Raw genomic sequence first — 142,743 nt, 5'->3', positions numbered from 1 at the left:
CTGACAAAAAATTAGCTGTATTTCAGATAAAAATCGGATATAATAAACACTTTTGAGTTACTCGAATCACAAGACACAACTGTTATTAATATGTTCGTGTTTCTATTGTTTTTGTTCCTGATATCAAAGAAAGTACAACAACAGAGCTGTGTGGTAGAAACCATTCAGAGCACCTGTAAAACCACACCTTGATTACACCACGAAACCAGACGACGCGATTAGTCACTGAGCCGGGAAACCACCCGCTATGAGAGGGCTGCTGGATTATAACCAACATCCATCTTTATAATCGACCAATCTGCTGATTACTTTCTCGATTAATTGGTAAATCGTTTGGTCTACAGAAGAACATTTCCATTGCACTTTTAAAAAAATCCCAAATTGACTTAAAAAAAAAAAATGCTTGTTTTGTCCAATCATCGCTCCAAAAAACCCAACTATTCTCTTAACTGGAGAGGAGCCAATATTACCATTTGAGACACTGGAGTTAAATAACTTTTGCTTAAAAATGTAGTATTAAAACTGGTTGTGATTCAAGTTCTAGACTAATCAATGAATCGACTTATATAAATCACCTCCAAAAACTTTAACATGACACTGCCCACATTTGTTTAAAACAAACCTGTGATGCTGCAAAGACCAAAACTCATTCAACAACAAAATGTATAACATAAGAGGTTTAAGAAACCACAACATGTGAACATTTGATTTTCATTGAATGCATATGGGTAGTTTTGACAGGTCCCAAATTTGAGGATAAAGTAGTGTCAGCTTTCCGCACAGTAAAAAAGGAATTTCCTAAAAATAGAATGATTGACAAGTGCTATATGCAGCAAAAGTATTTATTTTTCTTGCTTACTCATTTAAGACTTGTTAATGCAGAAAAAACAGTACAATGTGTATCGAAGTGTCTGCCTATGTGACAGGATCTCACTGGTTGACAGACTCAGGGTCAGGCTGTATTCTGTGTCCTGCCCCGGGCTTATTGTCATGGCACTTTCCTTTGTGACCATTGTGACAGTCATCATCTGTGCCCTCCTAGAATGAAAGAGACAGGGACGGAGCGGGACAAGGCATGCTGGGACCCTGCTGGTTATCTAGGCTATTATATTGTTCACACTGAATGTACATACCAACAACCCGACAAAATTAGCCTCAGGCCTAATTGACAATATTGGGTTTTCATGTATTGCTTGAGGGGCTTGATGTTTAAACTATTAATTGTATGACATAACAGTAGCTTATCATTCTCAGAGCTGTTATCAGTTGTTGTATTTTACATGTCTTTGAGTTGTTTTGGCTTTCTGAGATATTCCTTGTGCAGCAGTGACATGAATGGAGCTATTGTCTTGAAAACAGCAGCCTCTTTATTTTGAACAGTAGCCAAGAGTTAAAAGAGTGGGAATTATGTAAGACTTGCCAGTTCATGTCAAAGACACCTGGCTTTTTCATCTTTCAGCACTAATTCAAGCTTTTGATGTCCATTTGTTTTATACAGCATTCATTTAAACATTTCTCTCTCACTGCAAATATGTGAGAGGATGTTTGCTTTACCTCATGAGATAATGTGTAGGAAGTTCTCCCTTTTCTGTCTCTGTATAATTTCCCTTTACAAAGTCAGAAGGTTTTAAGAATGTCCTAGGCAGGGAGCCTACACAAAACAAGCCTGCACTGGTGTCTCGCTCCAGTCTTGCCCTGTAACCTCCCAGCAAACAGACCATAAATCTCACTTCTCACTCGATTCTGTCTTTCACTCCAAGGACACGCTGATATGATGTCCCTGCTTTACAATACTCGCCTGTTTTTCTCTCTGGTCCTCTGCGTCTCACCCCACAGGAAATGGCTCTATTGTCCTTGGGAGAGGATGTGGCCTGGGGGCAGACCACAAGCCCACTATGGAGACTGTGGTAAATTATTTATCATCACTCACAAATGGAAGACCAGACACTAGTATCCACGGAGGAATGTTTTGCCACAATTAACCTGCAGCTGCAGTTGACCGCCTGAACCAGAAAATCAATATGGTATTTTGTATAAATGGGTCTTTTGTTGCCGTAGTATTTACCGGTAATTGTAAAAACAATGCAAGAAGACATGACCAGATTCAGAAGTGGCAGGATTAGCCAAACCCAACCAAGCTGCGTTTTAAGGCAACTCTTTGACCTTGGAAACAAAAGTTACTCTGTACCTCTGGAGCTTTTGATCTTATCACACAGTCTTCAAATAGTTTGCTCACATTCTCTTGGACCTGTAGATGTTCAAATGTTATTTTATTTAGCACTGTTAGGTCTTCTTCTACATGTTTGCTCGGAAACAGCAGACCAAACTATACCTACTCAAGGTCCACTTACATACCAGTTCTTGAGCTTTCGATCAAAAACAAGCACTTTGATTTGTCAAATGCAAAGAATCATTTATTTCTGTGGGATTAACAGATTTATACGCCATTGGAAAAATCTATCAGCTTGATTGTACGTGGGCGTTTTTTAATATAACATTTGATGAAGATATCAACCAAGGATAAGACATACCTGAACAAGAGATCAAAAGAAAATAGATAATGCCTAATCTTTCTTTTAATTCAGACTTTTACCACTAGAGGTAGACAGACACTCACACAAACACTTTACTATACGCAAGCCTGCAGGCATTTGTTTGGGTCAGATCAGATGTGAGTGAGTTTCTGCGAGTGTGAAAGTTTGAGGGTGCATAGTATGTCTGTGCACATTCTCAGGCGGGCTTGTGGTCGGCTCTAAGGGTTAAAATAGCTCAGCATTTGGTCCAGTCACATGTGGGTGTCCTCAGGCATACTAGATTGGAAAGATAACGTAAGAAAGACGGCTGAAAATAACCACATACAGTATATTAATGTATGGCACACATAACATTCAAACTGAAGGCTGTTGTTGTTGGTCATTTGAAGATTGATATGTGAGAACATCAACACTTATCTATCACTTGTATTGCATCTGCTGAATTAAATCTAATGATTGTGAATTGTTTAGCAGTGCAGCTTCATCTGCTTTTAAATGTTGTACAAGCCTTATTTTGTTAAGGCAAGGCAAGGCAAGTTTATATAAATATAAAATATATACTTGAATTAAAGTTACAGTGCTGTGTAAGATATGTATAGTTAAGCTATTTCTCCAGCAGCTTGCATCACCTGTCACACACTTGTGAAGGCTATAGACTGTCAGATAGGACAACCACAAATAACATCATGGTGTGATGCGATTTCTCTGGCCTAAAATACTTTGCATGTGACCAGTTTTAATTTCCACATGATTTCACCACCCATATATAAAACATACAATAAAAACATAAGTAAGAGTGTAATGAAATATTTGTGTGACTTGAAACCAGAGCACTACAGTCATTATTCACATGGACTTGATAGACAGCCTCAGAGGTTCAGACTCTATTTTTTCTAAAACAAATAATAATATTAATATGGAGTTGAAACTGTCAGATATTATCACTATGGGGGAGTTCAAGTCCATCTTAAAGGACAGAGAACAAGAAACCATTGGTCGATGTGATTGCTCTTATATCCCCTAATTGAAGTCGTTTTAAAACTGTGCCAGTTTTTAATGTTTTTTAACAGTTTCTTTTATTAGCATATTGACTGGTTAATGTGCCATTTCATTTGTGTTTTACGACAGTTGTATTCGTCTGCCTGTATTGTTTTGTGTTAATTTGTGTAACATTGTTCATGCTGCCCTTCTTGGCCAGGTCGCTCTTGAAAAAGAGATTTTTATCTCAATGAGACTTTTAGCTGGTTAAATAAAGGATATGTATATTTTATATAAAATGATATGTCATAAAAGGACAGTGGTGTAAAGTACCAACGTACATTTACTCAAGCACTTTACGTAAGTACAATTTTGACAGACCTACTTTTTTTTCCTACTTTGTAGTTCTAACCCACTACAATTAGAGGTAAATAGTGTACTTTTACTAATATCTTTAGTTACTTTGCTGTTACTTTTAGTGCCATTTAAATAAGACTTTAGTTACACCTGGATTAAAAATGAACAAGCTACCCTGCAGTAAATAAAGTAATTAAAACTAGCTGCACATTTACCAGCTTTGATAAACACATTAATGCATCATAAATATAATCAAAAATAATAATATAATAACAATATATAATATAATTTTATAATAAAATCATTCTGAAATGGGCCAATCTGCATAAGTACTTTTACTTTTGGTACTTTGAGTATATTTTTGATGCTAAATCGTTTGTACTTTTACTTGAGTAACATTTTGAATTAATTTCAAAACTATTTGGTTTTACTTGTAACAGAGTATTTCTTTACTCAGGTACTTTTACATAAGTACAATATCTGAATACTTCTCCCCACCTCTGTAAAAATATTTATCTTTGACAGAATTTGATGAAAAATATATGCATTTTGTCGAAGAACTACATATCCCATAATGCCCCGCTTTGAAGATGACCAAATGGAACACAGAGCGGACACACCGATGTGACAGCTGAGCTTGAAGTTTGCTGGGGGAAACTTCTGCGCCGACAACGACGTTGAATAGACCAAATAAACATGTAAGTTTATATTTTCCCTCTTTCGATACGTTTTTGCTGTATTTCCATTAACGATTATGTAGTAAACCTGTCGCCTGGGTGTATGTTTCTTAAATTGTCCAAACTTGGTAAGAGGACATTTCCATACGCTGCAGGGTGGGAGTCCTGCTCCGGGCGTCAAGTGTGAATGTTTCGGCTCAAATTGTCTTGTATTATATCGAAACACTAACCTTTTGACTAACTGTATACCAAAAACATTGGTGACAGTTTTGGCCGGACGTGAAAAGAAGTTGCTTATAATGTGTATTTCTCAAGCTAGCTAACTTTGTGGTTTTGCTAATTATGGTAGGTATCATCATGATAGCTAGCAGGCGTTAATGCTTGAAGTGAGATTAGGAATCAGAATTCAACTCTCAGCCTTTGACATAGACGTAGTGTGTTTTAAATATAGTTTAACAGCAACATGGTAAACCCAATCACTTTTATCAGTAACAATTAGTCCGTGAGAGTAAAATAGTTGCCTTTCATCTTTAATTCCCCTTCCTTGGTAATCCTGCAGGTGTGGAGCTTCCAGAAGTAACAATGGCTTCTGCATATTCCCTTTTTCCTCTTTAATACCTAGTTTTACTGTGCAGTAAAGTAGTAGTAGAGACTCAGAGGTGCAGCCTCTGTACACACATACATGAATGGCACCTTTGTTGGTAAAACGCACATTATTCACTGTGTTCAACACAACTGGCATTACTAATGCAGAGAGGAAAAGACTGCTGACACAAAAGGAGGTATTATTAACTCTATGAAGGAAGGAGCACATGATTACCCTCAGTGGCGGCTCCAGAGTATTTTTGTTGGGTAATCTATGGTAGGGCTAACCCATACAGTGGTGGGGCTCAAGTCAGTATTTGCAATGTAATTACACACACGCTATATCGCCCCCCTTGACAGTGAAACGCCACGCGTGAGATTTAGATTATTTCCCTGTCTCAATCCAAATTGAACTGTATGAAATAAAAAGGCACATTTGTCTTGTAGCCAATCCTGCAATTTCCCCACAGGTGAAAAAGTTGACATGCTGAAAACCCAACCCCTGCAGGGGGGTCTGGGGGGATTTTTTGAAATACTAACATAAAATACACATTCTGGTACTCTCTTGAGAAGAAAACAAATAAATCTATTACTACACGACATATTTAAAAAAAATGAATGCCATTTTAGTTTTTTGTTACTTTGTTCTGAAAGCTGAACCTGCTGCTCCTCACAGAGTGAAGAGGAAAGGCTGTGTGAATTACTTTACATTGTGGATAAGGGTGGATAGCCCCCATTGTTCTGTGTGTCAACATGAAAGACAGCCCACACACCTATCAATCATCAAACCGTGGGGTCTTATTTCATTACGTGTTGATTTCTATCAACACGTAATGTTATGTATCCATGGATGTATAAGGCCTCCTTCACACGGGAACGTTTGCGTTTATGCACAGTATGCGTATTCAAAAAAGTCTTCCGTTCACATGCATTCGTTTCATTTAACGTGTCTGTTCAAACGAGACCGCTGGAAACGCTGTAGTACATATGCCGGGACTGTAAGTGGCGCTGTAACTTCCGCCAAAATACACCAAAAGCAGCGAAGAAGAGCAGCCTGGAGCAGCCCCCGCAGCAATGTTGCCATGGCTACCCTTCTGTTTATGCCCCGCGGTGTATTTAGCAACATGTAGTTCATGTAATTCTCCATGTCCACTTGTTGCTGATGGTTGTGGTAGAGGAACTGTAGATTTTGCACTAATATCTGTAGCATGGTCAGTAGCAGTAGCACTAGCAGTAGCTACTGACAGGAGGAAGTGTGTGTGGCGATTGCTGGTATTCAGCGGGATATAGTAATTTCCTCAGCATATGGATAAATGCAACGGGGAAGTTAACTGAAAGAAACCGAATCTGTGGATATTGCATCGACCGACCAAGAAGCACGTCTCTGTGGAGAGGACGGCTCAGAAAGAGAGATATTCTCTACAAACACCGGGTGAGATCGCTCCTCTGGGACACGCCGGTCCTCGTGAACAATAATGGCCTGGATTAGGCAGTAAAGACCATTTTGGTGTATCGCATTGTGGGGTCAGTTTCTATCGGCCTCGTGTAAATAATAGGGCTATACGCACACGAAACTATGCAGATACAAGCAGTTTTCTCCTCGTGTAAACGGCGCCTAAGTCAAAGTCAAAGTCAGCTTTATTGTCAAAAATTCTACATGTGTTATACATCCAGAAATCTTGAAATATCGTTTCCCGCAGTCCTACAGTGTGACATGTATACATAAAACAAAACAAAAAGGGCCTAAAGAGAAGTTCTACCGCAAAATTATTCTCCGTCGGGACTTCCTGCAACAACACCACGCCGTTATCGTGATTCTGATTGGCCAGAAGATATTAGCAAATATGTTTTATTGAGAAGACGATCACTACGTGACAAAAGTTTTTCAAAACCGTTTCTAGTCTTCGGCATTTCCAGACAAGTGGCTACTGAAATCAATCTTGCTGCTGTCTGTGCAATTTACTCGGCGCGAGTTGGCAGACTTTTTTTTGCTTACTTCAACATACTTTTTCATGGTGGGGCTAAGGTGGGGCAAAGCCATTTCTTGGTATGGCTGTAGCCTACCCCATACCCTGGAGCCGCCACTGATTACCCTCCATATAATACAGCCAAGAGGAAAGATTGAGTGAGATGTCTTTGGTTGTGTCTCTCATAACCTTTACACTTATAGAAGAACTATGAACAAATATATAAGTTTGAAAAGAACACTTCATTATACCATGTTTAAATTGCATTGTTATCTTTGTTATTTTAAGTACTAGGTGTTCAACAGTATCTATCTTAATACTGTGTCTGTAGCCGTTTTAAATGGCATTGAATTTCTGTAATTAATAAATATCATAGACTATACATTATTAGAGGGCACCGAGTCATCCTCAGCATGAATTTGTTTTCTCACACAGTTTATTTTCCCTGAACACAATAAAAAGTATTGTGATCTAACTTTGGAGGAAAACAGAACCTTTATTTGAATTTGTTGTCGGAGTTGCTTCGAACTATCATTGCTTCTAACTCTGCTTTTAATGATTTATTTGTGTCTATTTCTTTTATTACTGCAGTGAGAGATTCAATTCAATTCAATTCAAGTTTATTTATATAGCCCAAAATCACAAATCATATTTGTCTCAGAGGGCTTCACAAATCAACAAACACAATTGGCAATGTAAAACAAAGTAAAAAAAAAACAACAAACGTATCTTACAAGATCAATGTGAAAATACCAATTTAAAAAGGAACATAACACAATGACACAAATACAGTTAGAGTACAATCATTAAAATTCCATAAAACGAAGGGTCCATGAGGATGTATAAAAGGGGGTTTAAAACCAGTCTTAACTGTACGCTGTACTAAAGAGGAAAGTCTTTAACCTACTCTTAAATGTGTGGACACTGTCTGCCTCCCTAATCGTCACTGGAAGTTGATTCCAGAGGAACGGGGCTTGGTAGCCAAAAGCTCTAGCACCTGACCTTTTTTTGTGGACTCTGGGAACCACCAACAGACCTGGGTTGCGTTCGAATACTCCAAAAAAACAGCTCCTAAATTCTAACCCTATCGTCTATTCCTTGACCTCTGAGTGAAACGTCACGGGGTTAAGGGATAGTGGATAGGAGAATTCAAAAGGATTTAGGAGAAGAGACTGCGGTACTTTAGAGAATCCGACTGCACTTTCACTATCCGACGTGTTTATGATGCGCCAGCGGAGGTCATAAATGTGCGCCTGCTGCTCTGGGGAAACTATGGAAACTACAGTTTTCTATACAGCGGACTACAACATGGATGTTTAATAAGAACGAGGGACTACTGTAAACTCATCTAGAGACTCTGCACCGTGCTCTGATGCTGTTGTTTTATGCTTTATGAACGGGGACAACAGAGAAACATATTCTTCATGACCAAAGTTGGAATTGAAATAAAAAAGGAAAGTGAAACTTATGCTCGTCACCCTCTCCCTCCGGTCCACATTAATACAAATGATCCCAATACGTATGATTGTATGAAAAGATCTTAAAATCAATACAAATGTATTTATTATAAACGTTAGTCCTTAACATCTATCACTGTGTATATCACCATTCAAACATCTTTTAAAAGTTGAACAAACCCCACACAGCTCAGTAAAGACTGTGAAATGTTGACTTTATTTGATCATTTCAGTAAAAACTAACGTTCATATTTCTCTTTTTGATTATAATACTGATGAACGTTCAAAACAAAGCACTTTGGCAACTTACCACATACGTTTTAAAAGCTTAATAAGCACCGTAACTTTCATGATATCATTTCTCGTTCATAATCGGTTGTTTCCGTGAACGGCCGACTGTTGTGTGACGGCAAATGCTGCGGCCGCAAGGCATTGTGGGGCAGCATTTTCTCCTCTCCTTTCGGTTAGGGAGGTCCAGTGGTTCCTAAGCTAAAGGAGGTTATAAAGGAAGTTTGAAACCTCCTTTCCTTTCATTTAGAGAATTCGAACGGCACTTATCATGGCTGCCACTGAGGGACTTCCGGGTCATTTCACTCCGTTAGGAAGGTTCCTAAGCTAAATGGACTATTCGAATGCAACCCTGCACTCTGGGATCTTAATGCCCTAGAGGGGCAATAGGAGCTTAAAAGATCCTGTAGGTAGGATGGTCCCTGACCATTGAGCGCTTTGTATTTGGGAGGTGTGTGGCGCAGTGGATCGAGCCTTGGTGTTGGGATCAGGGGGTCACAGGTTCAAACCCCACTGCAGTCAGCATGTCGTTGTGTCCCTGGGCAAGACACTTCACCCCAAATTGCTCCTGTGGGGATTGCCCACAGTATTGAGTATGTAAGTCGCTTTGGATAAAAGCGTCTTACAAGTAACATGTAATGTATGTGAGTAAAAGTATTTTAAAGTCAATCCTGGACTTAACTGGTAGCCAGTGCAATGCTGCTAAAACAGGAGTGATGTGGTCCATCTTCTTTGTTCCTGTTAAAACCCGTGCTGCAGCATTTTGCATGAATTGAAGGGTCTTTAATGATGAGTTTGGACAGCCTGATAAAAGGGAATTGCAATAATCCAGCCTGGAGGTGATAAAAGCATGGATTAGTGTTTCTGCATTGTTGTGATTTAGGATGTGCCTGATTTTTGCAATATTCCGTAGATGGAAGTAGGCAGTCCTTGAAATTTGCTTTATATGGGATTTAAAAGACAAATCCTCATCAAAGATAACACCAAGATTTTTTACAGTGGTGCTGGAGATGCCAACGAAATGTCGTTATACTTTGTATGATGACAATAAAGATATATTCTACTCTATTAACTATAGTACAGTCTCAGCTCAAAAAGTTCAGCATGGGTTAAGAATTTAAACTCCTTTCTTTTGGATATGATCTTGTGTGATGTAATCAAATATTTGAGCTGTTCTCTATGATATCATGACTGTGTCAGGTTACATGTTAGATAACAGAAGATGTTGCTACTATTTCAGAACAAGTGGAATATCCAAAAGAAACCACAATGCCCTTTTTTGGTAACATTGCAACCTTGAACGAGACTGTACTGTAAGCAATAAATAAACAAATAAAATGGTCTTGCATCAGTGTGGGAGTTGTGTTGCTAAGGAGAATAAATTCAAAAAGCACAAGTAGTCTTTGGTTTATGATAACATATTTCCAGTTGACTTGTTTTTTGTTATAACTGAACCTATTTCTGTCCCAAGTATTATGTAAAGCCAGATTTATAGTGACGGCCTCTGTGAGCTTTATGTTAAACTGCACAAACTGATGTTACTTACCAACTTATCTATAAGTAAACGTGTGTCTGTACCCCCCCAGGATGTACATGTAGCCTTAACTGGTCATGAAGATAAATCCCAGATAACAATGAACAAAGCTAGATAAACTCAACTCTAAATGTGTAACGGTATCCATTTTGTAGAATTGTAAAGTTAAACAGAAGAAGCACACACGTAAGGAATCCACTGACCTTTTAACAGAATAGTGTAGTTTTCTCCTGCTTTAGATAGCTACAGTAGAAATATTAATCTCTGATGACAGTCTGTAAATCAGTGACCAGTAGTGCTGGGAAACAGACTTGGCATTGTTGCAGTGATAAAGGTTGAACTATAGGTGTTATTTGGATAGCACAGTAGAAACCAGAGCCAGGAGCTTTGCAGAGTTTGGTTAATGCAAATAACCGTGTCCATGTCATGAGGACGTGGGACATCCTGAGCTGCTGCAGAAACACCAACACCTTACAGACCTCTGGCTCTGCTTTAAGTTTCAGTCTGTTTCTCAGACATAATAAACCAGCACGCCTTTTCTCCGTACGTCCCTCCTCCTCCTCCTCCTCCTCCTCTTTCATTCCCCCTTCAGCCCCACCTCCATCCCGCCTCACTGTTGCTCTCTCTCTCTCTCTCTCTCTCTCTCTCTCTCTCTCTCTCTCTCCCTCTCACAGGACACTCGGGACAGGACAGAAGCCGGCCGGTAAAGCAGCCCAGAGAGCATTTCATTTAACGGACGCACACTAAAGGAGACGGCACCTTACAAACACTGGATATCACTCATCACATGCTAAGATAACTACTGCAGCAGCACAGTAAGTCTGTTTCAGTTGTTTTTAATAATGATATGGCTTGCTGGCATGTCCCCTGTTATTAGCATTTGGCTAATGTTGCTGTACTCTGATCTGAAGCCTTTACCTGCTTGTGTTTGTCCCCTCGTGATATTTGTCATGTCAGCAAAAATGAGTTGCATAAATGAATGTTTTTTCCGTCATAATGGGCCACTTTTATTTGAGCAAAAGTTCAATTATTTTAAATCTGGCTGCGGCTCTTTGCACTCTTGAACCAACCCTGCTGATTAGCTGTCCGAGAGCAATTTAATTTCCCTCTATGATTAATTGTTATGATCGCCTTTCAACTTTCAGATGTGACCAAGTGGGAGAGACTTCCCCTTTTGTTTTCTGCTTGATAACTGTTTATCATCATAACAAATAGGAACGCCTCACTATTAATCAGATAATTGGGACTCAAAACGTAAAACACTGCCATCAGTAGCTAGACCTTTTTACCTTTCAGTGCAACTGTCATTACAGCTGACACATTTCTGTTTGTTTGATTTGATCTATTACCCTATACATAGGTGTGAAAGAAAGGTACTTTTTCACACATAGTAAGTATGATTAAATCATCTTGTGTCCCTCCCTAAAAGTACTTGAAGCTAAGTGCAGCGATGTTATGATGTGTTCAGCTTTCTGTCCCTTCAGAGTGTCTCCATTATTTTCCCTCAATAGTTTTAGTTACATATTTACCTATAACTATACATTGGGGTATCTTTAAAGATCTTTTAAAAACACAACAGATTACAGACAAACAGATGCATTTGGTCATTCTCTAGATGGCCTCAAGTCCCCTGTAATCTGTTGTTTTAGCAACATAAGGGCACTCTTTGAAGTCAAAGTCCTGCACGCCATCTGACTGAGGATACATAAGGGCTCTTGATTTGAAGAACACAATAATGATTTCGACCTTGCCTCTTGATCAGCTGTTACAATTCTGTTTTAAAGGTCAAGGCATTCAGTAACTCAGCAGACTGGATCTGTGCCCTACACTAACATAATCTTTAACCATTAGTCAGTCAAGTTGTTATTCCTGCGCAGATCTCAAAGCTCAACAGGGTGAGTTTGTTGAGATATAGCTCTGATGATTAAAACCAGAGTGTTTTGGTGCCTTAGGAGCAGATTTAAAGGACCACATGTTGAGCTCACAGAGCAGATTGGCCTTTAGAGACTCAGTAGTTGGCATTTTGGTTTTTGTAACCACTTTCTTTTCGTGGGCAGTTGCTGTCCAGATTTAGTTCTTCCAGCTGGGGGACATTCTTGCTCCAGTCTTTCTTACTCTGGCCTCCTGTTTTTTCCCATGCTCTTTTCCTCCTGTTTGTCAGTTTGATCTCTCTTGACACTTTCTTCTCAACACCATAGCCGTTCCTAGTACTGTAGTTAGTGGATACATTACATACACATTTGATAATTGTCATATATCGCACACATCTCACTTGTTCCAGCATTTCACGTGTGAGGCTTTGTTGCTTTCCACATTATTGTGAACTGAATATAACAGTTTTTCTCCCCTTATTTGTACATGACTTTGTGGACTAAATGGTTAGTCGATCATTTTTGTATGAAAAACAGATAAATCAGTATTTATAATTAAGCATTAGTGGCCCCATTACTCTTTCCTGTAATTATCATGCTTTAAAGTGCCTTTTTTCATTATCAGCCCAATTCCCAGCTCTCTTGGTTGTGGCAAACTGCACTATTTATTTTGCATCATGCATCATATCCTGTCTTTTGTAATGATGAAGGCTTTGTGTTTGCACTGTGCCTAGCTCAGCGTGATATACAAAAATGGCTTATTAATAGTATAACAGATATCAGCACAGATATCATGTTGCATGAATATCTGTGAAGGTGACCCATGTGATGCCTCCAGGCCGTCTGTAGTGAGTTTAAAATGCTCGTTTTAGTTTTAAACTCTTAATTTCTCAGCCGTTACTTCATTCACCTTTTTATGAATGATATCACAGAATGAAAAATGAACTTGGCCAAGAACATATGAGTTGTTAATGATTAACCAATTCAACGCCATGTCTGCCGTTGCCAGCTGTATCATTTCCAATAATGAGAGCATGATGTCATTCATTGGATAATAACTGCCCCTGGTTTCAGAAGGGGACAGTTTTTATGTGGAGCTGTTCTAGTTCTGCCTAAATCTTACTGGCCCAAATGATAGTAAGCAATTTGTTACACTTTTACAATACTGGTTTGAATCCTCTGGTATCTCACGAGTCGTTTAAAAAATGTAAATTCTTGGGGTCACTCACAATTTGATTTTAATTAACCTTGAATTGACTAATTAGGTGTGCTAAATTCAGGATGTACTCTAGTCCGCAGTTGGCTAACGTAGCATTGTGGCTAATGTAGGATAAAAAGGCAGTAAAACTGGTATTTTGTGTACATTTACAAGAAATGACAAATAATGCTTGACACGACTTTGATTTGTGAATAGGATAACTCTCAATCAGAAGCAATATTAAGGTTCCTATGCAGAAAAAAGGTTTTCTGAAATACAGTTAAATTAAAGTCTAGTATCAGAATCAGAATCAGAAACAGGTTTATTGCCAGGTCGGCACATACGAGGAATTTGACTTGATGTCATGGTGCAGACATAACATATAAAACAAGAAATCTAATATAAAACAACAAATCTTTAAGGACACCGTAATAAAATATAGTTAAATAGCAATAAAATAAAGCAGTAATTTACATGGAAATAGAATGCTATGAATGAATTATAGGATATGAAATATGAAACAAGAAATATGTGCAGTAAGCAGTATGAACATTGTGTGCATTAATATAATGCATATAGAGACTACGTTGTGGCTGAGGTAAGTGTCAGTGGGGGGGCCGGGCCTTGTTTAAGAGGCCGATAGCGGAGGGGAAGAAACTGTTCAGGTGGCGAGAGGTTTTGGTCCTGATGGAGCGCAGCCTCCTGCCAGAGGGGAGGGGGGTGAACAGTTTGTGTCCAGGGTGGGAGGGGTCGGCCACTATCTTCCCTGCCCGCCTCAGGGTCCTGGAGGCATGCAGGTCGTGGAGGGATGGCAGATTACAGCCGATCACCTTCTCTGCAGAGCGGATGACCCGCTGCAGCCTGCCCTTATCCTTGGCTGTAGCTGCGGCGTACCAGATGGTGATGGAGGAGGTGAGGATGGACTCGACGATGGAGGTGTAGAAGTTCACCATCATCGTCTGTGGCAGGTTGAATTTCTTCAGCTGCCTCAGGAAGAACATCCTCTGCTGGGCTTTTTTGATGAGGGAGCAGATGTTCTGCTCCCATTTGAGGTCCTGGGCGATGATGGTGCCCAGGAAGCGGAAAGACTTCACAGCAGTGACTGGGGAGTCACACAGAGTGATGGTGAGCCACACAGAGTGATGGGGGCGGGTGGGGCTGCGTTCTTCCTGAAGTCCACAACCATCTCCACTGTCTTGAGAGCGTTGAGCTCCAGGTGGTTTTCCCCACACCAGGTCACCAGATGGTCCATCTCCCACCTGTAGGCAGACTCGTCCCCACCAGAGATGAGTCCGATGAGCGTGGTGTCGTCTGCGAACTTCAGGAGCTTGACAGACTGGTGACTGGAGGTGCAGCTGTTGGTGTACAGGGAGAAGAGCAGAGGGGAAATGTTACATATAGTACAATTATTTTTCTCTGAATGATTTGTTGCTACCTGGTTTTTGGTCATAAAACGTGTGTGTAAGACGATCAGTTTAAACGTGACAATACTTTTCATTACCATCCAAAGTTTGCAGCACCCAGTCAATTTGATGACAGTCAGAGCTACTTATCTGGTTTATTATGCTCTTTGATTGCCTTAAAACAGCATAAAGGATCAATGTGTTCGTTTAGTCCTGTGTGAAGGTCATAGATCTTGTAACCTATGCAGCAGATGGCAACTTGGATAGACGTCTATAACTCGTCACACATCATATTGCAGTTGTATTGCTCCATAAATGTCTTGTGATGCAGTGTGTGTGTGTGTGTGTGTGCAGGCAGGTTGCAGGTATGAGTAGTGTTTGTGGACTTAATACTGTTCAGACCGTGAGCTGATGCACGTCCGCTTATCTCTGGACCGTAACATGCTGCAGTTGGGTCATCTTATCCTCTGAGCTGATAAGATTCAAATATTGAATGCAGCCTGAAGTTTGGATCTCGGCTTTTTCTTTTTTTACAGATAAATCAGGGGATTTTCATTAAGTGGAAGTGGATCTTTTGAAGAACTTCACTGGTTAAGATTTGGCAGTAGAGCAGTATATCTAAAGCAAAGATTCCTCTAACCAAAGACTCTTTAATTACATAATTTGATAATTCTATTGCTGCACTTATCCAGACTTTGTGTCTTAGTCCTATGTAGTGGCATGAAAGCAGGTGAGTTTATTTGCACGTTGAAGCCCTCCGAGCCAAGGCTCTAGTTAATGTTATTGCTAATGTTACCTATGTTTTAAAAAAATATTTCAAGAACAAAAAGAAAGTCAGTGTATTTTTTAGTCTTTAAATCTCATGTTATATTACCCTCGAATAACCAAGTTAGACCGCCCTGTAATTTCTATAAAAGCAAGCACTTACAGGCTGCTCTTTGAACAAAAATGGATTTGAGTTTACTTCTTGTTCCCCTTCAACCCACATATATATTATGTTGCATCATGCAGGGGTTCTCCTGTCATAATTAGATTCAGGGACTCGTCATTTGAAGCTTGGTCACATGAACGAGAAAGAACCAAGGGCATGCTGCCTGCCAGATATTCATTTCATTCATAATGAAGAAGTCATTAAAGTTGCCTCCATGACAAATAATTGGTTTCAGCTTTTTGGATCAAAGCTGAAGTAAATACCTTTAACAAATACTTATGTGTGTCTCCATAACTTTAAATGTAATGGCAGTTAAGGACACATGCCAGCTTATTTGAAATGTATTGACTTTAAGAAGCATTTGCAAATCAGTTTCTGACATTAAGTTCTGTTGAAAAGAACATGGCTACAACCCAATAAGGTTAGATGATTTGGATTTGGCTGCATTTAAGAACCACTGTTAGTTTTTTGTTTGTTTTCTGAGAAGCGATCAGGTTGGAGTTGCGGATCCCTTTGGCTAGCTACAGAAGAGATCATAAGACAGTCGCCTGCTGCACTAGCAGAAGGCTCTGTAGCTGTCCTCCCTCCCTTCCTCCCCCCTCCTGCCGGCTCTCGTTCCCTCCTGTGTGCCCTCCTGGAAGGGCATTGTTTGCACAGAGTACCAACGTAGAGCCCTTTAAACTCCCTCGATTCAAGGTCAAAAGCAGAAACACACTATACATTTTGGGAAAGAAGCAAAAACTATGGCCTTTGTTGCATTTGTTCACTGGATTTTATTATATTAATGTCACATTGAATCTGTTTACAGCACACAGAACCCCCTGGTAGCATTTTAAGTTTGTTTTGGTTGCTTTTTCTGGACACAGGTTGGTGCGCTAACCTTCTCAGCAGCTCCATTGTGTTCGATATGAATGATGCTACAGCTGATTCCTCTGGCATCCTGCCTGGCACAGTAAAAAGATGAGGATACAAAGGGGGGCTAATAACCGTGTCCCCTGGTGTCCGGCCTAAGTGTCTGACAGGGTCTCGCTCTGCTGCGTGGCTAACAAACCAACAGTGTGTTTCACTCGCTGCCCAATTGGAACTGACGGAGGGTTAATGTGAAGAGCCTGGACGACATGCATTTTTTCCTTCTCCACATGAGTACACAGCTTTTGTTTGTGTATATTTAGGACTTTAAAAAAAATTCCCATGCACACAGGTCTGTTGTGTGTAAACAAGAACTTTAACTCTCCTCATAACACATACTGTAGATATACTAGCACTGAGCAATATATCAATGTTATAATTACTCTAGTGAAGATACACTAACTAGGGCGGAGCAATATATCAATGTTAGATATGTATCTTTATATGAGACTATTTACAGTCTTAGATTTTAGAAGCGTTATCTGCAAGTGTTGTCTTTTATTCTGGTTTTAAAGGCTGCATCACAGTAAATTGCATTTTAAATGAATATATCAGATTGTTCTAGCAGTTCAAGATTGCATAAGGGTCAACGGTCTTGCCATTGCGCAGAGCACAACATGGAGTTGGCTTCTTACCAGAATTACAAAAAAAGCAGTAATGTGGAGTATAATTTAAATATATGAATGTGACTGATATAAAAAACACCTAGAGTACATGCGCTATGAACTAGGGCTGCACAATTTGGGGAAAAACTCATATTGCAATTATTGTGGACAATATGCGATATAATAAACAAATGGTATCATGGGTATACTTGCTAGGTTATGGAAAGGACAATGCACAGACTACTGATCATTTTTAAATGTGTGTTTTTCAAGTCATATATCAGTATCACAAGAAATGCAAAAACAAAAACATTTGTAAAGTACTGTTTTTATCTTCTTTCGAAATAAAGGCATTTTATTCAAATAATAAAGACACTAGACAAAATAAATGAAACACTATAGACAGTTATTGACACTTTTTTCAATAACAAATATGGGAGGGTGGCTGCTGTCATCGTGGTGCAACTGCTTCAACTATATTATTGCCTTAACCTGCTTCGTGATTAAATCCACATTACTGATGGTTATCAACATTCTAATTGTGCATATATTTTATTAAAGAATAAATTGCCAACCCTACAATATAGTGACAATATCACATTAAGGTATTTGATCAGATATTGGTGTTGCGATATGATTTTCTTTAAGTAGCCCAGCCATAACACAAACTTGTAAATGGTTTGCTCTGATGGGGGGGGAATCTCAAAGCTGGAGTGTGTGCAGGTGCTGCGTTTCCTCTTGACATCGATAAGAGAGAGAGGATTGAAGGGGTGGGGGGTGTTGGCCACCAACCAAATCACTCAGCTGATTGGATGGACTGTGCTGTGGGAAGCAGAGGAGGGGAGTACACCAACAAGGGTAAAGGGAGTATAAAGCGGCTTCTGCTGGTGATAGTGATACTGCTGCGGCGGGGGGTTACTTTAATTCAAGTGTAATCTAAAAGGGTCCACAGCTGCAGTCTTTATCTGTGTGTCTCTGCTCTACACATGACAGGCTGGTCGCTGTCCCTTTAATTGGGCCTAACCCTTTGCCCTGTGGCTGCATGTTTTATTGACTGCAATAACTGGGTCGACGTATCAAGTGTCCTTTTGTTACCCGCCTGGCTAAAGCATGAAGCCACTCTCAGACTGGAATTTAAGTACAGTATTGTGTCATTAATAAGCAGCTTTTTGAACTGTATGAGAACCTTTTTTATATATAAAAGATCAGTAAGATTCAGTACGTGGCAAATCTTTATCATTACCATAGCTTTGTATATTATTTTTGATAATGAAAATAAATGTTTCTTTCAGATATTAACAAACATAATGTCAAAACACACAAGAACATTCTTCAAAAAATAATTAAATACAAACAACACTATTATTATTATTATTATTATTATTATTATTATTATTATTATTATTATAAAAACAAAACTATATATATTTATATGTTAATTTAGTTTTTGGGAGAAGGGGTGGGATTAAATAAGTGTAAACTTCTTCCCACCCCTTTTCGGATGTGTAATTAAGTAGAGTAATATTTTTGTATATCAATTTGACACTGCCTATTTTTTGTATCATATAATAATTCTCGTGTTAAATGTTTGTACTATTGTTTTACACATTCGAAATAAATCTGATCAAAAAGAAGAAAATTACCACCTACAAAATAAATTCTGTGAATTTTGACTTGATCACTTCCATACACACAACATTATTTAGTTATGCTTGTAGTGTATTATTGTAAAACCACATTTATGGTTGCCTTCATACTATGAAAATATGGGGCAGGGATGGCAGATATTCTATAAACAAGAGTTAAATTAGTTTACGAGTAACTACATACATTTATACATTTAGATGCCAGTTTAATATGCACACCTAGCCCTGTAATAAATCCTTTCTTCACGCAGGTTATGATTGTTGTTGAATTGTATTACACTAAACAGAGAGGTGTCTCTGTTATTTAATTTAGCCTTGCTGATATAAATTGGGTGTAGTTTATCAAGGTGGACCTTAAAGGTGGGGTAGGTAAGTTTGAGAAACCGGCTCGAGATACACTTTTTGTTATATTCCATGGAATGCTCTTAACATCCCGATAGCAATGAATATCTTAAGTGCTTTGACTAAAAATCCATAAAAAAATGTCATCTGTGGAAGCCGTAGTACTGTAAAAAGCACGACCAATCATTTTAGCCGGCCCGGCTAAAATAACTGGATGGCCTACCTGCCTGTCAGCCTTCCATCTGTGCACAAACTTATCTCGTGCCCTCATTGGTCATGTGCGCGTTCGTGTGTGTTGGAGGAGGGGCTCTGTAAGGAAGTGGCAGATTTTTTCCGGCTGTGTATTTTCAAATTCTAGAGCACTCGAGCCGGTTTCTCCAAAATTACCAACCCCACCTTTAAATACTGTCAAGTGATTGTGCAAAGAACGTAAATATTAAAATAGTCTTCTTTTCCAAAGATGTACATTATTGAATAAAAGAGGTTCTCAATTGTTTTCAGGTAAAGACCCCTAACAAGACAGAGAGTATTCTGATGTGACCCTCTTATTTTATTCCCTATTCTACAGTCTTAGTGAGAGAAACAAAGGTACAAAGTATAAAAACACAAGACACAATTAAATGATAATAGATGAAGATATGTTTAGATTCTAAGAGCTATATATTTGTTAAATTGGAATGTTATCTATAACTATTATATATTTAAAATGTTTGTTTTTATGTGACATTTGTAAGACTTTTTATAGAGTGGTATTTTAAATGAGTGAATCTGTAAACCCAGTCCCCACGGTGAGAATCACTGCTGTATGGTGCATACTGTCAGAGATAATACCGATCAGTGCAGACTGTATGCATTAACTCTTCGCAGCTGGAGCTACTGGTGTTAACAGTTCAGTGTGAAATCCATACGTTGTGTGTATGTGTGTGGCTGTGTGGCTGTGTGTGTAGCTGTGTGTGTGTGTGTTACAGTTGTGAGGAATCTGATCTGTGTGTAGCTTCAGGCGGAGGTTACTCTATCCGTGTGACCCTACAACACAGAGAGGAGGCCGGCTCTGTTGTGCTTCTACTGAAAGGCTTTCTGATCAGACAAAAGGTTTGATGCTGGCAGACTTCAGATCTGTTGAAAAATAAATGGGTCTCAGTTACTTGCATGATAAGAGATATTAGAAACTGGCACTAAGGGAGTTGCTGGTTTTATTAATAATAATATAACATCTTCTTTGATACCGTTTCATCACAAAACATTTCTATTTTAGTATTAGTCTTAACCCTTTTGTAGTTTTTAATTGTTTTATTTGTGAGACCGTTGGAAAGACAATTAACCCCATTAACTCTACTAATTATAATGTTGGTAACACTTTATATTAAGGTACACAAATTAACCATCAACTAGTTGTTAATTGACATGCATATTAGCAGTATATTGGCTCTTTATTAGTCATTATAAAACACTTATTAATACCTTATTCTACATGACCATATTCTACAAGTAATAGGCCATTAGTTGAGAGTTTGACCTCAAAAACCCTCTAATTAGTGCTTATTTATTGCAAGTAAGGAAGTTGTTGTACATGAGTTTTGGTCTTAATATGCGCTGCTCAATATGAGCCTAATAAGGCAGTAGTACCACAATAATAGTAATTATCCCATAATAACACTTAACAAATATGATCTATTCTTATGTAACATGAAACTATAAGTGTTAATTGTGTCTAAATAACTCAAAATTAGGTATTTATATCTAATAATATGTTCCCTATTTTAAAGTGAAGTCTTGTTCATAACCAATAAGCTAGTAGTTTGACTCTAATTGAGCTGAACAGGTTCCCTATTCTAAAGTTGCCTCCTCTTCACACTTTGTAAATACATTATAGCACACAACTACTGAAATTAACCTCAACAGCACATGAACAAAGTAGGCACACGTTGAAATATCTGTTTTATTAATGAACCACTAAAGAGAGGTTCAGACACATACCAAAACATGTCAAGTTTCTCCAAGGCTGAGAACACATATGCAGCCTGTACTTTTTAATAAAAACAGAGTTTATGTATTTGTGATCATACTGTGTGACCTGCTTGTATGTACTTACACAATAGGTGTACTGTTCTCTCTACGTGTTGTACTGTCTCAGTGTGAACATAGATTAAACAGCCAGCGCTCGTGACCTGTCAACGGGGGGGTACACTGTGGACCTCTGTGGACCTCTGTCGCCTGTCAGCGCAACTTACATGATGCCGTTAAAATATAATAATAAAGGGCGTCAGCGAACCGAGCCGGCCTTTCTGCGCGACTGTCACTCAAAATGCGGGACATCGTCTCAATTTGTGGGACGCGGGACAAATGATAAAAATGCTGTGTGTGCAGTCCCGCACAAAGAGGGACACTTGGTCACCCTACACCAGTTTCTCAAAGTGGGGGGCGCAGAGGCATGACAGGGGGGGCCTTCCACTGTAGCGACCGGTACATTAATGGGAAACCCTTTCCCTACTGTTGAGCACCCTCTATGAAACGTCAAGCTACCCCACAGCACCCCCAAAAGAAATCTCTGGCGCCGCCACTGAGCCTGCAACCCCGTTTTGAAGAAATGTGCAGTGCAAAACAGGCTCTTTGCAGCCACTAATGATAAGACACACTTTTTTTGCCAAATATCAGCATTTTCTTTCTCTTCATTTTTTTGCACAGATTGCAAAGTGGCAAAGTATTATGACTTATTGTTCTAGCAAAGGGATTGCACAATTGTATTATGTATTTATTTTGTTGACCACACAGACTTATGGAGCATTGTTTTATTATCACTGTTCTAGAAAAGGAATGCTCACGTTCATATTGATGTATTTTAATAAATGTTAACTTGGCCCATTACGTGACTATTTGTGTTGGGGGGGACCGACTTTTTTTTTTCTCCAAAGGGGGGGCCTGACAGAAAAGGTTTGAGAACCACTGCCCTACACACACACACACGGTGCTGCCCCTCACACACACACACGCTTCAAATCATCAAGTTGCATAAATACTTGAGCTACGTTTTTATTATAATTACTGTGAAATGTATGATGTTTTCGTCATTATTACAACAAATACACACTTGCAACCGATAACACTGGCAATGATTTAAATATTTATTAGACTATTCAAAAAAAATCATGCTTCAAAAAAGTGGGGGCTCCAAATAAGTGGGGGGACCGCGATCCCCCGCGTCCAACGACCACTACACCACTGGTTAAGATGATGACCTTACGTGTGTAAAACATTTTTCTTCAAGTTTCAAGTCCTGAGAAAGTCAAATAAGACGGTGTGTAAAACTACACTGCCCAGCCAAAAAAAAGTAACCACTTTGATTTAACTAGGCCAGTAGGTAAGGACTTTCCACTGGATAATAACTGCAGCGATGTATATGTTTTAGCTGAATACATGTTTTTTTAACCCTAACTGATGCAGTTAGTCACTTCTTTAATGTTTGTTCTTTCTGATGTAAAGTGAAGGTTGTAACTGTTTGCAATGAAGTTGTGGGGCGCTGAACTGTTCTTTTGATTCTTTTGATATATGATAGTAATTACTTGAGGGTGAGCAAGCATCTTGAGGAACATTCATCATTAACTCCTCCAAAAAATATAGTTTATTTAATAATAACACTGAATATGTGAATCATAACAGTGATTGACAGCTGATAGGTTTCCTGTCTAACCTTCAGTACAAATTTTACAAAAATATAAATGTGCAAATATGAAACATACAGGTCAATATCACCTTGCTATTGGTAGCTGAACTGTCAATACCCCAAAACATATTCTTACATATAAATACCTAATTTTGAGTTATTTAGACACAATGAACACTTATAGTTTAATGTATTGTTACATAAGAATAGATCATATTTGTTAAGTGTTATTATGGGAGAATAACTATTCTTGTGGTACTACTGCCTTATTAGGCCCATATTGAGCAGAGCATATGAAGACCAAAACTCATGTACAACAACTTCCTTACTTGCAATAAATAAGCACTAATTAGAGGGTTATTGAGGAAAAACTCTCAACTAATGGCTTATTACAGTACTTGTAGAATACGGTCATTTTATAATGACTAATAAAGAGCCAATATACTGCTAATATGCATGTTAATTAACAACTAGTTGATGGTTAATTTGTGTACCTTAATATAAAGTGTTACCATAATGTTTGTATGGCTTCTCATATGGAGAGTTGTTTTACAAGTTTCAGTTTCTGTGTTAAAAAGACGAGTCTGCAGTTACTAGTTTGAGAGATGTTATATGCTGGACTTTTTGACCAATTGTGGGTCTATTGAATGGTAAAACAAAAACGTTCAATGTATTCCTACAAAGCAGAAGTCAAGCAACGTCTAGTTAAAGTTGTTAACTCGTGTTGCTTGAGAAATGGAGAGACTGAAAACAAAACTGTGGTCACACCATATTGCAGGCTTTGTATGCAGAACTGTATAAGATTGCAATCTTCAATACATACTTATCATAATCACCTGCATTGCTATATTAAATACATTTGTTGTCACCTAGATCCTTTAAACACCCTTTAAACATTCTTGTGGTGGCTATTTGTTCTTAAAACTGAAAACAAACCCAAAATCAAAGAGCCGCTAAAGCACCAGGAAGCAAATCTTATACAGGAAAATGTCCATTGTCTAGGCGAGAATTTATTTATTATTTTCTATAAACTACAAAATACAAAGAACACCGGCTTTTATGTCTCTTTTCCTGGTAAAGAAAAATAACTTTTCCAGTGTCGAATCACTCTTCCACCTCTGCAAAAAACAAAACCATAAATAACTACCAAAACGAACTAAAATATTAACACTAATATGTCACTCAACTTGCTCTTAATATACAGCAGTGTTTCTCAAACTTTTTTCTACCAAGGACCACTTAACCAATAAAAAAACACTTGCGGACCACCTAACTCCACAAATATCCAAAGACACATCGTTTTTCTAGAACAGATCACAAATCGCCTGGAAATGGTACAAACAAGTGGCAACATGTGTGATGAAGGTGTTGCGCTGGGCTATATCATGCAATCGAAAGTGAAACTTAAGCTCGCTCCATTGCGGAGATATTCCCGCGAGAGTGCGGAAAACTTAAATACATTTATTTATTTCAAATGTGACATTTTACTAATATACTCACGGACCACTAGGGGGCGCTCACGGACCACACTTTGAGAAGCACTGATATACAGCAATATAATGAACATAACAATGGACAGTTCCAACATCCTAATGATTCTCTTTTCTCCCCTCTCCTCCTCTTTGCATTCTCCTCTCTAGTTACCTTCTCAGCCAATCAGAGCCTGATGCCCTGGAGACCTGTGTCCTCTCCCTGAGCCAGCAGGGGGCCTCAGTCCCACAGCGGGACACCCAGCTCTGGGTCAGCCTTCAGCCTGAACCCTCCAGCCCCGTCTCAAGCTGTCCCACCCTGCCTCCCCTCCCTCCTCTCCTCTTCCTGCTCCTCTTTCTCCTCCCTCCTGGCCCCCACAGGCCCACCTGGACTCCCAGTCAGCGTTCTCCCTCCATGAGGGGCAGGGGGAGGCGCTTGGGGCCCTGGGGACGGACCCCCGGCCTCTTCATATTGAAACATCTGAGAGCCTCTGGGACCTGGGACAACCAGCCTGCCACGATGTCTCAACTTTAACAGGTGAGTCACAGAGGAAGAATATCTTTCATTTATATATATAAATATATATTTTTTTTAAACATGTAATCAAGATTCCAAGGTGTATTTAGGTAATTTATCTTAAAAAAAGGCCTGTTTGGTATTTAAACATCTTAATTTAATCTTGCAAAAGTCCTAGGATTTTATGATTTATTTTTCTTCGACGTTCAAAATAATTGCTCACATTGTTTGGTACAATTGACTGAATGCCTGAAAGTAATATATGAACATAAATGAGAAGACACTCCTATTTTATTTATGTTTTTGCAAAAACTCTTAAACCCTTAATTAAGAATTTTAATGTATGAGCATTTTGCAAATACCAAGCACAAGAGTTCATTTTATTGTAAACTTATAAGAAAGCTGTGTAGGTTCATAGACCTATCAGTAGAGGGCAGTGTGTCATTGTAGGTGACTATTTGTTGTGACTATTTGTTGTGACATGCTGTTAAAGCCCTTTTTCTCTGTTTGTTTCTCTATCCTCATATAAACCCATACACTCAAAAACGTTATCCATATTACACAGACCTTTGTTCTGACCTGCCCGAGTTGGAGATAGTGAGCCTCCTGTCTGAGGGTCAGCCCAGCTACACCCTGCGAGCGGACACGGTGTTCGGATACGACCATGACGACTGGCTGCACACCCCTCTGCTGACACCAATCGTGGCTCTGGGACTCACACACGAGCAGATAGAAGAGACGCTCAAGTACTTCTGTGAGTAACGTCTTATGTTCACTACCTGATGGAGGGATGTTTCCAAAACACCTTTTGACCTTTTGTCTGTTGTGAGGAAGTCACATGAGATGATCAGTTTACGGCATGTGCTTACAGTGTTTTCATACAAACATCGGTTTGTCTTTGTCTTATCACTGCCTTTATACTGCAAACACAAGGTTTCCCTGCTGCTTTTTGTTCACAAAGCCTTAATTTTGCAAGTTCAAAACTTGTGAAGTTATAAAGTTTGTTGCAAATGTACGTTTCATTTTTTGATGTCTGGCCAAGGACCGCAACGGTTTTGTACAAATGCTTCAAGGGGTAAAGGATAGGTGTGGGAAAGGAATACACGGAGATGACAGATTATTTTACCCAGTTGAGTGAAATTCTCATATGTTTTGAAATTTAGAAAAACAGTAATATTTTTGTTAAAAGAGATACAAGTGGACTTTTCATTAACTAGTGAAATAGTTGCATTCCTCATCTCAATAAGGGCTTTTCCTTTCCTTCATTCATATTTTGCCCACAATTAAGGATAAACTTGAGGATGTGTGTGTGTTCTCAATGAGTTAGTGAAAGCTCTCCTCCACGCACACACTCCCACGTCTGTGAGTCACAGATGTCAAATGTCACCAAGCCGATTAACCGTCACTTGGCTTCCTGAACAGTTTCCACTGCAGCGCTGCAGACGGCACATCCCAGCTGCCGCTCAGAAAGAGTTTATTATTAGATGCATAGGTGTCTAGACCTGTGGGGGAATGGGAGATTGTGTGCGTCCTTGCCTTGACTTCTATAAGGCTTGCTTGTATACAGAAGATGTGTGCATGAGGGCTCATTTCTACCATTTATTTGATCCTGTGATCTGCTCTGAGATTTAAATTCAGTGTTGATCAGCTAGACTTGACATTTTAAAGACCCCTATAATAAGGAATGGATTAGAGTACATACTGTACAGCCTAATTTCAAAACAGTTTGACACTTAAATTGCAAAGCCAGTTAAACAGTGGTTTGGTCAGCGACGCATAACATTAAACACACTGTCTGAATGTGCACAATTCTGACATATTTACTCTGCAATGATATTTGACAAGGTTAGGAAACTTTGCTCTGCAGTAACAGAGACTCCGGCTCAACCATGGTAATCTCAACCCATAATCTACTGTAGGGCTGAACTATTTTCTCCTCTTACAAATACAAATCATATTATATTGTTTATATAACCATATTGTGATTTAGATAAAATGTAGCATGTATGCATTGCCATTTACTGTTTTGTTTGATCAATTCATAATGGCGGGTGTATTTAAGCAGTTTTTTTATGTATCAGTACTCTTAATGACCTTGCCCTTTTTTACTGATTGTATTTCATGCGATTGTGCTGCTACTTCCTCATAACAATGATTTTATTCTGCAACGGATAAATGCTGGAAGAGAGCGAGCATAGGGATGGGTAATTTCAGAGTTTCTGACTTCACGGTAGAGTTGCCACGTCAATTCTGAAGAACTCTACCCCAGACCCATGTATTTAGCTAGTTCAGAGAGAATAATCAACATTGTGCATAACAAGATAGAATCATAACACCTCTATCAGCTGACGCCAACAGGCAGGAACAGGGAGACACACTGAGAGCACAGCAGCCAAGGTTACAGGTGCGTGTGCTCAGTCAGGACAGCATGAACTGATAAACTGGGTCAAAGTTATGGGCCTTGGAAAATATTTCCCCAACAACCTAAAGAATATTTCTAGGATTAAAAGACTAATGTCACAGCAGGATTTGGAAAAACTTGTCCATGCTTTTATCTTCAGTAGACTGGACTACTGTAATGGTGTCTTTGCAGGTCTCACTAAAAAATAGAAAGCTGCAGCTAATTCAGAACGCCGCTGCTCGAGTCCTCACTGACACTAAGAAAGTGGATCACATCAGTCCTATTCTGAAGTCTTTACACTGGCTTCCTGTGTGTCAAATAATTGATTCCAAAATATTGTTGCTGGTTTATAAAGCATTGAATGGTTTAGGCCCAAAATACATGTCTGACCTACTGCTAAATGATGAACCATCCAGAACTCTCAGGTCTTCAGGGACTGGTCAGCTTTCTGTCCCCAGAGTCAGAACTAAACATGGAGAAGCAGCGTTCAGTTATTATGCTCCAAATATCTGGAACAAACTCCCAGAAACCTGCAGGTCCGCTGCAACTCTTACTACTTTTAAATCCAGGCTGAAGACTTTTCTTTTTGCCGCTGCTTTTAATTGAACTATTCACATCTTAAACTGCACTGTAACTTTTATCCATGTATTTTTTCTTTTAATGTTTATTTTATTATCTTTTCTTTTTAATGACTGATTTTAAATGCCATTTTCTTAATGTCTTTCATTTTTTGTAAAGCACTTTGAATTGCCTTGTGTTGAAAGGTGCTATATAAATAAACTTGCCTTGCCTTGCCTTGCCTTGCCTAATATCATTAGATGTGAAGCGAACAAACAAGTAGTATTCCATGGAAGCATTTTTGCTAAAGTTTAGGGCCACACCTACGGCTCATTAATCATTCCTCATGGTAAGCCTCTAACCACAACAATGAGGGCAGGGGAAATACCCATGCCCTCACATGAGTCAGACATGCAGTGGAGCAGAGGGATCTAACTTGTTTGGTTAAATGATTAAACGCAGCACGTGATTTACTTGGAAGACTGTGGGTAGAGCGTGTCTGATCTATAATAATTGATAACTGTTAATATGATTATTGTGCAGGGCTGTATTTCACTGTGGATCAAATCAATGCTAAAGACCTTCCAGGGTGTTTCCTCAGACAAACATTGACCAGGGATATCGGCGCTCAGTTTTCAGGTCCTTATCGTCACACTGAGTAGCAGAAGTGGGCTGAGCTGTTTTTATCAAGACTTTATTTAAACTGTACTTCTATGCTTGTTTTTTGTAACAAGTTTCCCGAGGTAACTAGTTCAATAGTTAATAGTTAATATAAGGGCTATTTCAAAGCTTGAGGTGAAATGATGTTTGGAGAAAGTTGAATCAGAGCAGATTGTTGATTTTATTCCTGGGAGTGGCCTCATTGTCACATCTTTACTTGTTATTGTGGGCAAAGTACTTGAGACTTTACTTCTTTATTACCTAGAGTTGTTATCTTGCAGCATTTTTAGTGGTGTTGTTAGAGCAATGGCTTTTTAACTTGGAAGTAGTCAAACTTGAAGTCATCTCTTTAACCATACACATGCTGCTCAAAGATTTTATTCTGCAAAGGATAAATGCTGGAAGAGAGCGAGCATAGGGATGGGTAATTTCAGAGTTTCTGACTTCACGGTAGAGTTGCCACGTCAATTCTGAAGAACTCTACCCCAGACCCATGTATTTAGCTAGTTCAGAGAGAATAATCAACATTGTGCATAACAAGATAGAATCATAACACCTCTATCAGCTGACGCCAACAGGCAGGAACAGGGAGACACACTGAGAGCACAGCAGCCAAGGTTACAGGTGCGTGTGCTCAGTCAGGACAGCATGAACTGATAAACTGGGTCAAAGTTATGGGCCTTGGAAAATATTTCCCCAACAACCTAAAGAATATTTCTAGGATTAAAAGACTAATGTCACAGCAGGATTTGGAAAAACTTGTCCATGCTTTTATCTTCAGTAGACTGGACTACTGTAATGGTGTCTTCACAGGTCTCACTAAAAAATCCATTAGAAAGCTGCAGCTAATTCAGAACACCGCTGCTCGAGTCCTCACTAACACTAAGAAAGTGGATCACATCAGTCCTGTTCTGAAGTCTTTACACTGGCTTCCTGTGTTGCAAAGAATTGATTTAAAAATACTGCTGCTGGTTTATAAAGCTTTGAATGGTTTAGGCCCAAAATACATTCCTGACCTCCTGCTAAATTATGAACCATCCAGAACTCTCAGGTCTTCAGGGACTGGTCAGCTTTCTGTCCCCAGAGTCAGAACTAAACATGGAGAAGCAGCGTTCAGTTATTATGCTCCAAATATCTGGAACAAACTCCCAGAAACCTGCAGGTCCGCTGCAACTCTTACTACTTTTAAATCCAGGCTGAAGACTTTTCTTTTTGCCGCTGCTTTTAATTGAACTATTCACATCTTAAACTGCACTGTAACTTTTATCCATGTATTTTTGTCTTTTAATGTTTATTTTATTATCTTTGCTTTTTAATGACTGATTTTAAATGCCATTTTCTTAATGTCTTTCATCTTTTGTAAAGCACTTTGAATTGCCTTGTGTTGAAAGGTGCTATATAAATAAACTTGCCTTGCCTTGCCTAATATCATTAGATGTGAAGCGAACAAACAAGTAGTATTCCATGGAAGCATTTTTGCTAAAGTTTAGGGCCACACCTACGGCTCATTAATCATTCCTCATGGTAAGCCTCTAACCACAACAATGAGGGCAGGGGAAATACCCATGCCCTCACATGAGTCAGACATGCAGTGGAGCAGAGGGATCTAACTTGTTTGGTTAAATGATTAAACGCAGCACGTGATTTACTTGGAAGACTGTGGGTAGAGCGTGTCTGATCTATAATAATTGATAATAATAATAATACATTTGATTTATATAGCACATTTTACGTCATCTCAAGGTGCTTCACAAAGCTATAAGGAACAATAAGTAAAAAGTTATCTAAAGGAGCATATTGGATAAAATATGGCAATATAAAAATAAAAATAAAAGGTTAAGAGCATAGAAGGTTTAAAAATAAATAAAGTAAAGGACAGTCAGTAAAATGCGGTGTGGAACAGGTGGGTCTTGAGGCATTTCCTAAAAACTGAGAGTGATGCTGAGGTCCGTATGTTCTCTGGAAGCTGATTCCACAGACGTGGACCCAGGGAGGAGAAAGCACGGTTTCCCATGGTGACCAGTTTTGTCCGCGGGACAGCCAGGAGATTGGAGCTGTCTGACCTGAGTGTGCGTGAGGTATGTGACTGTTTTCTGGTTAGCAGTTCCTGTAGGTAGGTGGGGCCAGTGTGGTTGATGGCGTTGAAGACCATTATGAGGACTTTGTAGTTGATCCGGTGTGTTACAGGGAGCCAGTGGAGTTAACTGTTAATATGATTATTGTGCAGGGCTGTATTTCACTGTGGATCAAATCAATGCTAAAGACCTTCCAGGGTGTTTCCTCAGACAAACATTGACCAGGGATATCAGCGCTCAGTTTTCAGGTCCTTATCGTCACACTGAGTAGCAGAAGTGGGCTGAGCTGTTTTTATCAAGACTTTATTTAAACTGTACTTCTATGCTTGTTTTTTGTAACAAGTTTCCCGAGGTAACTAGTTCAATAGTTAATAGTTAATATAAGGGCTATTTCAAAGCTTGAGGTGAAATGATGTTTGGAGAAAGTTGAATCAGAGCAGATTGTTGATTTTATTCCTGGGAGTGGCCTCATTGTCACATCTTTACTTGTTATTGTGGGCAAAGTACTTGAGACTTTACTTCTTTATTACCTAGAGTTGTTATCTTGCAGCATTTTTAGTGGTGTTGTTAGAGCAATGGCTTTTTAACTTGGAAGTAGTCAAACTTGAAGTCATCTCTTTAACCATACACATGCTGCTCAAAGATTTTATTCTGCAAAGGATAAATGCTGGAAGAGAGCGAGCATAGGGATGGGAAATTGCAGAGGTGAAATTTGTGTCTGCACTGACTCTTGCGTGCTGCATTCGACCTGAAAAGAATCTGCTTTGGGTGAAAAATGTATGAAGGCATTAATATTTGATTGTCAGAGAAACGCTTGTGTCTAGGTCACGGACGGACGGAGACAAAACCGTATATATAGGACAGTGGTGTGGGGAAGGGCTTTGGATCATTGCAGCAGAATAGAGTTCACTGTAAAGTTCATTGGAAAGCAGACGTATTTAGATAAAACTGAATCGAGATGAAAAACAATCTGTGCGGTCCGCTCATACTCTAGGAAGAATACTTGCCTATTATGTGCTCACAGAAAGCAACTCTCCATTGCTCAGAATGACAAATATGGTTTATTTATATTTTTATATATATAATATAATAAATTCCGTATCATATTTGACTAAAACACTTACTGAATAACTATTTTAGTGTAGAAAGAAAAATATATGAATAGCAGGAATGATTAATGAATGATCCCAGACAAAACCCCTCAAATCCCAGACTCACTGTATACCCTCTGTTTCTCCCACCAGCCCCCTGTACAGTGGGTGTGGCTCGGTATGCAGCAGCATCACGCAGCAGAGCCCTCTCTGTGCCTGCTATTACGTATGTGCTCAGAACAAGAGCAGCCATTGGCCCGGGCGGAACCTACCATCTGCCTCAGATCCTTAGGGGTGGGTGGGCTTAATGCAGCATCCTTTCAAACTCCATCAGCATCCATATCCTGAATTATTTTTTCAAATACAGCTGACTATACTTATCTCAATGACCCTGGTGATCAATATCGGCTTTTATGGCTTGGGGTTAAGATTTGTCTTCCTCTTTCAACCCCCCTCCTCTTCCTCCCCTCTTTTCTTACCCGGTAGTCCAACGTGGCCAGGTGAACGAAGGCAGTCATGACGACAGATGGCCGGTACAGTCTGAGGGATTAAATATTAACACGCAGCAGCTCAGATTCTCTCACACACACAGGAACACACAGGTACACACACACACACTCCCTCACGTAGGCTGGTTTGTACCAAAACACACAGGCCAGCAGAATCATGCCGCAGACACAGCTGGTGTGTGACAGCGCAGGATATTCACAGTAATTTATCTGAAGAAGAAGGGATTTATTTAACCGATGGACGGAGAGGCGGAGGACACTTTTTCTCCGGTCACCATGGAGGTGTGGAGCTCCTCTGCATCCGAGGTGGAGGAAGAAGACAAGAGCATTTCTAGTCTTGTGAATGAAGTAGTGGACGTGGACAAGACATGTCTTAACAGCAATAACAATAATAATAACAACAACAACAAAGACATCCTTTGCCGGGAGGTGACACAAGGTGAGATTAGTTGGTGGTGCGTGATGATGCAGACGACAGGGAGAATTCTATGTAAAGAGTCATGGTTCATAATTATTCTAATCTGCAGGTAAAATGCTGCTGTCTGGTGTTTTTTGTCCTACATGGCGTTGTCAAGATCTGTGTTATCTAAGTGCTCTATACTTTATAGTGCACTGGATGTTCTGCAGTGATGTCATTGAAGGTGCAACATACAAGTCATGATTAACATCCGACAAAATGCGTTTTCTGCAGCTCTTATCACAACACTCCTTTTAGCTTAACATGAAAGTGCCCTGAGACGGGTAAAGTTTTGTAAATACATTCAGTGTGGTGAAGGTCACTGATCGTGTGTGTGTGTGCGTGTGCACGCTGCAGCAGCACTATCATCTCTGTGTACATGTCAGCAGTTGTCATTGGCAGCATTGAACATTTTGTGTTTTTCTTTGTTTTTCGTATATGGAGGTCAAAGCCATAGAACTAGGGAATAGTATTTGAATGCTTCCAGTTTCTTTTCTCTCTGACAAGGTTTGAACCTGAGATCTGAATTTTGGAAATTCTAAGAAACGAGAATCAAATTGGACAAATGAGAATGGTTGAATGACCTGAATGCTCTTGAATGCACCACTGTTAAATGTTCCCAAACCCTATTCTGAAGAACAAAGAGTGTCGGTACATTAACTATGCTGCTTCTCTTGTTTCACTCCAGTATTGTCAGTTATGTTTGCTTTTCATGTAAAGTAATGTTAGACTTTTGATGCATGTCATACATTTGTGAAAAGCCTCCTCTATCGCTCCTCTTTACCAGGCGTTCTTTGTCTAAATGGGCACGTGGTTGGCACCCGAACACTGCGACACGGGCACCAATCCAGACATACAGGACACCCAAACAAACCAATGTGTGGCCTCTGTTGTGCAATGAGACTTTAAATTGGATATACAGCTCACCCCATTTTCCTTGAATCTCAATCTCTACATGTATGGTTCCAGTGTCTGTTGAATTCCAACACAGAGACTCTACATGTTTGCTGGAGCTGTGTTTTTAGTGCACATATACTTCACTTGTTTTTGTTGGACACATTGTTTCCGAGTGCTTTGTTGTGTGTTTATATGATCTTTTTGCTCAAATCCAGCTTTAATTTGAAACCTAATTGTAATACATCGGACACAAAACTCCTCATTGTTTATAGTGAGATTAATGTTACCATTATGAAATCTGTAGACTGTTCACTCTTAAATTATACTTAAATCATTACCGATTAAACTAGAAGGCTGTGAGTTAAATGTTAGCTCCTGACAGTTTTGTTCAAGTTTGCCCTTTCACAAAAGTAGGGATCAATATGGGATCAATGTGAATCTTGTTCATAAAGCTCTTTGCCTGTCTGATCCCCATGACATAACGGACGTCATAAGTATATACGTAGCTCAGCAGAGTTCATCCACCATGTACACTATTAGGCCTGCAGTTCAGGGTAGCTGCCTGGATTTAGCTTAACTCAAACCCTAAAACCTCTAGCTGGCAAAGCAGCATCCATTTCCTTGATCTGCTCTATGCTCTCCAGGGCAGTCGGGTCAAAAGGAAATAGATATACAGTTATTTACTAAGTTGGGTCTTTGTGGATGTACAGTTCATTCATTTAAGTGCAAATAAGCCATTCAATAAACTATTTTGGAGATAGACTAACTTGAAATAATAAAATACAATTGACATACGGCATACTGTATGACTGAACTGCATTTTCTCAAGATTTGAATGACTTTGTAGTGAACTGGATCTGTGTGTGTGTGTGTGTGTGTGTGTGTGTGTGTGTGTGTGTGTGTGTGTGTGTGTGTGTGTGTGTGTGTGTGTGTGTGTGTGTGTGTGTGTGTGTGTGTGTGTGTGTGTGTGTGTGTGTGTGTGTGTGTGTGTGTGTGTGTGTGTGATGTGTGTGTGTGTGTGTGTGTGTGTGTGTGTGTGTGTGTGTGTGTGTGTGTGTGTGTGTGTGTGTGTGTGTGTGTGTGTGTGTGTGTGTGTGTGTGTGTGTGTGTGTGTGTCTGTGTGTGTGTGGACCGTCCAGCTGCTGCTTCAATCCACTTTAAGCACAAGAGGATTTGAGGAAGTAGTCTATTATCTGATTAACCATTGTTCATTTATATAATGTATTTTGGCAATCACACAACCAGTTACGTGTTATTTAGGCTGTAGTTATTCTTGTTTATTAATTGTCTGTTTCAAAGTCATTTAGTCAATGGTAATGATCAGAAATAGACATGTTTACACTGTTGTTGATTAGGATTATGTGAGAACTGTACTTCTATTGTACCTTTTATATATCTATGATTTAATTAATTTAGAGTCAAGCTATAAATCCCTACATACGAATTTTTTTAAACAATCTGTTTTTAGAGATTTTCCACAACAAAATATACAATATAATCAATACAAACAGCATCAGACATCAATTCTTACTTCTGTTGTTAAATGTTCGTAATGGACGCGAAAAGGTAGGGCAAAATACCAACAATACATGTAGATGGTCATTAAGGCCTAAAAATAAAAAATACTAACAGGATAATGTAAAAGTATTGTATTTGCTAACATGATGTTGCAGTGCACTCAGGCTTTTGGTGGTTTGCCAGACTTTGAATATGAATCAGTCATATGGGTGTGTCAAAGCCCACCAGACACACCCATTGGGACCATCCCAGTACCATCCCCACAGATGCCCCTAGAACCAGGACCCAGAGACAGCCAATCCCCCGGCCCCATTATTCTTGACCAAACAGAAAACCGAAACAGTTAACATCAAGACGATATGGTAGTTGTTGTCGAGTATCTTGTAAAGTCTGACGCCCATTAAAAACGGACCAATTACATGGCCTCGACCAATGCTGCTTCAGTTTTCTTGAGAGCCGCTCATTGCAACACCTTCCCTCTCGACACTACCTTTTTCTTTTGGTCGTGAACAATCAACCCACCCAATGTGAAGCACATCAGATGAACAGCTGTCAAGAAAATGACTAACAAAAATGTCCTCTAGACCTGTATCTCAGGTCTCGATGGAGACAGCTGTAGCCGTCATGTTGTTTGCTGCTCTAACAGTTCATATAGGGGTCCACCCTCAATACACGTCAGTGTGTACGTACAGCTATGCTAATACATATTTTCAGACCACCTCAAGAGCTCACACCCAAAACTGCACTTATTAGGGTTTCAGCTAAAACACCAGCCGAGGAGGAAGTTGACGGAATAGCAGTTGTTGAGAAAATACTGCTAAACAAACACTTATTGCCTTTAAGTAGATGACAAGATCCTTGTTAGCAGTTGATTTGTTATATAATTATAAATGTTCAAATATCCTTTTTTTCTGAGAACATCAGGGATTTCTCATCCTTTTTGGCTCAAAGATTAAGAAAGATTTTAGAGTGTAAGAGTCAATGTGACTATCATATTTGGCAAGATCTTTTATGTTATGATGTAATTGAATAAGTTGGAATGACAATATACTGTAAAAGTCCTTCATCTGGGAGGCAGTTTAGGTGGTCCAGGATTCGTCTTTCTATTTCACATTCAGTGTTCAAGTAAATTACATTAATGAAATAGTCAGTTTTAAGATATTGGTGTCCCAGACTATACTTCTGCATTAGTGTATCCCATGTATCCTTCCTGACATTTGTCTGGCAAAGCCTAGTGATTAGTTTAATGAGTTAAAATGGTCTCACCATCACCTGTCAAACCTTTTTGCTTTTCTCTTTAATCTGCTAAGTACAGATGGAAACATGACCTCTACCTGCCCGTTAATCACCACCGACTGATGGACATGTTTTCCGTGTATATAATTCATGATACAGCTACGTTATACTGTGCAGTGCAGCCCAAGGTTCTTTCCATTAGTCTGATTAGACGCCGCCCAATCACGGTTTCTCCGGCCAAATTCAAGCACCTCAATCTGATTACTTTGCGGCATGGCAACTTCCCATGTCTTTAGTCGAGCTAAGCCTACCACCAAAGTAAGGTTACACAACTGATTTCAGATTAGAGGCATGCTGTGTCATTCAGAATTGCACACTAGTCCAGGCACATTTTACACAGTCTTAAACAATACACAAAACCTACGATTGTGAGAGGTATAAAAAAGGAACACAAAATGATAACGCAGTGCTTATAGTTTATTACTGAAATCTTTTGTGAAATAAACAGATTACGAGCAAATGAAACGTTTTCAGAGCTTCACCATTATTGACTTTGAAGTGGACCCAAACACAGCATTCTCCAGGATGTAAACAGAGTGGCAGGCCAATAGCCAGCCTCTGGTATCCCCTCCATGCTGTACGTGTCCTGCTGGCACGAACACTTCATCAGTTCAGCCACCGGCAGCATCTCCTGATGAGCTATATTGGTATCCAGGAGAACGAGGTCTTTATTGCCCTCTTATCTGGGCTAAAAGGGATCAAGCTAAGAGGATCAGTATCTGGCTGACCGCATGGACAGGTTGTGGTCTGTAGCGGAGGAAACTTAACAAAGAAACAGGATGTAGTCGAGGCTCTCATTCACACAGAATGTGCTGTTTTCAGGCTCTGTGTGGATGGTGCTTTATAACATAGACACATTGGAAAAGGATATGTGTGACAAGGCTGGGATCTGTTTATTAATTTGTTTACATCATTATATAATCTAAACATCTACTTTATAGACCTAGTCCATTCCATTAGAGCAGTGCTTTCAGAAATTCAATTGAAGACTGGAAAAAAAAAAAAATTTAAAGAGAAAGATACATATTGGGATGTGACTTGGCGAAATGGTTAGAAACAGCGGTATGTTTTTAAATAACATTTTAAGTGGCAAACAAATTGAACTTTAATCTGTGAATGTGCTAATCATTTTTGTATTGTCGTAATACAACTACAAACTGAATTGGAGCCGATGCAGACAGCAAGGCTTTGTTGTTACAGTATCCTTTGTGTGCATACAGCTCTTCCTCCATTCATAAAATCCCTCTCTCCCTCCTCCTCCCCCCTCTCCCCCCCCCCCCCCCCCCCCTCTCCTCCCTCAGTGCTGTGCTCGGACAGAGTGGGCCAGGTCACCAAGACATATCATGACATCAAGGCGGTCACTCACCTGCTGGAGGAGGTGAGACACACATAGAGGATTCAAGTTGTATGCCTCTTGTTTCTGTCACAGGCAATTCACATGAAACACTGTTATTGTGATCTCCTTGCCAAAACGCTGGTTTTCTATCTCCCACATTATGAAAAAATTAAGATCTGCTTTGCCATCGTGCATTGTTCCCTAAAAATAATATGAAATGTTGCATCGCTTTGCAGAAAGAGCGGGATCTCGAGCTAGCGGCGCGGATCGGTCAATCCCTGCTGAAACAGAACCAAGAAATAACCGCACGCAATGAAATGCTGGATGAGCAGCTGGAAATAGCAAAGGAAGAGGTAAGAAAACAACACGTGTAACAAGTTTGACACCCACTGAAACACACAAACGGTGCTGTTATGAATGCGGTGTTATACAGTTAACAATAATTAAATATTGCATTTCAAGATTGCTCAACTTCGCCATGAGCTGACAATGAGAGACGACCTCCTTCAGTTCTATGCGAGCACCGAGGAGATCGAGAACGCTGAATCACGTTCCCCGTGGGTACACACACGCACACACACACACACACACACACACACGCACACGCACGCACACACGCACACACACACACACACACACACACACACACACACACACACACACACACACACACACACACACACACACACACACACACACACACACACACACACACACACACACACACACACACACACACACACACACACACACACACACACACACACACACACACACACAGTGCTTATTGGGCCTTTGACTAAAATGTGTTATTAGTTTCTTAATAAACAATTTCAAACAGCTGACAAGATGTGCTTTACTACACTATCCTCGTTTTTCTCATATAATGAACAAAATAAAAATCATTTGTGTTGTAATGAAAACTCATATTGATTCACAAAAGAATTCCATCCTCTCTATTATAATCATTGAAAAAGAGCGCGGTAATGGTTTGAGTCTTTGAAAGTAAACATAGATCAGAACATCCCCTCTGATCCTCTTTAAATGTTTCCAGCTTAGCAAACACTCGTTCCCATCAGCAGTTACTCATTATCTCTATTCATTATTGTTCCCTGTCCATTTATTCTCATTGCAGCAGCTTAGTTATTAAGTTAATTTTTAAACAATTGAGTGAAACAAATATATTTATTAAACAATCTTTAAACAATGATTGTCAAGATATCTAATGCAAACACATGTTTCTCTCCTTGTAGGATAAAAAGAAATGAGTCATGCACTTCTCTCACCAACTTGGTCCACTACGACTTCCTGCATCAGAAACTGAAGGGTCTGGAGGACGAGAACCGCATGCTGCGAACAGAGGTGTGTGACACTGAGATCACAGGAACATACACACTGGGTGCTTTTCATTGACTTTTAAATGTAATATACATCGTTTTATGAACAACTGACTTCATTTAGTTTATACACCCAACACATACAGTATTCCTCCACTGTAACATTTATTTTCAGAAACTGCTTGAAATGCAGTATGCAATCTTACTTAAAGGGGACCTATCATGCAAAATGCACTTTTGTACGTCTTTTATACATGAATATGTGTCCCCGGTGTTCCAGGGAACTCACCAAGTGTCAGAAAACACAACCCTCTCTATTTTCCTCCATACCCAAATCTCTAAAAAAGGGGCTGCAACGGATCTGATAAAAACTGATCCAGATTTGAACACTGTCCTGACGTCAGGACGGTGGCGCTACGGCTATTGGGCCAACTCCACCAATCAGGAGGAGACAGCCACGGCCATTGCCGTTCGAAAGCGCTGGAGACGCTGTAGTACATATGCCAGGCCAGTAGATGGTGCTGTTCTCACTGAATCAGCCCTTGCAAAAACAGAGCTAAAAAATGTCAAATTGAGCGAAATGAGGCATGGCTAAAATGCATGATCTGTTTGGTATTTTGAAAAAAAAAAAGTATAAATATGCCTTATATAGGTATGGTCCTACACTATATTATTCAAATATAGCATGATAGGTCCACTTTAAGATTGGATTACATGCATTAAAAGGATGTAGAACTTGTAAAAACACGGATAAATATCAGATAATCACTTACAAAACGTTTTTACAGTTTAACAAAACATTTCGTTAGCGTGAAAAATCATTTGATGATGTCATTATTTCAGGCCAGTGATCTCACAACAGAGACAACCAACTACGAGGAGCAAGAGCAGGAGCTGATGATGGTGTGTGTGGAAGAACTCTGTAAGTGTTCAAGCCTTCTTTGCATTGTTTAAATAACACACTAGCTACAGGTGTATTTATTAGGCCTTGTGTGTTTCAGCATCCGTCAATAAGCAGGTGGTGGACCTGTCAGAGGAGCTGGCGCGGAAAGTGGAGGACTTCTTCCGGCAGCAGGAGGAGATCAGCTCGCTGCTCGCTCAGGCCGTGGACCTGCAGGCTCGCTGCAAAGGGGTGAGAGACGCTCCTGTGTTCTGGATCAATGGCGTCTAATCACTGTAAAGCTCTGCTGACTCTCTTCCTCCTGTCCCTCTAGATCACACATGAAAATGAGGAGCTGAACCAACACCTGAGTGCCTCCCGTGAGAGCCAGCTAAATCTTCAATCAGAGGCAAGTCACTTATAATCACTTTGACAACATATTTAGAGTAGGATCCCTCTCCTTTCTACTGAGCCGCCAAAGGGGACAAAGAAAAGTTGTTCTCTTGCTCACACGAACGTTACCAGTGTGCAAAGGAGGAGGTGGCACGCACAGGACAACACCAGTTCATTGCAGACTGTTATATTCATATGTGAAAATGACAGTTAAGGAATTAATTGAGTTATATTTTAAACTCAGACTTCATTTTAAGGACATTTTGGCCAGAATATGCAAGAGGCAAACCGCAATTTATTGAAAAAGAACTAGCTATAAATAATGAATTATTTGTTTTTCTTTGTTGGATGTCAGACCAACTTAAATGCTTCTGACAGACTCATTTATCACTCAGCAGTCACTCGTGCTGACTGACAGGCTGTTGACAGAAAGGTTTAACAAATTGTCAAGCTGATGGAAAACTCACTGTCTTTACTACACACGCTTTCTGTGGAAACTGGGAGGAGCGCTGTAATAAATGTTCTGGAAGCTTTGAGCCAAGGTTAAAGTTAAAGACAGAGATAAGGGGGACTGTATGTACACTGAGGTGCTGTTTATACCTTTTTATAAACTTTGTTCTAACTCAAACTTAATGTCTACCTTAAGATCACACCACAATAATGGTTAGATTTGACATCATCTACTCTAAAGCCTTCACATGTTTACCCAGAAACCCTTTCTCCGTGTCCCCACACTAGGGATGCATATCGTTGACTTTTTTACGATACCGATACCGATACCGATACCACTGAACGATACCGATACTCAACCGATACATATCATGATACTTTCATGTTGCATAAGGGAAACATTTTATCATCCCGCAATTACTCCCATGAAGCGCTTTATTATATAGTTAACATGTCAAATGAATATTAAATTCAATTGTGGGACTTGGACCTTTTAGTACTGAACAAACAATGAAAAACACGTTATCTATGAAGAAAACTGATTCTGCAATATCATTTATATCAACCATCAGGCGGGAATAGTACATCTTGTCAATGGAAAAATAAAATAGCACCAGTATAATCAATATTCAACCTGAGATTTGACTGACCAGAGAACACATAAAGGATCATGAGATCTCGGCATTGCACATAAAACAAATAGCATCCTTAAAATCAACATTTGCCTGATGAAAGAAAACAAATCCCATCACAGTTCAGTTTTGTGCATTCATCTTCAAGAAGATGAGCATATCTGCTCTCTGGATCCAAACGGGCCCTTTCACAGCGTAGGATATCACCTGCTAAACTGAACACTCTCTCGCTTGGCACGCTGCTTCCCTGAACACAAAGGTACTTGGTTGCCATACGAGACAGCATTGGTTGGAGATTGGATGTGTTGCCACCTTTCCCAGAAATAAACTTCTTGCAGTGGTTACAGACCCCACCATTCAGACTGGCAGTGGTTACAGACCCCACCATTCAGACTGGCAGTGGTTACAGACCCCACCATTCAGACTGGCAGTGGTTACAGACCCCACCATTCAGACTGGCAGTGGTTACAGACCCCACCATTCAGACTGGCAGTGGTTACAGACCCCACCATTCAGACTGGCAGTGGTTACAGACCCCACCATTCAGACTGGCAGTCATATGCAGCCACACTTTAGATTTTCAAAAGTGACTTGGTTGTGGAGTTTCACTGCGAAATTGACATCGTAATTCCGACGGTTTGGGCACAAGTTTAAGGATATTATGCCTCACTTTTATATAAAAAAAAAAATAAAAAAAACGGATCTGATTTCGGTACGGTATACCGTAGCCACCAGTAACCGGTATTTCGGTAATACCGGGAACCGGTATGCACCCCTACCCCACACAGACCAGCTCTGTTGCTGTGAATAGATGTTCTTCTTGTACTGCAGTTTGACAGAAATGTCTCCCCCTGTCTGCAGCTCAAGGACCTGCGGGACAAGTACTCTCAGTGTGAGGACATGCTCTGCGAGGCCCGAGAGGACATCAAGAACCTGCGGAATAAGAGCCTCCCCAACAGCACAGTGCAGCGCTACACCGCGATGGCCTCCGTCCTCCCCATGGACTCTCTGGCAGCCGAGATTGAGGGCACCTTCCGCAAAGGCCTGGACACCCCCGCACCCTCAGAGTACAGGTCAGTCTGACATTTTATGTTTTTTATGAGGTCCTTTTATCATCCTTATATTAGTGATGGTCACAAGTTTACAGTTCTGGTTGTTTCAAATTAGACATTTCCAAATGTGTGTTTTTCTGTTCTTCCAAAGTAATTCCCTGCATCAATAAGGGTTTATGAACATTCAAATGAAAATATGATGAAACGATTTTTGGGTTGATTGTTTAGGTGGCCAGGAAACTGTCAACTTTCTTGACATCTTTGAAAATACATTTTCAATAAGCTGAACTGTAACAAATCATATAAAGACTCAGAGTTCAGATTATGAGAAAAGAGAGCTTTTTGAACATTAAAGCATTGAGACATGTCACAGTAGAGGATGTAATAATATTTTGACAGTGTTTTTCTTTTTCAGTATTCGCTTGTATTTTCCCATTTTCTTTTTTTCTGTGTTTATTTATGCACCAATATTCCAAAACAAATTCTTGTTATCAAAACCCATAAGGCAATAAACCTTTATTCTTATTCTGATTGCCTACTGCAGCTTGAAAAAATACAATGACCAATTCCAGTGTGTCTTTTATCTAACAGGTTTGCAGCTGAATGAAATCATGTAGTTTGTGTTAGATCTTTCCATGCCCACTCATGCCCTGTTTCTCCTCTCAGGACCCACCCGTGGCGTGTGTTTGAAACGGTGAAGGTGGTGAACAAGGTTGCGATGAGGCTGCGGTCTCGCTGCCCCTCCCCCGGGCTGCCCGGATCCAGCCCGCTGTCGGCTCGCGCCAGCTGCACCAGCACCCCCAGGACCAGCTACTACGGCTCCGACAACGCCAGCCTCACCCTGGAGGACAAGCCAAACTGCAACAATGCTCAGAAAGAAGACAACAGGTGTGTTTAAGTGCATAGTGTTACATCAAATAGAAAATTACAGATCTAAATATAATCATTTTATATGCATATTTCATATTTTTAGAAACCTCCTTGATGTTAAGATGTTTTTATAACATGAATTCACTGTCCTTGAATGTGTAATGACTGTGCTACTTTTAAATGTTCACTAAAAGTCTTGGCAATTTTTATATTTTTTTAAGTTTTAGTAAATTAAAACAGTTGAAATGTAGTTTAAAAAAATTCTGTTTATAATAAACATTTCATTAAATCTAGTCTAGACAAAATATCCCCTTGTTTCTTTTGCCGACGTCCTGTCGTTGTAAATTAAACTGTTACACAAAGCAATGAAAAAAACAAGTGTAATATTTTGTGTCCTCTTTGGAGTTATCGTGTTTTTATTTTTAACCTATATTTTAAACTCTGTCTTTATTCTTCAATATGTCGATATGGTCACAGTTAAATGACGTCAGCCTCTGGGTCATATAAAAACTGGTTGTTGGCAAACATTCGAAGTAATAGATTATGTTAACCAAATGAACCAATATATTCCCTGCAGTGGGAGTGGGCCGAAGCGCCTGGGCCAGCCGGGCACCCCCGGGGGTCAGGACCTGGAGGCCGCCCTGCGCAGCCTGTCGGCCCGCCAGCAGAGCCACTCCTCTGAGCGGCCGTTCTTCGACGTGGAGCGCGAGCGGAAACTCCACGCCCTGGCAGCGGACTGCGAGGAGGCCGAGGGCTCCAGCGGCTTCCTGACGCCCAACGACAGCCTGGTCTCCAGCCCGGTCTCCAGCCCGGCCACCTCCACCGGCACCAACTACTCCAACGGCAGCTCCCGGCACTCGTGTGGCTCCTCAGGAGGATCCAGGTCCTACCTGCCCGACCGCCTGCAGATCGTCAAACCACTGGAAGGTAAACACTTCAGCTTGACGCAGCGTCGTGTCAGTCTCTTGGAGTTTATTCCAGTATTATGTGGAGTCAAAATGGAGCACAGAAATGTACTGGTAAAAATACATCAAGACAATCAATGCTCATTGTTGAAGTCTGTGATACTAAACTAAAACCACAGGTACAAATGTGCCCTGCTCTTACAAATCAAATGTTTTCTTTAAAGAGAAAGGGAAACAAACAATAGTTAAATTACTCCATACAAAAGTAAAACTATTTATCATATGATATGTATCTATATTTGATGATGTCACCTAAAGGTAGTTAACATTAGATGGTTGCAGTAACACTCTGAGAAATGTGAAATCATACAACAAAAGTGGAGGGAAAAAGAAAAAATGCTAGCAAAAATAGATGTAAAACATGAAAATGAACATGTATTGTTAGTATACCAAAGAATATAAGCAGTCTGCCTATAACCACTGAACCAAGGTAACATTACATAACTTGATTACATTTTAATATTAACATTCGCCTACTTATGCCACAACCATTGTAGTTTGGGATTTCGGTTCGTGCCCTTTCCTGAATTCATATCTCTTCCAATAAAATGTATTTATATTTGTTGTACCCTCCTAGCAAATCCGGTTAAGAGTGTGTATTACCAAAAGGCACTTCTGATTTAAAAAAAAAAAAAAAGGATATTTTTACCCATGCTATACATTAACAATAAACTTTTCTTTTAAACTAGTTAAAAAAAAAAATGTACATGAAAGATTTGTGTTACATATATAGAGAGGGAAATAGAGACAGTAACACACAACAACCCATACAATTAAGGGAGTCAGGGTGAAAGTGAAAACAAGTGTTTTTATTTTCAAGAAAAGAATGTCAACACATATTCTTTAAGTGAGGGGGAGGTGAAGACAAAGGAGATTGTGCCAAATAAAATAAATAAATATAACAACTAGGGATGCCAGAAACTGACCATGATCAAATTCGAAAATCGGACAGCCCTGGCGAATATTAATCGATTATTCGAAAAACATAAATAATAATAAAAAAATATATAAATAAAATCGAATTTTAAAAATAATTTTCGATTATGGAGACTGTAACGAAAAATCGAATAATCGCTGGCATCCCTAATAACAACTAGGCCTAACATCTAAAGATCTTCTCTCTGAAACAACACACACAAAATCGTCTGGCTTACTGGAAAAATAATACCTGGATAAGCATTATAAGCATAATGTAAACAAACAAGCAAACAAAATAAGCAATGTAAGGTAAGCAACATAGATCGAGCAACAACGTACACATATAAAATGATGTGCTAACATGTTTCCTGCTCCGTCCTCTCTGACTCTCCTCAGGCTCGGTGACTCTGCACCAGTGGCAGCAGTTGGCCAAACCCAACCTGGGGGGCATCCTGCACCCCCGCCCCGGCGTCCTGACGAAGGACTTCAGGGAGCTGGAGGTGGACATACAGCACGTCTACAGTCTGAACGACCTGGAGGAGGACGAGCCTGACCTGTCGCAGCTCTCCGGAGCACATGGCATGGGTACGACCCCCAAACACACCACACACACTACTAACAACTGCATCAATCCCCTTCAAATCCATGGCTTTTTCTCCTTCATTTTTAAACTTTACTCCCCTATTAATTGTAGTGTAACTTTCAGCTGAATTAGCTCTCGTAGTTTCTCATTGAACATCCTTTTCACGTGTAGTATAATGTGCCTTTTCTCCCTCCATGACCTCGCAGCCTCTCCATCCAAACTCCCTCAGACCCCCCCCTCACATCTAACAACCACCTGCCAAGTCCTCCAACCCTCCCTCCTCATGTCCTCCTTCTCCACTAGGTAAGAATATACATACTGACATGTGCTGTATTAGTGACTTTGTGTTTTTTTAAGCGTGCTGTGATGTTTTTGTGTGTTTCTTAAAGGGGCTCTATTTTGCTATTTTTCTCAAATTTTTGTGTGTCTCCATGTTTTAATGTTCAAAAAGCTCTTTATTATGTCATACTGCCTGTGCTGCAGCACCTCTTTTCACCCTCTACCTGAACTAGAGTTTGGTTAGCTGGATGGCTCTGTTGTGATTGGTCTATCTCTAAGAGATGTCCCGCCCCTTTGCCTATCACATACAATGTGTTGGAGCGCTAACCAATAGAAGTGCGAGTGTTACATAGTGACATTTGGGATTTTAAAGGTCCCATGTCATGGCCATTTCTACTGATCATAATTCCATTGTTGAGGTCTACTAGAATAGATTTACATTGTTCAATGTTCCAAACTCACATTGGTTTCTCATACAGCATCTCTGTATAGTATGTGGATTCACTCTCTGTCCTAAACGGCTTGTTGGAGCTCCTGCCCCCCCCTCCCTGTGAGCCCAGTGTGCTCTGATTGGTCAGGACGTTGCGAGGCTCGCTGCTGCAGTGTGAGCTCGCTGGCGTTGTGGTTTCCAGGTTGGCGATACAGCGAGACACAGCGAAACTCATCCTGAGCACACACAAACACTCACAGCCGAAGTAAAAACAATAAGTGTGGCTTAATATTGAGTAAGAGGTTTATAAGGTTTATAACGCTGTGAGAATGGGTCTGCGGAGAGCATTTCTCCGCCATCCCAACTCGTCTATTACCAGCGTTCAGGGAGCTCTATGCAAGTCAATGGGGACTCCCTGTAGTAGACGAGATAGTGACGCCAAGGGATCCTGGTGTGTGAGGTGCTGCGCGGATTGGTCCATTTGGACCAATCCGGTCATTTGTTGTTCATTTGGGTAACGTCACGATACCCAGGAAGAAAACATTGGAAAAAGAGAAATCTCCAAGGAGGCGTTCTGGGGCAGCATAGACAGGTCTTTGCTGTGTTAGAGTTTTACTCGCTACAGGGTGTACTTTGAGGGGTTGTGACTCTGCAGACCGTTTACATGCAGAAAAACCTTCATAACACACAAGGGGACGGGTAATAACTGGAAAAGCATGACATGGGCCCTTTAACCTTTGCAGACCATTTACATGCACAAAAACCTATAGAACACACTAGAGGAAAGGGAAACAAACCCAAAGCATAATAGGGGCCCCTTAAGCCCTGAATTTGAGTTTGAAGTACTTGTGTTCATTTAACTTTTTTTTGCAGGGTGACCTTCACTGAATGATTCCTGGTTTCCTGTCTTCCATGCTGTTTTTTCTCCCCGTTTACCAACTGTTCTTTACTCCCCACAGCGGCAGAAAGCGCCTGTCGAGGCTCTTCCTCCAACTCTAAAAGGCGCCTTCGAGGCAAAGTAAGAGTCGAAGGGTTATTGATACACTGAATGCTGGATTCAAATGCTTTGAGAAAGGCACAGTGCCAAGTTAGTTTAACAAGATAACATTTATATCACGCACTGTGCTTCCGTCTCCTCCTCCTAACTGCACTAACTGGTTTGTTCTCCACATTTTAATCTCCCTTAACCTTTCTAGGTTCTCGTCTCAGATAACCATCAGATCCTGTCAGACCACAGCTGACTCACTAACATCACATTTTTCCATCTCACAGCCAAGGTCAACAGACACTAACAACAAATGAACTGTTTTTTTTAATATTGTCTTGCCTGTTTTATTATTTGTGTATGAGCTTGTGCAAAAACAAAACATGTTTCTTATCTATTGTGATCTTCTTTTTAATTATTGTTATTTTGTATCTGTTTGCAGCCTTCGCTCTTTCGGCCTGCCATCTTGTAGGAACTGTGAGCTTGTGAACACTTCATCGCCATCCCACCAGCAGCACGTTGGCGCGGGAGGCCGGACCGCCACCTCAAATGTAACCACTTCATCGCTGGGACTCCTGCAGCTTTTGCAAGAGCGTGGCATCTCATCTTCTCCTCATCCTCACCACTGCCTGCACTACAGCCACAGTGCAGAACCTTCACCCTTCACAGAGAGGGACAACAGTGGAGGATTACAATCTGACAAAGAGGGGAGAAGGAACGCTTTCAGTTTGAACTTGGTGGAGAAACTTCAAGGTCTGGGGTTGCACAGAGTGGCAGCTTTGGGGATGACAGGCCACAGCGGGAGAGAGAAGCAGTCAAACCTCCTCTGAAGAGTTTAAACCGGACTGCTTCTCAGTTTATTAACTTTAAAACCAGCCATGTGTTCCCCGCTGTGTGGCGTTCAGAACCCACAGCTCTGACAAAAGCCACAGAATGTGCTAGAGCCATATTTAAAGTTGTTGGTAGTGTACAGTTATATTATTTTGTATGAATGTGTGTACAGTAGCTGTGTGTGTGTGACATTCATCTCAGGAACATCACCTGATCACCAGTCTGTTTGACTGCAACCTGCAACAGCTTATTTTTTCACAAAAGAATCATGAAGAAAGAAACGTTTTATACTGTGTTTTGTGATTGTTATTATACATATTTTGCCTGCCGCCGGTTTTAAAGGGGACATATCATGTAAAAATACACTTAATAATGTACTTGTGCACATTCATGTGGGTGAATCTGGAGTGACTAACAACCGAAAACTGTAAAATAAAACTCTTTGGGCTGCCATGGTCAGAAACATGAGATTCAAAAAGCCATTTAAATGATGCTACCCTTACCTTCACCAAGTTGCACCATATTATTCCCTTAAGCCAATCAGAGTAGACTGTACTTTTTTAAAGAGGTGTCCTTAAAGAGACAGGGGCTAAAACGTTTCAGACATATAAAAGTATATCCAGTAGAAACCCAATAACAAGTATGAACATGAAAATGAACATGATATGTCTCTTTTAAAAGGTCATTTTTCCAAACTGGAACATCACTTGTGTATACTGTAACAAAATTGTCTTTTGGGAAGTTATGAAAAACTATATGCAGTAAATTATTGTTAGTTCATCAAACCAAACCAATGCTGTCACACTGAAGTACTTTCAAAAAAGAACCACTGAAAAACACTCTGGTCTTCCTGCTTATTGGCTGCTACACTGAGCAGAGCATGTTGTATTGATACGAGTTTAAGAGGCATTGCGATTATGCACTGACTGAAATATACAATGTTAATGATTTTGACATCCAGCCGTCTGCTCTGAAGTTTATTTGTTCTGGCTGCACAGAGAATTGACTTTTTTAACTTGATCGTGAGCAAAACTCACCAAAAATAAATCAGGTTGCCTCACTGTATTAAAGACAGTGAAAGGGATTTTTAAATGCAATATATATTTACTGCACTGCGTTGACTGAGAATCTTGCTTGTACAAATCTGCTGCATTTCACATCATCAGGACATTTGAAATTGCTTGGATATAATGAAAAAGAAAGGGCATTCAAAGTGAATTCCCTGTGTTTTAAGGGCAATCCTTATTTAAAGACGAGTAGAGTGATTTAAAACGGCATGTTTCTTTGAAATCTGTCCGAACAATCAACTGTAGCAAAAAGGCATAGGATACTGTGGATTTGAAAGGGAAGAAATCATAAACAGGTTATCCTTATAATGTGTGTTATGACGTAAATCAACCAAACTGCACTAGTGTTTGCTCTGTTCTGTGTTAGCATCACAGCTGTTAATGTCAGTGTGTGTATACCACCTGTGAATAAAAACGTTGCATTTCCACCCAGTTTTACACTTCTCTCTTTTACAACGTAGCAGTGAAGAAGACTGTGATTATTCAGCAAAATGTTTTTATTTATAAAGTTGCAGTGAAAGCAGAACATTGACTTTTATAGAAAATGTGAACAAAGAGCAGGTGAGTGAGCTGTCGGGTCGCTGTCGGCGTGTCTCATTCTGCGTCCCGGCGTCCGAAGTCCACCCAGCCCTGATAGTCCCGGTCCGACATGCACTCAGAGTTCATCTCTGTGAACAAACCATTCCTACATGAACCACACACACAAGGCTTCAGTACACACATCAGAGCTTCTCTTTGGATCCCTGCCCACTCATTTATACAATCAAACAATCAGAGGAACACTCACGCCCCGACTAACAGCATACCTGAAATAGCTTGCATTATTTGTTTTGTCATAATCTCCCTATCGTCCTCTGATAGGTGTGCCCTTCTCTCCGGCCGTGCAGGGGGGGCCTGCGGCGCCGGCTCCTGTCTGCCGGCCGGGTCTCTCTTTGCCAGCAGCTGCTGCAGGAGACCAGCCTCTCTGGCCTCTCCGGATGATACCAGCAGAGCCGTCAACAGTGCAAACACCACGATGACTTTCCCTGACATGACTGTGTACAGGAAGAGAAAAGTTATTTACTTGAAGGGTGACATAAAGGTGAATTGGATAAACATTTATATACAAAAAGCTATATGCGAGAAGCCTCCTCAGTTGATTTCTAAAATTAGGATGAAGATTTTTGGTTGATCAAGTTTCCTGAACTGCAAATGAGGCTCTATCTTATTAAATAATTATGTGCTATGTTATCATCTCCAAAATAGGAATCTGAACATTGGATGTACTGAGTTCAAAATGCTTGTTTCATTTAGTTGACATGTGCAATTCAAAGGATTTTGAATATATCTTTGTATCACTCCATTTATCAGAAAATAACATCAAAAGCTTTTTTTTTTTAAATTGCCATGTTATTTTTTAGATAAAATGCACTTTAAATCAGGCTATACATTATTTACCCGCTTAACCCTCACTAAAAACTTACAAATATATAAAGAAATGAATAATAGCAACATTTTGTGCTACTGAAGTGGAGATGTCTAGAACACATTCTAGATTTTAGAAAGAAAACCTGTTTTGTAAATATTACCATGAAATTCCCCATGTTGTTCCCTTACAGAAGGACATTTATTTTTAATGACTAATTATCCATATGTTTAAAATATTATTATATATATACAATATATATAATGTTATGTTAAAAAATAGCAGATGACTTTAATGGTAACTATTTGTGAATTTGTAAGAAATCTACAGACTAGTAATCACCCCAAATCTAAAAAGATGACATATGGAAGAAAAGAGTAGTTACCTGTTTCCTTTGAAGGGTGTATAAACAAATGGTGCAAAACAGAATCCAACAAGTGCGATGCTTCTGGTGCACACCGAGCAGATCGGCCCTTTTTATACTAAAATGTTAGTGCGAGTGATGTGGCCTAAAATCAAAGACAGATAACAGTCATCGATTGGTAGACGGAAGCACCGGGAGGATGTGCGTAAGGGAAGTGATGGACCACTACATCCACAAATCTATTACGATGCTTCTCACTAACCTAGAAATGCCTGTTTCACACTGCAGTAACAATACAATCACTTAATGTGTTAACATAAGAAATCCAATACTACTTTAGAGCTTTTTGTGAGCCAGTCAGAGGAGCTAATGTAGCCTATCTGTGTAGCCACTGAAAACTAGCTTCCTCTTAGCGGTTAGTATAAGTCAAACTATTCACATTCACTAGACATTTTATCATTTCCATTTCAATGCAGCATATAGTTTACTTGATTTGAACCCAAACACAACACAAAGTGAGGCACATGTTGTTAGCCAACCCAGAAGTTAGCATAACTTTTGTTCTGTTGACTAAAACCCAATGGGTATTTTCCATGGGGTTTTGGATTATTGCAGAAAAAAAGATTGGTGGCCAACAACTTTTTATACCTGTTTTGTTGAGCAAGATAATCAGAACAAATTATCAGAACTTGTGTTGTATTTAAATGCAATCAGCTAAAGTAATAAGCTAGCTATAGCACGGCCACTAGGTTAACGCCACCACCATAAAATAGTCTAATTCAATTTTAGTTACCTGTTAGCAACTGCCATTTTTAAGACACGTAAAACCTTCATGAGTGGAGAATTTAACGACCTATTTCATGTTGTAGAACTAAATGTTAAATCTCTTGGACTTCAATTAGCAACATAACTTATTTTAGGCCTCTTACCAAAAATCCATTAAAAAAAACACATAGATTTAGAAAAGGAAACAGGAAGTATGACTGCAGCACTCTGTAGGCTATGGGCAACCGTTTTTATATTTCATTTAAAGTGGACCTGAGTGCTGATTATATATTTAATGACTGGTTGGAGGTGATTCTTCACCATGTAACATTGTGGCCTGGACTTTCCAGATGACGTCCGCTCCACCCTTTTAGTAAAAATACTTCGGAGCCTGTTTACATGCTGTATAGATCTTCTACAAGTGGCCTGGTGGTTGTGTATCCAGTTGCCACTGACAGCATGTGTTTTGTTGAGAAAAGCAGGAAACAGAATGGAGACAATACAATATCTTCTACCAGGCAGTGAAAGCATCAACTGTTTTATGACCTGTACTGATTTATGAGTACAAGTGATAGCAACACAATGGAAAGCTGAGAATCTTCATGCATATGTTCACCTGCAGACAATACATCAGGGATGTGTTAGCTAATGAGTAAATCTCAGCAGTTACCTTGGCCCAAAATCATCCAGCAGGATGTTGGAGTGATATTTGTGAACCTTTTGTGACCTCAGCGTTATTCTAATAATCTTGAGGTGGATCGACAATCTGACACACGCCCATGACTGAGATCTGATAAACACACACTGTAGACAATTTACCCACGTTATCAGACCAGGCTGCAGCAGATGCTCACGGTTGGTTTTTGTTCATTTTTACATATGGAATTTTAAGCTGCTAACAATAAAAACGATCTCTTGGAAAGCCTTGGGTTATGATACTAAATGCACATTTAAACTATAGCGTATATCTGTAATAATGGCCTTAAATCTGTATGTGATTAAGGCCACACATATTTGCGTGCAAACAAAGCCTGCTGTCACTTTCCCCTGACGGGTGTGGTGCAGCGGATTCACATATTTTCTAGAGTTTGGTGTTGATAACATTTTACTCTGACCAAATGTTGAATTAGCTGCCAATGAAAAGGTGTGGGTGTGTGTGTGTGTGTGTGTGTGTGTGTGTGTGTGTTGTGTGTGTGTGTGTGTGTTGTGTGTGTGTGTGTGTGTGTGTGTGTGTGTGTGTGTGTGTGTGTGTGTGTGTGTGTGTGTGTGTGTGTGTGTGTGTGTGTGTTTGTTGTGGTTGTTGAGTTCACATTCCACTCCCTTTGCTTTTCAGAAAGGGAATTAATAATAACTTTCAAAATTAAACAGAAAGCAATTATATTAAAAACTAGTTCTGGTGGGTAAATAACATCTCTTGGCGTCTGCAAATTATTTCTCAGGTTGATGTGAGGATGCGGTAATGATGGTGCAGGTGGATGTTATGAGACCTTCAAACTTTCCAGGTGACAGCCGCTCCACACTTTTAGTAGAAATACTAAGGAGCCTGTTTACATGCTGTATAGATTTTCTACAAGTGGCTTAGTGGTTGTGTATCCAGTTGCCACTGACAGCATGTGTTGTGTTGAGAAAAGCAGGAAATATAAAAGACACTGCTTTACAATATCTTCTACCAGGCAGTGAAAGCATCAGCTGTTGTATGACCTGATCTGATTTATGAGTACAAGTGATAGCAACACAACGGAAAGCTGAGAATCTGCATGCATATGTTCACCTGCAGACAATACATCAGGGATGTGTTAGCTGATGAGTAAATCTGAGCAGTTACCTTTGCCCAAAGTCATCCAGCAGGATGTTGGAGCGATATTTGTGAATCTTTTGTGACCGCTGCAATATTTCTAATTCTCAGGTGAATAGATAATCTGAGGTTACACACACCTATGACTGAGATCTGATAAACACACACTGTAGACAACTTACCCACGTTATCAGACCAGGCTGCAGCAGATCCTCATACATGTAGCTGCTTTTGTTCATTTTCACACATGGAATTTGAAGCTGCTACACTTGTAAGGATGGCTGGTTTTGATGAGTCACTACAAAATAAAAAAGACATGGTTGTGTAATAGTGATTTTAAACAAACATGTCTTCATCATTTGTGCTGCTATAGGTGCTCATCTCTCTACTTTCTCGGTTCTGATCATATCCCAAAAGATGAACAATCACAGCATTTGAAAAAAGTTTTGTATTTTTATATTTCTTTCTCCTGACTCAGTTGAAAATAAGGGATATTGGTTTACTGAGATTGTAAGAAAAACCTTTTATCATGCAAATTAACTATAAATGATAATACCCTGAGCTTATAACTTGCTGAATTCAGTTGAATTATTATTGAATTATTATTATCTTGGAAAGCCTTGGTTATGATACCAAATGCACATTTAAACTATAGCGTATATCTGTAATAATGGCCTTAAATCTGTATGTGATTAAGGCCACACATATTTGCGTGCAAAGCCTGCTGTCACTTTCCCCTGACGGGTGTGGTGCAGCGGATTCACATATTTTCTAGAGTTTGGTGTTGATAACATGTGTGTGTGTGTGTGTGATTGGGCCATTGAGTTCCCGTTCCACTCCCTTTGCTTCTTAGGAACGGAGTTGCTCTTCAATGTACACATAGTCACACATGCATGCAAACACATGACAGCAAACAGTTGTGCAGAGTGTGTGTGTGTGTGTGTGTGTGTGTGTGTGTGTGTGTGTGTGTGTGTGTGTGTGTGTGTGTGTGTGTGTGTGTGTGTGTGTGTGTGTGTGTGTGTGTGTGTGTGTGTGTGTGTGTGTGTGTGTGTGTGTGTGATTGGGCCATTGAGTTCCCGTTCCACTCCCTTTGCTTCTTAGGAAGGGAGTTAATAATAATATTCAAAATAAAACAGAAAGCAATTATATTAAAAACTATGTGTGGTGGTTAACTAAAGTCTTGGCGTCTCTGCCAACTCTCTCTCAGGTTGAGGTGAGGATGCAGTAATGGTGGTGCAGGTGGATGTTATGAAACCATGCATCATCACCAAGCTCCGCTGTGCTCTGGGCTAAGCTCATCAACACAGTATTAGCACATTAAAAGTGACCTGTTTACAAAGTACCATGCAGTTCATTTAATTCTCATCCCTGCTATCTGCTATTTATAAATATAAGTATATCATGTAGTGTCTGCATTGTCTGCCCTGTGGTCGTGTTGTTTCATCTTGTGCTTTTCTGTTATTTTAGGACCACAATGGAAATAAGGCTTCTGGTTTTTACTTTGACTGTTTAACGACATACTATACTATGACTTTCTTATTTACTTTTTAAAACATAATATATCATGACATTTTCTACAGCATATATATATATATATAACTTTGTTTTTATTTTTAACATTTTTACGTTTAGTTATTTCTTTGTTTGCCATACTGTCCCATTAGTTTATTAATAATATTTTTGACATATATATGGCATTATTGTATTATTCTTATTATTGTATTTATTTATTATGCCATAAATGTACTTGAATGAATGTTACATGCTTTAATGCTGCAAAAGCTCTTTATTTATCTCATACTGTCTGTGCTGCAGCACCTCTTTTCACCTTCTGTCTAAAGCGCGAGTGTTACATAGTGATGTCATTATGTTACAGAAGTTAACAAAGGAGTCCAATGGAGGCATTTCAGGCAGGTAGGGGTTGTGGTAGAGAAACTTTGGAATTGTAGTCTTTGCAGACCACTTACAGTACATGGACAAAAGCCTATCAAACTACAGGGAAAGTAAATCCCTTTCAAAGCACTGAATATAGGCTAGTGACAAAAGTATTATTTTTATTTAATTATTTTAGCTGTGCACACACTGAAATACCTGAGCTTCAGCCAAAGTATGACTGACACGGAAGGAAAACAAATTGTTATCTACATACCAGGCTGCGGGCACGGTATCATTAACCATCAAGCCGCCTAACTAGATGTTCAACCTGTCGCCTACAGAACGTTACTCATGCTCGACTAGTCAACACAAGTCGTCTGCATACCACACATTGTTGGCATGGGTTCAATCTGGTTCCTCTCTCCTCCTCTCTATAAAAAGCCCACTTGTCGCAGACTCAGGTACTCCTTGGAGACTCTTCAGCTCTGCTCATCACCTCCAGGTCACCTCCACCTCCATCCTCACCTCCAACATGTCTGTCTCATTCAGCCGCCAGAGCAGCCGCCAGAGCAGCCGGAGCTACAGTGCCCGCAGCGTGACCAGCAGCTCCCTGAGCCAGAAAGGAGGCATGCAGCAGTCGGTCGGAGGCATGCAGCAGTCGGTCGGAGGCTTCCAGCAGTCGGTCGGAAGCAGCCAGGGCTTCCTCCTCCCCACCGGCGGGCCCCTGACGCAGGGCCGCTCTCCCAGTGTGTATGGGGGGGCCGGGGGCTACGGGACCCGCATCTCCCAGTCCTTCTATACCTCCGGGTCACACAACCCTTTCAGTGAAAGCGCAGTGATCGTCAACGAGAAGCTGACCATGCAGAACCTCAATGACCGCCTGGAATCCTACCTGCAGCAGGTGAGCCGTGATGATGATGATGATGATGATGATGATGATGATAACTAAAAATGTATGCAGAATCCTCTGTATCGTTCTAGAACCTTCACTGTGATAGAGTATTTTTTATTAATTTGCCCCTTAAAGTAAAAAATGCATTATATGTTCATCCTTACATAGATGATTTCTTACTTTTATGCACCTTCAGAGACACTCACAAATGCTAAACTTTAAAGGAGGGGTTCACAATGTTTCAATTCGGTCCTAAAACAATGGTCAGAAACAAATGAATTCAGTAAAGTGCTGACTGTACTTAATTACATCATTTTGGACTGAGTTTTTCACATTGATGTCACTTTTCTACGTGCATGCAACTATATTTTAGAGGCTAATATGGTTCTACGTACTTACTGTGCTTTAGAGTTACTTTGCAGATTATGATGTTAAATACTTTTAATAGTTAGAAAACATTGTAAATTAAATCTTTACCTCAAAAAAGTTTGATGACCAGCTACAACATTAAAACACTTATAACCAGAGGTGGAAGAAGTACTCAGATCTTGAGTACAAGTAGAAGTTACAGAGTGTAGGAATACTCTGTTACAATAAAAGTCCTGCATTCAATATATTACTCAAGTAAAAGTACAAAAGTATTGGCATCAAAATATACTTAAAGTACCAAAAGTAAAAGTACTCATTATGCAGATTATTTCAGAATAATATATATGTTATGTTTTGATCATATTTATTGATCATTAAAGTGTTATCACAGCTGGTAAAGGTGCAGCTAGTTTTAATGACTTTGCATACTGCAGGGTAGATTGTGAATTTACTCCAGGTGGAACTAAAGTCTGATTTAAGAGTTACTCCAAATCTGTAAAGTAACTAAAGGTATTAAATACATGTAGAGGAGTAAAAGTACATGATTTACCTCTGAATTGTAGTGGGGTAGAAGTACAAAGTAGCAAAATATTGAAATACAATACTAAAGAACAAGTACCTCAACATTTTTACTTAAGTTGGTACTGTACTTGAGCAAATGTGCAGTTACTTTACACCACTGCTTATAACATATCTTTTAGTAATAATACTCCACTGCCTTCTGAATAAATTATTTTCACTTTAAGTAAAGAATACCATTACTTTTTTCCATTAATATGTTGGCATTTGGTTTGTACTAATCTTAACAAGAATAACTTGTTTAAAAAAGTATTGCTTCTCGGCGCCAGACATACGTTTGGAGCCAGGACTTAAGTATTTTATGAATGGATGCATCTGTCATCTGTCAGCTGATGCAGAGAGACTTAGCTATGGAGACTGTTTGACGTCACCCTGTGGTTGTGTTCAGGTGCACTCCCTGGAGTCGGCCAACAGAAGACTGGAGCTGCAGATCAGAGAGTTCTTAGAGAAGAGAGCTCCTTCTCACTCCAATGACTTTACAAAGTTCTTCGCCATCATCACTGATGTCCGAGCACAGGTAGCACATCATCGCAAAAAAACATTAATGAAAAAACCACTATTCAATAATAAAATAAAAACAGTTGTTCAGTGATTGTACTACATGCTGTCATGTTTTGGTGTCTTCAACTGCACAAAGATGACACATAATTGTACTGATGAGTGCTAAAGTGAGTGTGCTATGAGTGCTGAGTGATACAAGGGTGAAATATGAATGGAATAATGCTACAGAACATTTTTCTCCCACTTAGATCTTGAATAAATATTTAGACAACCAACGCGTCATACTGCAGATTGACAATGCTCAACTGGCTGCAGAAGACTTTCAAGTAAAGTAGGTGTGCCCTCCATGGTCGCTCTATGCACCCTTATGGCATCATTGTTTTTCTTTAACTCATTTCATTTTTGAACTACACATGGCTTCCTGCTGCAGGTATGAGGTAGAGTTGAACATGCATTCGACGGTGCAGGCTGATGTGATTCGTCTCAAAGGGGTCCGGGACAGCATGACCCTCTCCATCAGCGACCTGGAGCTGAATATAGAGGGTATGACAGAGGAGTTGGTGTACATGAGGAGCAGCCACCAGGAGGTGAGAGCATAGAGAGCCAATCAGATCCTCTGTTGTAGAGGGTGCTTCACTGCATGCTCTGTTTTAAAGTACAATGGTGCCGTCTGTTGGCTGTATTTCATTTGAATAATAATAAAGCTTTATTTATATAGCACTTTTCATACAGCACGTGCAGCTTAAAGTGCTTTACAAAATGGCGCACATAACAAGTAAAAATAAACAACAAGAAGTTCCCCTCAGATCAGATGTTAAGACCTTTACAGATACATGCAGCATAGTAACACAATATAACATTTTATCAGGTTAAGAGACACAAGGAGGTAAAAGGTATGATAATAAAAATACAATAAATAATGATTCCTCTCAGAAAGATAAGACACAAGACTCAGTGAATCGGTGCAACAATATGAAACCCTATAAAATAAAGCAAACATATAGGTTCAAAAAAGATACAGATAAAAAGATAATAGTAATAAAAACGTCATAATGTACCACAGTATGGGAGCGTAGTGGATAAAAGCGGCCTCACCCATTTTATTTTGGGGGCATTTAGGGATATTTAGAAGAGGACCTCAGGGCTCGTCCAGGGACATACAACAAGAGTGAGATACGTGGGTGCCAAACCTTAAGAGCTTTAAAAACCAGTAAAATATTTTTAAAATCAATTCTGAAAGACACTGGCAGCCAACGTAGTGTAGATAAAATAGGAGTAATATGCTCTCTTTTTCTGTTTTTTTACATTCTATTTTTAGCTCATCTTATTATATTTGACTTATAGGCTACTTAACTTCTCCTGCATTACTTGCACATAAGGCTTTCAACATTAACAGTATTTTGTTTCTACTCTGTTTCTTCTTGCACTATTTTTAATTTTTTTTGTTTTATGTCTTGTTGCATTGTTGGAGGAGCCTTGTATATCTACACATATGACAATAAAGCCGTTCAATCCTGTCTAAGGGCAGGAGATAATACAAATATGTGCATGTTGCAGGAGTTGCTGGTGATAAGCGAGCAGCAGAGCGGCTCGGTGGATGTGAGGGTGGACTGTGCAGAGTCTGTAGACATAGAGAAGGAGCTGAAGGAAACCAGGGAGGAGTACGAAGCCCTGATGGTGAAGAACACGCAGGAGGTGGAGAAATGGTTCCAAGCTAAGGTGAGAGAGGAGAGCAATACAAATAGTGATGATAAAAGGCGGCAATGTCATGGGATTTATTGTGTATATGTGCAGTGGTGTAAAGTAACTAAATACATTCAATCGAGTAGGTTTTTGAGTATGATTTGTACTAGTATTTACATTGTTTGCTACTTTGTACTTCTACCCTGCTTCAATTCAGAGGTAAATGTATTTGTGTTAAAGTGTTAAATCAGACTATAGTTCCACCTGGAGTAAATTCACAAGCTACCCTGCAGTATACAAAGCTATTCAAACTAGCTGCACCTTTACCAGCTTTGATAACACTTTAATGATCAATCATTATAAAACATATCATATATATTATTCTGAAATGGACCAATCTGCAGAATGAGTACTTAAACTTTTGGTACTTTAAGTATATTTTGAGTCCAATACTTTTCTACTTTTACTTGAGTAACATTTTGATTGCAGGACTTTTACTTGTAACAGAGTATTTTGTAGTTTGACTCAAGTACAAGATCTGAGTCCTTATACCATCTCTGTATATGTTTGTGTTTGTGTGTAAATAGGTGGAGGAATTCAATGTGAGAATCTTAGTATCTACCACAGATGTGAATACATTTCACACAGAGCTGTCAGAGGTGAGGAGGACCTACCAGAATTTGGAGATAAGTCGGGACGGCATCCTCACAGAGGTAAGACCTAGCCGACCCACTGAATGCAAACGCTCCTTTTCACTGTGCAGGGTTTGATCACACTGAGATTAAAGGGTAGGTTCACTTTTTACTCAAGTCTATCTTAAAACCACACTCACATGCCCACATGTATATTTGAACTGTTTCCACTTGCTCTTATAATTCCTCCTGCTCATAATGGGCTTTACAAGATGCATTTTTAGTGTGTTTTCATGTTAGTGATGGGGTTCTGTGCAAAGCTATACTGTATGTCAACGTTTCTGAAGTAAGGCAAAGGCTTCTGCAGTCTGGATGAATGGGGATTTAGACAACAAAACAGTCCTGTGCGGAAACCGGAGGGGAGGAGTCAAGTCACATGACCTGGACGCGGGTCAGACTCGAATCACAAATATGATGATTTGTGACTCAACTCGACGAAATGGACTTGACTAGACCTTGGACCTGAACAGTAACTAGTAACATAGAAACCGTTTGATTGAGCCTAACACTAACCCTAACCCTAAAAAGTGGGCAGCAAGTTGATATTTAATTAAACAGATACACTTTGAAAACGAGAACTAAATTAACGGTACTACATTTTGGAAAAACGATACCAAAGAAAACGGGTGGGTATGTACAAAAATCAGTGGTTAACAGAATTTATTTTTAGTATAAAAACAAATCAGGTGGAAATTGGTCAGAAGTGCACATTTCATTGTTAAGGCCTCGAAACTGAAAGTTTAGGACTTGAGTGCCAAGACTTGGGAATAAAAAATGGTGACATGCTGTTGAAAAGGTATGGACAATCAAATATGATGAAGTCTGAAGTCTGACATAATAGAATACGCGTTTAAAGACTCATCAGACTTCTTACCACTACACAATGGATTTGTAATACTTACAGCAGGGGTGTCCACACTTTTTTCACTGAGGGCCACACACAGAAAAATATACGACGAGCTGGGCCACTCACTAGAGGTGAGGTATATTGCCTCATAAGTTAAGTTATATATATCAAAATCAATCAAATGTAGGTAAATGATGCTTACTTGAATATGCTTTAAGAAAAAACAGCCTACATCTCAGCTCTCTATAGGGTTTCATTTATTTTGTTATGCTCATTTCTTAAAACTGAAGCCTCAGATTGGTTATCACAAGAGGAAATATGAAGGGTATATTTCAAGCTGGTTATGTAAATAAGTTATTGGGCTTTTTTCTTATCAACTTAGATTTGTTAGAAATGTTTTCTTTTTATTTGAAAACTGGGTTTATCAACACATGAATACTAATATCTGTTTACGTAATATATTTAAGAAGTACAATATAAAACAAGCACAAGACTAATTTGTGGGCCATATTTCATTATACTTTTTGAATTTGCTGAGGGCCGATTCAAAATGGGCCGCGGGCCGCATTTGGCCCCCGGGCCGTAGTTTGGACACCCCTGACTTACAGGCATGGTTTTACTGACCCTCCCTCAGGAGAGTTTTCCCTTAGTAACTATTGTATCTTTTGGCACAAGTATCAGGAGGTTAAACTACAAATACTGCCCCCATGTGGTTTACCAGGAATCTGTGCATGCATTTGATTGGGTACAGATGTAAATGAGTATTTTAATGTAACTAGGACTTCATTATTTTAAGCAAGGGCATTTTTTTAAAAACACACTCTCCGCTTTCCTAACACCGTTCCCCTCCGCCCTGAAGATGCAGTGCAGACAGAGGACTTTGGAGGAGTCCAATGTGCGGTTCAACACCCAGCTCAGCCAGCTGCAGCTCAGCATCAACACGCTGCAGGGGGACCTGCAGGGGCTGCAGGGCTCCATCGAGCAGCAGCAGACCGAGTACAGGATCCTGCTGGACATCAAGATGAGGCTGGAGATGGAGATCGCTGAGTACAGGAGGCTGCTGGACGGAGAGACGCGCGAGAGGGAGCTCATTCAGGAGAGAAGGTGAGGGGTTAATTTCTATAAAGTGAAAGTAGAAGAATACAATTGAATGAATAAAATATGTTTTAAAGTGACGTCTTTTTCTCCATAGGGCCTATGTTATCAAAGAGGTTGTGCTAGTGGAAGGTAAGAATCCCATTATTTACAAGGACATCATTATTTATGTCATATGTATACTATACCATGACTTTTATATTACATTTCTTATGGCACGTGATATAGTGCATTGTATTATTTATTGATTTATTGTGATCTGTTAGACAGATAATACTATGACTAAACTAACTGTCTGATCCTGTACTAACATCATTGACGCATTGCACTGTATTTCCATGCACATAGTCGTGTACTTAAGTACAATTTTAAGGGACTAGTACTTTACTTGAGTATTTAAATGTTCTTCTAATTTGTACTTCTACCCCACCATAATTCAGAGGTAAATAGTGTACTTTCACTCCAACACATTTATTTTGTACCTTTTGTTACTTTGCAGATTTTGATTAATGATGTGAAATATAATCAACACTTAAATAATAGTTTAAGTAAACCATCAGTATTCAAAGTAATTAAAATGTCTTTCACTTACCAGCTTTGATTAACACATTAATGCATCAATAATTATAATCAGAACATAAACATATATGATTCTAATATGGACCAATCTGCATAATGAATACTTTTACTTTTTACTTTTTTTGGTACTTTAAGTATATTTTGATGCTGATACTTTGGTACTTTGATTTGAGTAACATTTTGAATGCAGGATTTGTTCTAGTAACAGAGTATTCTTACACTCGAGTACTTCTACTTTCAATCAAGTACAAGATCTGCATGCTTTTTCTACCACTGGTCCCATGATGCATTATGTCTCCTCTGCAGAGCACAAACCCCATATCGAGCGGAGAACAAAGACCATTGTGGAGGAGGTCATCGATGGGCAGGTGGTGTCCTCCAGTGAGCAGACTAAGACAGTAGATATTCAGTAACACCTCTGCTGACAGTAAACTTACATTTTACTTAGATTTGGCTTCTAAATGTCAATGATGGTATGCTTCTTAATGAATAATGAGTCAGCTCGTAACGTGTAACTTAGATGGGGGTATACTAGGTAAAACAGCATTTTAATGTTTAAGAGGGACACCATGGCATTTCTTTTGTTTCGTTTGTATTGCAATTATATAGCAGGGTTGTAGTAAGTACTTGAAACTCCTACTTGTTTCAGCTGGTAAAAAAAAGGGAAGTCTTTTATATATTTACTCCTGGGTGGCTTATGAATTGCATCAATGGATCAATTAATTTACCCTAAACATAATACATGATTCAATATGTTGATTATATCTGTATTATAAATCAGAATCTTGAATGTCACCAAAATTATCTAATAAAAGTATTGGTGTAAAAAGTACTTCCTTTGTCTATGGTTTGTAATAGAGTTGAAGTATAAAGTAGTAGGAAATAGACGTACTGAACTAGAGAACAAGTGCCTCAAAATTGTATTTGATACATGTGTAATTAGTTACTATCCATCATAAAGTATGACACCAAAATATGACTAAAAAGCAAAGATGAAAAAGGTTTATTGTTACTCTCAGATGTGTTTTAAAATGCAGTAAGTCGCATTGTAATTTGGAAAGAGATGCTGATTCTTCCTTGGAAAAACGTTTTGGACAAACCAATAACACGTGTGTCAGGATTAGAGCACGTTTCAGGTCACGCAAAGATAACTATTAAAATAAAAAATAAAGGTTTTATTGTTTCAATTTAAAGTAGGGTTTCTTTGTATTCTCCCTTTGTGGATATTAGGCCTAAAATAACAACAATACATCAAAAATAAAGCAGAACCAGACAGTGTACTTTTCCTCATGGCCACCAGATGTCACCATTGTCCTTCTCTCTCAAATTGAAGTCCTCCACAACCTTTTTGGATTGCGTAATGTTGTAATACTTGAAGACACATTTAGAACCACAATGATTTTCAAAGTCAAAGGACAATGATTACTATTCCCCAGAACAAGACACAATGTTGATGCCATGTTGGACACTGTAGGAACAATTAATATCAATATGAATTTACAGAACATGCAGAGATGGAAATCAAATCAAGTTCAAGTTTTATTTATAAAGCACATTTAAAAGCGATTTTTGGTCGAGCCAAAGTGCTGTACATGTAATAAAAACACATTACTACAATCACAATAAAAGACAATAAATTACAACAGATACATATTTAAAAAAAACACAGGGAAATGGAAAGCCTCTGTGTTTTTTGTATAGTGTGGATTTGATTCTGTGAGGACAGCTAAATCAACAAAAGCATTTTCATGAATCATTGGGATGAGTTGATTCAAGCAGAGACATTCAAACCTCCACCTTAGTATTAATTCTGTTGTTCAGAATGACTCAGAATTAAACACTCCCTTCCTTTCACTGCTTTGTGCAACATTCTATTGAGACATTGATGCTATTTGTCAATGGTGTTGTTAAATGTAATTGCACCCTGATTTATGATTTATGTTATTTCAACAGCTCTGTGCAGCAGAGAAATATCAAGTTCAAGCGAGTGGAATTGACTTTCCCTTACTGTCGAGCCCCTACGCATCAAAGTAACCTGCATGAACACACAGGACAAAATCAGCAGCAAAAAACATTACGTAACATTGTTTTACCTTTGCAACTTGCTCCTACAGAATGTCTTGTTTTAAATCGAAGAAATCCTCACATTCATGCCAAATTGTAAAGAAAGCTGTTTGCTTTTGCATCAACTCTGCAAATTTGTTTCACAGAAATAGAAAATACAAGAAATCTCATGCATCACATGAGGAAATTAAGGTTTTCTCTCAACTCACTGCAGTTATTTTTATTAATACCAACATACAAGCAATCTAGTACATACTTTTGTGCGCATGGGCTCTTAATTCAGTTCAGTTATTTAGAGAATCAATGAAGAATTGGGTTACTTATATATTTATAAATGATAAATATCATTTGTGAATCTGCTCAAAGTTTTGAATACTTGGTAGTACATTTCCAGACCTTTCTGCAGTACATCTGACAATCATAGGCGTTAGGTATGATTTGCAGGAAGCTGTAAAGGGTGTGGTAGCTGCAGGGCTTTGCAAGATGCAGCAGAAACCAGTCTCAGCCTGAAATTAATAAACACAAGGGCGGAGTAGCATTGCCAAAAGACACCTCATGTTGAGGTAAATCATCTCGTGAGATAGAAAGGGAGATATTGGTTAACCTTGGGTCATAACTGACAGTTACACACCCAGGTAAAAGCTCTCCGGGCTATTTTTCATGCCACAACACATTTGGAGCATACTGCTCTGGTTTCACCTCAAGCTGCAGGTATTTGAGTCAGCGAGGCACTTCGTACTCAGACTTGAATAGGTCCACTTTGAGAACTCATTCACGCTCACATGAAAAGTGGATAGGGGGTTGTGTGACACAGTAAATGTGTCGCAGAGATATAGTGAAATGTTTTTTTGGTACAACCCCGACACATGCCATTGCAGAGCACATGCTATTAATCAATTGTTCTGCAGTGGGGTTAGAATATGTGTAAATGCTATCTTATAAAGCTGAAGATAACGTTTAGTTTGAGTAAAAATACACCAGTTTGCAGGAGTTTTCAATTAAAAGTATGCACACTTCATTCACACTAACCCGAGAACCACAGCCACACGTTGCACTGCCGCCACACACCCAGGCTGCGGGCAACATAAATCACTTTCATAACCTAAACCACAAGTATTTTATTTTTTTGTCAGAGCAGAGAGTGTGCATAGCCTCTGTTTATTGCGTATGACAATTATGTATCTTAATTTGTATCAATGCACTCATCTACAACTAAAGTGCAGGTTGATAACACCAAGGAAGCACATTGAGGCCAGAGATGCAACTGCTTCACACTCAGTACTGCAGCTACAGTCTGACCTAGATAATAATGAGCAGCAGGAAGAAAAAAGTGCTGTTGTTTTTCTAAGGAATTATTCTCATTCAATTGCATGAGAAGATAAAATATTTGTTATTAAAGTGCAATAGTTCAATTACGTTACACACCTTCTTTACATTCATCAAAGTATGCAGCATGTAAAGACTACGACTGATTTAGTTATTTTATAAGGATTTTAATAAACTTTGCAGGCATTGAAAATGTTTAGTTTTTGTATTTGCATGCATTTTCTTACGATGAACAATTCCCTCATTTGTTACAGCCATAGACTGTATAATGTATAAGCGGTGGACAGATTGATTGTGATGTCAACAGTTGGCTTGTGGAATACAGTTTTGAAGCCTTGAGTTGGGGGTTTTGGCCTTTGCCGTCTTGCTCTTCTGGAACGAGATGTAGCAGAGGGGGGAGGAACAACTGACACAAAAGAATTTAGTTAAACAAATGTTCTATTCATCTTCATGACATGAAAGAATGCTGTGAAGGGATTACCGCTCTAGCAACATGTCAATCACAGGATAGCCCCACCCTAGCCTAGAGCATACACTGCTTTATTGTCTAATGTTCTCTAAATGGGATCATCATTCACTAACTGATCATAATGCTGTGTTGAGGAAGGCTTGAAACTTGCAATTGAGACCATACACTTGTTAGGTATATAGGTTTTTGTGCATGTAAATGGTCTGCAAAGGCTAAAATCCCAAAGTTCCCTCCAGAGGGAGTTTCTCTCCCACACACTCCCCTCTGCCTGAAATGCAGTCCTTTTTTTACTTCTGTGACATAGTGACATCAGCTGATGTGGTATAGTCTCCACAGTACTTCAGGCATCTACATTTTGTCCACATTGACAAACTACAGTAAAATGCTTTGACATGTATAAAAACGATATAATATAATAACCATGATAATATAATACTGTGAAAAGATCAAATCTGCATAACGAATACTTTTACTTTTGCTACTTGATACTAAGTACATTTAGCATGTTATTCATGCTTTACTTCTATACTTCTGAAATTGTGCAGAGTGAGTACTTTTACTTTAAGTGTTTTTTTATGCTAATACTTTTGTACTTTATCAAAGTAACATTTTGAAATCAGGACTTTACTTGTAGAGGAGTATTTTAAGATTGTTTGTACTTTTACTTGAGTAAAGGATCTGAGTACTTTTTCCAACACTGACAAATGTCAATTCATAATAACATTTACTTCCATTATTCTAGTAAATGTACTCAGCTAAAAATAATGGTGCTGTAAGTGAGTACTTGCAGAAAACTGCAAATTCATAACAAAAATAATTGTAATACAGTTCTAATGACCCATTTTTGTTGTCTTTTTACAGCATATTTTTCAAGTTATTGGTATTTTCTATACTTGTACATGTTTTTTAAACCTTTGCTTGGCTTTTTTGTTTCCTGTTAAAATGTTTAACTTTCTAAAAAAATATCCTTTTAAGTCAAAAACCATATTGCAATACCACGTTTATGAATCTGATCTGCAAATAGAGCATTGAACACTTAATGAAGTGCAACTAAGCTGTGCAGAGCTAAACATTTCAGTGTGTACACACAAAGGTTTGATGAGTGAGTGTGAAAATGCTATCTCCAGAGAGAGAAAAATATCTTCACTCATATATCACAAGGGTTTCAACTATCTTGGACGTGATTTATAGCCGTTTAGCATGTGCATGAGAGGAGTTTGCAACCTCAAAATGAACAGCAGCAGTGAAAAGAAACATCTGCTATGTATTAGTCCAGGCTGTGGATGTGCACAGACGTTTGCTAGTTAGAATTCAAAACATCTTTTAAGATTTAACCAGAAGCAGAATGTTCTAAATAGTACATCGGTTATTCTTATTATAATGTTTCAAATCTGCAAGGAAAGGTTTTAAAGCCTGTAAAGACTTGAAGAAAAGAGTGTGGTTAAATGGAAAGAAGAAAACAAAGGAGAGCTTGTTCTTGTTTGGGCATGATGCACATGCCAAAGTAAAGTGCCAGAAGAAATAAAGAACACGTAGGCATATCTGTGATGAGCTCTCCGGCAAAACATTTCCCCAGGTTCTAACTATGGCCAGGTATCGACTGACATCATCCATAAAAACAACTTCTAACTCAACCCTGCAGGCTATTGCTGAGCATCACGAAGAGAATGCATAAAATGTTAGGTTTGAGATGTGAAGAATAACTGAAACTATCACTAACAGAAGAACCAACACTTCAAATCTTCACGCATGATAACAAGGAAACACAGAGGGTTGTTTGCGAAGACGTGTGCTGGCTGAGAGTCAAGTGCAATGAACCATTTTACAGTCCATAATAATGCTTGTTGCCTTGGTAACATACCATGTTTAGACAACATAGCAGTCTTGCTCAACAATCAAATGTCACTAAAGACACATTGACACACATGACAACAACCAGATTTGACTGAATAACTAACCGGACAGTAACGGGTGTGTCTGTTTCACAATATACAGTATACTTTGTAGGAATACAAAATGAAGCTTCATATGTATGCCATGTCTTCATGCACATTAACAAATATAATAAAGGACAAATAGAGTAATTAATCCATTATGTTTACTATAAGGTCTGCAGATAGAAGTGAACTTAAAGAATTGAAAGATTAAGTTGAATCCCTCTTTCTCCTTATTATTGTTGGACAAAATGAACCTCAAGGGTGTGTGTGATAGGTGGGGCAGAGCAACCATTTTAGGTAATGCTCCTCCCTTCATTCCTACACACCCCCGCCCACACCAGAGGCAGCATGCAGGATAAAAAGGGGACAGAGGCAGAACATTGCATCTCAGTCCAAGTCATTCTCTTTGAGGCAGGCAGATCTCCTGAGCAATCGTCACCATGACCAGCAGTTATTCCACCTACGGGAGAAGCTCCGTCAAAACCAGCATGGGTGGAGGCATGGGTGGAAGCATGGGTGGAGGATTTGGTGGGGTGCAAAGGAGATATGCTTCCAGTGTGAGCGGTTCAGGTGGCGCAGGATCAAGAATCTCCGTTTCCGGCGGCGGCAGCAGTTATGGAGGTGGCAGCAGTTATGGTTTTGGCAGTGGAGCTGGAGGTGGAGGTGGAGGTGGTTTTGGCATGGGAGCTGGATATGGTTTTGGCATGGGAGGTGGAGGTGGAGGCGGAGGTGGAGGTGGCTTTGACGCTTCAGCCAATGAGAAGGCTACCATGCAGAACCTGAACGACCGTCTGGCCACCTACCTGGAGAAGGTGCGAAAACTTGAGGAGGCCAACTCTGGGCTGGAGCTCCAGATCCGCCTGTTCTTGGAGAGTAAGACCTCCCCCACTGCCAGAGACTACTCAGCTTTTGAGGCCACCATCGCCGATCTGCAGGGAAGGGTATGTCACATGACTTCTGATTCCTTAGTTACAATGTAAATTATCTCCGGATGAATATGTTGGAAATGTAAATTGGAACTTGTTTCAAAGCACATTCATGATTTTGGAGAGAAATAATTGTGTCTAATGAAATCTGTCTTCGTCACACAGATCCAGGAAGCCACCAGAATCAATGGAAGCATCTATCTGTCTATTGACAATGCAAAACTGGCATCAGACGACTTCAGAACCAAGTAAGTATCAAGTTCAGAGACAGAATTTTTTAGGACATAGTTAGATGGAAAATCTTGGTAATTTAACTGAAGCAATACGTGCATGGGGAATATTTTGCTTTCGAGGTGCAGATGTCTGATTTATTGCTGCCTCACAGGTGGGAGAATGAGCTAGCCATGCGTCAATCAGTGGAGGCTGACATCGGCGGTCTGAAGAGACTGTTGGATGAGCTGACACTGGCCAGATCGGACCTGGAGATGCAGATTGAAGGCCTCAGGGAGGAGCTGATCTTCCTCAAGAAGAACCACGAGGAGGTAGGTAGCGGATGATTGACGTTCATCTGAATGAGCTTTCATTCAATTTGCTAGAATGAAGGTTGAAATGTACTCAAACAACTTTGCCAAACTCTTCTTATTCAACAGGAATTAGCACTCATGAGAAACCAGATGACTGGACAGATCAACGTGGAGGTGGACGCAGGGAAACAACTAGACCTGTCCCTCATTATGGCAGAAATCCGTGAGCAGTATGAGGCTGTGGCCGCCAAGAACGCAAAAGACCTTGAAGCCTGGTTCCAAGCAAAGGTAAGACTGGATAATATTTGACAAAGTCAACTGCTTATTTAGAGTGTTACATATGTCACATATGTAGTTCTACATGACATTGAGGTTCTCCCGTGTCTGTTATAGTCGGAGGAACTGAACAAGGAGGTGGCTGCCAGCACAGAAGTTATCCAAACAACAAGGACAGAAATTACTGAGCTACGTCGATCAATGCAGGGCCTGGAGATCGAGCTCCAGTCCCAACTCAGCATGGTAAATGATAATGACCTAAATGTAATGAAAAATATGATGCACCCAAAATGTTTTACTACTAATTCACTCTTTCTCCTCTCCCTTCCTCCTCTCTTTAACTTCCACCTACAGAAAGGGTCACTTGAAGGCACTTTAGCTGAGACAGAGGGACGGTATTCCATGCAGTTACAAAGCCTACAGTGCCAAGTGACGGGGCTGGAGCAACAGCTAATGCAAATGCGTGCTGACACGGAACGCCAGGGCCAAGAATACCAAATGTTGCTCGACATCAAGCAACGGCTGGAGATGGAGATCGCAGAATACAGAAGGCTGTTGGACGGAGAGGGCGCGTAAGTAGTCTACAAATAACTATTATTTCCTTTTCCTTTTACACAAATAACAACGTCTGTAAACTGAAGAATTGTTCTCATATTTAATGCAAGCTCTGTGATTCTTCCCCTTGCAGCAGTGCCAGTGGTTCAGGGTCTAGCAGCAGCAGCACAACCAAGATGGTGATTGTCACAGAGGAATATGTGGGAAACAAGTTGGTGTCCAAATCTAGCACCTGATCTGCCTCGCACAGAAAAAGCAACACATTGGGCCACACCTGAGGACCACCATCACAACACATGATCCCAACACATTATTTGCATAGACATGTGAATGCAATAAAAGGCTGCCAGTTTGCTGACTAAAATGTTGTCCTGTTTTATTAACTGTGTCTTAATTCCAAATAATGTCTTTAGAGTGGTGTTTTTCTTAAAGGTCTGGTGAAAATACATATTTGCTCTTAAACCTGACAAGAATTTGTAGGATTCCTGTTTCAAAACCTGATTAATGAAAGCCTCATAGCTTGAGGCTGTCACCACATAAAGGAATGGTTGTGAAAAGATTTAGGAAAATTGAGGCTCTACATATCTGATAAAATTGCATACTGCTCTGCTCAACAATTTCCTCCGAGATACAATTAGTTCAGAACTTAATCACGCAGTTGGGCAATACAACATTATAGAGGTACCACTCTGAAGCAGACATGCATTCTCCATGAGTTAAGATTTTAGTTTTAGTTTAGTTCCACTAAACCTAAAATGGAGCCTTAATGCTAAGATATCTGGCTTTCTGATGCAGACCTCTTGCATATTTGTGAGAGAGCATGAATATGAATCACTGGATGCTGGACTGGGGTGGCAATTTGAAAAAGGGATTTTTTAAACTTTTACCCAATGCATGCATAGCAGTGGCGGCCGGCCCATAGGGGCGCTAGGGGCACCGCCCCACCTCTTCCCACATTCTAGATTGTCATTAAAAAATATTTTTATTTTTATTAATTTTATACACTATTTTTTTAATGAACAAGGTACATATTATATAGTTGGTGTCAGTTAAATGTATAATCTACGATAAAATATCGATAAAAATTGTTTTGCGATGTCTAAAGTTACTGATAAGTCGTGTTTCCGACAGTACAATTGATACTATTGGACTCAGTACTTGTTAGACTACTACCACAAATACAATTAAATATTTTTAGTGGGTACTTTTTGAGTAATCCTCTGTCAATCTCCCCTCCTGAGAACAATAATGCATGTTTTCTGCTATATTTGATGAGGGATAAAATGATTTTTTGCAATAAGTTCTACATGAAATTGATACTGTTGGACTCAGTACTACTTGGACTACTACCACAAGTACAATCAAGTACTTTTATTGTGTACCTTTTGAATAATCCTTTGTCAAACTCCCCTCCAGATTACAATAATGCATGTTTTCTGCTCTCTTTGATGAGAGATAAAATGATTTTTTGCAATAAGTTCTACATGAAATTGATACTGTTGGACTCAGTACTACTTGGACTACTCCCACAAGTACAATCAAGTATTTTTACTATGTACTTTTTGAGTAATCCCCTGTCAAACTCCCCTCCTGAGTACAATAATGCATGTTTTCTGCTATATTTAATAAGCGTTAGAAAAATGTTCTTCACAATACTGATAATGTTGGACAGAGTATTTTAAGAGGATATGGTAGACAGATGACATCAACACAGATCCACTAGATCAGTACTCCAGCAGCAGCATTGTTACCCCTTGGAAATGCATTGTTTTTAAGTAACTATATGAATATTTTCATCTAGTGAAAATGAAGCCTGAACCTCTGGTTAAATATTTGTTAATCACAAAATAATCTCCATCTGTTAAGTGTGCAAAGTGACAACAAATATGCCAATAAATTCCTTGCTGCAAACTCTTTAAAAGTTCAAATTGTGTGGGAACATGTTAAAGAAAAAAAACTAATAATAAATGTTGTTGACATTTGTTTAAACTTCAAATTATTTTTAAATAGCATTTGTGTCATGTGACCCTGTGGTCCCCAATCCATACCAGATATTATTACTACACTGGACGAATAAGACGTACCATCTTTTAATTGGATTTTAGTCCAGCTTCTATTTTGATATGAATATTTTTAAGAAAGAATCAGCAGATTAAACAGTGTTTTTGTTGATTCAGCTTCTAAATCAATGCAGCATTGTTTTAGACTGAAAGAGTCTTTAGAGACTGGCCTGGATAGCTGTTCACAACTTTCCTTCAGCACAGTGACACACCCTTGTCACTCTTGTTGGCCTCTTATGATGCTGCTAAAGTCCTTCTACTGCACCTTTTTAAGACTCCAATAAAGGCATTTGTACTGTATGTGTAATGAGAAATTACACAATAAATGGCCCAGATTTGTACACCTCAAAATCTTGTAGTGCAGGAAGAAATACACAATGGCTAAGCCTGCATGTGATAGGCTTTGTTTTGCAATATTTATTCAAAGGTCACTTCTTATTTAAATAAATATCTGAAATATAGACATTAAATACATCAAATTGAACATATAAATGAAACCTATTTCCCAGCAACCGCATCATAGGATAAGATAAGATAAGAAGTACTGCATTGATCCCAATTTGGGAAATGTTTGCTAACCCTAATACAAATATACAGTAACAAAATATAAAGCAGAATATTATATAAATTAAGTGTGTGAGGAATGGAATATTAAATATTAGATTGAATGTAAATGTAAAATGTACAGTGTGAGTTTAAGTCAAGAATATGTGTTGTCACAAGAAAACCCTAAATACAACATTTACTGTACATGCACATTAATAATTTTTTACACAGAGCAATCCCAATCCCTAGCTCGTGCCTTTTTTAAAACTCTTTTGTCCATCTGCAGGCATACAAGTAATAAAAACATATACACACGTAGTGCCATAGTGGGTGCTGGTGTGTGCTTGTGTGTGTGTGTTTGTGTGTGTGGGTGTTTCTCAATCGCGAGTACGCTTGCTTGGTAGCACATGTCTGCCGAGCATCTTGTTTCAGAAGCGAGTCAAGAATACTTCCTGGCATTCGGAAAACGAAGTGTGGAACACGCTAGCAAGTGTGCAGGTGTGCGTCATATGAGAGGCCCCGCCTTACATCTTCCGCCACAGATTTGGGGAAATTGGTCCGTGCGCAAAGCATTGTGGGGATTTTAAGACCGCGAAGTCTACTCATGTGCAGACTCGATATTTCTCCAAACGGAGTACGCCGGGCTCGGTAGATTTCCAAGTATGCTGGAGATTGGAACAGTACTTCGGCGGCACTCGATGACGTAGTATGCTTGAAATAGTGGCTCTGAAGCAGCTTTACTCGCGATTGAGAAACACCCAGTGTCTCTCTCCCTCTCCCCCTGATTGTCTCCCTCCAGGTGCAGCCTCTCCCTCAGGTGCTCCCAATCCACAATCAGGGCCTCCATAAAGGGCCGGAGAAAGGCTGCAGTCACTCTCTCCTTCTCCTCTGGGCTGCATGTGTGCAGCATGTGTGCAGCATGTGTGCAGCATGTGTGCAGCATGTGTGCAGCATGTGTGTAGCGTGGTGTGGTGTGGTGTGGTGTCTCTGTCTCTGTGTGAGGCCTGCTAGTTAACCTGTGTTTTGTTAATTGTTAGGACATGTGCTCCAGTGTTTCTTTGTGTATTGTTTTACTTTAGTCACTTTCTTTTAGGAGAAAGTTGTTCTTAGTTTACCTTAAAGTGGACCTACAGTATCATGCTATATTTAAATGATATATTGTAGGGCCATACCTATATAAGGTATATTTATACCTTTCTGTTTTCAAAATATCAAACCGATCATGCATTTTAGCCATGCCTCATTTCACTCTATTTGCTGTTCTCCAGCCCTGTTTTTGCACGGGGGCTGATTCTGTGAGCTGCAGCTGACCACGCCCCCCTGCAGGAGAGGGGAGCACGCTCTGATCAAGTCAGAAGAGGGGGAGAAAAATAGATCTCCGTCCTCCGTGTTTTATTATATAGAGTCGTTATTCATTTGTTTTAAAGCTCAATAAATAACAAAGAAGACCTTTGACCGGCAATTATCTTATTTTTGTCTGGAAGATTTAAACTTTAACGGACATCTTGACCGGCGAAAGAAAACCTAACTGAAACTCTGCCGCACGGTCCCCTCGTTCCTTGGAAGAGGCGGAGAGGTGGGTGTTTGTCATCTGCTGGTGGACTAACCGGAGAGAATTACAGTGCTTGCCTCGACGGGGAGGGATTGCATTGAATTAAAGCAGCGGGAGCAAACGCTTGCCTTGGGGAGGGAGAAAAAGAGCCACAGCGGAGAATAAACAGAAGGGTAACCATGGTAACCATGCGCGGGAAGTCTTCTTCGCTGCTTTTGTGGCAGACTACAGCGCCACTTACAGGCCTGGCATATGTACTACAGCGTCTCCAGCGCTTTCGAGCGGCAATGGCCGGCCGTGGCCCAACCCCACATTCCCCTGATAGGTGGAGAGTTGGCCCAATAGCCGCAGCGCCACCGTCCTGACGTCAGGACAGTGTTCAAATCTGGATCAGTTTTTATCAGATCCGTTGCAGCCCCTTTTTTAGAGATTTGGGTATGGAGGAAAATAGAAAGGGTTGTGTTTTCTGACACTTGGTGAGTTCCCTGGAACACCGGGGACACATATTCATGTATAAAATACGTACAAAAGTGCATTTTGCATGATAGGTCCCCTTTAAGTTTACTTTGCAAATTGGCTGGTGAGCCCTCTTTACTTTTTGATTATTAAACATCACCTTGTGGCTTCAGCAATCAGTTTCCTCTTTTCTTTCTCTCTCCCAGTTATTTCATATTTTGTTACTCCCCTTTGTACCCCTAGTTCAGGAGGGAACGTAACAGAAAGAAAAGAAAAAAGTGATTATTTGATTGTGTAATTAAAATCGGAGAGAAAGGACATTTATTTGTTCATGTTATTTATTTTTTTTGTCAATTTATTGAACATGTCAGAAACAAAACATACAACAATAATAATAATATATATATATATATATATATTTGTTTTACTTATAATAACAAAGTACAAAAAAGTAAATAAAAAAAAATCTCAAATAGTCTCTGTCATGTTCAACAGGGGCAAGAAGATACGGTGGCCCGGAAGTGCAAGACACCACAGCATTTCAGAAAACACCACAGCATTTCACAAAACACAACAGCATTTCACAAAACACAACAGCATTTCACAAAACACCACAGCATTTCAGAAAACACAACAGCATTTCAGAAAACGCCACAGCATTTCAGAAAACGCCACAGCATTTCAGAAAACGCCACAGCATTTCAGAAAACGCCACAGCATTTCACAAAACGCAACAGCATTTCACAAAATGCAACAGCATTTCAGAAAACGCCGCAGCATTTCAGAAAACGCCACAGCATTTCAGAAAACACAACAGCATTTCACAAAACACAACAGCATTTCAGAAAACGCCACAGCATTTCACAAAACGCCGCAGCATTTCAGAAAACGCCGCAGCATTTCACAAAACGCCGCAGCATTTCACAAAACGCCACAGCATTTCACAAAACGCAACAGCATTTCACAAAACGCAACAGCATTTCACAAAACGCAACAGCATTTCACAAAACGCCGCAGCATTTCAGAAAACGCCGCAGCATTTCAGAAAACACAACAGCATTTCACAAAACGCCGCAGCATTTCAGAAAACACAACAGCATTTCAGAAAACACCACAGCATTTCACATTGGACGGAAAGGGTATTCCTTTAGGGAGAACACTTCTTGTTTGTGATTGGACAGAGCCAGCCAGAGAAGCACTGCTGTGATTGGTTGTTTTTGCTGCCAGTCAAGAAATGACGCTTCGTGATTGGTCAGCACCCGACAGCGCAACATGTCCCAACACATCAACCGTTAGCTGTTAGCACACACTCAGAGCTGACAGCTCCTCATATCTGTTCAGAAACTGGACAAAAGTTAAACAAGTACAAACCACAGACTGTCTATGTCATGGCGAATACAGTCGCTGCTTTATTTATGTCTGTATGACGCTGTTGTGAGTGTGGACGGAGCAGCTACAGGTTGGTTTAGCCTGATCGATCCGCCCCCTCTCCAGCACGTCTTGTTTGAATGACAGGAGTAAACACTGACAGCTGCAGTGAAACTCGAGCGATTAGAGCGATGCGAAAAAAACATGAATTAATGCTTTATTAATTCATGGTTTTTAAGGGGCTTATCTCCATGTAAATACTATGGTAGACTACCCAATATTCGCATCGCTCTAATCGCTCGAGTTTCACTGCGGCTGTCAGCTGTGTTTGCTCCTGTCATTCAAACAAGACGCGCTGGAGAGGGGGCGGGGCGTATCTCCATGTAAATCCTATGGGAGATACCAACTACAACAAAATGAACATATTGACCGTGATTTAATTGTAATACACGTTTCAAAGTGATGCCGAAGTAACTACATACTGATACCGGTTAGTAAAAACCATGAATTAATGCTTTGACAAGTCTGCAGACAAGACGGCAGGCAAAAAGCTTTTAAAATGCGTGTTTTCTGAATGGAATCGGATCCATCAGGCTAAACTAACCTGTAGCTGCTCCGTCCACACTCACAACAACGTCATACAGACATAAATAAAGCAGCGACTGTATTCGCCATGACATAGACAGTCTGTGGTTTGTACTTGTTTAACTTTTGTCCAGTTTCTGAACAGATATGAGGAGCTGTGAGCTCTGAGTGTGTGCTAACAGCTAACGGTTGATGTGTTGGGACATGTTGCGCTGTCGGGTGCTGACCAATCACGAAGCGCCATTTCTTGACTGGCAGCAAAAACAACCAATCACAGCAGTGCTTCTCTGGCTGGCTCTGTCCAATCACAAACAAGAAGTGTTCTCCCTAAAGGAATACCCTTTCCGTCCAATGTGAAATGCTGTGGTGTTTTCTGAAATGCTGTTGTGTTTTGTGAAATGCTGTTGTGTTTTCTGAAATGCTGTTTTGTTTTCTGAAATGCTGCGTCCTTTTGTGAAATGCTGCGGCGTTTTCTGAAATGCTGTTGTGTTTTGTGAAATGCTGTGGTGTTTTCTGAAATGCTGTTTTGTTTTCTGAAATGCTGCGTCCTTTTGTGAAATGCTGCGGCGTTTTCTGAAATGCTGTTGTGTTTTGTGAAATGCTGCGGCGTTTTCTGAAATGCTGTTGTGTTTTCTGAAATGCTGTAGTGTTTTGTGAAATGCTGTTGTGTTTTCTGAAATGCTGCGGCGTTTTGTGAAATGCTGTGGTGTTTTGTGAAATGCTGTGGTGTTTTCTGAAATGCTGTGGCGTTTTGTGAAATGCTGTTGTGTTTTGTGAAATGCTGTTGTGTTTTCTGAAATGCTGCGGCGTTTTGTGAAATGCTGTGGTGTTTTCTGAAATGCTGTTGTGTTTTCTGAAATGCTGTGGTGTTTTCTGAAATGCTGTTGTGTTTTCTGAAATGCTGTGGTGTTTTCTGAAATGCTGTTGTGTTTTCTGAAATGCTGTTGTGTTTTCTGAAATGCTGTGGTGTTTTGTGAAATGCTGTGGTGTCTTGCACTTCCGGGCCACCGTACCAAGTAGTACTGAGTCCAACAGTATCAATTTCATGTAAAACGTATAGCAATACATATTTTTATCCCTCAACAAATATAGCAAATACATTAATTATTATAGCAATATCCCGTAAAATTATGTGAAAACATGAATAAAACTACACATCTTCAGATGTTATACATACATAAGTGTCCTACACTAATAATACAAAGTTATTATTGCATTGTATGCTGTGTCTTATTTGTAACATCTTCAGAAACTACCTTTCCAACTCCTCATGCAGTTGACTGTTACAGGTCTATACAGGTTCATGGTACAATGCATAAGCTTGAAGACACTGAAACTGTAAGTTTCTGACCGTTTTTTGACCCTAGTGGTTAAAGCACGTTGTTGAATTTTTTTGTTGAATATGTTATATTTGATTCATATTAATGCTGCCCATTATGGACACAAGCGATTTTCATATGTTTTAAATTTGATAACACCAATGTGTTTCGTATCCTCTAAACCAGTTTTTCTCAAACCTTTTCATACCAAGGACCACTTGACCAATAAAAAAACACTCGCGGACCACCTAACTCCACAAATATCCAAAAAAACATTGTTTTTCTAGAACAGATTACAAATCGCCTGAAAATGGTACAAACAGGTGGCAACATGTGTGACGAAGGTGTTGCACATCGAAACTTAAGCTCGATCCATTGCAGAGATATTCCCGCGAGAGTGCGGAAAACTTAAAGTGGACCTATCATGCTATATTTGAATAATATATTGTAGGACCATACCTATATAAGGCATATTTATACTTTAAAAAAAAAAAAAAAACAAACAGATCATGCATTTTAGCCATGCCTCATTTTGCTCAATTTGACATTTTTTAGCTCTGTTTTTGCAAGGGCAGATTCTGTGAGAACAGCACCATCTACAGGCCTGGCATATGTACTACAGCATCTCCAGCGCTTTCGAACGGCAATGTCCTGACGTCAGGACAGTGTTCAAATCTGGATCAGTTTTGATCAGATCCATTGCAGCCCCTTTTTTAGAGATTTGGGTATGGAGGAAAATAGAGAGGGTTGTGTTTTCTGACACTTGGTGAGTTCCCTGGAACACCGGGGACACATATTCATGTATAAAAGACGTACAAAAGTGCATTTTGCATGATAGGTCCCCTTTAAATGTATTTATTTATTTCAAATGTGAAATTTTACCAATATACTCACGGACCACTAGGGGGCGCTCACGGACCACCAGTGGTCCGCGGACCACACTTTGAGAAGCACTGCTCTAAACCTCCAGGGATGTACACAGTTTAATACTGGCAACTTCTAATTATGGGAAATACAAAAACGTCTTTTAAAACTACAATTCCCAGTAGAGACGTGCCATAGAACATGTTGCGAAACACAATAGCCAGCATGTGTAGTTCTGAATGGACCCGTTTCTAGTCCAGTTTTGGATAGTCTGTCGTGGTTTCATTCCATTTCAAAGAGCTCGGCGTAACCTTGTCGCACTGCCACTCCAACATCCAATCACAGAGCTTGAGGACTAATCACGGGGTTTGTAAAGCAAAGCGGATGTTGTAGTCCCAAACGATAGCTGAGGATTATGGGTAGTGTAGTGTCTTCGGAAACTCTGTAGTGTCTAAACTCCGAAAAAACTATTTGTTTCTCCGAATCGAAGGTTAAAAACACAAAAGCATTGTACACAATTTAAACCAATCAATATTGTGTAATTAACAAAGATAAACTGATGTTTTTTAGTGGATGAGTAATGCAGATATCACTGTGTAATCATTTGACAGTGAGGGGAATACTTCCGGTTTTATTATGAAAACTTTGAGACCGGAAATACTGTTTTCACCCCGTGAGGGTTGACGCCAACTTTACATGGACACTGCCGTCAATTGAAATTAATAGGGGAAAGACGTAGTATATACACATTCTCCTGGCGAGACCTCAAATAATCTTCGTAATATCTATCAAACTATAGATCCTACACATCCACTGGACGTAGATTCTAAAAGTACAATATACACTTCTCGCTAGAAATCTAATCAAAAAGCATTTTAATGGCCAAACTATTCCACAATTTAGGATTTTCCAGAGAGGGTTATTTGTGAATATACGACCCTCCGGAGCGTTTGCAATCAACGGGAGCATGTTTGTTTCTTACACGACCACTAGAGGTGCTACACTTTAACACGTGACTATGGGTCGTAATAAGCTGCTGAACAATCAAACTATTTGGTCGTTTTTTGTAGGACAGGCTGATTAATTAAATTCTTAGTAAAAGAATAATAACTCGTCTTTTATTTGCACTTTGGTTAGCATCAATAATTCCACAGAGGTTCTTTTTAAATGGTGGTACTTTGGGGAAATGCTATTTGTGTCAAGGGATTATTTTGGTTGCACTACCACAGTCGGCCACTGACACAAATAGGTAGAAGAAAAAAAAAATTCTTTAAAATACCTTAAAAGTGTATTTTTGCATCTTTACTGTACACACAAATCATAACTTGAAAAGGAACTGATAACATCAACTATGCACTGCGAGTATAATGAAAAACACAAAATAGGGCAGCAATGTAAAGACCAGTCAGTTTTGCCTGAAGGTTTTAAACTGAATGTAAAGCAGAGAATGTGCTTTCAGAGTAAATGCATTGAATCGTTTTTTTCTCTTACCAAGGTACTGTAGGTGTAATACACTTTTATGTATGCAGAACTTTAAAACTGAATAAGAACATGAAATAATTTGTCTAAATTGATTTTTCTTTAAGAATGTTACTGAGGCAGTTTGTGATTTTGAAGCTATTTTGGTGAAAATACTGCAGTTTTTATACGTTTATTAATACTTGAAAATTAGCAACCAAACAGAAACAGATACACAAACGATATAACCCTATAGAAGCCACAAAGGTACATCATTATTGAAAGATAATTACTATTGGCCTTTTAGCTCTGGTTTGGTCCCTTGCAACCTTGAACAAATGTTTTGGGTTTGCTGTTCTCAAATAAGCTAGTGGCTAAATTTGCAGGTTTAAAAAAAGCTTGTTTAAGGCGGTGAAGGTAAATGTGGCCCAAAACAAGCTTAAGCTAAACAACGAGCTAAATAAGGCAAACATTTGTATCCCTTTAAAGACGCAGAATTTTGCAATAACTCTGTGTGGGTTTGTAATGAGCGATCCATTTCTGACAACATATATTTTATCCACTGTTAATTAAAAAGCATTGATTAATGCAGGTTTGAGAGCACATGAAGGAAGGAAGTCCAAACTATTAGCAACTGTATCTGTCCCTGCTGTACAAAAACATTCAGTATAATAGCCATGGGAAGTTTTCTGTTCATTTTAAAATGTAAAAACACCAAAGAGTATTTAATTCAACTGCATGATCTTTATTTATGCCAATGCTTCTGATTTATCACTCAATCTCATCCACGTCCACATCAACGGTCTTGGTGCTTTCGATCACCTTTCCATCCACAACTGTCTGCACCACTGTGATGACCTTTGTGATCACTGAGGAAAAAAGAAGATACGAAAATCATGAGCAAATCACATCACATTTCATAAATACAGTTCCAACTTGAATGGCACTGTAATGAACAAATATGAATTATATGCATGTGAAAAATGGCTTACCTTGTCTTGAACTGGTTATGGAGAGAAAAAGAGAGAAGAACACATTAGTCTAGAACATATCCACTGTCTATTGTCATGAAATGTTTGATATTTTTTCTCTACATTTCCCCTCAGTGTTTCTCCCTCTTTATCGGGCCTCACCTTTCATCCTCCCCATCCAGCAGCCTCCTGTACTCTGCGATTTCCAGCTCCAGCCGGGTCTTGAGGTCCAGCAGCATGTCGTACTCCTGCTTGTTGTTGGCGATGTTGGCGTAGAGTTGGGACAGCTGAGCCTCCAGACCTGTGACCCTGTTCTGGAGGCCTGAAAGCTGTGCGGAGTAGCGTTCCTGGGTCTCTGCTAGGGTGCATTCCAGAGAGGTTTTCTGTTTTGGTCGGAGGAAGACGTTTTGAGGTTAGTAATCCGGAATCATGCTTATCATGTAAGTGTATCATTTGTGGACTCATGGTAGTTACTGTCTTTATGCTAACTACTTAGCTATCAAGCTAACCTGCTTTTGGCTGCATGGATGTACAATTAGGCTTAAATACAGTGTCACTTTGCCTTGCTTCCAATTTTGCCAATGGCCACATGCTGTATTACAGCAGAAAATCCCCCCTTTCCCAAAACGTATTTTCCCCATGAACCATCATTGTAAAAGAGACATCTATAAAGCTGTTGAAAGGACACCTTGGCCTTGAAAGTCAATTAAGACTCTTTCTATTATGCATATTTTATCTATTCATTCTAATTGGTCTGAATCAGCACCATCTTTGGGTCAGGCTGTTATAAAACATTGAATACTGGCTGTAACTATATATTTAACAGACATATAGTATATGAGAGTGCTATCAGTCTCATCCTATAACTCTAGAATATGTTTAGTGTTAACATGCATCATGTTGTATCCAGTGGATCACAATCTCAAATGTTAATATATGTTAACATACCATGCTCAAATGGGACTGCAGTTCAATCTGAAGCCTCTGCAAGCAGCTCTTCAGGTCCTTAATCTCTGTGCGGGTTGTCGTCAGAATCTCTGTGTGTGTGATCACGTCCTGCTCCACCACTGCGATCTGGGCATATCAAAGAAACATTTATTGTTTTACCCATCAATTAAAGTAGATCATTGACATACTTTCGAGCTAAATAAGCTAACTCTTCAAAGGCTGCCTTCAAAGTGGCTTTATTCTGAACAGTTCTCACCTTGCTCTGGTACCATGCCTCAAGTTCCTTGCGGTTCTTGCCAATCACGGTCTCGTAGTGTTCCCTGATTCCTGACATGACCAGGTTCAAGTCTTGAGAAGGAGAGGCGTCCACGGCCACGTTGACCTGGCCGCCCATCTGACTCCTCAGCAGCATCAGCTCCTGTAGGCGACAAAAAACAAAGCCTGAGTGAGCTGGTGTAAACACTTGAATGAATTGATTCAAAGAGCATCCAATTGTTTTCTTCTGTATAGCATTTACACGCTATTGATTATGTGTGTGTGTGTGTGTGTGTGTGTGTGTGTGTGTGTGCGTGCGTGCGTGCGTGCGTGTGTATGTGTATGTGTTTGTGTGTGTGACCCGAACAATAGCTAATGCAGGGGTGTCAAACTAAATTTCATTGCGGGCCACATTAGAATTATGGTTGCACTCAAAGGGCTGGTGTATATATATATATATATATATACATATATAAATATATAATATATATAAAATAATGTATTATATTACATGATTGCCTCTGCATTGTATTATTATCGGATAGGGTAATAACTTCATGTTTAACTATGTCTGAAAGCAGAAGTGTAGGGCAAATATTTGCAAGTCTCTTCAGTGTGAATGTCATAAAATGAGATGCATTGTGGGATATGTAGTTTATGGGCAACGTGCTTCTGAAAAGCGGCATGTAACCGTTTAATATTATATTCTTTGCAATCTCTTGCAGGCCACATAAAATGAGGTGGCTGGCCTGATTTGGCCTGCGGGCCTTGAGTTTGACACCCCTGAGCTAATGGAAGGAGTAATACAAGGAAGTGTTCAGAGGGGGAGAGGGGCAGCGCTGGGGAAAAGGAGAAGGCGACACACCTGTTTATAAAAACATGAACCTAACATGGAATCTAAGGTAGAGCTCATGTGTGCAAACTCTGAGCACATTAGGCTACAATAGATGGCAAGTTTGTTTTATAGTGAATGGCTGTGAAAAGATGAATGATGATGATTTTCAGCTTCAGGTTTTGTGCACACACAAAAAGGGTGTTGGCCTGTGTGCAGGAATGTCCAGTATGAGGGGTGTCGACAGATGAGAAACTGCCATTAACAAACCTTGGATTGGAGGAAATGTAAAGCTAGTTCCTATACACTCTCACCTCTTCGTGATTCCTCTTGAGCATGATGAGCTCGTCCTTCAGGGCCTCGTACTGACTCTCCAGGTCCATTCTGGCCATGTTCATCTCATCCAGAACCCTCTTCAGCCCAGCGATGTCCGCCTCCACAGCCAGCCTCATGGACAGCTCGTTCTCATACCTTTGGGGGGGGGGGGCAGGACAGACAGGTTTCAATAGGTGGTCTAGATACATGAGTGCATTTGAACTTTCACTTATCCAAGGAGGGGGCACTCACTTCATTTTGAAATCATCAGCAGCCAGTTTTGCGTTGTCAATGTCCAAGACTGTCTTGGCGTTCAGCCTGGAAGCAAAACGAATCTGAGGAGGAGAAAAACAGGGAATCCCGTCAGAAGAAGTACAATCAATCACGTGTTTTAAACAGTTTTAAAACAGTGCGGCATGGGATCCATACATTCACCAATAAAGGATTTACTAATTCCAACATGGGTACCCATAATACCTGATTGACTCATTTATCCATTGGTTGATACTAAGCTTCCGTTTTTTGGGAAAGGTTTCCTTCAAAAATGTAAGAGATGGAATATAACAGTAAATGGGACAAACAACCTAAATATTAACTTGTACATGAAGTAAATCCTGGCTCATATCAACTTTCTGCTCATCTTTCACACTGCATCTCTTTGTAATTGTCACTGTAACACTGAAACCTGTCTGCAGGATGTGACGAATGTGTAGGAATGAACTAGGTATGAAAATAACCAACGTGCTGCTTTCTGATTGTGTAATGTGTAACTTCCTGATAAGGTAGCATACTTGGAATGTCATTGATGGGTTTCCTGGTTCCATAACTCTACTATCCTAACCCCACATGTAGTACCAACCGATCTCTCACACTGAGACATGAGAAGATAACAGAAAACACCCACACACCTTCCTCTCACCTTGTCCTTCAGGTCTTCGATGATGGCGAAGTAGCTGGTGTAGTCGTGGGAGATGTGAACTTTGTTCTCGCAGAACTCTCTGATCTGCTTCTCCAGTTGCTCGTTCTCCTTCTCCAGTTTGCGCACCTTTTCCAGGTAGCTGGACAGACGGTCGTTCAGGTTCTGCATGGTGGCCTTCTCGTTGGCGCCGACGTGGAGGTCCAGGCCATCAGTCAGGTTGAAGCCCCCGGAGGTAGGGGCATAGCTCTGGCAGGCAGAGGAGACGCGGGTGCCGCGGCCTCCTGCTCCACCGTAGACACTCAAGGTCCTTGAAGATTGGATGTAGGATTTGTTGCTGTAAGACATGGTGGGAGGTCTGGATCTGGCTCTGGATCTGGATCTGGAAGGATTACTAGAGATCGTCTGCAGTTGAAAGCATCACCTTGGTCTCCTTGGTTATATAGGGGCCTAACGCAGCAAAGTGGGAAGGGCCAGTAAGGCGAGTTGAAAGGGAAGAATGTGGCTGACAGGCTACCCCCTACTCTTCCGTGCAATCTATTCATCAACAAGGGTGTGACGACTGGTGGGTCGGGGTTCTTCCGCCTTTTTCAAGTCAAACCCGTGATTCCACATTTCATTGTAAAACCAATGAAGCGGCATTCCTTGAATACATTTTTTTCCGTCTTGAAACTTCATGCAGTTTTTAATTGCAGCCTTCGTTGTCTCTTTACTTGAATGCAGGTGTTTAGACATACACACCTTGAACTTTATAAAATGTGTTCCAACTGCTATGTTTAGTTATCTTGTAAAATATTCACTCAGCAGTGACAGAAGTGGCATATACCAGCGACAATTTCCCCTCAGTGAAACTTGGGGCCACAGGTTGAGGGAACTGCAGTACTTAGGCCAAATGTCCAAAATGGTGTTAATTAAGCTAGGATTTTTTATTTTTGTGTTAAACCTGTATCACAAATATTTATCCAGGCTTGAAAAGCACCTAAGTGTGGCAATTAAGTACAACTTTAATAATATAAAATATAATATACATTATATATTGAAATGGGCCATTTTGCACAATTTGTATTTTACTTTTGGTATTTTATGTATATTTTGATACTCATACTTTTCAACACAGAAAGGCTAATTATCCAGCAAAGGTTAAAAGTAACATATTACATTAAATCAAGCAAATATTTAAGAACTATTTTGATGTACTTTACTGAAGTTGATCATTTGATGGTATGTTATACCTCAAATCTACATATCAGAAGCAAATGTTTTTTTTGCTTTAGTACATTTGTAAGCTGCACATTTACCAGCTACAACATTACAATTATTTATATATATTAATGCAATTTCAATATATATTATCCTGAAGGGGACTATTCTGCATAAGGAGTATTCTTTTTATTTTAAGACATTTTTGATGCAACTGCTGTTGTACTTAGTATCACTTTTAATTACTATTTGCTTGAATATTTAGAATGTGCTTCTTCAACTAATCCAACTATCTGATCTAGCATTGCATCATAAAGGGTAGACCACTGAGATTAACTACAACATGTAATAGTTTACTTCAGAGAGTTTCCCCTCTGCATATCACGCCTGACCGGTAACTGATTAATAAACCTGTTTCACTGTGGACACTAAAGAGCACCGCTGTCACAGGCCTCCATTAAATCTATTGGAACATTAAGCTGCTGGAAACAATCTGTAATTACAACATCCAACTTCCTGTGAAAAAGTCCCTGCTGGTTCCGTTGGGTTAAAACTGTTATCTCAGCTTACACTTGGCAGAAACACATTCTCATGTCAGTAGAAAATCCTCACCTTGCTGTTGTTTTTTTAAAGTGATCTCTCAGTCACCTTTCAGCAGACACACGGATAAGCAGGGCGAGGCCTGAACACTGAGGACTGACGGTCCTCCTGAATAACGTACGTCAGCCTGCACCTTTAATCTACCGACGACATAACACATTTGTATTACAAGAAACGTTTTAATACACTGACAGATAACCGTTAGTGAAATGATTTATCTGGAATGATGCCTGGTTGAAGTACTCGAGTACAAGTTACTTGATTATTTCCATTTTATGTTGTTATCTTTTCTTTTTAATGACTGATTTTAAATGCCATTCTCTTAATGTCTTTCATTTTTTGTAAAGCACTTTGAATTGCCTTGTGTTGAAAGGTGCTATATAAATAAACTTGCCTTGCCTTGCCTTGCCTTGTTTTAAACTTCTAATCCACCACATTTCAGAGGCAAATATTGTAGTTTGACTCCAATAAATATGTAAGTATAAAATAAGCCGCACATTTATCAGCAATAACTTTCAATCAGAGGTGATACACATTATTGTCCTGCCTTTAAAATGTTACATAACCAAAAGTAATAATGTATAAGCATCAAAATATACTCAAAGTAAAAAAGTACGAGTAATCACTATGCACAATGGCCCACTTCATAATAATATATATTATATTATTGGATGTTAAAGGTGGAGTTTATAAACATTTTTATATACTGCCAGGGTGGATCAATAAAGTTTGATCCTAACCGTTAAAATACATGATACATCTAAATCTTAATGTTTAAAAAGTACTCTTTTTATCTTTGAGATGTAACAGACTAACAAGTTGTTAAAACATAAAACAAAACAAAAATGTTGGTTGTGCTGATTTTACCACCACTGCACTATGACGCTTTTTGGGGTTTTCGCTTCCCTGTAGTGTTATGGCGCATTTCCACTACACGGTCGGCCTCGGCCACACTCGGTACGGCTCGGTACGGCTTGGCCGCGTTGGGCCTTAACAGGGCCGACTCACTTCATGCTGCGCTTCCATTACAGTTTAGGAACTGGGGTAGTTACTATAGTAACGCAGTGTAGGCGGAGCCGTGACGTCATCTTCAATGAGAACTCCAGAAACACAACACAGCCGTTAGCTGTTAGCACTCAGAGCTCACAGCTCCTTATATATGTTCAGAAACTCGACAAAAGTTAAACAAGTACAAACCACAGACTGCCTGTGTCATGGTGAATACAGTCGCTGCTTTATTTATGTCTGTATAGGCCGTTGTTGTGAGTGTGGACGGTCAGAGCATATACTGCGTTAGCTTAGCCAATCTCCATCTAGAAAAACACGTATTTTAAAAGGTTTTTCGCCTGCCGTCTGTCTGCAGACTTGACAAAGCATTAATTCATGGTTTTTACTAACCGGTATCAGTATGTTGTTACTTCGGCATCATTTTGAAACGTGTATTACAATTAAATCACGGTCAAATATGTCCATCTTGTTGTAGTTCTAGCCCTCTTGCCAGCGCTCCTCTCTCTAGTTTAGCATACTCAGCCCGACTCAGCCCTGTTTGTTGGCGCCGATAGAACCACAATTTTGTCGGGCCAGAAAAGAGGTGAAAAAGTGGCCCCGGGCCGGGCCGGGCCGTAACTAGGCCTAGTGGAAGCGCAACCAAAAACGGGTACGGCACGACACGTCACGCTTAAAGCGAGCTCCGCGCTGTAGTGGAACTGCGGCATTATATAGGTTTTAGTGCATGTAAATGGTCTGCAAAGACTAAAATCCCAAAGTTCCCTCCAGAGGGATTTTCTCTCCCATACACTCCCCTGCGAGAAACACCTTGATTGTAGTCGTGTGTTTACTTGCGACATAGTGACATCATTATGTAATCCCTGTACTTCTATTGGCTATTGCTACAACACATTGTACGTGATAGGCTAAGGGGCGGGACATCTTTAGGCGGTTGACCAATCACAACAGAGCCAGCCAGCTAACCAATCAGAGCAGACTGGGCTCTGGTTTCAGACAGAGGGTGAAAAGAGGTGCTGCAGCACAGGCAGTATGAGAAAAATAAAGAGCTTTTTGAACTTTAAAGCGTGGAGACATGTCCCAGTAGAGACACTACATACAAATATGACACCTGAAAATAAGCATAATAGGGCCCCTGTAAATCAAATCAAATCAAATCAGGTTTTATTTATATAGCACATTTAAAAGCGATTTTTGGTCGAGCCAAAGTGCTGTACATGTAATAAAAACACATTACTACAAATCACAGTAAACGACAATAAATTACAACAGATATATCTTAAAAAACAAAATAAAAATAAAACACACGGAAAAGTCAGGAGTCGTGCTCCGCTCTAACTAGAAAGCCAGAGAGAAGAAGTGTGTTTTTAGTTTTGATTTAAAAACCCCTAGGGTCTGGGCCGACCTCACATGGAGGGGCAGAGTGTTCCAGAGCCTGGGGCCAGCTGCTGCGAAGGCTCGGTGCCCTCGGGTTTTTAGCCTGGTCTTGGGCACTACCAGCAGCAGCTGGTCAGCAGACCTTAAAGCTCTGGCTGGGGTGTAGCGCTGGAGCAGTTCAGCTATATAGGCCGGAGCCAGCCCATTTAGTGCTTTAAAAACAAATAAAAGGATTTTAAAATCAATTCTGAACCGAACTGGAAGCCAGTGTCGTGAGGCCAGAATAGGGGTGATGTGGTCGCGCTTTTTGTGGCCAGTCAGCAAACGTGCAGCAGCGTTTTGGACTAGCTGTAAGCGTTTGATTGAGGCCTGGTCCATACCCACATACAGAGCGTTACAATAGTCCAGTCTCGAGGTAACAAAGGCGTTAATAACCATTTCTAAGTCTTTAAAAGATAAATACGACTTGGTTTTGGCCAATAGTCTTATTTAAAAAAAAAAAAGTAACATACTATTGCATTTAGTAGAAGAATAAAAGTACATTTTGATGTTCTTTTGTAGCCTCCTATAATTCAGCTCTTTCCACAATGAAGACTGCTTGGAGAAACTCCAGATGTGTAACGAATCGACGCTGGCTCCGTTCCCAATGCATACTGAGGAATCATTTTACGAGGAACTTTTAGCTTTTCCTTTCATGACATGTCAAACTGTAAAACAATCCATCACTTGGGTTGACAAAAGTTCCTTGAGCAGCTATTGTCTGAGATCACATGATGTAGTCTTGTTAGATGTGCCAAGAGCAAGGACTGTCTTAGGTAAGACAGCTTTTATGTGCGCAGCTCCACTTGCTTGGAACAATCTACAGCTAAAATGTAAACTGAGCAATTGTATTCCTCTGAATGTTTTTAAAGCAGGTCTAAGTGAAATGCTCATTGAAACTATGGGTATTTGTAAATGTTGATAAGTATGTAAATGTAGCTTGTAAATATGTTGTATGATGTCCTCTATTGTTTTATGTAGTTTTTATGTTTCATGTGGAACCTATTTGCTGCAGGTCTCCCTTGAAAAAGAGATCTATGATCTCAAGGGACAATCTGGTTAAATAAAGGTTTGAAATGAAATGAAATTGAGCACCTCAAGCTAAATCTGATTTTATATGAGCAATTTGTTTTTCATGATTATTCTTTTGACTCGTAATTACTTTGAGTTTCTTTTTCCCACGATCATAAGGTTCCCCTTTCTCCATTTTAATATATTTTCATCCTCTCCAATTTGGAAAGATCTTTTGGTCTCCAAACAACGGAGACAGGTTTGTCGCTCCGCCTGCATCTCTGTCACACATCGACACCTTTTGTTGTTAATACAAATCTTTCTTTAAGATAATCAAAGTTCATAGTACGTTCAATCGATGAGAGGCATTCAAGTATAGAAACACTCCTTTATGTGCTCATGCTTGTGCAAACAGGGTTTAAATGTGCCAACATTGACTTAACATAAAAGTGACATCGGCAAACACTATAAATATTCAGGACACTAAGTGAAACAGTAGCAGTATAAACACACAGGGTGTGTCTGACATCAAATGCACCATGAGTCATCATAATGTGCTTTTCTGTATGTTGAACCACAGTTGAAACAATTAGGAGTTTTTACATTGATAAACTGGAAAATACTAAAACGGCAGTTTCAAAACAAATTGACCTTGATGTGACATGTTGGAAATAATGCAAGCAATTACTTATCTTTTTTTTTATTCTGACCTGAAGGGCGGGGTTATTATGTGTTTTGTATGATGTGACCAGGCTTACTGTTTGTGTTGTTGCTGTTGTAGTTTTAATGTATTGTATGTTCTGTTTTCTATAGAGTGGCGAAGTCCCTCCCACTTACTTCCGGGGTATGGGACCTTATTCCGGAAAAGTTATGCATTGAAGTCAATGGGGAGAGAAAACTTATCTTTCGATCCCGTTTGAATTGTGCCATGAATTACACATATGATGTTTGTCAATCTTAAAAAATCATTTCCATGTCAAAAAAGTCACAGTTTGTCGTAAAACTGTTGAAATATAAGACTATGAAAAATACGTAACTAGAAAGACTACAAATCCCAGAGTCGCGTAAGTGATGTCACAATTGTTTACCTCCACCATTCAGATACCTAAGATCAGCGCAATATAGATATAATCTATCTATATGGCGCTGGCTAAGATAAGATAACTTTAACAAGATGCCTGTGTGCTTAGTACCAGGTTGTTATTATACCAGCAATGGGTCTTGCTCGTTCTTTTGCTTCCCGTCTGATGAAACGACCAGGAGTGGCTTGATCAAGTTAGCTACCTAGCTAGTAGCTAGCACGTTAGTTAGCATTACAGCCTTGTCATTTTTATTAGCCTTAACATGAAGTAACATTAAGTAACCCAAAATGTTAAACAGTAAGAGTAGTAGTCATATTTCGTGAACCCTTTGAATAGTACTGTCACCGGTGTGATCATTCTATAATACACCATTTAATTCCGGGGGAGAAATGCTAACGCTAACGTTAGCATCGGCGATCTTTTCTACTTCATGCTATCTGCACAAATGGTTGACATTAAACATTAAAACGACCAGGCAGTTCAGAGAGAATCAAAGGAAGGCAGGCTTTGCATGACATTCTTCAGGACGTGTTTCATTGTGGTGATAGTCAATCGTTTGTTGACAAGACAGTAGTGACGGCCATCTTGGTGACGTGTGTGGTTGACCAGAGATGTAGTTCATTGAGCCTTTCACACAAACAAATGTGTTACTTCACAGTTTTACGACACATTTTAATTTTTTTGACTTGCAAAATTATCTTTTAAATTGACACTCTATAGAGTGGCGAAGTCCCTCCCCTTCCGGTTGAGCCCCATGGGACCTTATTTCGGAAAAGTTATGCATTGAAGTCAATGGAGAGAGAAAGATTATCTTTCGATCCCGTTTGAATTGTGCCACGAATTACACATATGATGTTTGTCAATTTAAAAGATAATTTTGCAAGTCAAAAAATTAAAATGTGTCGTAAAACTGTGAAGTAACACATTTGTTTGTGTGAAAGGCTCAATGAACTACATCTCTGGTCAACCACACACGTCACCAAGATGGCCGTCACTACTGTCTTGTCAACAAACGATTGACTATCACCACAATGAAACACGTCCTGAAGAATGTCATGCAAAGCCTGCCTTCCTTTGATTCTCTCTGAACTGCCTGGTCGTTTTAATGTTTAATGTCAACCATTTGTGCAGATAGCATGAAGTAGAAAAGATCGCCGATGCTAACGTTAGCGTTAGCATTTCTCCCCCGGAATTAAATGGTGTATTATAGAATGATCACACCGGTGACAGTACTCTTCAAAGGGTTCACGAAATATGACTACTACTCTTACTGTTTAACATTTTGGGTTACTTAATGTTACTTCATGTTAAGGCTAATAAAAATGACAAGGCTGTAATGCTAACTAACGTGCTAGCTACTAGCTAGGTAGCTAACTTGATCAAGCCACTCCTGGTCGTTTCATCAGACGGGAAGCAAAAGAACGAGCAAGACCCATTGCTGGTATAATAACAACCTGGTACTAAGCACACAGGCATCTTGTTAAAGTTATCTTATCTTAGCCAGCGCCATATAGATAGATTATATCTATATTGCGCTGATCTTAGGTATCTGAATGGTGGAGGTAAACAATTGTGACATCACTTACGCGACTCTGGGATTTGTAGTCTTTCTAGTTACGTATTTTTCATAGTCTTATATTTCAACAGTTTTACGACAAACTGTGACTTTTTTGACATGGAAATGATTTTTTAAGATTGACAAACATCATATGTGTAATTCATGGCACAATTCAAACGGGATCGAAAGATAAGTTTTCTCTCCCTATTGACTTCAATGCATAACTTTTCCGGAATAAGGTCCCATACCCCGGAAGTAAGTGGGAGGGACTTCGCCACTCTATAGCACTGTAATGTGACACTGTCAATCACATCACAAGCTATGTCTTTGCTGTCAATTTATTAAAAAAAGCAAAAAAAATTACTAAACACATACTAGTATATACAAAACAAAGTCATTAGTGTTAGAAGTATTCAGATCCTTTTCTAAATTGAAATACCACACTGCGAAAATACTCACTTATAATGAAATAACCTGACCTTAACCTTAACCTCAAAAGTGGAAATACTGGCCATCCTGTGTTAAGAGATGCAGTTAAAGAACAATATATAAAGACATAAAGTCCAACAAAAGTTGCAACACTCAGACCTACACTGGAGAAACTGGTTTCCCCCCCCCCCCCCCCCCCCTCAGCGCCCCACGCCCACTTCCTTTCACTTTCAGTGGGCCGTGAGATCAGTCACCATGAACAAGAACCTGAACGACCGCTTTGCCCCTTCCCTTTTCTTCTCAACCCACCAATCCAGATTCCCACACACACACACACACACACACACACACACACACACACACACACACACACACACACACACACACACACACACACACACACACACACACACACACACACACACACACACACACACACACACACACACACACACACACACACACACACACACACTCTGCACAACTGTTTGCTGTCATGTGTTTGCATGCATGTGTGACTATGTGTGCATTGTAGAGCAACATACTTTGTGTCTGTGTGAAAGTGCGCCAGCCTTTTCTACGGAGAATTAAACATTGTAATTACAGTGGCATTACTGAATCTTAATTGCTTAGCCATAACAGTGTTGTGGTTTGAATCTCATATTTCTCCTTACCCCACATTTCCGGTACAGCAGCAAGTTAGTAGGTACATGTCTCTAGTTCAGTTTAAAAATATATCTAGAAAAGTACAAACCACTGTTGTCAGTCAATGTATAGGCGATGCATTTGGTACACCTAACAGATCTTGTTATATACTGTAAGGACTTTCTTCTTGCAATTTTTTTTAAAATTTTCTCAGAGAACATTTATATGTGAAATATGTTTTGAATTGCTGAAACACAAAAGGGCTATTTAATTCCAGAGTTTCATCAATACTTTATAATTAATAACTGTACCAATAAGGTGAATAGGTGCCAACACAGGACAGAATGTGTTGACTCCTGATGGAGACAATTCAATTAGAAAAGTTGATCTAAAGGAGAATACATAATTGAATTCAAATTAATGAGACTGCATTATATTCCATATTTTTTTGTATTAGTTAATAATTTAGTTTTTGGGAGAAGGGGTGGGATTAAATAAGTGTAAACTTCTTACCACCCCTTTTCGGATGTGTAATTAAGTAGATTATTTGTTTATACATCATTTAGAATCAGGAATATTTTTGTATATCAATTTGACACTGCTTAATTTTGTATTGTATAATAATTCTCATGTTACATTTTTTTATTATTGTTTTACATTCGAAATAAATCTAATCAAATCAAATCAAAAATCAAACTTCCCCCTGCATCTGAATTTTGTAAATATATATTTTTTTTGCTGGGATGCACCGCTGACAATGCGTCACCCCCAATGTTGAATTACACACCCAGCAGTTTTAAGAGTCTCACAACTCCATTGGGTGTGGCATGCTGACTCCTGCTCTGTGCATTCTGATTTCTTTTTTCAGCCACTACCACTAGATGGTGCCCTTTAGCTGTGATTCTTACCTACGCAGTTTAGAAATCTGCACAGGAAGGGTGTGGCTGTGTGACAATCTGTTCCAGTCAACTGAGAGATATGTGAACCCCTGAAGACCTCATTACATTTTACGTTAGATTTATCTGAGTCTGACTTAAGAACTTTATGTGAGCATCATTTTTGATCTCCTTCTCAATATTTTTATTCTCAGAAGTTACAAGGTGGAGACAATACCCACGAACAAACAACAAAAACAACCAAACAGCAGCAGTAACAACCTAGTGCAGTACTCATGTGTAATTCTGTTATTTTTACGCCCAGAGTAATAACACTGGACCATTCCTCTTTCATGTAAGGTGCAATTGGAGACCAGTTCCTAACAAACTCATCCAGAGCTCCTCGCATCAGGTGACGACAACCTCTCAAATGGCAAAATGTTGTTTTCAAACCATAATATTAGGCAGATCTTCATCTGAACATTTCTGGAGTATTGTGACATAGCAAACAAAGCAACTCCTATTATGAGTATATGTCTATGCTCATAATTGGAATCTAACCCAAAAACAAAGTTATTTGGATTAAAAGCTATGTCTATCCCAAACACTTTTTTGGTCTCACATTGCACTGACGCCCAAATACATAACATTTTAGGGCAAGACCACATAGTGCCACAGCTAATGTTACATTTCCGGCATAATGAAAAGCACATAGGATCATATTTACATCAAATAGCTGGGGTCACATGCAGTCTTTTGAATAACCATGTATTGGGTCTCATGTGTATTGTGTTATCATTTTTGATCTAATTAAAACGGTGGCCCTGAAGTGCAAGTCAAAACAGCATTTCACAAAACGCCACAGCATTTCAGGAAACACCACAGCATTTCACAAAACGCTACAGCATTTTAGAAAATGCTACAGCATTTCAGAAAACGAGACACCACAGTAGTGTTTTCTCAAATGCTGTTTTGACTTGCACTTCAGGGCCACCGTAAATTACTTACTGTATGATATAAAATCTTTTCTTAATGTGACACTTTAGCGAAAGCAACCATTTGCACTTAAAGTAAACAGACTAAGCTTCCTTATAATAAATCTTTATTAATTGACTATTGGAATGATCCAAGGTGGGTCTATTGACCCAACAGGCTTTTGTTTAGCGGAGCCACAGTGGAAGAATAAAAGAGTCTATATGCACAGATAATAATTCAATGTGTAAGTGAATGTTTAACTTTGTGTGCAGAAACAGGTCCCGTATTGTATTGAGAGGAGAAACACACCTCTCAGAACAGTGCAGCGTGGATGTCAATGATTCAGTCTAGGATCTTAGTAAGAAATGTTGCATGCTGGGATGTGATTGCGCAGTGCATTCTGAACCGCTGAGCAGGATTTGATAATGCCTGAGAAGAGAGGGGTGTGGTACATGGAGACCAGGCTCTAAGGGGTGTGTTGCTCCATTACAGGCTCACATCTGTGATTCATACTTTCTCAATCTGCACCGAGCTGCTGCTGCTGCTGTTTGTGCTCTGTGAAAAGTGTCTTTGTATGCAGGTCAGCACATTTCAAAATAATCAGATTAGACTCTCTCTGAGTTATTGAGCAAGAAAGAACTGATTAGCTTTTTGATTAATAGTGTTGAACAAATTACTTCCAACTAAGAGCCATATAACTTTGGAACTGATTCACAGAAAAGGTGTATTCGGCCAGTAAAATACACAAGGTGATACTGCTAAGGGACATTTTACAGAATGTGGTGCAATGCATGCTTTTCTGTGGTTAACAAATTCAGTCATTAAAAAAAGTGACCATGGAATGTAATTCATGCTAAATTTAAAGTTAGGGAACCTTAGGAAGTTATAGCAAAACAGGTAAAGGAAATGTTTGTGCAAAATAGAAATGAGTGCAACGATTTCTAAGAATAAATAGTAAAACAACAAACAACAAAAAATAGCAATTTGTGCAAAATACATACTACAACCACCTTTTTTAACAACATTTTTTAGTATTATAAAATTTGAGATGGCCTTATTCTTGATGTTCAGGAGGAGTGAAGGGCTACGATGAAAAACCCTGCCCTGCTTCTAATGGCCAACAGGGGGCAACTCCACTGGAAGAAGAGGTCTGATTGTATAGAAGTCTATGAGAAAATTACCTCCTATTTGATTGTTACCTTAATAAACATTTTCCTAATTTCCTTTATGGTTTCTATTGCAATTTCAGTATGAGTCTTCTACAGAATAATGTTAATTTTGTAAATGCTATTATATAATAAAGCAGTGTATCCTTTATGGTGTGCTACCTTTCTACAGTTACCACCACATTGACCAGTTTGGGCGTGTCTTACCATTTTGATTCTTTTAAGTTTGTTTTCAGCTCATGTTAATTGTAAAATGTCCTTGTTCATCGATAAATTGTACTTAGCTACATGCTATCGAGTTGCTTTTGGTAAAATACAAGGTGTTGCTTTGAAGTAAAATGTAAATTGGTCATGCAAAGGCACATATACAAACCACAGTGACAACCCTAAACGTAGTAAAACAAGAGAACAAAGGTTGTTGGATGTGCCATGACATGATATGATGTGCCAAGTTTTTTTTTTTTAAAGGAAGTGACAAGTTTGTGAATAACATGGGAAGGCGAGGGGCGGTGTATTCGTCTGCGCTCAGGTGCAGGAATCCAAACCATCCGGACCTCAAGACAATACACCAGTTGTGACACATACACACTGACAGCCTCACAGTTGCTATGCTGCAAACAAATAGTGGATTTTTGTAATGCTGTTTTTATGTTATACAGTATGTCAAGGTAAAATGCAGAGCAGGGGACTTCCCTTTATGTCTTCTTGAGTCTAGACGCCCTTTGTTTTTTTAATTGTATAGTCACTGTGTTCTTTACAGCTGACAGAAGGAAACTCAATCACAGCATAAATTAAGTATTGAACTGTTTTTGGAGGTAACCTCCCTGTTTTACTTCATTGTGACTCTACTTACTACAATAAAAGGCCATTTTGACCAGGATATTTATATATTATATTATAAGTCAAATAACTCATTATTTTTTTAAATGTTCTATCCTTAAAAACAGTAGGCCCACATATTATATAATCATCATACACATCACAACATAATTAACAAGCTGCACCATAAATCGGAATTGAAATGCAATGTCTGCTTTTTTTATCGTGGAAATCTTATCTTCAGTTTTACACGCATGAATCAGTTAGCAGTAGCATTCAAAGGGGGAGTAGTTGGAATAGTATTGTATGAGTCACAGTTTATTACTTGCTCTGCATAAATAACTCCCACAAAGGACATGTGGAGACATCTTACGATTTAGATGAAGTTAGAAGGAAAGCCTAATAGCATTCAACTCAATAATCAGTGATTAAATATAAGATTATGTCTGTTTATTTTAAGCTTCAATTTTCCTGCAGGCTTGTAAACGCCCTCTGTTTTGTGTAAATATTCATCACAGACTTTGTACTCAATCCTGCTGAGCTTGATACCAAAAAATACCTTAATCTGGGCTGAGAGCTCAAATGAGGTGCTGTAAAATACAGACTTTACACGTCACACAATCATTCAACATTGTAATTACGGAATAACTGAAAATGGTTGCATGAATGCTTAAATTAAAATACATAAAAAACACAAAGTGGTACTGTTTCATGTAAGATTGTAGAGTGAAGTTGAGTCAACCATTTGCATGAATCAAGCGGTTGCTTTTAGTGAAAACACCCATCAAGCCCATAGAACTCATAATTTATCTTCCTCCTAAACGACAACCAAACCAGCAAGATATGTGTCTGTCCCTTCCCGTTTCTCACAACTTGTGCCAACATAGCCAATGATTAACTGTGATGAATTAATGTACATGGCATGGACACTTGTAACAGTGGACGACAGTTACAAGTGGGTTTCACCTGTAAACATTGCACAAGCCTTCGGAGACTTTGCCCCTTTCCCCACCCACGAGACAGCTAGCAGCACCACCCAGGTTTTAATGTATTTTTCCCCTTATCTAGTTCTCAACATGGGTCTTAGTTTGGAGTCGTTTTTCTCTCATGTTTTCATTACGTGGGTGCTGACAGGCCCACTGAGATTATGCATAACAGCCATTAAGGTCTGCACAAATATACTTGCCTTGACTTGTTTTTGATTCCAATGAAGGCAAGATCACCCAGGGACACACATATTGAACATTTTGGGCCTCGACCCATGTTATATTTTTAGTCTGTTTCAACTCCCCCATTCCATAAAAATCCTTCTGTTAAATGATTAAGTTCATGTTATAAAAGTTATTTCCCACGTTCAGAATTCTTCAAGATTTTTAGAACTAGAGACCACCTTGCTTATGATCCAATTGCGTTGACATAATCTGTCAGCGAGGGACACAAATATAAACTCCTGGTAAAGTAAGCAAAATGTTGTGGTTGGTCCTGCTATACCATTGGTGCCTCCAGGAGCACTTTTTGCCATGATGACACACACAGGCTGAAAAGGGGAAAACCTGACCAACCACTGTCGTGGATATTTGAGAAAATAATTAGTCTGGAGTAAGATGTTGCAGTAAACACTTTGAGTTGTGTGGATCACTAAAGGTATAGTTAGACATTTTGGGAAACTTACCTATGAGCGATTTGATTACCATTAAATGATAAAGTTGACATTGATCTCACATGGAAGCTAGAGTCAGTAACTGGTTAGCTTAGCTTAGCATAAGGGCACAGTCACACATGGACGATTGAAGGCCAAGGCGATATTTGCCTAAAGCATAACCAAGTTTTTCAAAGGTAAATCGAAAAAGGTAAAGGTACAAAAGCAAAAGTTTTTCGCTCCATCCCTTGGCTCCAGCCTTAAGCCCCTGACACACCAACCCGATTTTGGGAGTCAGAGGCCGTCAGAGGCAGTCGGGCATTCGTGGCGCCCTACTCAGGTTGGTGTGTCTCACCGTTGTCTCTTTACGGCACATGTTCACACCTCCCGCAGCCGATTCAACATGTTGAATCGGTAGACAGTCGGCCAAAGAAAGTCGGCCAAAGAAATCACTCTGATTGGCTGTTCAGCTTAGCGAAGCAGTGCATGAGAAGCAAAGCGGAAGTGAGGGACCAAAACAAACGATTAAGAAGGCACACACAGACGGCTAATCTTTTTCATTTTCATCTCACCCGGACGCAAGAGTTTATTTTTTAATGCTTACATGTTTTCGATCGACGAGAGAGAGTGAAAATGGAACCCAGACGCTATTTGTTGTTTGTTTATATCACGCAGTCTGTTCTTCTTCTCTCGGTGTATAGTCTGTCTTCCGGTTGTTGCCTCTTTTGAATGACGAATACACACTACCGCTGCCTGCTGGTAAGGACAGTTATTGCCACTCGTCGACTGAAGTCTTTGCGGTGTGTTCGTAGGCGGGCGGCGTAGGCGGGCGGCGTAGACGGGCGGCTTAGCCGACGCAGCGGACGTAAAAGTCGGGACGTAAAAGTCGGGACGCCTTCGGTACGCGTTCTTTGGTCTCAGGTTGGTGTGTAGCGGCCTTTACAGTATATTGGTAGACTCTTGACCAACCCTTACAATCTACAGCAAAAAAGTCAAGTGATAAATAGCCTAGGCAATAAAGTTCTATTGCGATAAAAAATTATTTACCACTGAAATATATTACCTGGAACAATGTTTACATAAAAAAGTCATTAAAAAATATATCAGTGATGTCAGTGAGTTACATCGTAACAGCCCACAGCCAATCGCGATCAGAAGAAAGTAAGCATGCTAATTTAGATACTCCCGTTGTTCATGTGACCCTCGCAGCAAAGGTTTAAAGCTACGTCTATAGCGAGTCTCCCCTTCATATTTAAGGTACTGAAATAAAATCGAAATATTGTATTTGCCAAATTGTACAACTGTTCTTTCAAAATGTAGGCTACAGCTAAAGGAACTTGTCGCCTGCAGTAGACCTATAGTTATCCAAGTTATTATGTACTCACATATTCAGAGAGGTTACTGATTATCATTTTAACAAAGGGATAGTTTGTGTTGTTTGAGGTGGGGTTGTATGAATCATCCACAGTCTGTCCATTTTTACAGTAGACAACATTTGGCACGCCTTTAGTTTGGAGAAACAGGAGTACCAGCAGGGAAGCTGCGCTACAGTATGTGCTCCTTCGGACAGAGCAGAAGCTAAATATACCTCAAACAATTAAATATCGCTTTAAGTGTACTCTTTATTTAGAATATTTTCACCACTTTACCTTGCCATGAGACACCCCTCCTGACTGTATGGTTACAATGACAATGGATAAGTACTTCAAACAAACTAACCCTTTAAAGTAGAGTAAGTGGAGGTTGAGAACATGCACTTGTGGTTTACATGTAAATGTTCAGGCGAAAAACTCAAAGTTTTCCACAAGTATCTGTGATCAAGAGCCCCATTTGTTTGGTAAATGATGTAATGCAGTTGAGTTTACACAGCATGATTCACTTCTTCCCCTCACTGAGAGGTGACCCCCATGTGCCTCCCCAACCTCCCCCCGGCTGACACCAGATGTTACATTACAAGAGCATGGATGTTGGCCAGAGCCCAACTCTGAGATAAGCAGAGTACACACACACACACACACACACACACACACACACACACACACACACACACACACACACACACACACACACACACACACACACACACACACACACACACACACACACACACACACACACACACACAGGATACAGGACAGAGGGGGGGATGTTGTGTGTTAGGTGAACAATGGGGTCTCTCAAATTCCCTTAGATGGGTTTGACTGAAAATATGGAAAACAACTCTGCATGGTTTGTGGTTCAAGGCTACCAAGTTTCAATAAGGAATGACCTCTTATCTTTTATGCCACTCAAAGAGTAACTGCCTAATGCATAAAGCTGAATGCATAATGCATTTGCAAACAAGTACTTAATGAAATCAGTTTGGAAGTACATTATAATGAAAGGAACACATATTGACTGTGAAATAAAATGTTTCATCTGGACTAACTCGACTGTAACTTATCGTAAAGGGCAACACTTAATGTTGACTCATGGCGGGACACTTAACAAACCGCACAACTTTACTGTTTATTTTAGGATACAAATGACTTGTAAGATCCAGAGTAGAAGTATTTATGAAAGCATACTAAAATCATACATGCAGATGGAGACAGAAACACTTAGACAGATCCCGACTGACCCCCACGGACCCTCACACACAGAAGAAGAAAAACACACATTCCATACCAGTTTCCTCACAGGGAGGGAAAGAAACCTAACCCTGGTCTTCAGAGGAAAACAAATGGAGATTCTGCCAAGACCGTGGCTGAACAGTGAAGGAAAACTCCCTCCCACCCTCTCCACCTCCCTCCTACCCTCTCCACCTCCCTCCCTTCCTCCCAGCCGGGCCCGCCCCAGGTCCAGCTCTATATGAAGGGCCTGCCTCCCTCCATCACACTCCACAGTCCTGCTTCCGTCTACAGCTGTATAACGGTCCTCTCTCCTCGAGTTCTCTCTTCACCAGCAGATCAGCCATCATGTACAGCCACAGCCATAGCACCATGGGCGGGCCTCAGATGATCAGGCAGAGCCGCAGCTACACATCAAGCAGCGCTCCCCGCAAGGCTCACAGTGTGTCTGGGATGAACTTTAGAAGCGGCCCACGCATCTCCTCTACCAACATGCGCACCGTTTCCTCCGGGTATGGAGGTGGCATGGGGGGCGGCATGGGGAGTGGCATGGGGGGCGGCATGGGCTTCGGCAGCGGTGGGTACGGCAGCGGTGGGTTCGACCTGAACAGCGCCCTGGACCAGAGCTCTGTGCACCTGAACGAGAAGGCCACCATGCAGAACCTGAACGACCGTCTGGCCAGCTACCTGGACAAGGTCCGCTCTCTGGAGGCAGCCAACTCTAAGCTGGAGGTGCAGATCAAAGAGTACTACGAGACGAAGGGACCCGCAGCAGAGCGGGACCACAGCAACTACTGGGCCATCATCAATGACCTGAAGGACAAGGTAGGTGCCAGCCTCGAGCCCTAAACACCAGACAAGTCAAATGTTTGCTTTGCTGTTAATGATTATCAAGGTGGGAATGTAAAAAGGTTAGTTAGGCTAGTCTGCATGATTCCTTATGCTCCTGAATACTTGGTCTTTTGATGGACAGTTAATGATTGTGTATGATTTGTAAAAGCTCAAAATGAAGTGTGGAATAATGTGCATGGGAATATGACTATGTTGTAAGGTTGATGCTGCATGGGACATTACCTGATATATTATTGTGTAATTCAGAACAAACCTGCACAATGAAGTGTTCAAATTGTACTTTTGCCATGTGACCAACTACTATTTCCTGTTCTGCATCCCTTTAGATTGCAGCTGCCACCATCGACAATGCAAGCATCCTGCTCCAGATTGACAACTCCAAACTGGCTGCTGATGACTTCCAAACCAAGTAAGCAGGACATTCTCAAACATCTGTGGAACTGTTTACATTGTGTTAATGTCAAACAAGATGCTGATCTCATATCGGTGTTCTTTTTTAGATTCGATCATGAGCAGATGATGCGCCAATCAGTTGAGGCTGACATCGCCAACCTGCGCCGCCTGCTGGACCAGACCACCCTGACCAAGTCTGACCTGGAGATGCAGATCGAAGGCCTGCAGGATGAGCTGGCCTTCCTTAAGAAGAACCACGCAGAGGTGACTGTTGCTTCAGTCAAAATCGTTACTTGCTCTGATAACAGAAGCATGCTTCCTCACATCTGTAGAGCTGTTTAAAATACTGCCTCAACATCTTGACTTCTTCACCCCTGGTTCTTTAGGAGCTGGCAGCAATGCACTCTCAGCTTACCGGCACAATCAACGTGGAGGTGGATGCCGCACCCCAGCAAGACCTCAACAGAGTCCTGGATGAGATCCGCGCCCAGTACGAAGGCATCACTGACAAACACCGTCGCGACCAGGAGGCCTGGTTTAATGATAAGGTGAGAAGACTTTTCCATAAACAATCATATCCCACACGTTGCAAATGACTGGGTTTACGCCCTCAACACTCTAACCTGTAATTAAACAAAATCTCCTGGGAGAGTAAGACGAGCATCACCAAGGCTTCTTCTTCTTCTCAACTGTGTTTTGTACTTTTCTCTAGTCTACAACGTTGTCCAAGGAAGTGGCCGTCAGCACAGAGACACTCCAGACGACCAAGACAGAGATCAACGACCTGCGGCGCACAATGCAGGGCCTGGAGATCGAGCTGCAGTCTCAGCTCAGCATGGTGAGGAAAAAAAGAAAACCCCAAACTCAAAACATCTGTTCTGATCTTGCCTTATATGAGCAAAAATCCTGGATCGTTGTCTTGTCAGAGGGAATAGAGAAACAGTTACAGAGGTTCAAAGAGCAAAAGGGAGGGTAAAAGAGGGAGGCTTTTTCTGAAGAATGAGAGATAGATAAGAGTGTTAGGAGCTGTGGAGAAGGGGGTGAAGGGTGCCTGCTGAGGAAAACATTTCACAGTCATCTGCTCAAATTCTGAGAGACATAAAAGAGCTTTAAAAAGTCTGAAGGAATGCAGAACTGGATGACCCAAAAAGTAACACTCCCATGGATTATCTGTGCCAAGCTGGAGTAAATCCTGAACACTCCCTGCAAGACAGCCTACTACTGCAGTTAAAACACACAAGCATTCAAAACCCTATACACCTAACCCTATATGCCTTCCATCACAGGAAAGGGAATACAAATACAGACAAGCTTTAGTGTCTGTCTGACATATGTAATCCAGGGCGGGGTTTGTGTTCACAGACTATAGCTTTTAAATATCCCAAAGATACACTAAAGTAAACTGTTACAAATATTAATCAATCTATGAGTTACATTTAATGTACTTGAATTGTGCTCCTTTTCCCCCTCTCCTAACAGAAAGGGGCTCTGGAGCACACGTTGGCAGAGACAGACGGTCGCTACAGCTCCATGCTCTCCGGCTACCAGAACACAATCAACATGCTTGAAAACGAACTAGGCAACGTGCGCCAGAGCATCGACACGCAGGGCCAGGATTACAGAATGCTGCTGGACATCAAGACCAGGCTGGAGCAGGAGATCGCAACCTACAGGAGCCTGCTGGACACAGAGGATTCCAGGTACATGAAATGACACAGGGGCATGGACTTATAAGAGCATTTAGGCCAAAATGTAATGATTTATGCAGAAAAGAATGCCCACTTTACTCATTTTCTTTTTTTTCTTCCCTCTCATTCTAGACCAATGGCTACAGGTAAGAGACATCTCTGTTAAGACTACATTACAGAACAACTGTACAGTCAGCGTGAAGCAATGCCATCATGACTTCTTTCCTTTTTTTTCACAGGGGGCTCAAAATCCACAGTCACAACCACCACTGTGCGCAGTTCCAGCTAGGAGGTCCAACTGGCAGGACAAGCTGTTCCCAGACACACACACACACACACACACACACACAACAATACACACACATTCCTGCTAATAAAAGCTGTTACATGAGATGAGTGAAACTGTACTGAAAAGAAACTGAGATATGATACAAATTGAAGCTGCTGTTAAAGTTTGCAACTTTTGCCATTTAGAATTGTGTGTGTGTGTGTGACATGTCTGAAAAATAAATCTGCCGGTGAATACAAGTTGTGTTGTTTGGTGACTTTACTGGCCTTTTAGAAAAAGGTACATCTTTTACAATAACAGCACTCTGTTTATGCAGTGGTCATGGTAACTGGATTCACATTCTGGGAAGTGGGATGTGGATTTACGGAAATCTGTGTTACGTAACGGGGTTGTCGGGAAAGGGTGAACAATGGTTAACAGCTCCAGTGTGGAAAGCATTAGGGCTTAGAGAAAAAAACGCTCGGAGTGAGGCTAGTCGACCAGAACTCAAACAAAGCCCAACAACTTGAAGAAAAGTGCAAGTTATTTGACCAGATCAAATGTATGACCCTGGGCTTGCCCTGAGAGGTCATTTTTCAACATGACACACCCAATTGGTTGACTAATCTTTGCCCTGGAGGCTTTCAACATAGTGTTACACAAAGTCTGTCTCACTCCTGTCACCTAGTAACAAGAACACAAACGGCGGAGGATAGAAATACTGAGTGGGAAGGCAAACAGTGACAAACTGAACAAAGAGAGTCATTGTGGAAACAGGTGCTATCAGTGCTGCACTTTGGCCTCTTTATGAACAATGATAGATTGCAAATAACCAATGAGCTGTTAAGATGACGTTATCCCATAAGGTGATGCACCCTTGGAATTGGTGACTTAATATATATCTGTTATTTTTATGTATGTGTGAAGGAAAGGCAGGAAATGTTTGTGTTTGAGCTAGAAGAGAGAGAGAGAGAGAGAGAGCGTGCAAGAAGCATTTGATCCTTTGCACTCTGTACAGGTCAGCAGTTACAGCCTCTGATATTAAAGGGAAATCCTCTGAAGAGTTCATAATTCTCGGATGATGGTGTAATGTTGGTTTTGGACGAGTGAGATATTATAGAGAGGATCAAATTTCAAATTTGAGGAGCCTCACTTCACCCTTATTTGGACCCATTGTGGTGCACATCAGCATCTCCACCAGACTGTTATAATGATAGATGATGGCGAGGCCCTTTCAGTAATGCTTGGAATTTGACATTCAATCCAAAGCATGGGTCATTAAAAAGATGTTTCACCAACATCAGACAATTTCCCTCATATCAGTATTTAACACAGCAGGCCTGCTCAAAGCTATAACGGAACATCTGGTTACGAGCAAACTAATGCCAAACTTTACGAGTTCTTTAATAGAGTACGTTTCTGACATTAAAGATGTATGGATATAATATATGTTCAAGGCTTTTCCTATGATTACATTGTGACATGATAGTATTTTCAGATCCTTCTGTAGGAGGTACAATAGTAAAAGCAATATGATATGCATTACATTGTGCAAAATTACAGTCCAAATCCTTTGTTATATTTTGAGCCATTTAAAACATGTAGGTTATATTGAATGTTTTCTGAAAATTCAGACAAAATGTGAATATCACAAAGATATGAACTTATCTTCGTTGTTGAGGAGAGTTCGATAACAAGATTAGCCTAGCTCACCATTAAGGCCAAATACAGGGAAAATAAATCTATATATATTAACACAACAGTATCTTGTGTAAAAACTACAACTAGTGCAGGAAATAGTCCTGCACCACCTGCAAACTGTCAACAACCTACAGAGCTTCAAAGTAGTTACTGTAATTACAGTTCAATAATTTCAATCTATTCGCCCTAAATGCTAATGAGGTATGTTCATTTAGAAATAACCAGGGCTGCATTGTCATATGTGTCCTATTCTGGAAAGTATACTTTTTTCTGTCAGCTTTGTGAATGATTGCTGAACCACCAACAAACCAAAATAATAACTTGAAGTGGAAGCACTTAAAGGACTTGCTTCAATTTGTTGTAGAACCTCCAGGCGTAATATTGAGCTGTCACCGTAAAGAAATGAAGTGTGTATAAATTAGGTTTAATGATGGGTTTAATAGATAAGGTGATCAAGTAGGAAAAAGCAAGAAGCCGACGCTGAGTGTAGTTATGTTGTGATTGACAACATGAATAGCCAGACTGTCTGCAAGTGGGGGACTGCAACAAGGATTATAATAGGAAGCTGTGCCAAGATGGCAAGTCATTTCTGCATTATCTCTATGTCATGGCTGTCTGCCATCCAAGGCTAGCCTGAGGCTAGCAGAGAGCGAGATCAGAGAGACAAATAAACAGCTACTTGATGTCATGAAATTCTTGATAGTAGGCTACAGTTCAGTTCAATGAATTGTTAAAAGGTTGGATTCTTTTTTATTAAAACTTTTAAAGCAACAAGGGCTTTCCTACAATGTTTGTAAACCTTGCCTTGTCCTGCAACTCAATTCCAAGCCTGTAAGTTAATTTAGTGCAAAAAGCTTTAGAATTAATTTATTGCAAAGATTAGCACCACTTTCATCTGTGTGCTAAATATGGAGCTACTAGCTGCTAGGTGTTGCGTCGCCGCGTTCTCCTGCGTCTTGGCCATGTGTCGCACTGGAACACACCGCAAAGACTTCAGCCGAGCACTTACGAACTGCGCATGCGTGAGTGGCAATAACTCTCCTTACCAGCAGGCGGCGGTAGTGTGTATTCGTCATTCACAAGAGGCAACAACCGGAAGACAGAGAAGAAGAACAGACTGCGTGATATAAACAAACAACAAATAGCGTGTGCGTTCCATTTTCACTCTCGTCCATCAAAAACATGTTTCGTGCGGTACTGGAGCTATCAGCCATTGGAGTGTTGCTTGTGGAAGACTTTCTCAAACAACCGTTTCGCTTCTCATGCACTGATTCGCTAGCTGAACAGCCAATCAGAGTGATTTCTTTGTCCGACTGCCTGTGGCCGACGCACGGCCGATTCAACATGTTGAATCGGCCGTGCGTCGGCCATGAAAGGCCAAATAAGGCGTGTCACGGCCGACGGTGCGGGACACACCAAATTGAGTTTGGGCGACAGGGCACGCTTCGTCGTCCGACTAACGAAAACGGCCGATTTCGGCCTGGTGTGTCAGGGCCTTTAAGGCTGTAACAATCAGTTACTCTGCTGGTCACAAGCCCTTCAGGTTCACTTAAAGTCAAGAGTTATTTTTGAATGGATTTTGGTTAGATGCCTTACAACTACAGCGGTTGCTAACTAGTGGCTCAATGAGACTACTAAAGTTCAATATGCTGAAGACTAGTCCACCTCCACCTTAGCGAATGAATTTGAAGGTGGGCCTGCAGCCTTTCAATATGGACTTTTACCACATCGTATTAAGCTTTCATATCAGTGTAGGTTTAGTTAAGTATTAGTCACGTCTGCAGCGGTTAAACCCTAGGCTATTGTCCGTATCAGGAGAATGTTGATGGCTCAGGGTCAAAAAGCCCATTAGGGCCTACGAGGTGAGGGGACATTCTTCACTTGACTGGTGGACTCTATTCTGGAGCAGTGTTAGGTTTGACACACACGCTGAGAGGAATGCCTAACCTATTTGCTAAAGGTCTGAGATGCAGTATGGCATCAGACCTTGCTGTGAAAGTTTTCAAACTGTGCCCGAGCTGCACCCAAGCAAAGGAACAGTTGAGAGGCAGAGAGCGGAACAAGACCAAATACACTTTAGGGGCTTTGAGGCCCTGCCAATCAGGAGATAGCTGTGCTTTTTCATCCATTTGCATTTCTTCCTGTAGTCCATTCCCACCATATAACACAGTTTCTGACATTCAGTATCGTCTCCTGTTTCAAAAAGAAAATGAGGCTCTGACTGAAGTGCAGGACGGCTGAAAGGTGTGAGTTTAACAAGTAGCGCTGGTTTGGGGAACCACACCCTACATACGATTGCATAATCATGAAGACCAGAACGGACCTACTTGGGCAGTTATAAAGTGCTTATAACAGGTTAGTAGATTTCTATGAACAATGCATGACATTATGAAAAAACAAGTTAATACAAAGAATAGGGTTGTTCCTGTTGAATTGTTCTGTGGTGACAGATAAAGTGATCACAATCACTTCAAAAGCATCCCATGTGGTGGGTGGGTGTGTACTAGAGATATCGCAGGATGCATTGGGTGGAGGAACCCAAATGGATATGAGTTTAAAGAAACACATTGTTGAAATCACTATTAAGATACACACAAAAAAAGTTGAAGTGAAGTCCAGTGAAAAGAACGACTGATGAAAAAAACGCTCAGAGGAAGTGTGATGTCGATTTTCCCTTCTAAACTGCTACTAGCTGTAAACACCTACTGCAGCCTGACTGTGATTTTCCAAACGCTGTGTAAGTGTGCCCGAAAGGCTCACAATAAACTTTAACAGAAGTGCATTCATTGCAGCAGCTGTAAAAAAAAAGGCAGAAGTAATAATAAACGTAATGCTCTGCATGTGGCATTTTATAACCAAGGTTAAGAAGGGTAAAAAAGCCCAACAAGTGAGATGTGATCACATATAATCCCGTCATCTACAATTTTAATCGAAATAAATGAGGCAGAAATGAAAAATACAATATGTGCACTTAACAGTAAGCAGACAGCTTATTTGGGTTTAGTTCATTTTGCACAGGGCAACTCCCTTTTCTTGTAAAAGTTAAAGCACTGCTGCCACCAAGTGCTGGGTTCCTGCACATAAAAAATGAGCGTGGCACAGTCAAGACTGATGGAAAAAAAAATTCCAAACCCAAACAAAAGACATATGCTACACCTTAATGTAAAAAAACAGACATCTATTTATCATTTATTAAGTCGGCAAAAAAAAAAAACAGGTGCTCTCCGAAATGGTCATAAATCAGCACTCACTTTCCCAAAATTGTGGAAATTCATTGAAGACTTGTTTGTCTGGAAGTTATGGAAACCCCCAGCAAATATGGGTGTTGACACTTTAAGGATAGCTAAATGATGTGTATGGGATAATCATTGATTAGATGAATCAACAAAGGAGTTCTGCGTTATTATCAGTGCAATGACAGAATGAATACACTTTTCACATGATAAGCACTATGTAGATGTTGCTAGTCGTTCAATATTTAAATTGAACTGTGTCTTTCAAAAATGTCAAATATAGGTGAGATAGAGCTTATGGTTTTGACCTTGACATTGGGGGCAACAATGGTGGTAGACTTTTAACTCAACTAGAGTACTAAAGACAGATCAAGCAACTCTGACATAAGATGACCCTAAATGTAAATTTTTCCCAGTCTCTTCTCTACAAGCCCACAAGTGTGACTCAGCAGAAAAACGCCTCAGCTAAAGTGACTATCTGTGCTGACCATGATATGGCGTGTAGTGTTGTTATCTCTCTAAACATTTTAAAAGTTCTGCAAATTGTGAAGCTTTTCTACCCCCGACTTTCCACATGTGACAATACTGCCACCTGGAGGGCAGTAATGGACTCTCCTCTTAGTCACGTGGGTCACAGGTGACTTTGTTATTTGTACTCGAGCTGCGCATGCGCACGATGGACATATCCAGTGCTAAAGCACCGCTTCTGGCGGTCAGTAGGGACGAAATAGAACCCCTGACTATTCTCTCAACTCAGTATTTACATTCTTTAATTCAAAGAAAAATCTGTAATATCTTTAAAAACTAGTCCTTGTCTAGCTCTGTGCACCGTTATGGTGTAAATACAGCCTATTTACCAATTGGATCAAATATAAAAGTCAGCCGAATTAGTGTTGATACTGCAAGGAGACGTATTGTGTGAAGAGAAATTGAAGATGTTGTTTAATTTATGATCCACGTCACGTATCAGTTTCGGCGGCAGTTCTTCCAGTTTGTCTAGAAGTATGTGATGACTTCCAAAGAGAAAAGCAAGCACACTCGGATTAAAGTATTTAAAAAAAAAAAAATTCACATCGCATAAACACTATATCCCAACGTGCATTGCGGCTAAAACATCCAGGATTATGGGTAGTTCGATGTTTTAGCCTATCAAAACCTCTGAAAAAAAAAATGTGTTTCTCAGAATCGAAAGAGAAAAATCTATGGGAAAAACACAAAAGCATTGTACACAATTTAAACCAATTAATATCGTGTAATTGACAAGGATAAACATGTTTTTTTAGTAGATGAGTACTGCAGATATAGCTTTACAATTATTTGACAGTGAGGGGAATACGGTTTTATTATGAAAACTTCGAGACCGGAAATACTGTTTTCACCCCGTGAGGGTTGACGCTAACTTTACATGGACGCTGCCGTTACACGTTTTACTGGCGAGACCTCAAATCATCTTCGTAATATCTATCAAACTATAGATCCTACACATCCACTGGACGTGGATTCTAAAAGTTCAATATACACTTCTCGCTAGAAATCTAATCAAAAAGCATTTTAATGGCCAAACTATTCTGCAATTTAGTATTTTCCAGAGAGGGTTATTTGTGAATATACGACCCTCCGGAGCGTTTGCAGTCAACAGGAGCACTAGAGGTCGAACACTTTAAAACGTGATTATAGGTCGTAATTATCACTTAAACAATCGACCTATTTGGTCGTATGAGTTGGAGGACTTGTTGCAATATTATATTGTCCAATTTTGGTGAGCGCATGCAAATCTTGGCTCAGTTTCCTGTTCTTAGCTGACAGGAGTGGCACCTGGTGATGTCTTCTGCTGCTGTAGCCTATCTGCTTCAAAGTTCCATGAGTTGTGTGTTCAGAGATGGTATTCTGCATACCGACGGTATGCAGAAGACCACATAACTGTTAACATAACTGTTGCTTTCTATCACCCTGAACCAGTATGGCCATTCTTCTCTGACATCTGGCATCAACAAGACATTTTGGATATTTTCCCTTTTTCGTGCGTGAAAATCCCAGTAGATCAGCAGTTTCTGAAATACTCAGACCAGCCGGTCTGGCACCAACAACCTTTGTTCCATCTTGATGCTCTGTTTGAACTTCACCAGGTCATCTTGACCATGCCTAAATGCATTGATTGCTGCCATGTGATTGGCTGATAAGAGATTTGTGATATTACGAGCAGTTGAACAGGAGTACCTGATAAAGTGGCCAGTGAGTCTACACTTAACACTGAGATGGATGGATCTTCAGAAGCTGCATGCACCTTCATCTCCATCGTCAAAACACCATGTTGAAGTATTTTATAGTGAAGTTTTCAAAAAGGCTCTTTTAGTTTTGCACAATGTGTAGAATGTTGTTTTAAAGTTTGGGTGAGTTATTGCAATTATCTTTTGTCATCTATACATCTTGTTTGTTTTCAAAGGTACGCAGTTTTTAACCCAATGTACAGTAAACTGCTGTGATAGTTAGTTTCAGTGCCCCTGTTGAAACATGGATCAGATTTCGGGCAAGTATTATGTATGATAATAAATGTGATTGTGTCCCTGCAGGTATATTTTTTTCTATCCCTGAATTTACAGTGCAGCCAATTACATGAATGCAGTACTTGAACTACCAACACTGTACCATCACTTGTTGGTTAAGTCGGCAAAGGTTAAGCATTATATTATACTTGCATTCAAAATAAACCATCATACTATTCATTGGCACTGCTAAGGTTGTAGTAGTTAACATAAACATGGAAATAACTTACTGTACATTAGAACATAAAATCTCCTGACTGCTAACAAGTTTGAGATTTAGAAGATCCTTGTATAGGAACTGCTCACGCTGTATTACCTTGAATTTGTGAATAAACGTCCACTTGGAATAAAAAGAATCAGCAGATATAAGATTTACTTTTGTTAAACATGGGATCAAATGACCTCTAATTGTAAAGAATGTTGTCTGTTTCTTGATTATTCATTCACTGTGGAGCCATGAAAGGAAAAAAAAAGTGTTCTTCAGAAATTCAGGCTTGCACGGGTGAGTTTTTGATATACGAATTATTACTTTTGGATACAGTGCTCCTTTTACACCAAACCTCAACACAAAAATAATTCTATTTCAAGCCAATAAAAACGTGTTACATATTAATTATAGAAGACGCATCAAAGCAAGTCATTTATTATCACTTTAATTTGATAGGGGAACCACAAGTACTTTAAAAGAAGGTTATACAGCGCTGTACATTTGGGAGCTGTACTGACAGACTTGATAGTCATCGTTTCTCTCCCGTTAAATACTATTCATTTAAATGTTCTATATTCTTATAATGATACAGTGATACAATAAAAGCTTGTGCAACTGGTCCTGCAGCTTTTCCGATATGTCGATATCATTTTTGTTGGTACTGTTATTTCCTTGTCATTTTTTTTTTTTTTCCAAAAAAGGAAAATAAAAGTTATGATCAAAAACCATACGACAGGCAGAAGCTGCCAGGCTGTACTCCTGTAGGACTCCCAATCCACTCACACAATAGAGAGAAAGAGAGACAGAGAAAGGGAGAAGGAAAAAAAAAGGAGATACAATTTTCATGTTCTGAAGGCTGGAAATGGGCATCAGTTCACTGTGAGGAGCAGAGAAGCACAAGATATATTTTGCACTTTCTGAAACCTCGACTTTTACTCTGCCCGACTGACGGCTCGCTCAAAGGCTCACTTCCATAGCTGTGTGCTCAGGGTCTGGCCAGATCCGTTGGCGGCCCACCCACCCATAGCTGAGGGAGGCTGAGCGAAAGCCATCTGGCCCCCCGCACCGTTCAGGGCCAACCCGGACATCTGCTGATTCACCTGAGGATGTGAGATAGATCTGTATTAACACTAGAGGAAAGTGCTGGAAACCTGTAATATTCAATTCTAACCTGTCCCGAGTCTACTTAGTAGTGTTCAGGAGTTTAATAATAAAGAGTTAAAAGGATGTTTTCCACTGAATTTAGATTGTGAGATAGGGCATGTGGGACCGGAATGATCAGAAAAACAAGTTCCTGACTGGAAACATGAATAACTGGAAAACTGGTCTGATATTTTGTAAACATTTCATTGCTTACTTGTTTGGTTTCTTTTTCTCTTTGTTTGTCATGCAAATACAAGAAATGCAAAACATCTTCTCTGTAGCATCCATGTTGTTCTACATGAACACACCAAGGTCAAACATTACTTTGAATCTCTTTCTATGAGGTTTCTCAGGCTGTTTCCCCTAAAATGTAATCTTCATTGCACATTTCCCCTCTGTGGGACGAATAAAGGTATTCTGATTTACATTTTTTATAGCAGTGTGCAGCCATTTCATTTATTTTGTGATTTACATTGTGGGTGCTAAGTGTCTTCTAACTGCAGACTTGAAATTGAGTTTTTCCTCGTATGAATACGCCTTTTTGACAGTACTTATTTCGCTTTAAAGCCCTGCTTGTGCTGCCCCCTTGTGGCTGCTGTATGCTCTGTCCACATCCTGTATAGTAAAGCGCTTCACAATGCACTACTAATGTGTACAATGCATTATCATAGCTGGATGTGGTCACATGTGAAACTAATCACTCCTGACAGACACACATGAAGTTCAGTGTGTAGGATTGAGGGGACCTATTAGCATAATTAGAATAGAATAGTATTCATAGCTATGTTATTATTGTAAAGTCAACTGCAACTAAAAATAAACTAACAAAAACATTTATTTTCTTTACCTTAAAGTAAACCCTATATATGTGCATACGGAGCAGGTCCTCTACACGGCATTAACCATTTTTATAAAGTAGCCTAAAAATGAAGAAACCAAACTCTACCTCTAGCAGGGCTGTTTAATGTCTTTTGTTAGCCGAATGCTGTCGTAGTTCTAATACATGCTTGGAAGTGGGTTGCAATTTGCAACCTCACCACTAGATGCCACTAAAGCCCACATCCTTCAATCTCAAATAACCCTTTAGGAAGCATCAGTAACCAACAAAGCTCGAGGACTTCTCCTACCTGACCCATGTTCCACTGCCCCTGCTGCCCGGGCTGGATGGCGTACATGCCCTGAGCCGGCACCATGCCTGCAGGCATCGCCCCGCCCTGTGGTCCCATCATCCTCGGCGCCATGCCCATCACTCCGCCAGCCTGCGCATTCCCCATGAAGCCATTAGGCATCGTCATCCCGACCATCATGCCTGGACTGGGCCCCATCATGGCGCCCATGACGGTTGTAGGCGGCATGGCCGTGCCCATGCCAGGGAAGGCCTGATAACCTCCAGCAGCCTGCACAGGAAACTGCATCTGGGAGGGGCCCATGAACATGCCGGCTGAGGGAAGATATGCAAAACAGAGAGAGGAGTATTATGCAAACAAACATGTGTTTCAAGTGTGTTTGTTAAAGGAGCCTCTTAACCAGGAGAGGAAGTTGGGAAGATCAGTGGGACATACAAGGAAGTATCTACTTGCTCCTTGTGGAACAAACACAGATCCCAGCCATTTCTAGGTAAGGAACATTTCTGGCCCAGAAGTTTACCATGTCTGACCCTCTGGAACACCCATCCGACAAAACTGGGACCCTACGTTTTGGAACAACAGTTTCTATTACTTAGAGGCTTTAAAATATGTAAACGGGAAGTATAATGTTGTCATGAAGGCAGTGAGTTTGGGCCACATGTTATTTTTATTTCCTATATTTGTTTATAGGAAAAGAAGGAGCATCTTATCTAGGATTTCTCGAGAAAACTGCTGCCATTTTTCGGCACGGTTCTTGTTTGGATGCGAGGAAAACCGTGAACTCTTATGTTCTAATAGTCTTGTGCAAAAGGCATTTACAGTTCTAAAAAGGTATTGAGAAATGTAGAGTAATTATAACATTACAATTACAAAATGATTACGTCTGGAAATTGCAAAGAAATGAGTCAGCTGTCATCATTTCAAAAGGTGTGCGTCCTCACCAGCGGGCACCTGTTGGGACATGCTGTTGGTTCCATACAGGGACAGGATGGAGTCCTTGGACAGCGGCTTCTTGGCCCCGTCTTCAGTCTTAGTGGAGCTGCTGCTGTCGCTGAACAGGTCCAGGTCCCCCTGCCCTGACCCCGAGCTGGCTCCCCCCCCCCGCCGCCGCTGGGGTTTGTGTGGGAGGGCTGGCCGCGTTACTGGAGCTCACCTGACGGGTGGAAAAGATTGTATGGAACAACAGTGATGTACTCGGCATCTGCAGTTTAAAGAAAATAGTCAACGGTTCCCTCCCAGGGCTGTTCTGACAGAGCAGGTTTCAAATCATTCACAGATTATCATCAACATATTAAATTGAATTACATTTAATTAAAGTTTACGATATCTTTAATGTATGCCATACATCAATCAGCTGTTTGTTTAATTTGATAGAATGCTGTCCATGTTTTTTATATTAATTAGTATAGTGATAATGGCCTGCCCTGCATACTAATGCTCCAGATTTCAGATGTGGCCTGTAGGTAAGCTGTTAGGAGCTGGCACAGCCATAATCAAAACACAGAGATCTAATAAATCATGTGTTCAATGCTAACTGTGTTGTGACAGAGCAATAACAAAGGGATATCATGAATACATGTTTAATAGAGTTGCAATGACCAACTTATCATCTAAGATCATCTAGTTGCTCAACAGAAATATAATTAAAACTAATATTTTAAGGTTTTTTAATGGTTGCAGTAACATTTTATGCAAAAATGGCAAAACATGTTGTTTCTTATCCTCTGAAATGTGAAGATTACCTGCATTTCTTTTTTTCCCATCAATAAATATCTGATTTATGGACTGACAAAACATTTAAAAACCTCACCTCGGAGTTTCAGCCACCCAGATTACGTTTGAATAAATCATTAATCAAAATAGTATGAACAAATTAATCAATATTAATTGATTGCAGCCTTATTTAAATGTTTAGCCAAATGATTGCTACATTATTTTTATGTCCGGCCGTCTTTACTGTCTCTCTGAATCGGTGTTGCCGTCTTGTGGGCTGTTTATGCTGTTAGTTATCATTTGACTTTTTATTTTCCACTGCACACTTAATTTAAGTTTTACAACCGCACGACTATTACAAGCGCTCATAAGCAATATTCAGAAATTAATCATTAGCAATCTGGACGGAAGAACTCTTCATGGACTTTACCTGAGGAAACTGAGCTACGGAGGAGGAGGCGGGGAGAGGGTTTGAGACCATCGGGCCGAATATATCCAGGTCATTGTTGTTCTGGCTTGTGCTTATGCTACCATTGTTAGTTGCTGCAGCTGTTGGTATGTCTGCGACAGAAAGGTGAAAAGAAAACAGGTTTTACCGGTGGAAACAAACACGCAGTAGGTTGAGAAAAACAACAGAGTCTGTTTTCACTCAACGCAGCGTTACTCACCTCCCAATGATATTCTACCTGTATTCACTGAGAACTTATGAAAGATAATTTGTTGTTGTGTAATAGCTGTACGAAGGTGTGTAAAACAAACAGAGCTTATGTTTGCTAAGGTGAGATTATGTTTTGTATTTAACTGCACCGCCCTCCCACTGCTGCAGAGCACAGTAAGCATGACGGTTGGTACAATAAAATGAATCAGCTTATTGGCCAAAAAACCAAAATAACAGTAAACATCCAAATAATGCTATGACCCTCAAAGTCTATTAGTAGCATTAATTCCTCATCCTACTTAAAACTATAAATGGAATTGCTATATTGAAGTAATTATGCACAATACCCTGAAGTATCAAGATAAAGTCATTTATATCCGAGTTATTTAATTGAAAGGATAAATAGACAAGTACACAACCATAACACACATACAATAACCTGTAGTAACAACCCACTGTTTCACCATGAGTAGCAACACACTCTGGAATATCCTAATAACTGCCACTTGAACACTGAAAGTAATATTTTGCATGTTTAGCATACATCTGCGGTGAGCGGCTGTGATCAGGTTATGCCTCTTTCATGATGAGTCAAACTGTTCCTCTTCATCTACCCTTTGCAGCACAATCGTTTACGGTTAATCCATGATGTGATAAACTGTGGTTGCTCTACAATACACCTATTTATTAAATAATTGCTGGAAAACACCCTGGAATAAGGCACCTTTCCTAAAAGAAATCTATTTGACAGCATTGAAAAGTCAGCAAGTTAGCCTTTGCAGACCACTTCTATGCACCAACACCTATATCACACACTACAGGAAAGGGGAAACCAAAGCAACCAATGTTATGAACCATTTATTCCTTTGTTCCTCAAAAGTGAAAAGCTCCAAAACTAGATGTAGATAAACAAGAAGTCAGTCGTCTGTGACTGAGTCAGCAGTTTTAGCACTTCCTCGCTAAAGAGTCTTGCAGTATTTCACTGGTGCAAAGTTTTAATGTACAGCAAAAGGAGAAGTGCATTAAAATCAACTTTAAAAAATAAGTACAGTTCTGAATCTGAGATCAGAGCAGCTCAGAGATGGTTAGTCTACTGCCTGTCACAGTACACAGCTGCTCAAATCTGAATCTGAAAGAGCAGCGGTGACATTTTCTCTCAAACTGCTTTCTCTATTATTACACATCCAGCCTACAGAGACAACAGACACAGTCATGGTCTCTGCCTTAAACAACCACAATATCTTGGTTGAGTGCCATTATGTCCTGCTGCGAGGAATGGAAAGTTACATGTCCACAGCAATAACCTGCCGCAGCGTCAGCCTGGTACACCAAGAAAAACAGGCAACTCAATATATATATATATACAGTCAAATTAAGTACATAGTAAATATCCTTCATCTTAAATTACACAGCACCTTGAGCCTGTATAACATCTAAATCCAGGCTCAATGAGTTTACAGTGATTCATTTATTTATTAGATCTGCCGAACTGGCAATAAAAGGAAAACAATTACAAGCTGAAGCCCCGTTTAGCCTTATTCCACCATAAATATCTCACTCGGTTGGCACCTTTCAGACGTTTTTTATTTTCCAGTAACACAAGTGAGATACTCACCAAGGCCTAGTAGGTTCACAGGTGGTTCTGAAGTCTTAGCGGGGCTGATTTTGGGGACTGGCCTGGGCTCTTCACTCTTTAGAAGGAATGGAGTAGTAACATGTAAGGCAAACTCAATTTGGGACAATGCTGAATATCGTGTTTCCACACATGTACTCACAAAATAATGTGTGATAAACTTACCTTAGTGTAAGATGACACCTTGCTTCCTCGGTCCGGCTCCTTCTCTTTCTTAGCATCTTTTGGCTGGAAAACAAAATAAACTCAAAATGAACAACAGAAAAAAAAAGTTTTACAAATAGTCTGTTAAAGTGTTTTCACAATTTTTTTAAAAGGCAGGCGTATAAAGCTGAAAAAGTAACCCATAATACATACACTGCTTCCATTGGTCACATTCTTGCTGTAGTATTTCTTCTTCTCATATTTATCCCTGATGAAGAATTCCACTGCTCTAAGGTCAGAGTTAAGAGAAAAATAGGCAACAAGCAAGACAAATATGAATAGCTTTGGTATAAGCAGTATGACATGTTTAAGTTAAGGGTGTCTGCTCATAGTGAAGGATACTGGTCTGTTTGAGGTCTTCTGAAGCTTTCTGGAAGGTTGGCCTCATAAAGCCGCCTGCCATTGGTGTTACCCATATCCTGTATACTCTGAAAAAAGGAATGACAGATTGGTAAATAGAAAGCAAATTCTGTTCATATATGCATGCTGGATATTTCAACATCGATTTTACACATGATGATTAGTTTGCTCATCACAGAGAGTACGATTCAGCCTGTGAAAACATAATTCTCACATAAGAGACCCTGATAATGTCACTAGGGTTATCATGGCTTGGATTTAATTGCTTCAAAATTATTAATAGATAGCAGTTTTTCATCAATATATTATAGTTCTCAGATATATACGAAACATGTCTCTGATGTGTTTGGCTCCAAATACCAAACAGATCGTGCATTGTAGCATCCCATAAACCCCTCTGTTTCAGCCCTGTTTCAAAAGTGCTGATTCTGGGTCTGTTACTTTAGATGAAAATAAGGAGCCACTCCCCACGCCCCTCTGAGAGATATTTGGTATAAAAGAACACAATGGTGCTCAAGGAGGAGATTCAGGTGATAAAGTGGGCGGGACAAAAAGAGAGCAAATATTTTTTCCTGAAACGTTCAGGATCTCTCAACGCAGAGGGGACACATGTTTATGTATAAAATACATGAAAAAGTGGATTTTGCATAACAGGTGACCTTTAAACTTGGGCTGTGGAGTTGGAAAAAGCCACAATGAGGCGCATCAGGCTTTGACTCTAGTGCACTTGCTTGCTCTAAGGGCCCTACGAATGCGGAAGACCTGGGTAATTTTATATTGGTAAGTGGAGCCATTTTGGCTTCATGCACCACTGAACAGGTTTCCAGTGCTGTATCCAGTTCTCTTTGTACATCCATGAGTAAGACAGGTGGACATACACTAAGCAGGCTGAGAGGAAGACTGGGGTACAGGTGGAAAGAGTCTCAAATCTGGATTTAATTTCCTTGGAAAACAGTGCATGTGAGATTTCTGTAATTAGTTAAAACAGTTAACTAAATGTTGTAATGAGAAGTGGCATAAATTGGATTTTTAGCTTTAATAAGGACTTGGATGCTCATGTAAGCAGTCATTTTCAAGTCAGAACTGGTAATTATGGTAACTTGCAAATTACATGAATAAGGCTTAATGACAATTTCTTTCAATGTTCATTATGGGAAGTCTATGATCCAGTACATTTGAATCTAGATGCTAGAGACTAAGATCTCTCACACATTGACTATTCTTTTTATAATCTGTGTCTCGCAAGTCATCAACATTTTTGGGATAATTATTCAGAGAGCCTCGTAATAATGGAAATGCACAGTATTGTAACAGATCTGAGGCACTGAAATGGAAAGTCTGGCTGTCAATAGAGAACAGATGTGCCAAGATAAAGCGTTACTGAAATCCCTCCTTACTTCCTATACAACAAAGATGTTGCAATAATGTCTTACTTGGAGACTTTGCGTGAGTGATTAGTTATTCATATAATAAAAGGCCACCTCTTCTGTAATCAAACATAAGTACACACAGGATCAAAACAGTACCTGCATTTGTTCTGAGGTCCATTGGTCCAGGTTGACTGATTTGACTCTGGATATGTGTACTCCCAGATTCCTGTGGATGCCAGCACACCGGATGCACATAAATACTCCCAGATTCCAGGATGCCCATCTTGGACCTGATAAAAGAAAGATTGTGAATTAAATATGGATAGATGTCTGCAGAAACCATAGATAGACAGAAACCTGAAGAAACCTTAAGCATGCACGATCTTGCAGAGACTTCAAGAGCCAAAAGCAGGCTCTGCATTCTTTAACAATGACATAACAAGAGAAAGAGTCAGGCTCCTGATGTGGATCTGACACAGTTCGCAAAACGCTCGTAAAACCCCAGAGCGAGGAGCTGCAGGCGGCGGTGAGGGAGAGGCACTGTGGCCGATGAGCTTGAGTAGATTTAGAGAAGTTAGCTTGCTAGTTAGCTACTTAGTTTTGCTAAAGGGAAGAGATGTCAGCTGACTAGCCTTAGCCGGTTACACAGTAGCGGGTTAGCTTAGCCAAGCTAACTAGCGAAGATGCTACATTGTTATACAGCGTTAGCGGCTTTTTCTGAGTGGAAATGTTAACTTTGTCTAGTGTCGTGGAAAAAATGTCGATAATGTGTAAGTCGCACCTTTCGCCTCGCAGTCAGCGCAGTACTTGTTGTCTTCCTCTCTCAGCATTTTGGACAGGATGGCCTGGTGCTGCTCGTTGAGTTTTAGGGACTTTTCTCTCTCCGAGCGGGTCGCCATGTTCACGACAACTGTTGGACCTCCTTAATCAAAATAACTTTACTTTAATCCGTCTTCTATAGAAATACGTTTATGATAACATACCATAATCAGAGAGATGAACGCCTCCGAGTGGGATATGAAAACACCCGGAACCGGAATCCCCTCTCCGCCCACAGGAATCCTAAAGCTGACGCGGCGGATGCACCTGATTGGACAACAGCTCTGACGTGCTCTGACCATAGACGCTCTGACGCACTGAGCTTCTTATGAAGTTTTACATATTCATAAAATAATTATTATATAGAATCAAACTTTATCCCAACATTTTGACTGGCAAGCCACCTACTGGCTGCCTAAAACAAAAGTTTTAAAATAATCTTTGAATTCACCACACACAACTGCAGTTACAAATTGTATTGAACAATAACATATATCAAATCTGTATACACATGCAATACACCATTTAGGCATTTTAAGGCTTCAGTGTCACAGTACATTTGCAAAACTTTGAATGAAACTGAATTTAAAGACATGACTACAAACATTCATTACTTAGCAATGGCAATGTTTAATCATCAATATCAACTCAAAAATAGGATTGAAGGAAATATGTAGTTAAGAAAATATCTTTAACACTATTGAGTAAGTTAACATGAAATTGAGAGTGTTTTGTCAAATGCATTTAAATAGTTACCTAATATAAAAATATTAGGTGTGACACACTACATTGAATTCCTAGCCTCATAGCTATCCTAGCAGTTATTCTTCATATCAGCTTGCACACACACACACACACACACACACACACACACACACACATACATAATGAGTGTACACTTTGAACTGTGCAAGCAGCCTCAAGCTTTCAAACACTGGCAGATGAGTGGTGCTTGAGAAGCCTCGTGCACCACTGCCTCAAAGAAATGTTTCCAGGCGGATCTTGAAGTTACTCTCTTGGTGCCTCACTGCGATGCCATAGCGGAGCAGCAGCTCTATGTACGGGGGCCAGAATGTGTTGTCTATGGTAATATAGGGGTCGTGTGGTGTGTTCAGAGTCTTGTTCATGAGCAGCTGTGGGGTTACAGAAGACAGAGGGAGAATAGGGTTAAGTAATGGGGCCATGTGAATCAATTTATAAAGTTTGCAGGCATTTACACAGACAGTTCAATTGATATAGGTTGAATTTATATATATATATATATTTAAAGGTAGGGTAGGTAATTCACTTCAGAAACATTTTTGTTATATTCCATGGAATGCTCTTAACGTCCCGATAGCAATGAATAAATGAAATGCTTTGACAATAAATATATACAAATATTTCATCTGTGGAAGCCGTGGTGCTGTAAAAACCTCGGACCGTGGCAGATAATTGGATGGCCTACCTGCCTGTCAGCCTTCCATCTCATGCACAAACTTATCTCGTGCCCTCATTGGTCATGTGCGCGTTCGTGTGTGTTAGAGGAGGGGCTCTGTAAGGAAGTCTGAAGGAAGGGGAGATTTTTTTCGGTTGTGTACTTTCAAATTCTAGCGCACTCGAGCTGGTTTCTCCATTCTTACCTACCCTACCTTTAAGTGGGACAAAGTGATGTCTCAGTCAGTAGGGGCTTGGACTGTGAGCTGTAGGGTTGCCGGTTCAAGTCCCCGACCAGAGCTAAATATGGAGTGTGGACTGCTACTTGGAGAGGTCCCAGTTCACCTCCTGGGCCCTGCCGTGGTGCCCTTGAGCAAGGCACCGGACACCCCTCACTCCCATTGCTCCCTGGGCGCTGTACAATAGCTGCCCACTGCTCCTAATCCTAGAATCCTGGTACTAGGATGGGTTACATGCAGAGAACACATTTCACTGTGTGTGCTGTGTGCTCTGCATGTGTGACCATTAAAGAAGGGTTTCATCCCTCCAATTCTTCTTCTTAAATACAGGATGTTTTGTGCATGGTATATGCCATGGCCACCAGAAAACCTTTTAAAAAACTATTTCACTTTACTACATGTAAAGTAGTGATAGTTTGCAGAATGGACTGCTGTTCACCATGAACTAGCTTAGTTGCTATTAATCTGACAATTATTTGATCGTTTATTTGTATGCTATTCTCTATATCTACCTTGTTCTATATCTTATACAAGTTTTGTTTCTTATCAAATGTATTATATTTATTGTGAAGCACTTTGTAACTCTGTGTTATGCTTTTTCATATGGTCTGCTTTCACTTGAAGCAAGAGTACATCAAATGAATTGGACATAAAGGCTTATAATATAAATGTAATTTTCATACGTCTACTCTATGCTATTTTCAGTTTGTTTTGAGGACTTTTACTGGTAACTGCTATATGTGATATCAATTTTCTGTGAGATGTCTACTGTGAAGCACTTTGAACTGCACTTATTGTATGAAAGGTGCTATACAAATAAAGATTATTATTATAATGTTATGATTCAATACCCACCTCGAGAATTTCATTGAGGGAAATCATGTCTTTATCAAACTCCTGGGTATTGCTCTGAGAATGAAAACAAGAAATCGGTTAGTTGCAGTAGAGCAGAAATGGAACCGGTATTTTATGTAAACACAAAAGCACAACGAGCATCAAAGCCACAGGAACACTGCACCTTCTTCTTCTTGTTGGTGCTGGGCTCGTACTGAGGCAGAGGGACGTGCTTCTCCAGAACATCCGACAGACACTCCATCAACCTCTTCTGGTACACATTCAACTTCTGGATTTTTCCTTTGGTGTCCAGTAATATACTGTGGAATGCATGTTTACACACACATGTTTGGTAGAATTAGTTCCCTCTTTTCATATTTCTGCTACTATTCTCAGGGTAGGCTGCCCTCCAGTGGAAACACATCTCAAAACTTGAACCCTTCTTGTTTAGTGTGTTTTCTCCGCAACACTCACCTGTGCTCTGATGCTTTCCCCTTTTCCATTTGTATTCGCTCAACGTGGTTCTTGGCAGCTATCAGCACTTGTTGCTTCTCCTCCAACCACTTCTGTTCACTGAAAAACATTGACTTTTATCATTATTCATACACAGAGCTAAACAAATGGAACGTTTCTGAAAGGCCATGTTTAAGCATTTCCAGTATTTTCCCTGAGGAAGGAAAAGAAAGTCTGAACTTCACTCATAAGGTTTACGCACAGTTCTTTGGTTTCTTTGAGTTTGTCTCTCTTTGCTTCCTGGCAAGAAAGAACCATCTCAAGTTCCGAGCACAGTTTGAGTATCTGTGGAAAACAAAGAAGAAACATTGGTTGCATTACTGGAGCATTTAAATCAGAATTTCCAGTATTCTTTAATGTTGTAACATTTCAAGACATACCTCTTCTTTTCCAGCTTTGAGTAAAACTTTTGAATTTGATGACAGCACTAGATGTAGAAAAATAATGAAGTGCATTTTAACACATTAGAAACAGCAGGTAAACAATTTCAATTAGATTTGAAAGCCTGGAATCACAATTTGATGAAGTAAAGTCTTATATTAAATCTTGATTAAACGAATGTGTATCGCACCAATTTCACAGCAGACTAAACGATTTCCTTTCAAATGTTGTGGAATGAAAGTAAACTGTACCTGAGGCATAAAATCGTGGTACTAATTTGTGATATTGATATTTTGTAAATTCATATATTATGATATGTTCAAGCTTCTATCACAGTGTGAATGGAGTACTTACATTTAGGCTCCACTGTCAGCCACTGCTTCAGTTCAGCTTCCGTTGCCATCAGTCGATTTACTGCCTGTTGAAAATTTGGCAATGCACAGAAACAAATGATCAATCTCATTTTTTAAGCAGGATTAAGTTGTTATTTGCATTTAATAATGTCACACATTTCAATAAAAAATAAATAAGCTGATCATATTTTGTAATATGTGAAAGGACATTTTTTATTAAATATTACAAAAATACTTTTTTGCTCTTTGGGGACATCTTAACCTGAATGTAGCACATCTGTAGGTTAGGAATAATCTAGAGTCTAGTTTTAAAAGTTGAGTGACTGGTTAAGATTAACTGTCCAGTGAAGACGAGGTACAGGTCACAGTGATATTTGGTTTTGTACAAAAAAAAACAAGCTTGAAATTTGACGTTGTTTGTCAACATTTATAAAAACACACTTATGGCTTGTTGTTGCCATCTGAAGCCATTACGGGATGCCGCTTTGACAAAACTCTCTCATTGTCTGCATTTTACATTTGTTACACCAAGGTTATAATTCTTATTTTTATCATTAGTTTTACAGCTATTTTGAACTAATATTAGCATTGTAAAATCACTATAATGTGTATAGCTTGTTTTCACATTTATGTACTACAAAGTATTATAACTTAAATGTATTATTTCATCTTTTAGGTGTCCGTCACTGTGCTCTTCCAAAGGCCTCTGCAGTTCCTTAAATTCAAGTCATTCTTTTAGTTTACATTATACATTTTCCCTGAATGTGTTAAAGGTTGAATATTGGTGGCAGAAAAGCACCGTTTGATGAACATTTGTCAAAGTTGTTCTTCTGCCTTTCCCTGTATTTCATAATGTGTGAATTGTCAACCAGTTAGGAAGTCTTTATTGCCTGTTTAGGCCTTTGAAATACATTATGATTATAATAAAGGTCTATGTAAGGGATTTTCAAGTTTGCAAGTGAAAAGTGTTGTCTAGGGTATTTATATACATCTTTTTAATTAAATGTCATAAATTCATGTAACCATGATATTTCAAAAAGTAAACGGAAAAATTAAATGAACACCAACTTCAAGGTGTTCCATGTGTTACCAGTGGTGTAAAGTAACTAAGTACATTTACTCAAGCACTGTACTTAAGAACAATTTTGAAAGACTTTACTTGAGTGATCCAATGTTTTGGAACTTTGTACTTCTACCTCACAACAATTAGGAGTTTGTTAATAGAGTAACTTTACTCCACTACCATCATTTAATTTAGTTATTAGTATACATATTTTGATGCCAATACTTTTGTACTTTTACTTGAGTAACATTTTTGAATGCAGGACTTTTACTTGCAACAGAGTATTCCTGGTACTTACTTTTACTTAAGTACAAGATCTGAGTACTTCTTCCACCTCTGTGTTACATGGGGATTCACGTATATAAAGTGAAGCATGTACAGTCATCTCACCTGGTCTTGAGGATTCTCACATGCATCTGGTTCAGACAGTATGATCTCATTCTGAAGCTGCAACACAGAGACACAGACTGCAGTTTGTACCTCTTCTTCTCTTCCGGGCCCATAGTATAAAGCACAGCCCGGGGAGACATTACCTTCTCCAGCTGGGTGAACTGGTCCTCACACTGCTCCATGAGCTCACTGAAAGCGGCCTCTGACAAAGCCTCTTTCGCCGCCACACCTGCCTCCACCTCGGCCTGGACACGGGAACACAAAGAGGACACTATGTATCGATTTGTATGCTGTTTTAAGTATGAATACTTAGTACAGCACGGAAAATGCTGTCAGAGTCAGTACATGGTTGATGTGTTGTTAGCTGTAGGCTAGGTTGAAAGTTGACATTAGCTAGTTTAAGTTCGCAGGGCCGATCTTTTCTATTAATAGTTGATGTGAAAACCTCGCCCTTTACATTATTGTTTACATATTGGCACTACAATTATCAGTCAAAGGACGAGTCGACTCACCATAATTTGTAAATGTCAGAGATGTATCTCCAAATCACGGAAAATAACAACAGACGCTCCTTTTTCAAATTACCGCCAACGCTGATGACGTCATACCTGCGACAGAGTGCTGAGGAGCGCTGCTGCTGCGCAGGGCTGCGCATGTTCAGTTTTTTCAATGTAATATTAAGAGAAATACTAAACCAGAAAAACTTCAGTTAAACAGAAGAAGATCAAGGTAGGACTCATACAAATACACAGACTGAGATAGGATGTATACATTGTTTTGCGTGTTTTGATATTTTACCATATATTTCCATTGACTTCAAGTTGTTGGCAATTTTCTTAAGATACAAATGGATGGGTATGTCGAAAACGGTTGCTTTTGGGGATCAATCTGATAAAAGAGAAAATATTAGGCAAGATTGAAGAGAAACAGAAACAATGGCATTTTAAATAGGAGCTAGAAGTTCCCTTTCAGCTAGCCTACTACTGCTTTTCAGAGGGGGATAAAGCACCTTTTAACAAACTGCATCTATTAAACAGACTGTAGGATTGATCCCCACTCCCTTTATTTGACAGCAACAGCCACTAGTTACTTTAAATCTCAAGAATTTAACTACAAAAAAAGACCAAAGTGTAAATATGCTGCAATTCAATAAAAAAAATTGAAACATTCTGAAAGGGGGAAATGGGTCTGTATTCTCTTTTTGTATTGTTTAATTACATTTTAGTGTACCACCCCTCCTTTTTAAGGTTTGAAATGCGGGACTTTTACTTTTAAATAATTTGAGGTATAGCCTAATTTTTCTAACAAAGGGATTCAAACTCAGTCAGTACTTTTTCCACCACCGCTAAATAATACATGTAGGCCTAGGTGTGTACATTATTTTGAAATGCATTTATTTCCCAATTATTACACGTAACTTGTGTCATTTGGTAGATTTTACAGGAAGCATGTAAGGGTTCAGTAGGTTGCAGGTGCAGGAGGTGTCATTACAGAGCCAGCCCGGCCCATTAAAGGAGAGGTGTCATGGCCATTTCCTATATAAGGTATATTTATTAGGGCTGTCAGTCGATTAAAATATTTAATCGCGATTAATCGCATGATTGTCCATAGTTAATCGCGATTAATCGCAAATTAATCGCACATTTTTTATCTGTTCTAAATGTACCTTAGAGGGATATTTTTCAAGTTTTTAATACTCTTATCAACATATGAGTGGACAAATATGCTTTATATGTTTGTTTATTATCATTTGAACAATGACAAATATTCTCATGAATATTAAACACAACAACCTCTGAACATTACAAATATTCGCCTCAATTCAACCTGGAACCTCTCATACACTAATACAATACAAAGTGTGTGTGTGTGTGTGTGTGTGTGTGTGTGTGTGTGTGTGTGTGTGTGTGTGTGTGTGTGTGTGTGTGTGTGTGTGTGTGTGTGTGTGTGTGTGTGTGTGTGTGTGTGTGTGTGTGTGTGTGTGTGTGTGTGTGTGTGTGTGTGTGTGTGTGAGAGTGTGAGAGTGTGAGAGAATGTGGAGAGCTGCCAAGTGCTCGGCGCAGTTGTCGGCGAAATGTCATTGAAACAGCTCCTTATATCCGTTAGAGCAGCTAGCTAGCACCAGATGCTAACAACAACAACACGTAAGGTGTGCCTCGCTCGCGCGAGTCGCGCCACACATACACACATACACACATACACACATACACACATACACACATACACACATACACACACCCTCCCGGTCCTCCCGATGGCCAGTCCGGGCCTGCCGGTGAGCGTGGAAGTGTGGTCTGCCACAAGCGGGCGGCAGGAGCGGGGCTGTAAGCATCAGCTTGTAGATGGTATTTTAAACTCGATGCGCTCTGAAACTACGGGGCGGCCGAGGACAAAAAATACACATGCGTTATTAACGCGTTAACTTGACAGCCCTAATATTTATACGTCTTATTTTTCAAAATACCAAACAGATCATGCATTTTAGCCATGCCTCATTTCGCTCTATTTTGCTTTCCTCCACCCTGTCTTTGCATGCGCTGCATCTGACCACGCCCCCCTGCAAAGGAGGGGGCCGAGTTACGAGTGTCGTGTTACCATGCTGTTACCATGCCACGGCAACCTCTCATTCCCCTGATAGGTCAACTCCGCCGTCCTGACGTCAGAGGAATGTTCAAATCTGGATCAGTCTGTATCAGATCCGTTGCAGCCCCGTTTTTAAGAGATTTGGGTATGGAGGAAAAGAGAGAAGGTTGTGTTTTCTGACACTTGGTGAGTTCCCTGGAACACCGGGGACACATATTCATGTATAAAAGACGTACAAAAGTGCATTTTGCATGATAGGTCCCCTTTAAATAATGTTGTTAATATGTCTAGATTGCCTACTCTCAAAGTCATGTATCATATTATTGAGTCCATCATATAATACATTAACCGTGCTTTACCTGAACCTCATCATAACATGACACTAGAGAGGACGGCAGGATTGTAATTTCCCGTGTTCAGTGAATGCAACAGAGGCAAGACACCAGACCAACCAGAGAGTTGAATGGAAATAAACATCTGTCTTATTGGCTGACAGGTACCTATCCTGTGAGCTGTGACAATGTTTAAAATAAACTGTCAGTCGGACTCAGAGTTTTTGAAGATGGACATCAGAAAATGTTTTCTTAAAAAAGATGACAATTCTCAAGTGGTGGCTCACACAACAACCCCAGAGCCACCACTTGCGGGTAAACAAGGTATGTAAATGTCAGTAAACTTCCAAGTTATGCGAACATGTAAGCAAAGCATAAATTACAGCTACGTTGACGTTACTTTGAATCGCGGGGGTAAGCTAAACTGTTAGCAAGTAGCTATAGCTAGCCAGATATATTAAATAAACACTTTGTCATACAATCTAAATGTTATGCTTTTTAACGTTACCTGGTGATTTCAAAGAAAGCTCTCTGGAAAATGTTGACTTACTGTTCGACATGAAGCTAGAGGCTACCTTACAGTACACCGTTGATTCTGAGTCCTGTCAGTTAAAGTGTTTCATAGTTAGCTTAGCTAAGCATCAACCTAGCACTGAAATATATGGATGTTATGTGACAGTATTTCTGAGAAAAAGTCAGCTGAAATGGTGGCATAGTTGCCACTGCTTTACGTGTCGACAGCATGTTTGAACGTATTTGCAGCAGTGAATGTGGCTGTTTGGCCACTGACGTTGCCATAACAACACCTGAATTTAAATGCGCAACCTCTTTTTGTGACAGATTTTTGCATGAAATTATAATTCTTCTGAATGATATTCCTATTGACAGCTAGTTTCTATGTGAACATTATGAGAGGGACAGCCAGAGAGAATAAATGAAAAACAGTTATGAAATACTATATGACAGTAAAACAAGAATACAGTTTAAAAGGGGAGTGATTTGTAAAATATAAGAAAAAGAAAATCTGTTTACAGTTCTGTTTCATATGGGTGTTGAGAGATGTATCCATAGATCTCTTAATTTTGTTCTCAAAGTGCACCAGATTGATGCTTTTAACTTCAATATTTAAAAAAAAATCTTCCCGGGGGAGCATGGCCCCGGACCCCCTAGAGGAGGTGAGGACTCCCCTAGAGGATGTTAGGTCCACGGTGTTTACATGCTTATTTATACAATATGTGTGCTTATGCTAACATCATAAGACAAAAATTGGTTCCGTGTAGTGAGAACGCGCTAGAGTGAGGGGGGCCCCCAAGCCAAAGCTCGCTTAGGGCCCCCAAAAGTCTAGGGCCGGCCCTGTGTCATTACACTTCCTTTTGTTGGGGTTAACTGACGCCATACAACAAGGATGTCCAAACTACGGCCCGGGGGCCAAATGCGGCCCGTGATCTATTTTGACAGTGCAGGAAGAGGCAATTTTATAGAAAACACGAAGTCAATATACAAAGAATAGCTTAGATTCAATAGTAATGGCAAAGTCTAAGATCAACATATACTAAAAACCTCAATAAAATAACATGCATGTGAACAAAAGAAAGGAAAATGTGAATATAAAAAGCATGTATCATATAGTTTTCGGATTATTTTTCAAACAATCCACAGAGAGACAATGATTTTTGTATCAGAATCAAGTACGTAAACACATACAAGGAATTTGCTTTGGTGTCTGGTTGTGCAAACATAAACAATCTAAGAAAATACGTTGTAAGAGTAGGTCAAACACATAAAGATAATAAAAGAAACTATTTAGCATTAAAAAGGGTTCTAATCTGTTTCTGCCCTTCAGATTTAGAGAGACAGAAAGGAAAACTAAAACATATCATGACCACAACTCGGTGTAACTTAGTTTGCAGTGATGTAAATGTACATGCTATTGAAATATACTTCATGTTTTTAAAATACACACACAGCATGGCTGGTTAAGTGCTCAGTGTGGTGCGTTCACTGCCCTGTGAACACCAGCAGGTGTCTCTGCTCCTCTCTCTCCTCTGTGGCCGAGCAGCTGACTGGAGTTTAAACCTGTTCACATCTGCAGTTCCTTTTTGGTTTTCCACTTCCTTTCTGTATCCTTTTTAAACTATAGTTTTTTATTAAGAATGTAATTCCACAGTTTGAGTATATTTTGGTCTCACTCATGGTTCAAATAATGAAACCATCAGGATTGGGCGAGCTTTCAGATGACTTCCATCAGGGATTGGTGCATTTCACTTTTATTTTTCAATCAACTGTTGATTTTTATTTGCCACAAAGAAATTAAGCATATATTTTGAAACTTTACCATCATAATGACAACAGTTTTACCTTCTCTTTTTATATTTTAAGTACATGTTATATTTATCTGAAATATTGTATGTGCTGCCATGAATTTGTTTTACATTTTTAAGTTAAACCCATAGTTCAAAATGCTGGTGCAGTTTTTACCTTTTTTACAATGCAAAAACATATTTCAAGAATCCTTTAGAAACACTTAAATAATATATTTTTTAGACACAGTGGTCATAAATAATGAATATCTAACTGCAGACTTTGTTTACCTTTAATGTCTCACAATGTTTAATTAAAAACAGTTTTAACATTTATAAGGCCATTGATTTTTTTGTATAACTGTAGTATTTATTGATAAGTCATATGCTGTCTGCCACAACGACTATAACATTGCAACTGAACTTCCAAATCAAGTGGTTTGTAGTCTGTGAATTTAATTGCCTTTTTTTTTTAACTAAATGAGAATACAGAAATCTGCATCTCTTCCTCTCTCATGTGCATAATATATAAGACAAACAAGCACAACGGTTTGCTGTTGCTTGTTGAACTTGGTTGCAGCAAAACTGGATAAACAATTTGGTCCAAATGGTGAGGCTGACTCTCTAACTGCTTGGTGTTAATACAGTGCAGTGCAGTGCAGCAGCAGCAGGACAGAAAATATATTTACTGATTTCCTCTGCTATATGTTTTCAAGCTACATCCTCTTAAATTCACATAGCCTGGATTATTTGAATGATCAACTAGAATTTGATTAATATGTAAATTTCCGAGCAAACTGTTCCATTTGAGCCTTCAGCGCAGCCTAATTAATCAACAGTTAAAGGAAATTAATACATACATCAATTCTGTCAGGAACATGCTTAGTTCAATCGCCCGTAAAATTGAAGTTTGAAGTATTAACTGGCTCCACAGGAAGGCTATGATTAAAACTCTACAATTCAGGCTATCCAGGCAAATATAAAGTCATTTACAGATCCTCCCTTTTTTTATATACATATTCAATAAGAATAATTATGATAATACAATAATAAATATACGTTGATGGATGCTGATTGTTGTTCTTTTCAGAAGACAAACTGGAGATTTGAAAGCATGTCACTCGACCAGTGTTTGAAATATTCATTCACACTTTGCACCTGAGACTGTTTTTCCACAAGGTGCAAATAATCATAAAATATAGAGAGAAGAATAGAGAGGGAGGGAGTGGAAAAGGGGAGGGGAAGGGATGAAGAGAGAGAGGGCTGTACTATTGTTTCAGTAGGGACTCATGCATCAAACTTCAATTTTCCGGACGATTGAAGTAGTGATTTTTTCCATCTTGGAGTGAAATACTGAAATACACTTAAGACCTCCAGATTAATTACCACGAAGTGGTCCCACAGACTGTAGTATTACTTATCGCCGGGACCGCCTGACAAGGCCTCATAAAATAAGCAAGTGAAATCCATAAACTTAGCCTGCCTTAACACTCTCTCCCTTCATAAATATGCTTGATTCAGAATAGGCTGCAGCACACACACACACACACACACATACACACACACACACACACACACACACTCACACACACACACACACACACACACACACACACACACACACACACACACTGTGTTGTGATATACAGAAAGGATTAGTTTTTAGGAATGAGTTTTAAATCGACTTGTTCATATTTGCAAGTCAATTTACAAGATAATTTAATTTAATTTTTTTTCCTTGGAAAAGCGTCACTTCGATTAACTAAACAATATTATAATAAATATGAATTAAAGGAAACACTTCACGCCCCTATTTAGCATTTCTGAGCAGTATTAAACTTAATATATAAGCTATAACATGATGCAGTATCAAGACATAGGGATCATTTACTGTGTAAATTCAAAGGCAGTTTTTTACTCATAATTATAAATTCTCTTATGACAATATTTATATTTAAACCTTTTTTTAAAACGTTTTTTCCTTTATTTTCAACAGCAGCCTCCATTATGGGTGGATGTATGGTTGTTAACAAATACATTAATTACACTACCTAAAAAAACTAATTTCAGCCTAAAACTTCATTATAATGTTATAAACCATTTATTAAATGTGGCTTATAAATTCTAAATAGGGGGATTTTTTTTACTGTAGGACTAATTTGCCTTTAGATAGGCTCCAAGTACTTACAGGTCTATAAACGTATTCAGGTTGTCCTGAATTTAAAGTTTAAAAAAAAGCAAACACTATAAACAAGTCACAAGAAGACAGGCCTACTTATCATTTCTTTGAACAAAGAGAGTTAAAGGAGAGAAAAGCCTTTTGAGCTCCACTCTTTCTCACATCACCATGTTTTCAGCTTCATTAAACTCCTTAAAGACAAAAGAAATAAAGAAGAAAAAAAAGAAAGATGAGAAGAAAACAAACAAAGGAGTCCCCTAACCAGACTTTGGCATAAATGTCACAGTCTCAACTCTTTATGGCTGCCTACTTAACATTAAAACCCCTTCCAACAAAATCCATTTCTTGTTTAGAAAACGTTTCTTGGACAGAAGTCAAACATATTATTCCAGAGCTAAAAAGCGGTGAGAGACAAGCGGCTCACAGAAAAGGGGCAGTTTCATTGTAATTCATTGACTTGTTCAAAACGCCAGGCAAAGAAAAGGGCTAGACATTAATAGCCGCAGATGCCCTCATGAAGGGAGAGTCTATGTAGGCATTATGGCCTTTGTTCGCGCCCAGTTAAACTGTTTAAAAGGAGGGTTAACTCAATCCATCAAATTGTCTGAATTTGTGAGGAAATTTCAAAAACCATATGGCCTCCAAACGTTTGCGTCCTTTTTGTGCGGTGGGACACACTTGTCTCAGTATTGCTGCCTGCGGGGGACCGGCCCTGCTCCTTTGTGGCTCGTCCCACCAGGGAACGCTGCTCATTTGTCCCCACTTTTCATGCTTTACGCTCAAAATTACGGCCCAGTCCCGCAGAACAAAAAAGGTCTATAAAAGGCCCGAGAGAAACTGGCCCAAAACTTTGTGTTTTTGTGGCATCCTCGTCTTTTTTTCCCCCCGGCACCAGATTTGTGTTTCTCACATAAATTTTTGCCACGAATGGAGAAACACGTCTAAGGGTCAAGAAGCCACGATACGCATTTAGGGTGTGAAAGGAGATGTGAGATTCCGGGCCACAAAATGTTTAGAGCATCCTAGTAGAAAAGGACACAAAGGGACAAAATAGTTCAGAATAATAACTCTGAACAGGCCGCTTTGATAGGCTAACACGCCCATTTCTGGCAAGGAGAGCGTGTTTCTAAAATGATTGGTTTTGTCCTCACTAAAAAGGAAAAAAAAGCTATTATATTCATAATAAAAAAGCTTGATATTAATTCAAGAATTGCAACATAAAAGATATATTCAGAAAAGCCATTTTATTCCCATAGTAGCCTATATACATTACAGTCTGTGCATTGGTTTTTCAAATGATGTCCTGATTTTAGAAAGGCACTTACAGGTGTACAAAACATAACAAATATTTATAACTGTAAATCTATTGTATCCAAACAATAAATCTAAAAAGTAGCCTATAGCTTTTCAAAATCACCGCAATATTCATTTTTCTTCCTCGCCGTCGCGTGAGCATTCCCATAAATCGCACAAATGTCCGGGTTTGCCGATCATCATCTTCATCATCTTTATCATCATGCACAGCAGCATCGGGACGCCAAACATGAGCTGAAGTCAAGGGGGGGTGGGGGGGGGGGGGGGGTCCGGTCAGATGATGATGAGGAGGAGCCGGCAGTGACAAAGTGACACAATGGCGATTTGGCTCACACAAAAACACCAGCAACTATTAAATAAAAATAAAAATAATAAAGTAAAAATAAATATATAATGATCACAAATCAAATCATGCATTTACATGCAAACAATATGAAAAACTGGAGCACTTTCATTGTGGTGTGTGAGGGTATAGGCCTTGAAAAGCGATGGAAACAGGTGTGTGTGTGTGTGTGTGTGTGTGTGTGTGTGTGTGTGTGTGTGTTGGCCTATAGTGTACAAAAATTACAAGTTACTTTTAGACCATATTGCTTTGCTTGCAAGAAGAAAGAGGTTGCTAATGAATACATAAAATACCACTGCATATTTCGTGTTGTGTGTTCATGCTTCACTATGAATAGGTCTATCTGTGTCGATATAAAAGTCATTACATTTTGGTACATGTTCTGAGATATGGTATACAATATAAGCAGTAAGTTACAAGTCCTCCGGAGGATTTTTCATCGTCTTTTTGTGTTTCTCGACCTTCCAGCCCCACGCTGTGCCATCAGTCATCCACATCAATCTCCACGTCCTCGTCCTCTGAGCACTCTTTACTAGTTGTGTGGTCTGAAAACGGAGACAGCGGCGAGTTCCGCAGTTTCTGAGCGAGCTCGAGCTCCTGCTGGCCGACCCGCTTGGGGGAATTTGGTCGCGGGTGGCCCAGCGTGCCGTTGGCGCATTTCTCAAGGTCCGCCAGCTTGGCGAGCTTTTCCAAAGGGACATTGCCGGTGGCCTTAGCCGACTCCACGTCGGCCTTCATCTCTTCCAGGTCCCGTTTTAGCTTGGCCCTGCGGTTCTGAAACCACGTGATGACTTGCGCGTTCGTCAGGCCCAGCTGCTGCGCGATCTGGTCCCGGTCGGCCGGGCTCAGGTACTTCTGGTACAGGAAGCGCTTCTCCAGCTCATAGATTTGGTGATTGGTGAACGCCGTCCGAGACTTCCGGCGCTTCTTCGGGGTGCTTCTCGTGCCGAACAGAGTCATCCCGTCCCGGCCTGTGAGAGAGAGAGAGAGAGAGGCCGCGTGAGAATGTGAATCCTGCAGGTGCAGCGCGCAGAGCTTCCTCTGCACCGCTGCAGCAGCGTGCGCGTAAAAGTCAACCTAACGCAAAAATAACAATGAAAGTGATCCTACGAGAAACAGTAGACTAAAGCCCTTGTCTCTTGTGGGAAGGGGTGATTATAAGGATATTACACAGACCCCACTGGGAAATAGTGTTCACTAGACACACGAGACCTTAATATTAAAGAAAAGCAGTGTCGATTTATTCCATGCAGCCCAGAACATGAACACGCCTTTTTTTTCGATAATATATTTGTTAAAGACAAATATGTTCAAATATTATTTCTGTTCTTTTTATTACATGACATGCTGCAAAACAGGTGTGTATTTAAATGGTTATTTTCTATCTTGTGCAGGCCATACAATAAGAAATTCACGTGCAGAGAAACGCCCATTATGACATTCTAAAAAGGTGTTTTTCGACTGTATTTTTTAGGGATCGAGATGTACCTTCTGCAGCCTGTAAAACGCTGACTTCCAGCCCTTTGAAGGTCTTGCTGGCCAGCTCCTCCAGCGCGCAGAGGGGGGAGGTCTGGTTTAGCAGAGCCCGGCTGGACAGAGGGATGCTGGACGGACGGTGCTTCTCAGAGGACGAAATGAGATGAGCTGTGCCGCAAATGGTGTAACTTCGTTTCACAGAGGGCTTGTTCAGGATGTCCTCGATGCTGAAGGGGGTCAGCGGCTTGTTGGAGTTGGCAGGAGGCGGCAAGTGGTCCAGCGGACTTCGCCTCCTGTTCTCCACTGCATCACATTTGGCCACTTCTTTGGATGTCATCATTGGTTGTAAAAAGGACTTCGTTGAAAAAAGAAATAATCAAGCGGGTTTAAAAACGAGCGAGACTATCGAAGGGAAAAAAGTCACATAACAGTTGGGAGGTGGGGGGAAAAAAAACAAAAGACACGGAGGAGAATGAAGAAAAAAAATCGTATTCCAGAATGGGATGTCTTCAAAGTGTCGATCCTCGGGAGCAGCAAGTCCGCAGGAGTGAGATGCCTCCCTGAAAATGGCGAGGTCCAAAGAGTTGACGATTACTAACAAGTTATCATTGATTGGTAGGTAATCAATTATCTCCAGTGGCACTTTCGCCCTCTTCCCTCTCACTCTTTGACTATGTTGCAGTCCAGTGCGGGGCTTTTTGCGACTGGGGGTGTCCCATTAATTAGGACGCATGGCTAGAAGGAGGAGGAGCCCGGCGGAATTATTATAGTGCTTTGTGCTCTTATCATCTTTGGTCTAATTTAGTCGTGTGGTGAGACACCAGAATAGGTATGTGGGGTAAATGAGGGGAAGCAGAGAGAGAGGGAGGGAGAGAGAAAGATTGAGGGAGAGATTGCAATCCTATATTTTATGCGTAAAAGTTAGGTTTTAGTCCAGGAGTTTCTAGGCTTTCAGTCTGAAAGTATTTGGATTATCCGGATGTTGCCATAAAAGACAAATCGACTCAGGTGTAGTTGTAGCAGATATAGTCAGAAGGATTTTTTTCCTCGACCCAAAGCATGGATGATCCTTTGTTTTGTAAAGGTAATGTAGAGCTGGGCCATATATCAGCTCTGATGATACCTCCTCCGGGGCGGGAGGGAAGGAGCAGCATGCATCCCTCTCAGCAACGCCAAAATCCGGGCCATAACTCAGGCAAAAGGGCTCCTTTTTATATCATCCGAGAAATATTTCATCTGCTCTCAAATTTCCTCGCGTCCTGCAGGTTTGACATGATGAGTTTATTTTCGTGCCGGGCTGAAGGATTGGCGACAGGCTATTTGCATAGGAAAACGAATTTACGAAGCTGGACAAAATATGATGCCTTTTCCTATTAAATAAAAATAAAAATACAGACGCTTATCCAACGGAAGAAATAAGCCTTTTTTTGAAGTTTATGTAATCTTTACATTGTTGAAGTTGCCCGTGATTTTACTGCGGGAGAGGGACATTTTAAAAACAAATTGTAGCAATTTATTATTATTATTTCAAGAGTTATTTTTGTTTCGTCGATGCTGATATAATAACGTTGTTATTTTTAGAATATTTTATATATTTATTTTTTGATGAATGTGTTCAGGTGGTTTGAAGCAAATATTGCAATGATTAGTTTTACATCATCGATGTGTACAAAAATAAAACAGCAACATAGTGAGGATGATGAAGATGATGATGAGAGAGAGGGTATACAATTAATAACGTGGTCGTATTTTATAGTTCTATTCAGCCTTATTTAAAATAGTTTCCTATATTCTTTTTCCATTTGATTTTATTAAAACATTAAACGAGTGTATTTAAAAGGCCAAGTTCTGTCCATACAGGACTGCCACAACATAAAAGAGTTAGACATTTCATTTTTGATCTATTATCAACTTTTCCCTTTTTGTTAAAACAACATATGACATCTTAATTTAAAAAAGTAAAATAATATTATTTCGTTATTCAATATGGAAAAAATTAAAATATCTTTGGCTGTCTGTTAGCAAATGGTTTTCTGTAGTGTATGTGTCCAGTTGAACTATCAGGTTATGAAGTGGAAAAAAAGAAATGGCAGCCAGGCAGTTTATAGCTGCTGCTGCTGCTGCTGCTGGGGGGGAGATCTGATTGCAGTAGTAACTGTTTTCTGGTTGTTGCGAAATATAACCAATATAATTTCAAACATTTGCCAAGATTTTTTTTTATAGCTTTCTAATTACTATCACAAAAAAAAAAAAGAAAGGTGTTATACAAAAAAAAAAAAGAATGTAATAAGCCTTTTAGATTCATTCATGGGCTTTTTAAAATAGACATTAAGTAAGGCACACAGGCATTTATAAATAAATTAGGCTACATGAATAAAAAATGTAATGATAAAAAACCCACTTTGTATTAAAACAATTACAAACAGGCAACATGTTTCCTCTCACACATATAAAACATTACAGCAAATAGAAATATCAAAGAAAAGAGCATTATAATATGATATTATGAATTGGCAAACAACCAAAATAAATAAAATAATTAAATGGCACACAAGGTGATCTAATGTGTGAACACAAATGATCAAATGTAACCATTTATTTTTCATGAAATGTGTGTGTTTCCAGCCCGCTGAGCTGTGTTTGGCGCCTGTTTATTAAAGACATGTATTTGTAGTGTGTCCTCATCTCTGGGTCTGGCTTGCCAAGGTCAACGACACGGCCTGCCTCTCAGCTCTCCTTTAGCCACACAACTTAATCTCATAAGCTACTAGACTGTGCAGGGGACATCCACTGGCGGGGGCACTGACTGTCTGGAAAATGACCCATAGACTGCTTCATTTTCTGCTTTTCTTTGGAAGCTGTTGTGGCCTTTTTATTAATGGATTTGGAATAACCCCCTCTGGTTAATCCTAATCAAGTGTTAGAGTGTATTTCTTTACAACAGCCAAGCACTGAAACAACTGAAACGTTGACTTTAATGTCAATTATTAATATTAATTATGTCAACAAATTTCACATATTAGGTTAGTTGAAAGCAATACTATTAAGTTGAACCTAATACCTTTTTATTTAGACTTATTATTGCTTTCAACTAACCTAATTCAGTTATGTGAAATCTGTTGACATAATACATTTAATTAAAGTCAACGCTCCAGTTTTTTCAGTGCCACACATTTCCAAGAACACAAGCCCTCTTTTTCTTCCCAACCAGGTGTTGATTTAGGCCTTCCACACTGCGGTCAGTTAGCTTAAAGTGGCACCCTGCAATGTGTTGTTGACCTGGTGCAGGAGGAGACACAGCATTCACTGCAAGGCTTAGCCTGCGATTAGACAGCTGCAGGGGAAACTATCCACATTGTAGCCATTTTGTGAGACCCCAAAGATGGGGTGTCATGTCTCCCCGCTCCCAAAGGCCTACCAGTTATCTCACATGACACCAGATATAGATACAGAGGGAGAGATGTGTCTCTTGGTTTAAAACATGTACTGTATAAATCACATGTCATTACCAGAGGTCACTGGCTGAGGCACGCCATTGGATGGTTTCATCGCCAGGGCTCGTCTGGTTGGAGGGATTTATCTAGCGGTGGGATCTCTGGAGAGGCAGCCATATTTTATGTGACTAGAGATGTAATAACAGGCCTCTGACAAATCCCTGACGGCCCCAGCTTCTCCTGCCTCGCAGTGCGGGGCCATCGCTGCTGGAATCGTAAGCAGCATTATCCCCGCCATGCACGTGGACTGCCGCTCAGATAACTGTTTCCTCCAGGGTTGGGGGCTCTTTGCTGTGATGCTCACAAGGGTCTTGTTAAAGGGTTAGTTCAACCAAATCATCATGAATTCTCTCATTTACCTCTGCAGCTGCAATCATGGGTTTTATGCAGGAAAATTCACCTTTGAGGATTCAGATCCAGATTTTTACCGACTCAATGCCATAATTACATTGAATATAAACAACAATACAATAACGACAAAATAATAGCACCCAGTAGGAATTACGTGCAACAATATTTGTTTAGAAAAGACAATAGCTGGGTTTTCATCCTAATGTTGCACATTTTCACCACATTTTAGAGAAAAATCAGCGAAAGGTAATGCCAATTACTGCTTTTTCTATCCACTACGCTTTGCGATTGTTATTAGTTGTTCGTCAAGATAAGCAGTAGGTGGCAGTGTAATTAAAAGAGCGTCAGTTTTCTCACACTGAAAACCAACAAATACAATTGTATGTTTTCATGTGTGGATTATCATACTTTTTTCCTTTTTTTTTTCAACGTTTTCAGGTTGTTTTTTTAAGGAAATTGAAAGTGTTCATTAAAACAGATGGACGAAACTGTTTTAATGAACACTTTTTTACACACTAATGTATAAAACTCACCCTTCCTCAATATCATCCAATGGGGCCATGCTTATATACATCATTATATATATATATATATATATATATGCTCACTTACGGTAGCTAATGTTAGCTACCTTTTATGTTTGGTGATGCCATTGAGTCAGTTTGTCCATTTTATGACGTTTGAGCATTTATCATCTGAGATTGTTACACTGCTTAGCCTATACTTCAACCAAGACAAAACATAACTTTTTGGCTAAAATGGGCTTTTAAAACAAATGAACAGTTGTCAATAGTCCAAATCAAACTCCTATTTTTCTAGAGCAATTTTCTATAAAAAAATACTGTGTTTTCAGAAAGTTGACATTTGTAAATGTAATT

General features: G+C 39.8%; 9 protein-coding genes across 9 annotated transcripts; 4 read left to right on the top strand and 5 right to left on the bottom strand.

Moving 5' to 3' along the window:
* Nucleotides 1-24,703: 24,703 nt before the first annotated feature.
* Nucleotides 24,704-49,827, top strand: si:dkey-28e7.3 (trafficking kinesin-binding protein 1; the record flags this gene model as incomplete). The annotated part of the gene is made up of 15 exons (XM_034120683.1): nucleotides 24,704-24,950; nucleotides 25,495-25,683; nucleotides 37,693-37,769; nucleotides 37,964-38,080; nucleotides 38,190-38,284; nucleotides 38,981-39,089; nucleotides 39,908-39,986; nucleotides 40,066-40,196; nucleotides 40,279-40,353; nucleotides 42,281-42,492; nucleotides 43,138-43,359; nucleotides 43,919-44,268; nucleotides 45,621-45,809; nucleotides 46,014-46,110; nucleotides 47,944-49,827. Coding segments are annotated over 15 exons (2,577 nt in total), but the record flags the coding sequence as incomplete, so codon positions are not given.
* An 82-nt stretch (nucleotides 49,828-49,909) lies between these two features.
* Nucleotides 49,910-53,997, bottom strand: LOC117474763 (cholecystokinin). Its single transcript, XM_034120764.1, has 4 exons — nucleotides 53,911-53,997; nucleotides 51,190-51,313; nucleotides 50,206-50,433; nucleotides 49,910-50,067 (listed from the first exon to the last, which is right to left on the bottom strand). The coding sequence occupies exons 3-4, from the start codon at nucleotides 50,429-50,431 to the stop codon at nucleotides 49,994-49,996; spliced, it is 300 nt and encodes a 99-aa protein (XP_033976655.1). The 5' UTR covers nucleotides 50,432-50,433; nucleotides 51,190-51,313; nucleotides 53,911-53,997; the 3' UTR covers nucleotides 49,910-49,993.
* Nucleotides 53,998-56,060: 2,063 nt separating this feature from the next.
* LOC117474478 (keratin, type I cytoskeletal 47 kDa-like) lies at nucleotides 56,061-63,662 on the top strand. The gene is made up of 9 exons (XM_034120277.1): nucleotides 56,061-56,504; nucleotides 57,832-57,960; nucleotides 58,193-58,275; nucleotides 58,375-58,531; nucleotides 59,502-59,663; nucleotides 60,215-60,340; nucleotides 62,026-62,270; nucleotides 62,359-62,393; nucleotides 63,147-63,662. The coding sequence occupies exons 1-9, from the start codon at nucleotides 56,136-56,138 to the stop codon at nucleotides 63,251-63,253; spliced, it is 1,413 nt and encodes a 470-aa protein (XP_033976168.1). The 5' UTR covers nucleotides 56,061-56,135; the 3' UTR covers nucleotides 63,254-63,662.
* Nucleotides 63,663-69,007: 5,345 nt separating this feature from the next.
* On the top strand, nucleotides 69,008-71,281 carry krt15 (keratin 15). The gene is made up of 7 exons (XM_034120278.1): nucleotides 69,008-69,577; nucleotides 69,728-69,810; nucleotides 69,948-70,104; nucleotides 70,213-70,374; nucleotides 70,480-70,605; nucleotides 70,717-70,934; nucleotides 71,051-71,281. Exons 1-7 carry the CDS (start codon nucleotides 69,077-69,079, stop codon nucleotides 71,151-71,153), a joined length of 1,350 nt encoding a protein of 449 aa, XP_033976169.1. The 5' UTR covers nucleotides 69,008-69,076; the 3' UTR covers nucleotides 71,154-71,281.
* A 10,568-nt stretch (nucleotides 71,282-81,849) lies between these two features.
* On the bottom strand, nucleotides 81,850-85,795 carry krt98 (keratin 98). Its single transcript, XM_034120775.1, has 8 exons — nucleotides 85,366-85,795; nucleotides 84,699-84,781; nucleotides 84,446-84,602; nucleotides 83,301-83,462; nucleotides 83,045-83,170; nucleotides 82,259-82,479; nucleotides 82,118-82,128; nucleotides 81,850-81,994 (listed from the first exon to the last, which is right to left on the bottom strand). Exons 1-8 carry the CDS (start codon nucleotides 85,708-85,710, stop codon nucleotides 81,897-81,899), a joined length of 1,203 nt encoding a protein of 400 aa, XP_033976666.1. The 5' UTR covers nucleotides 85,711-85,795; the 3' UTR covers nucleotides 81,850-81,896.
* A 16,857-nt stretch (nucleotides 85,796-102,652) lies between these two features.
* Nucleotides 102,653-105,852, top strand: krt94 (keratin 94). Its single transcript, XM_034120396.1, has 8 exons — nucleotides 102,653-103,216; nucleotides 103,570-103,652; nucleotides 103,744-103,900; nucleotides 104,023-104,184; nucleotides 104,349-104,474; nucleotides 105,116-105,336; nucleotides 105,457-105,470; nucleotides 105,564-105,852. The coding sequence occupies exons 1-8, from the start codon at nucleotides 102,740-102,742 to the stop codon at nucleotides 105,611-105,613; spliced, it is 1,290 nt and encodes a 429-aa protein (XP_033976287.1). The 5' UTR covers nucleotides 102,653-102,739; the 3' UTR covers nucleotides 105,614-105,852.
* Nucleotides 105,853-113,696: 7,844 nt separating this feature from the next.
* LOC117474555 (stromal membrane-associated protein 1-like) lies at nucleotides 113,697-122,548 on the bottom strand. Its single transcript, XM_034120395.1, is given in 11 exon segments — nucleotides 113,697-114,377; nucleotides 115,548-115,861; nucleotides 116,489-116,646; nucleotides 116,648-116,700; nucleotides 117,691-117,821; nucleotides 119,534-119,609; nucleotides 119,717-119,779; nucleotides 119,909-119,984; nucleotides 120,098-120,183; nucleotides 121,642-121,775; nucleotides 122,267-122,548. Coding segments are annotated over 11 exon segments (1,344 nt in total). The 5' UTR covers nucleotides 122,385-122,548; the 3' UTR covers nucleotides 113,697-114,242.
* A 362-nt stretch (nucleotides 122,549-122,910) lies between these two features.
* Nucleotides 122,911-128,127, bottom strand: cenpk (centromere protein K). The gene is made up of 10 exons (XM_034120397.1): nucleotides 128,006-128,127; nucleotides 127,637-127,738; nucleotides 127,494-127,550; nucleotides 126,042-126,105; nucleotides 125,687-125,733; nucleotides 125,509-125,591; nucleotides 125,268-125,366; nucleotides 124,978-125,113; nucleotides 124,815-124,868; nucleotides 122,911-123,437 (listed from the first exon to the last, which is right to left on the bottom strand). Exons 1-10 carry the CDS (start codon nucleotides 128,006-128,008, stop codon nucleotides 123,282-123,284), a joined length of 801 nt encoding a protein of 266 aa, XP_033976288.1. The 5' UTR covers nucleotides 128,009-128,127; the 3' UTR covers nucleotides 122,911-123,281.
* Nucleotides 128,128-137,027: 8,900 nt separating this feature from the next.
* Nucleotides 137,028-138,360, bottom strand: LOC117474806 (transcription factor LBX1-like). Its single transcript, XM_034120815.1, has 2 exons — nucleotides 138,033-138,360; nucleotides 137,028-137,515 (listed from the first exon to the last, which is right to left on the bottom strand). Exons 1-2 carry the CDS (start codon nucleotides 138,358-138,360, stop codon nucleotides 137,028-137,030), a joined length of 816 nt encoding a protein of 271 aa, XP_033976706.1.
* Between the last annotated feature and the right edge of the window lie 4,383 nt (nucleotides 138,361-142,743).

The sequence above is a fragment of the Trematomus bernacchii genome, unplaced genomic scaffold (genome assembly GCF_902827165.1).
Source record: "Trematomus bernacchii unplaced genomic scaffold, fTreBer1.1, whole genome shotgun sequence".
NCBI lineage: Eukaryota > Metazoa > Chordata > Actinopteri > Perciformes > Nototheniidae > Trematomus > Trematomus bernacchii.
This window is presented reverse-complemented; position numbering and strand designations above follow the sequence as displayed.

Excerpts from the sequence above, each read along its gene's own strand:
- LOC117474763 (XM_034120764.1), bottom strand. The coding sequence starts at position 50,431 with ATGTCAGGGAAAGTCATCGTGGTGTTTGCACTGTTGACGGCTCTGCTG. Across the intron at positions 50,068-50,205 it reads AATAATGCAAGCTATTTCAG|AGATGAACTCTGAGTGCATG; the intron begins GTATGCTGTTAG and ends GTTTGTTCACAG.
- LOC117474806 (XM_034120815.1), bottom strand. The coding sequence starts at position 138,360 with ATGATGACATCCAAAGAAGTGGCCAAATGTGATGCAGTGGAGAACAGG. Across the intron at positions 137,516-138,032 it reads CGTTTTACAGGCTGCAGAAG|GCCGGGACGGGATGACTCTG; the intron begins GTACATCTCGAT and ends TCTCTCTCACAG.
- krt94 (XM_034120396.1), top strand. The coding sequence starts at position 102,740 with ATGTACAGCCACAGCCATAGCACCATGGGCGGGCCTCAGATGATCAGG. Across the intron at positions 103,653-103,743 it reads GCTGATGACTTCCAAACCAA|ATTCGATCATGAGCAGATGA; the intron begins GTAAGCAGGACA and ends GTTCTTTTTTAG. Across the intron at positions 104,475-105,115 it reads TGCAGTCTCAGCTCAGCATG|AAAGGGGCTCTGGAGCACAC; the intron begins GTGAGGAAAAAA and ends CTCTCCTAACAG.
- krt98 (XM_034120775.1), bottom strand. The coding sequence starts at position 85,710 with ATGTCTTACAGCAACAAATCCTACATCCAATCTTCAAGGACCTTGAGT. Across the intron at positions 83,463-84,445 it reads TCAAGAGGAATCACGAAGAG|GAGCTGATGCTGCTGAGGAG; the intron begins GTGAGAGTGTAT and ends TGTCGCCTACAG. Across the intron at positions 82,480-83,044 it reads TGCAGTCCCATTTGAGCATG|AAAACCTCTCTGGAATGCAC; the intron begins GTATGTTAACAT and ends CGACCAAAACAG.
- krt15 (XM_034120278.1), top strand. The coding sequence starts at position 69,077 with ATGACCAGCAGTTATTCCACCTACGGGAGAAGCTCCGTCAAAACCAGC. Across the intron at positions 69,811-69,947 it reads TCAGACGACTTCAGAACCAA|GTGGGAGAATGAGCTAGCCA; the intron begins GTAAGTATCAAG and ends GCTGCCTCACAG. Across the intron at positions 70,935-71,050 it reads CTGTTGGACGGAGAGGGCGC|CAGTGCCAGTGGTTCAGGGT; the intron begins GTAAGTAGTCTA and ends TTCCCCTTGCAG.
- LOC117474478 (XM_034120277.1), top strand. The coding sequence starts at position 56,136 with ATGTCTGTCTCATTCAGCCGCCAGAGCAGCCGCCAGAGCAGCCGGAGC. Across the intron at positions 58,276-58,374 it reads GCAGAAGACTTTCAAGTAAA|GTATGAGGTAGAGTTGAACA; the intron begins GTAGGTGTGCCC and ends TTCCTGCTGCAG. Across the intron at positions 59,664-60,214 it reads AGAAATGGTTCCAAGCTAAG|GTGGAGGAATTCAATGTGAG; the intron begins GTGAGAGAGGAG and ends GTGTGTAAATAG.
- cenpk (XM_034120397.1), bottom strand. Across the intron at positions 125,367-125,508 it reads CTCAAAGAAACCAAAGAACT|TGAACAGAAGTGGTTGGAGG; the intron begins GTGCGTAAACCT and ends AATGTTTTTCAG. Across the intron at positions 125,114-125,267 it reads GGGAAAGCATCAGAGCACAG|TATATTACTGGACACCAAAG; the intron begins GTGAGTGTTGCG and ends TGCATTCCACAG.